The sequence below is a fragment of the Zeugodacus cucurbitae genome, chromosome 5 (genome assembly GCF_028554725.1).
Source record: "Zeugodacus cucurbitae isolate PBARC_wt_2022May chromosome 5, idZeuCucr1.2, whole genome shotgun sequence".
In the NCBI taxonomy this organism is placed as follows: domain Eukaryota; kingdom Metazoa; phylum Arthropoda; class Insecta; order Diptera; family Tephritidae; genus Zeugodacus; species Zeugodacus cucurbitae.
The window spans coordinates 70,316,481-70,460,659 of record NC_071670.1 but is presented as its reverse complement, the minus strand read 5'-3'; the positions used below and the strand labels follow the sequence as shown (position 1 = coordinate 70,460,659).

General features: G+C 35.8%; 3 protein-coding genes and 1 long non-coding RNA gene across 6 annotated transcripts; 1 reads left to right on the top strand and 3 right to left on the bottom strand.

Annotated features, from left to right (window-relative positions):
- Positions 1-41,034: 41,034 nt before the first annotated feature.
- Positions 41,035-52,447, bottom strand: LOC128922003 (uncharacterized). Of its 3 annotated transcripts, none has more exons than XM_054231243.1 (2): positions 42,271-42,626; positions 41,035-41,982 (listed from the first exon to the last, which is right to left on the bottom strand). In XM_054231243.1, the coding sequence occupies exons 1-2, from the start codon at positions 42,524-42,526 to the stop codon at positions 41,135-41,137; spliced, it is 1,104 nt and encodes a 367-aa protein (XP_054087218.1). In that variant the 5' UTR covers positions 42,527-42,626; the 3' UTR covers positions 41,035-41,134. The 3 variants fall into 3 exon arrangements, with proteins under 3 accessions (XP_054087218.1, XP_054087217.1, XP_054087219.1); XM_054231242.1 differs by lacking the exon at positions 42,271-42,626 and adding an exon at positions 51,915-52,447 and having other exon boundaries at positions 41,036-41,982; XM_054231244.1 differs by lacking the exons at positions 41,035-41,982; positions 42,271-42,626 and adding exons at positions 49,211-50,981; positions 51,915-52,447.
- Positions 52,448-53,677: 1,230 nt separating this feature from the next.
- Positions 53,678-92,921, bottom strand: LOC128922006 (uncharacterized). The gene is made up of 3 exons (XR_008471280.1): positions 92,772-92,921; positions 74,634-74,685; positions 53,678-53,897 (listed from the first exon to the last, which is right to left on the bottom strand). It is a non-coding gene; the product is annotated as an uncharacterized LOC128922006 (long non-coding RNA).
- Positions 70,846-71,946, bottom strand: LOC128922004 (protein insensitive-like). Its single transcript, XM_054231246.1, has one exon. It carries the CDS (start codon positions 71,844-71,846, stop codon positions 71,205-71,207), a length of 642 nt encoding a protein of 213 aa, XP_054087221.1. The 5' UTR covers positions 71,847-71,946; the 3' UTR covers positions 70,846-71,204.
- On the top strand, positions 86,296-87,886 carry LOC128922005 (glutamate dehydrogenase, mitochondrial-like). Its single transcript, XM_054231247.1, has 3 exons — positions 86,296-86,627; positions 86,694-87,081; positions 87,153-87,886. The coding sequence occupies exons 1-2, from the start codon at positions 86,442-86,444 to the stop codon at positions 86,979-86,981; spliced, it is 474 nt and encodes a 157-aa protein (XP_054087222.1). The 5' UTR covers positions 86,296-86,441; the 3' UTR covers positions 86,982-87,081; positions 87,153-87,886.
- Positions 92,922-144,179: the final 51,258 nt, after the last annotated feature.

Here is a 144,179-nt window from a genome sequence, read left to right as displayed (position 1 = left end):
TGCTTAGAGTAACGATCACTAAATCTAAATGTCATACAAAGTGCATTATATATTTCTGTGATAGATATATTTGTCAGAAATCATTTTTATTTAGAGATATTACTTCTCCAAAATTGTCTTGGTGACAATACAAATTATTTTTTAAATTCTCGTTATTTTTTGAACTCACATATACCATTCGAATTATTTACGCATTTGAATGAGAGTTAAATATCTCATCGTTGACCCCATTTACTCAAGAGGGAGTCCGATGATATTGCAACGAGATTTCCAAAAACACAAATTTTAATTTGTTATTTGTGCGCTTAAAAGCGTAATATCCTCGGTGTTGTCACAAAAGAAGAAGAAGAAAATGCATTTGGACAAACGAGTTAATGAGCAAAGTTTTTGCCGTTGCTTCCTTCCTTTCGGGTACGTGGTTGTGCAAATTATGATTGCGCACCATTTCTATGCTAATGTCTGACTGGATGAAGTTTCAATGACTTGACGCATTTTTTACAGTAGACCAACAGCAAGAGGCAGATGAGTGAAGCATCAAATTGCATAATTTTTTGCATAAAAAAATAGAATCTGGATGCAATAAGCTCTTAAAAATGTTGAAAAATATATTTTTAGCACATAAGCTTCAAGCAGCGTTGAAAAAAAACCGAAAATCATCATTTTCTCTACAGCCATTTGCTTATTATCACATTTTGTCACCATAAACCCATAAATCCGCCAACACAAAAGCGCAGGCAGCGCACTGCAGACGCGGCTTCAAGCGGTTTCATTGCCAACATATTTTAACTGATCCGTGCACACATTAAACGCAAAAAATTACAACTGCAATAAATCGTCTGCACTTGGCGTGAGTGGGTGGCGTATAAACTTACTTCCCACTTACTCTTAGTACTTGCCACTCGCACTTGCCTAGCTCTTGCCACTTGCTGAACTCGGAGCTTGCGGTGTCAAGTGTAGCCGAAATACGACGCACACACAGACACTTTTTGTGTACTCATGCGTGTGTTTGCTTACAGCTAGTATTACCATAATGGTTTGCAGAGATACTTATACACATGTAATCTTGCAAAAATCACGTTCTTAACGTTTATGTATTCTGTAAGGGTCTTTATCTTTAGTAAATGTTTTTCAGTTTGTTTTGAGATTACAAGAGCCACATATATTTGTTACAGAGCTTAGCTTTAGTTAGAGACACCAAAAAGTCAAGTGCGTTAAAGTAGTCACTGGTTATAATAAACTAGAAATATAATCTTTTTGTTCATCATTCTAGAAATATTATCTGTTATTAGTTTTTGAGGAAAATAAAGGCCATAATTTAGAATTTAGGTTGCAAATTATAAATTTCTCTCTCAAATTTAGCTATGTCAAGTGGTAAGGAAGGGAATACTAAAATTGAATATTACTCCTACTATTTTCGTCTTTCCATTTCGTCAATTATCATTTACATTTCGGCGTTCTCATAGGTCTTACTTTAATAATTAGTAATTATATAAATATTGTTCTTGAGCAAAACTAGGTATTAAATTCTGATAAATAACTCGAAACATATGCAGTGAGGTACAAAATGAACCCATAAACTACTTCAAAAATTCAAAAAATTTTCCATATTTTCCAACATTTTTAAATCGAAATCTGAAAATATTTCCAACCAAAGCTTTCACATCATACACAGTCGTGCTCGTATGCAAATGAGTTGCAAAATGTTTTAAAAATACGAGCATATTCTTTTGCAATATGTTGAGTAAATTCCCAAAGTAAATTTTCAACAACACTTCGTTGCATTGACTTGGGTATACCCAGCTTACATGCATGTACTGTGCAACACGGCACCTTCCGCCCACACCCATTCGCTTTCTCACTCTCACATACATTTTTTGGCTGTTGAATAAATAAATATCAATTTATTGTTAAGCGCCTTCGCTTTTACTCTTCGACAACAGCATGAAAAATGCTTATTGGGCTCATAAATAATTTAAAACCACCATTGTGTGCAGCCAAACACAACAAAGTCGCACATGTTGTTGTTGTTGGCAGCTGTTGGTATTTTTATTTTTTCCTGCAACTTTGGTATTTCCTTGTAACGTAGTTGGAGTGCAACATTTTCATGTAACCGCAGCAGCGGCACCTGCTGGCATATTAGCACTCAGCATCACTTGGTATATAAAGTATGCGGGCCACGAAGCGGGGTGTTTTGCTGAGATGTATGCGAGTGTAAAATATATGTATGCTATATCATTATGAACATATAAGGTCTATAATATATGGGTTGCTGTGGTCTGATCGACGCGGGGCGTCTGCAATATGCATGCTTCTGGCGTGTGTGCGTATGTGTGGTGCGAAGAAGTTGAGTTCGATAATATTAATGGAGACATTAAGGCTGTAGTTTATAATGCTTTGTTTATATATAACTAAGTTGTTGCTGGTGTTGAAAATTTACTTATTTAAGTGACATTACTTCGAAGTACATGAACAAAGTTATGTATACGCCGTGGTGTCAAATTTAATAAAGACTAAATTGCCATAGTTGTAACTTTCTTTGAAGTGGGAGCATAATATATCTTACATTTATCCACAAATATAGTTTAATCAGACATTAATCACTTCAAAAATTATATGCGAAAATACGAAAATACTGCGCATAACCCCTGATGAGCCAGTAATAAATGCGTCAATTGCTTTGTGTTGCAGATTTTACAGGCCATTAAGTTTCATATTTATTCCACCTTAAAAACACATACCATGAATACATACGTTTCCAATTAACTTTTTGCAGCGAATGGCAGTTTTAATTAAAAAAATTCACCCTGGCAATTGTCAAATGGTTGCCGGCGAAAACGGTTGGTCACTCTATCGACAGCCACTGTGGCAGTCACGCTATTTATCGCTACTGTACTGTTATAATATATTTATGGATGTGTGCCTGCTAAATGAGCCATAAACGCATGTGGCCACCTTCTCTTGTGTGTGGCTCTGAAAATAAATTAAATTTTTGCTTATTTAAAAAATAAGTCCACCACTCTATATCCTTTTATACTGTTTTTATTATTTCATGATACTGTTTCAAATTCTTTAGTGTTGAGTTGCTACTGTTTGTGGGTAGAAATGTGTATATATAGAGAGATTCTGATAGTCGCTAGGATATTACTGCAGGAATGAAAATATTTACCATTCAAAATAACAAAAATTATATTTTATTAATAATATCTTTCGACTGTCTAGTTTCATCCAATGGAGAGAAATAAATTTCAAAAAAATTCGACCAATGATAGAACTTTGTGCTCTATAAAACAAATCACTATTCTTTACTATGCACCAGCTTTCAACCCAGGTTTGACTAACCTATATTTTCATCTAATATTGACGCAATAAACTATGACTATAACTTAAACTATTTATTTCACCCCAAAATCACCGACAAATAATTATTCAGTGGATTATTAAATCTGAGCGTCTTTTGGGTCATGCTCTAAGCAATTGCATTTGTTTTAATCAAATTTTATTTTGAGTAATAAACGCTTCTAATAATTTCCCGCGTGCTTTGTCATTTAGGATTAGTTTGCTATTAAATCGCTTAACGGATTTAGCAGTGCAATTTTCAGCTGTTTAATTAGAAGTTAGGATAATAGAAATTTTCTAAATATAATTCTATACAAAAGTCAGGAAAAATTTATATCAGCCTGCGTAACAGAAAATACTCTAATAAAAGCTCGTAATCTTTAATTTCAGAAAATTTTTGAAAGAAATGGTATCTAACCCTTTTGACAAAAAAAATTTTGAAATACATTTTTTGTAGACATTAAAAAATTTTACCGTATTAGTATGATATCCATAAATTTATATACTAATAAAAATAAAATAGAAAATTCAATGGGATGGCAACCCTACCCTAAATAAAGCAATTCTTAATCCAAAATATAAATATTTTCGACTTTTCAATTTACTTATACAAAAATATCAAACAAGTGACAACCATTTACACAGCTTGTTCGATTGCTACTCGGTTACCAGATAACCTGCTGTTATATTAAAGGTTAATTTTCTTTACTCAGCGTTAAAATCTTTATTTTCCAACTCTGCTGATTAAAGAAAAGCTCCACTTCAAACCCACTTGAACTCGCATTGCATACCGCACTTTGTCTCATCTATTAGCGTAATGCTAAATTAACGCTTTTTCTCAATTAGCGCAAATACCAATTTTGTGCACTCAACACGCCTTATTTCCTTTCGCTTTGGCGATTTTGTCTTTCGCACATCTTCACCAAGCAACCAAACCTCGGCTCATTTATTTCGCAAGCTTGTGGAATTGTTGCGAATGAAATTGGCTGACCAGTTGGCTTATCAAACGATTAATTATGCCGTTGTATGTGTGTAATTTCGCTCGAAAGGTTGTACATTAAGTTCTTATCTGTTTTATTCTCTCTCTTACCTCCCCACTTACCTCAGTGCCAAACAGCGCACCAACCGACCGACGTACGAACATGCAGATCGTTGAATGGAAAACCAGTCAGCAACCGGCAACGAACAAGTAAATTTGGAGTCTGTTTCAACTATCAAGCGCTCACCGGCGCCCTTAAGTGATACAAATTAGAAAGCGTGCGCGCTAGGAAGCGATAATTCCGTTGCAGATTCTTCATTGCTCCTAATTCGCAGCGCAGCAATAGATAAAGAACGTAGAAAAAATCACAAGTCGAAATTTTAGGAATGCGCTACGTAGTTTAACAGAAGGTGGGGAGTGTAGATCCAAAACCTAGCGGGATCTAATAAAAATAGTTTTTTTTTTGATTTTGTATACAATTATTTGTAGTTATTTTGCTTTACTGAAAATATTTGGATCAATGAAATACTATTGTGTATTCGATTAACAGTTTGGATCCTCCACAAATTGCTTTAAAGTACCAAATGTTCCCAAAATCATTTATATATTCACTTACCCTTATCACTATAGGTATTTTAGACACCCATAACTGCACTAATTCATGCTTTCTATTTAACTAACACTAAACCAAGTGCGTCCAAGGCTATAAATGGAGGCTACACCCCCTGCTAAAAGACCATAGACACCCGCACATGTCACATACCGAATTCACCAAATCAGATTAGTATTGCCGCCACTAACAGAGCAGCTCCACGTAAGCCATGTGTAAATCTGCAAACATAACCAAAATTACATAAAACTGTAAATGAGTGAGGGCAAATGGCAAAGTGAATCCATTTGAGGACGAGAAATAGATTTTGCTGAAAATGAAATGGGAAAGCGCTGAAATGAAATCATTCAATTCAACTAAAATATCACAATAAAAGCTAGAATATTCATTAAGGATTTTTGAATTATATAAATTGCGCTGAATAAACTATTTCAAATAGATGGCAACCTTAAAAAAGTGTAAATATATATTTTATAGATATTATAAGACAAATTAATATATAACTAGAAGTAAATAGTCAAAAAGATGGCAACCCTATTCGAAATTTTTTCAAGTACTTTCTTGAGGAATATTATACTTATTTTTTCTTGCCTATTTACTTGTGAAAAAGCAACTCTCTCTATATATAATAATTTTGTAAAACATCCCACCAACAACAACAACATAGTAAATTAACAAATGGCACATCCTTTAACAACACACTCGCAGCTTTATTAACGGAGAGCTCATAAAAAATTTACATTTAATTACGCATTAATCGGCAAAAATTGAAACCGTTACATATCGCCCACATATCGTTATCTTTATGCAAATGCGTGTAAGTGACACGTTCGCTTCTCGTGCGGAGGCAAAGCGAAACATTTGTTTAAAACTCATTAACTGGCCTTTTGTGAAGAGAGATAACCGCAGGCGGCCGCTATTTAAACGGCAGCGCGGCATTTAATTTAATGAATTTTAATTGTTTCGCATTTAATTATGCGAGCTTCACTGGAAAATTTGTAATTTTTAAAGAAAGATATTGCATTTGTTGCCGTTCGCTGTGAAGAAAAAGCAAATAATTTAATTTAATATTTATACATATTTACTTTTCAATTGAATACTAGTAAAATTAAATTCTGAAAAGCCCAATTTAAAAGCGCTTGATTGGGAATAAATGAATAATCAATGAACTACTGAACTTGAATAATTGACACGGTTCAATTTCCGTTGCTGCAACACTTCTTCATTCATTTGAAATTTGTTGAACTAAAAACCAAAAAACAAAAACAGGAAAAAAGTGAAAAGCATTGCAAATAATTGAATACTGCTGTAATCAGCGCTAAAACAATCAATTATGGAAATTCATTCGCAAAAAGTAAACGTCCAAGGACATGATTGGGCTGATGAATTGAGGATTTTAATTAAAGAAAAATCAAATTCAAGGTTGAATTCATTAAGGTGTTTGAATCAATTATAAGATAACTTGTAGAATTTTGGTATTTCTTGGAAACAGAAGCAGAAACAGGAACAGAGGATATTATTTCAAAGTAATAGAAAAAACTCATAAACATATTTTATTATTAAAATATTTTCTAAATATCTCTCTTCTACCTTAACGACACAACAATTAACCAGCTAATCACCTGAATCATTCAGACTGCTGAGTTCGGTGACCTCGTCAACAACGGGTCTTATATTTATTTATTACATATTTAACTCCATTTTCACGTAGCAACTTAGATACCTTTCGGACTAAAATCAAAGTTTCCTCTCTAACAAACTTCCAGCTGCCTAGCCTTGTAACAACTGGCCACTCGCCCGGCTAATTATCTGCTCGGCAAACTTTTCACCTTCGCCTTGACACCAACTTTGCAGCCCTTACTCGTGATACAGAGCAGCAGCTTTCCAAGCGCACCAAATGTTACAAAAACAAAAATAAATATAATAATAAGTAATTAATGAAAACTTTTACACACGCCGAGCACTGCAACGCAAAGCATCAGTGACAGCGCACATGTGCTCATGAGAGAGTTGCAACTCACTCATTCACCCTTCAGGCCTTAAACTTTGTAAACTTGAATAATAGAAACTGAAAAACAATAAACAGCGAGTCGAAGAAGGTGAAATAAATCAGTGGACAGTCAGTCTATGAGAGTGGCATATTGAGGCTTTCAATACGGTGCTACACTGCGTATGAGTAACATTAAAAGGTTGATGTTAATGAATAAATATTATGTACTCTTAGCTACACATTTAATATGTATTTCACAACGAAACAGTAAATAACAGTTATTCATATGAAATTGCCCATTTTATTATAAATTCTCAACAAAATTTCATTTGACTTCACTGCAATATCGATTGGTAAGCATCTAGTGCAAGTGCATTAATTCAAGTTTATTTCGTTGCATATGTGAAATAATAAGTGTGTATTTCTGTTGTGACCGCAATTAAATTTTAATTTCGCTTGAGTTTGATTTTGTGGTGCAGATTTACATAAGTTCAAAGCGTTGCTGCAATTTACTCTGTTCGCTAATAACGCACGACATCTGAGGTTTGACTCAAAGGCAAACAGCACATGTACGAGTATATTTACGCTTTTCTGTTTGCATGCAGTGCTGTCGGTGTTCAAAAGCTGATGATTGCAGTTTCGATTACATTTCACTAAAAGTCAATTAAAACAACTCGGTCTGCTCTAATTGCTCTCTTGCGATGCGGTCAAATGTAAACAGTGAGAGAGCAAGCGAGGGGTGTGCTGTGATGGGAAATTGGTCACTTGGTCAGGGACATTTGGTGGCACATATCGTTGCAGCTAACTGTTTGTTATTTCGATGTTATTGGAATAGCTACAAGCTTTGTTATTTTAAGTACGAAAAGCTAGAAATTGTATTTATAATAATTATTCCAATTACTTTTAATGTCATATTTCATATTCATATTTCATAATACAATCCATGCAGTAAATGAAACGTCAAGTGTGATTTGCACTTTGTGAACGTTAATTTACCGAATATCGTTTTTTTTAATTTACAAATACATACAATAGTGGGTAAATAAGCGAAAAATATTTAGAAATGCTACCAAAGCGTACAAACCACAAAAGACAAGTGGAAACATCTCGTTTCAAAGTCGATGGTGAACAAGCCTATGGCTGCGTGGTCAGCCGAAAGCAGTTGTGAGACTCACAGTAGTTGCGTGCGTATTGGTGTATATGAACTCATTTCAATTCATTCAGCGCACACAGTAGGAATTTCAGCATAATTTTGTTTTTCTTAAAAAAAGTAGTATATCTTTTCTTAATGTGCTCCTCTCTCCTCTCCTCTCAAAAATCTTTGCCTTCACCACAGTCCCCAAGTCTGGTATGGACGCATGTATTTCAAGGGACTTTTAAAGTATCGTGGGGGTTAAAGTATCGTGAAGTATCATAAGTGCAAGAAAGTTGAAAGAACAATCCAGGGTTGCCGTATTATTATTTTATTTTTAATAAGCTACTATTTTCCAGTTTAGACCACCTGCATCCAATACGTTTCCACAAAATGTAAACCAAACTACCAGTTGGGTACTCCGCACATGTGTTTTAGTAGACACAATGCCGAGCAATTTACTCTAGTACTTCACTGCACTCAACTGAAAGTCGAAAAAAGTTTACTTGTTTTTTGCAAATTGGCAAAATTGCGGCATGAATTTTCCGCATTTCTAAGCGCTTTTTGTATTCTGCCGCACTGACAGCGTCAGTTGGGCGCTGCTGTTACAAATCGGTTATTACACACATACATAGGAAGTATGTCTATATGTGACTGTCCAACGCTTAGAGAGAGAAAACTCTGCTGCCATCCGCCAGTGCGCGATTCTCGGTGTCCCCTCTTCCAAGTTGGCAGAATAGTTGGTTATTAGCTTTATTTGTGCGAAAACAGCAACAGTTTCAATAAAATTGGCAACATTTTTCAGTGATTTGCCTTTTGCCTGAGTGTCTCTTTCGACATTCGGCATTGGAGTTGGGAAAAAGGCTTCCTCAGCAGAAATGCCTCAGTCAACAACTGATTGATGTATATTCGCTTGGATATATGTATGTATGGGTATATTGGATGCCGTTTTCGACTGAGTTCTGCTTTGAAAGGTTTCCATACAGGAAGAAATTAAAAATTGATCATCCTCCAGGTTATAGATTGGAATCGGAAAATTGCCACGCCCTCAAAATGGCGAAAACCAAAAACTCATAAAGTGTCTTAACTAAGCCATGAATAAAGATATAACAGTAAGATTTGGATTTTGAAGCTATATAAACCAAACTTTCTGCAATCGATTCTCTTACGTACCCCACCTCACACCATGAAAATAGTAGAAATCGGATAATAACCACGCCCACCTCCCATACAAACGTTAGGTTGAAAATTACTAAAAGTGGGTTAACTCACTAACGAGAAACGTCAGAAACACAAAATTTTACAGAAGAAATAGCAGAAGGAAGCTGAACTTAGATTTTTTTACAAAATGAAAAATGGGCGTGGTATCGCCCACTTATGGGTCAAAAACCTTATCTCAGGAACTACTCGACAGATTTCAATGTAATTCGGTATAGAATAATATTCTTGACACCCTAATGACACTTGTGGAAAAGGATTAAATCGGTTCACAATCACGACTACTTTCCTTATAACTAAATTTTGAAGTCCTTCTGATTCCTTCACTTTATAATGTATACATAAGGAACCAATGAAGATAGCGGAATAAAACTTTACACAAATAGTACATATCATCTCTGGCTTCACTTGAGAAAAAATTGTCGAAAACGGACTATAACTTTTCAAGGCCCCTGTTATCGAACATGTTGAAGTCACCGCCTTAGGGTAAATTTTAACCGAAAATATGGGTAAATCTCTTAGATAATTTTATTTAATTCAGAGGAAATTGTTTTCTTCTAATAGTGTTCCGTTCCCAAAATTATTAAAATCGGGTCACATCTCCTAGCACCCATATACCTAATTATAGGTTTTTCAAAAATACGGTGAACTTTATTCCGCATATATGTGAGATATCTTAGCAAAATTAAGTGAGCGTATAAACTGTTTTTTAAATAATTGAATTCAATGTTTTAGTTTTCAAAATATATGTATTAGTAATTCACATGATTTATAAATACATTGTATATGCATAGTTTTCCTGAGACGAAGCAGATTTTATTGAATAGGTCTTTCGGTAAAAAGTTGCCTTACATTTTCGAAAGGCCAGTTTAATCGCTTTTTCAAAATCCCCGTAAGTCGAATATGTTTCTTTAACTGATTCTGCAAAAGATGAAAAAATACATACATATATGTATAAGTTATTTAAGATAAAATATATAAAACTCAGATCTTACCGAAAAAGAAAAAGCTAAACAGCCTCTCGATTCTTTGTAGAAAATGTTTGAATTTCTTTTTTCACTAATTGCCTTAGGTGACGCTTAGAATAAATATTTTCACACATTTTTTTTTAATTAATTATCATTTTTTACCCGTATATATTCGCGACAGTTGACCACTTATATTATCTGATTATATTCACGATACTACAATAATGTTCACGCGTTGATTACAAAATTCAGACTATACAAATACGCTTTTATTGTAAACAAAAGAATTCCACAAAAATTAACAGTTATGATTGGCCGTTATGGTTAATCCGTTATTGATACATTTTGGAATAATAAACGAGCAATAGAAGTATGCGTTAGCATATTAATAGCTCGTCTATTCCTCCAAAATGTATCAATAAGCGAGGAAACGATTTTTGCAAAAACTAACGAAAATGCTTCATTGCTCACTTAATGCTCGAAAAGAATTCATTACTCATTTATTGATACATTTTGGAGTAATAATAGAATAATCGAAGTATTCGCATATTAAACGAGCTAAGTTTATTCCTCCAAAAAGGGTCAATAAGCGAGAAAACTGACATTTTTTTTTAAATTAACGAAACTGCCTTTATTACTCATTAATGCTCGAAATGGATGAACAAGTAATTACTCCTTTAGTACTCGATTTTGGTATTAATCCAAAGATTTTTTACTGGGCAGCCATAGTAGTAATGTGTGTCAGCATTCATTCTCATATGACACCGACCTTTGTTGTCCTTTTTTTCTTAGCCTCTTTGTTTCACCTGACATTGGAGCGCTTCGTCCCAAATACTACAGGTTGCAAAGCATATTCATTCCTTACTACGCGAAGTATGCACCGTTGTACACGTGTGTTGTGAGCATATGACAGTACACATATGCAAATCCAAACAGCAACAAAAGTGCCAGCGTTGCACAACAAAAGCAACTGCAAAGGCCAATGTAAATGAGGCTATGACAATGTCCACAAATAAATGGCATCGCAAACAAACGAACGTCCGCAAATATCTGCGCACAAACAGACACACAAAGCGCAAGAAACAACGAAATACACACGAAGCCTCTTGCGACCCGCTGCACTTTTGCATTATCCTTGAACCACCGATATGAACTTTACTTCTACTTTGCTTTTAAATCACCACTTTGTGCTTGTCCTTTTGTTTGTAGGCTTTAATTACACGTGAACTAGTATACTAGTTGGGGCACATGAGTACTTCATACATAAAAACATCTGCTTTTTAAATGCTTACGCTATTGGAAAATTTTCATGTGGGGCTTTACGAAATAATATATAGGAATAAGCTTGTTAAGTGGAATGTCTTTATATAATTGCTGGAAATGGAATACTTTCGAGTACTTTTGCGTATAAGTAAACATCATTTAATTTCTTCTCTGTATTTTCGGGTGGGATTTCTAAAAAAGCATACAGAATCGAAGAATTATAATAAAAATAGTTAAAGGTAATTTAAAGAAATCCATCCAAGGCAGATTTCAAAAACAAATATCGGTTAAGTAAAAAAAAAATTGTTGATGTATATATACTCTTTTAATCAATTTAATAATATTTCGTCCCAAAATATTGCTAAGGTGATCGAAAAAAATTCCAAAAATATATTTGAAGCTCTGCCAACATTAATGTGGATAATTATCTTATCTGCCTTCAATCAGAAGCATTCGCAGACTAGGCGCCTACTGTTGCCAAAATACTTCACATGACCATCAAAGGGTTAAGAAACTTGAAAGCAATTCTCACTGACAACATTATGGGTGAAATTGTATTGATAAATATTTTTATTTTTTTTTTCTTATGATCAGTGCTAAATATATTAGCATGATTTTAAAAAGCTACATATATTAAATTTTCACTAAAATATCGCTACAAAGACACCTTAAGTGTACTAAAGTGGCTCACTTCACACCTTTGAGTGCCCAGCGACTCTCTATTTGAGTTGTAGCGGCGCAGCGCCGTTAATCTATGTCATTTGATGCCAGCGAAAAGTAAAAAACAAGGAGTGAGTGTAATACCTTACTTGACATCGCCGTGGCGGAGTTGGCAAATGCATTGCCATTAGCGAGCTGCAGTTGGCACCTGTGCGCAGTCTCTTGTTCGAATTAGATGTAAACAACCAAACAATCGCTTAACCGCCAGAAATCGCCCGCACAACAACACGTCGAACATTCACGCTCAATCAGCATTAACGGGAAATTGCTGGCGGCAACAACATGTGGGCACATGCATATGTGACGGCAACAAACACACACACCCACATACATTCATACATAAACTAGCGAAGAGTAAATAGCGCTTATCCTCGTCTAAGCGGCTGCCAGCTCAGCAGACACAGAAGCAAGCAGCCTCCGCCGCCAGCAGCTCAAGAAAAATCGATTACAGCACAGCAGAGTAAAGCGCACAATGCAAAGAGTAAAAGTTGCACAGCGACAGACACTCGGCAGTTGCTGCCAGGAAGCGCATGTTGTCGGCCGAGGGGGCGCGGCGGCAGTCAGATATACAGCAAATGTCGGAATCCATTTGAAAAATTAAAAAATGAATGACATTAAGTGGGTGGGGAGTAGCGCACAACCACACACACACACACAGCTGCAAGGTTGTAAGCGCGCTCTGCAACTGTAACGGCTAACGGCGAAATGTGTTGCTCATATCCGGCAGCAGTCAGCGGCAGAAGAAACTCGGCAGTAAATCACATTTCTTACAAGACACTACTGCAACCGCCTTCTTCAAATAATCTTCTGCCTCCGCTCGCTCACAGCATAGTCTCGCCTCGCCTACACACGGACGACTATAGCTACATCTTTGTTGTTGTTATTGGTCGCGGGGATTCTTGCGCGCTGCTTGAGTTAACGAGAACGTTTTGTAGAAAGAAGAAGGAATCCTTTCTCGATCTGTCATTTCTTTTCTTTTGCCTGCAATGAATGGCAATACATTATAACAATAACAAAATGCAACAACAACTACAATAGTAAGAAAAGCATTTTCAAAACTGTTGAGAGATACACCAACTTCGAGGTAGGAGTGAGGGATAGTTTGCTGGAAGCCTCTTATTATATTGCGTTCACCTATAAATTCAGCAAATTAAAATGGATGCTTATCCTTGTACACAGGCAAGCGAACGAGCGGGGTTTCGAATTTTGATTGATTGATTTCCATACGATGGCAGAAATTGATGGTATTGAGTGGTGAAGAAAGCGAAGACACATACGACACACGTGTACATATGCTCACACAGCTTTCTGTTAATTCTTCAAATTAAAAGAGCTTCCCCGCTCTCTCAGCGCTTAATGCATTACAAAGTTATAAGTGATCGAAAACTGAATTGTTTTCCGATAAGATGCATTTACTCACATTTCTGGGTCTTTCATGCAACTTGCATTTGAAAGGGTTCGAAAGGAGGTTTAAGGATAACAATTTCTTTTATAAATGTTCCAGAATTTTCAATAAAGTAACTAAATTAATGGATTTAAAGGCTATAAAATTCTCACACGTCTTATATACCAAGAGTGAGGAAAACGAAAAATTCTGTTCAATAAAAAAAATATGTTCTTGCATGTCCGAATAACTTTAATTTCTTTACTGAACCATCAAAAATTTCCAACCTTCTATATTTACATAGAAAGACAACTTTGTAAATATCGCCTAAAGCAATAAAGTGCACACTACCAACGATGCATTCAGATATCACTTATTACTCACTTACATATATTTGAGTACATTGGTGAATCAGAAGTTTAATATACACAACAGTAAACAGTTTCTTGGTACTTTCAAGCTAATTTGCATCAGAAATATACACGTCTCCACATGCCTGCGTATACAGCATATATGGGCACAACAGATGAAATCAGATTAGTCAATACCGCAAACTTCATGCCTTCTGGCAACTACACTTAAGCCAGTCTTCCCTCAATCGTCGTGCGCTCAACACTCTGAGCGCCAGCTTATTGCGCGTGTGATTCGGTTTGCCAACACATTCTCATTGCATTTGCACTGCCGCTCGTATTCGCCGTACTCGTATGCCATTGCAATGATATACTTTGTTGCCTAACTATCGTCGAAGTTCGTTCAGCGCCAGAAGGCAATTGTGGAAACTTTCTCGCAATCCACTCAAGTTTTACTTGCAGACGTTTTAATAAAATTTAAGGAAAATTTTTAACGTAAACTTATCGGTTGCTCAACTGGTTTTGCTGTGAGCACTAATTTCATTTGATGCACTTGCAATGTGATAAGTTCTTTATTGTTTTCTACGAATCCAATTTTATTCCATCTGGCCACTTTCGATCTCATTAAATAGTAAGTATTCAATTCAATATTCGCCTTAATATATGCTATACATAAGTTGTGTTGCCTACATTTAGGAGCTTCATATGCCCAATTCGTTCTATCGGACAACAAGTTATAATTTTATAATTCTGCAAATTTACTTTCGATTATTTTTCCTTAATTCTTGAGTATTTTCCTTTATCCATTCATTGTTAATTCCATTAATTGCTATTTCTTGTGCAATCCGCTTTGTTTATATGCTTCACTGCATAAATATAAACTCTGCTAATTCTATTTAGCAATGGATTTGAATGCACTATAATTGCCTCTGCCACACACACACACACACTAGCGAATGTTGCAAGTATTTATGTGTGTTTCACCAGCAGCTTTGCTTTGTGATGCTCTACATATGGATTTGGCGCATATTAAATGCAATACAGTGAAGCGCTCAAGCTAAGGCTCAGCCTCGGTGCAACACACAATCAACTCGATCTGATTTGATCTGATAACTATTCATGGCATATACTGAGTGTATGACCACAAAGTGACAGGACAATGAATGTAATTAATTGGCATTGTTAGTGACATTCGCACGATAGCAGTGGCATTGATATGAAATGCAATCTTTTGAAGCGAGTATGTTTCTGACAGCAAATCATGAACTCTCGACAAGCAGCAAGAAAGACGTGTATATGTGTGTGTAAACAGAAAAGGAAGAATCTTTGTATGAGGATCAAATTAATTGTGAAATATTCAAGTGGGTATGTGTGTGCCTCTTCTGTTCACAAGCAATGTTTATTAAGTCATAAATTCCAATTTAAATTTCAATTTGCGTTTTCGTTTATTTAATGCACTTTTGAAAAAAAAAATTATTCAAATCGCTTCCGCATAACCCACTTTGTGCAGAGCTAATACTTGGCTTCACCCCAAACACTTAAAAAGTTAGGATCGCAACCAAAAATTATTCTTTTAAAAAGGATATCCCAATGGCGGGAAACGTCAGAGATATGCGATTTGATTTATACGCTATGTGTTCCACTTTTCGCCGCTTTTATTATCGGCATATTTGGCGTTGCCCATCTGCGCCATTTTCACAAAAGCCAAAAACGCTTTTACATTCAACTAAACTGACCTAATGGCGACTGGTGTTTGTTTCGTTTGCCAGGCAGTCACGAAAAAATTGACTTTCACTTTTCGATGTAACTGTTTGTTATCATAAAGCGGAGCAATTAAAGTTTTTAATTTCATTTGACACAGTATTTCATCAGAAATTTGTAGATGGTTAGCAATTGCTGTGGTACTATATGAAGAAATAATTTTTGAATATCTATATTTCCTCTTAATCAATTGTTGAGTATGTAAAAAGAATATTTGCACAACCTATTAAATTTATGTTGGCTGTAACCACTACACCTTTGCCAATTACATTGGCAGGTGGCTGAAATTCAGTTGAATTTATTCGTTCACGCACTATTAGCTTTTGATAACTTGCAAGAGTTGCCAAATATCTCAATACTTCACCTAATGGGGTGCAATGAATTGTGACTGCTTTGTGTCGCATTGCAAATGCTTGAATACACATAATTTAAACTCGATCTCCAGATATGCAAATTCAACAATTACCAATATATTTTATGAAGAAGAGTAATATTGGGTCTTAGTTTTAACACATATGAGTGCCAAGAAAAAGGTTATTTAATTAACATGATAGTATTTTGCGGTGAGCTCACCTTCTGTGTTACTATGAGGACCTTTTATGAACATCTCAGACTCATACGCCCATTTTAAATATAATCTTACAGTAAAAATGGTAACTAAATGTTCAAATAATGCTTAATTCGTGTCAGTTGCTCAATAATAAAAAATAATTTTGATTAAAATAAGGAAGGTCTAAGTTCCGGTGTAAACGAACATCGAAACTTATTTATTTAATTTTGAGTTTTTATAGAATATCCGAGAGATTTACCAATGTTTTCGTTAAAAAATGGACACAAGTACTGAGATCCTCATGTTCGCTCTTTGATTCATGATGTATATATTATTCAGTTAACGAATCAAATGCAATTCAAAATTGTGTCAAAGTGATATGTAATATTATGTTGCAAATTTCGTTGAAATTGGTCGAGAAGTATAGTCGTATAAAACAGATGCCACACATACATATGCCTTTGAAAAAACTGTAATTTCAATTTAAAAGTCGATTTATTATTTTTAATATTTTTACACACATTTTAGACAAACTGATACTAATTCATAATCTAAAGCCAGTCATATGTTAATTCTTCTATTCTTACGCATAAACTGCAAAAAAAACGCGCTCAAAAAAGGCCAACTTTAAAGAAATCAACAAACGTGGCACATGTGACATGTGATATTTCACTTGTGTTGCCATTTTGACATAGCAGCAGCAAGAAAAGGCAACTGCCAGTAAAAATGGAAGGAAAATTGCATTAAACATACAACGAGCAGCGGATGTGAAAGCCAAGCGAGGACGACGACGAGCACAAGAGCACAAGAACGAAGCGATCACGATAAGCGAGTGTTTTTTTTGTTTCTTGTGCAGTGGCCATAAACAATTACACATACATACATACATACAGTATATATGTGGAGGCTCATGAATTTATGACAAAGTAACGACAATTGATTCGCCACAACTGCTGCACGAAAGCTCTGCGAAAAATTCGGGCAACTTTTTCTGGGTTCACTCACTCGCTGGATAGCTTATAGTTGTTCTTTTCGTCATAGCATCTTTACTCTGCAGGCGAGGATTAGAAAAGCTATTTGATTTTTCTACCTTTTTCTCTTTTTGCTGCATTACTTTTCATTGTTCCGAAATGTCAATTTGATAGCGGTAATATTTGACACTCCACATAAAGCTCGCAAAGTGCTAATGTGTGATAAAATGGCGGAAATAGAAAAACTTGCTGGGTCTGAAAGATTTTATAGTTAAGAGAGTTTCAGTTTTAATAACTCTTTTTTGTTTTGAATTGTTCCATGGTGATTTAACAGATTTCTGCTTCGGAAAGCTCTAGAAAGCTTGCTATCCAAACTATTTTCACAATGACCTTTTTAATCATCGCTCCACATCTCTTCCTTATCTCCTTCACAACTTATCATTATCCCGCAATGACCTCACAACAATCTAATGCCAAGCTATCCTGGCATTGCGGTGCTCTTTGTTCCACTTTCCATTTTTTGCACCCATTTATATATATTTTCCTTAATTCCTATGGGGCATTCGGTCGCCCGTAATTTGCATATCGGCCAAAGGGCTTTAACGACCAGGCAAACAATGAAAGTAAGTGCAAACAGAGATAACGGCATCACAAATACAAACACACACACACTGTAGAGGAGCAACAACAGACTTTCTCGCTGCGCTAATTTCCCAAAGCGTTGGCGTTCTTTCGTCCGTAGTTGAAACTATTTGCCTAAGCAATAATTATACAGAGATAACAACGAAATATTGGCAAAGAAAGCGAAAGGTACGTGGCGCAAATACAATTGAATGCGAGTGAACAAAGGCAAAGGTGCACAGAAAGTGTTAATTTTATTGCTGCATTGTTTGCGCTCGAACGCTTTGACGCCCTTATCATAGCCTTTGAAGTGGGCAGCTCGAAAGGATACAGATACAGTGGCTTCCGTTTGCACTTATATGTACATACATATGTACATTTGAATCACGTGACAATTTTGTACAAGTAAATTAAAAGTGGGAAATGTGTTATGAAATAGAGTTTCAAATTTTGAATCCTTTAAATTCTCGGTGGGTTTAGGGTTTAAATATAATGAAAAATGTTGCCACCTGTCTTGCCAAATTTGAAGTCTTAATAATTAAAAAAGCTTAAGTACTTAAGTACTAACTCAAAATCAAAAACGGGTTTATGGAGAGTTGCCACCTGTTAATTATTTTATGAATGCATTTGTTACTAAAAACTATTTAATCATAATGAATTAATTTATAATGAATTCGAGAAGACCTATTGTAGATTTTATTTTCTAAAGGGTTGCCAGTTGTTTCAGTTTTTAAAAATTATACAGATGAATTGTGTTTTAAAAAAATTATGAAATTATGGAAGAGATCAGTATTTTAGAGAAAGAGTGACAGCACAAGCCAATAAAATAAATTCAATAGCTAAAATTATGTATATACTTTGGTGAAATAGTTTAATTTATCGTAATTTTAATTAAACATAAGGTATGTCAAATTATTATTTTTTGGTATTTTTTTAACAAACTAGCCTCACGTAATATAACTCTCCCGCTCTCCCTATCATGTCAGTCCCTTTTCAATTGCTCTTTTCACGCTTTCACTGTCCGTATTTTCACTATTCCATTATAATTCCAGCCATTTATAAATAAATATATATAAAGTATATATAAATTGTGTGTACAATTCATTAGCAATAATACTCTTTGTACGATATTGCAGTACAACCTCTCGCGTGTCAGCATCTCCGCCGTGCCTCGCCACATTTCGCCGTCGCCATTCTGCATTTGACAGCCACGTTAACTATTTTCTGCCGCAAGAGTTGTTTCGTGTTTTGGTTGATTTTGATTTTGCCAACGGAGCGGCGCTTTTTTGCTCTACTCGCCACTCTAAACATTATTCTCACGGCTGTCGCATTGCTGGGTTCATTTAATGGCTTTGTCCTTGGCCAGGACATGCTGGCGTCTTTCCTTGTTAGGCCAACGATACTACAACCCGTGAGTTATATAAGTATCTCGGTTGTTTGGAATATGTTTATGTTAAGTATGCAGTGAAGGAATTTGAGAAAATCATGTTTTGTTCTTTAGAGTCAGGGGAGTCCTTAAGAGCACTTTAAATTTGTAAATCGGTAGATTTTGAGAAAAAACAACAGTATTATGCAATTTATTTGTGGAGAAAATAATTACTATATAAAATTTCACTTCATTTGATATTTTAGAACCACCCTAACTTACCAGTAAAGTCTACATTCCATGGTCTTCATTAAGTCCTCCTTCTTCGTACTGGGTTACCCATTTTTTGGGATCGCAACGCTCAGCTGCTCGCTTCCAACTGCTCCACTCATACATACCGACATATTTGTTTGGCATGTTGCACCTAAAGCAGTATTTTTCCGCCATTCTTCTCCAGCTGCATGTTTTTATACGCATTGGTATATATGTATCTATATATAATATATCTGAGCAAGTATGATGTAAAACCACTTATTTTAAGGCACACATTCATCCTGTCTGTTGTTACTAGAGTGTGTTCCCTTTTCTTTGCTGCTGCCTCAGCCAGTTGGCGCTAAATTAGACTGTAATTAACTTGTTTCGCAGTGAGTTACGTAGCTTCCTTCATTAAGTTGCAGAGTTCATTTTTGACAGCTCATTTTTGAGAATGAATACTGAGTACTACACTGAGTGGTAGGATTAAAATACGATGTGCTATAATTACAATAAATGACCGTCTCAATTGTTGTTTTGCTCATACAAATTTTTATGTTAGAAATTATCGTTTATTACTTTATTTTTCGCTACTTAGACAATTATGTTGTAATAAAAATCTCAGGAAAAAAAATCATACTATTCACGCAACAGATTTGCTCCATGGCTCATTACTTAGTCTCACAACAGGCTTGTTTTAACAGTATCGCACTTTGCACTCTAATGAAATGTTGTTACTGCTAACCCTCCTGTCATTTATTTGTCACTACTCTTATCTGACAGTTTTTCATTGCTCCACATAGCAACATAGAAATCAGAGAATGAGCAGTGGTTGTCTTTGCAATCTTCTTAAAGTGCATACCTTTAATTCCGCATATTAATTAGTTGTTTACTATTTACAACTACGAAAAATTTCAAAATAAGAAAATATTGCGCATATTTTTTTAAATATTCAACTTATATTTCTTTTGTTTCGGATATCAAAATCATTTAAAATTTTCTCAGTAAAAGCAAACAAATTTTATAAATGATTAAAATTTTGTGGATCTGGATTTTCAGACTATTATAAGTATTGTAACCTTTTTAACTATGCGCCTACTTGTAGGCAACGATTTTGGCTATTTTTAAATAACATCTTGAACAAAGAATGTATATATTCTATAAAGAATTATACATTCTTTGTCTTGAAGGCGGAAAAAGTGTATTCCTATTAAATTTATCTCAAACTAGTTATATTTTTCACATCTTATCAAATGCTTCTCTGTGAAACTAGTTTCATCAAAGTTCCATCAACCAAACAAAAAACAAGAGTCTTCAAATACAATTCTTTTGAATCCTTACTCGTAAATATTTTTTATTTTTTTGCATACAAAATACCATTTCCAAAACCACTGTGCAGCTTCACGATACGATTCACTGTTTTATTTCCATTCTCCTCAACATCTTTTTACTTCGTCGCCTTGGTTCGCCGTTGGACTTCTGTTGTTTTATGCACCTTATATTGCATTCAATTATCCGTTGATACTCTTATTGTTGTTATTCAGATGAAAAACAAAAGCAAATTGCCGGTAAAGTGCGAAAGAGGCAAAGAGAGAACAGTGTAAATGATAGAGAAGAGAAAAATAAAATCCGCAATCACGGGCCAAAGGTGTAAGCGTGATTTAACCGCATTTTCACGCTCGAGTGTTCTCATAACACCGCCTATAACGTGGGATCTGTGGTACCTCCTGCTGCACATGAAATAACGAAGAGTTATAAAAATATAAAAAATACATAAAAATGCTGCATCACAACGCTACGTTGTCTTCCACCCAGCATTTATTGTATTTAGCCTGTGTCAGATGCGGGTAAAGGGTCATACCTATAAACGGTAGGTCTGGCAAATCCAATAAGATGTGTATTGCACTCACTCATGTTTACTTCCTCTTAGCTGCATTGCATTATTGTTGCATTTATTTACGGTTTATTTTTTTCAAATTGAGTGGAAAATGCAATGAAAGAAGTGACAGTAAATCTCTTTGCGTGGATGACATTTCAGAAAGCAACTCATAGAAAGAGAGAGAGATTACTAATCAAATATGTAATGAATGACAAAAACAAAACGAAGGAGATAGAAGAAGAGAGGAAAGGTAATTGCATTTATCGAAAGTGTGACTTAGGAAGTATTATTATCCTGTTGCTTTTGTAAGTAAATCGAGGAAATGAAGGAATGTAGAACATGTAATATTCTCTAATATTGTCCTTGTGCTTACTCTCAAGATTATTCAAAGCAAATTTTAATATCCACGTTTAGCGAAAAGCCTTCAGTAGTAACAGCAAATGTGAGTTTGTCTTTCCAAAAGCATAATTAAAATTCAAAATCTGCACATTTACAGGTTTTTTCCATTATCATATTTTTCAGTGTCCTCCTTCCTTTGCCACAAGCGACTCTCCTAACCAACACATATATGTATATTTCATACAGTTGACTTTTGTTTTTCTTCTTTGCAGTTTGAATGATCTATTGCTCGGGTGGGCACGAGAAGGATTATGACTTTCGGAAGTGCCATAAATATTATTGACTTATTTATGTATTTGAATTTGGTTTTTATATTTTTTTGCCAGAAGGATGTGATTTCAGATTTATTTATTGTAATTTTAGAAGATATTTTGAACTAGTGAATTTGGGATTTTTTAACAATAAAGAGCTCAAAAGTTCATTGAAGTTAATCATTGAACACTGCGTATGAGCAACATATTTATGGTTAGTATGGTAGTAATATATAATATATTCAAATAAAAGTTGATATTGTTGAACAATTTGTTTAATGTATGTATGTGTTATATATAATTTTAAAACTAACCACTACTTTCCCCACCAAGAGCAACCACTTCACAAATACTTGAAAATAATAATAATGTAATTACATGTAAGAGCGCCGAGGTTAATTACAGTTACGTAACTTAAGCCAAACATTTATGAATTGCACTTAAAAGTATTTGCCGTTTTTTGTTTTTGCTTTTTGCTCCGAGCCAACCTAAAACTGACCGAAAAGTTGGTAAACCACCGCATTGGCGAGCGCAAAGTTAAACTAACTAACAAAAGTGGCATTTTTCATTGCCCGCCAAAAGAGCATCAGGCACTTTTAAGGAATTTCTGCATATTTTTGGTAATGAGTGTTTCAAGTTGCAAAATGGCGAAAGCTTTTGCAGACTAGGCTGACGGAAGGTGCGAGCTTTAAAATGAAAATTAAATGCAAAATTTAATAAAATTTGTTAAAAAAATTTTCATTTATCAGAAAACGAAAATATTTTAAATTAATGAAAATAATAATTTTATTAAATATATGTAGTTTATATTTTTATTTATATTTGTCCGTCTCTATTTTTAGCGCAAAATATCCTCAGTTCCTACTTTCTGCTGAAAATCAAGTGCGCTGAAGACCAAAGGAATAGGGTCAATAACATCATTGTAATCGTTTTTGCGCGCCAAGATACAACAACAACAACAATGGCTAGATGCAAAATGTGTGCAACGATAAACTGACAAAGAGAAGCAACAACAATAAATGAAAGAATGAATGACGAAGCAGGCAAGCCTGAGCAGCAACAACGCGAAGCAATCATCGATAGCTGGAGAAGTTCGCATGCATACATGTGTGTGTGTATTGTGTGTGGCAAGCGGCGATAAGAGTGATGAGGATGACCTCAAAGCTGTCAGTGTAACGATGAAAGCCGCTGTCAGTTGTTGCTGTTACAACAACTTACAAATAACTTCGAGAGCTGAATAGAAGTCGCTGCTTTACACAGAACAGTGAGTGTGTTTGTGTCTCTTTTGTATGTATGTGGTTGTGTATGTACTAGCGTTCAGAGAATCAAAATACTGTCAGTGGCATATAATTATTCAATATTCGTTGCCATAGTCACGCGCCGCTACTACATTAAGCAATTTTATCACTTGTGCCAGCCAAAGAGATAAGAGAAATGAAAAGGAATTGCGCACAAATTAAACCGAAGTGTCTAAATGAAATCATAGTACAAAACAATTAAGTATGGAATATATGAAGCACCTCAGCACCTCAAGCATTGCGAAATATATATATTTTTACATAAACCATATTCAAATGAAATCTAAATTCATCCTTTCATTTATGGTTTTTGAATTGCTTACTGCAAAATATCCTTTCTTCTTTCAAGATGCTCCGCACCGATTTCGGTACAAAATTGCATATCAAAGCCGCCTAACCTCTGCTTGCTAAATTTAACTTCATCTGATTCGCATGACCCCAACAAACGCTCAGTATCTCCCGCATCTGCATCTATCACGAATCTAAGCGATTCCATGGAGTTTGTGCGCGAATCACTCAAGCGCTTAGGCCATATTGAAAACTGCTTACCCACGCAGACAGAGACAGACACAGGGACACAAGACGAACCCTTTCGATCACTTTATTCATGGCTTCTTTACATGCTGCTGCTTGTTTGTAATCAAAGTCAAGTACTCGAACACACACAGAGAGAGCAACATATATGTATGTGTGTATATGTATGTGTATTCTGTAGGAGGCGCTGCCAAAGAATTTGTTATGCAAATTTTCGAAGGATTTTCTACACTTTTATACCCAACGGAGAAAAACATTCGTCCTGCAGCTGCCGTCTTCGCTCTATCTTCCCTGAACATGGCTTAGTCATGACTTAGGCAATCTACACAACGACAACAGCAGGTTGTGAGTAAAGTATCCGCTTGGTTGGCTTTCGTTGTAAACAACGTTGCAACAGTTTTGTGCTATGTGCTGCCGAGCTAAGCTACTCGGCTGAAGCCAATTTCTAGGCTTCTGCCACATCTCAGCCTGTCAACATTTGACTTTGCAGCGTTCGAGGCATTTGCATATTTGTTTCGCTCGTGTGTGTGTGTGTCGATATGCAACTCAATCACAAAATCTATTGCTAAGCCATCTTTAGTGGAGTGTTTGGCTTAAAGCAGCCTAAAAATACTCTCATTGTTGTTGTTGTTGCTGCTGTTAAAGGCACTTGATGGCATGTCATTGTTATATTGACTTAGTCCAGGAGCCAAGAAACTCCTGTTGTGTTTGCTAGCCAGTTAGCTGTTGTTGTTGTTGCTCCTAACTATTGCTGTTTTAAGCGGCTTACAAGAATGCGTATGCGAAAGAGGGAGAAACACTTCGGTGTTGTCAAATGTTGTACAAATAATCCTTAGAAATTGCATTCCACCAGCTATTTCGGCAGCTTGAACATATTTATGTCTGTGCTTATGTGGACGTATGTGTGCCTAAGTGGCAATACGAATGGAAATAAATATTGTTATTTAAAAGAGGAAGTTAGTGATTGCCATTTGTTCGATTCTCATTTATATTTTATTGATACAAACGACTTTATTTGTTTGCAAACAAATTTTCAATTCATTTTATTCGTATTTAGGTAAGAGGTCAGTTTCTATAAAAACTTGCATTAAAATAATAATTAGTATCAGTTCAGTGTGACCCAGCGTCATTTTGGCGAGAGAAGAAAGGCGCGTTCTGGCAATTCTACCTGACTCTACTCTGCTTATTCCTATGGGTTCTCATCTTTCCATATTAGCAGGTTTAAAACCTTATCATTCTGATTTTAATAGAACATCATCCTAAATGTAGGCAACAGTTTAAGTTTTGACTAAAAAATACACTTCGAGACTTAACTTGAATCAATTAAAAACAAGAATTTTATAACGGTAGCGGTGAAAATAAGAGGATTAATAATATAAAAAATTGCCAGATTATTAAACACTTCTTCATGTAATAATGGAACAGAATAAGATCATATATTACCGAAGAGTATTTATTTATTTAAAATTTTCATTTCTCCTTTTCCAACAAATAAATATATTATTATAAATCGAAATTAAAATCGCGCTTCACACAATCCACTTTCAATCAACTCGCTTTACCGAGCACACGAAAATTGCATTCAAGTTTCCGGTTTGCCTTCATTCATGCCAACAATCCATCGCATATGTACAAATATATACGAGTATAACGCTGGTAAATAAATACTTTCATTACATGCGCCGAGTATGACTTCAAGCGACATTGGCGGCCAGTGACCTGCGGATATTGTTGCCACCTCCATTGGCCCTTGTGTATTGCCATGCCTTTGCGCTGCCGCTACCGCGCCTGCAAGTATGCAGTGCATACAAATTATTATGGAAATTACAGAATACGCTCATGTCACGACGTCTGTCTTGTTGACGCCTGTCCGAATGCCCGACTGAGACGGCAGCGGACTAGCTGCGTCCCGACCACTAGCACTTTACAGTCGAGTGCAAAGCAAATATTTCCAATTGCATTAATCAACTTAATGTCACGAGTGAAGGCGCTGCGGTGCGGTGAGCGTTGAGATAAAAGCAAAGGCAAAGGAAAATGTTTTTGTCATGTGAGGATGGGAGGGAAATTGCGTGGTGTAAACTGCAGTTTATTTAAATGAAGACAATGGATTAAAGTATAACGAAATAGTTGAAAAGTAATCATTGTAGCAGTAGGTTGGACTTGGCGCTGAAATGTAGGTAACATGTTTTCGCTAAACTGTTCATGATTTATTCCAGGGCTCAATTTAAATTTTTGTATATTCCATTGTCGTTATTATTCAAAATCTGTCGCCATATTTTGATCGTTTTAAATTGACGAAGATAATCTCTCCCTCTGTTTTTACTCTCATTTGCAAGCCGTCCAACCCATTAACCCGCCTGACCGTGGCACACCTAATTGGCCGGCATAGCAGACAACTCATAAGTTCGGGCAATTAAAACTTTGCACGCCGCATTTGTACAATTTCACTGGAGTCAAATAGCAACGGATTCGGGCAAACCTGCTGACGCCTGCGGAGTTTTTGGACCAACCTAAATAAATATAAATACTTTAGCGAATGGTGAGTTGCTGCTCTTCTGTCTGTTTCGCTCCTCCTTTTTAATCTAAACCGCTTTACCCTTCTCATTTTTAAGCTACTAATTTTGCGACAGCTCTTAACTGCAGCCGAGTTTAATAACCGCATTTAGGCCCTTTTTGCCACTTCACCAATTTTCATTGTAGTTATGAGGAAAAGACTCCATTGAAGCTAGTCTACGTTATTCCCGAAATAAAGTGCGATTTTCCACGCCACCGAACGGGATTTAGCGGAGTCATAATTGTATTTGTTGTTGTTACCGTCTGGCAGTAATAACAATAGAAATTCAGTGTATTTAGAACGAGATTAATTGAGGGTTAAAAAAGTTAATGCAATGTTTATAAACCTCTAAGCCTTCATTTTTAATTAATGTCAATATTCGTCAACCCTCTTGAAAATGGTTAATTATACATATAGACACGTTTTTCGGCAATTGGAACTACCTTTTTTTTTGTCGCCAAATCAATTCCGACTTTTGACACAACTGAAGACAAAGCCTATCTAAAGCAATCGCCATTGTCATGCTCAAATGAAGGCATGACAGCGATATAAAAGCAATCAAATATAATAGAGAGCCAAAGTAGTGTGTCGAAGAGTGTCGGCGACGCCAACACAACAGTCGTTTAGTGCCAACGCCACAGTTGTTGAAAGGCGTTACTCAACAAGGGTCTTAGCGACGCCTATAAGCGGTTAACACAATACAGAATCTCCCACTTTTCCGGTTTGCTGATTTGCCCCTCAACTTCGGCTATGACTAAACAATTTGCTTGCTCTCTAGTGTTTTCCATTGCCTTACACATACATATATTTACTATAAAAGCCTTACCTCATGTTTGACACATAAATTATTTCATCACTTGCTGAGTGAATTAATGAATGTCAACAGGAAAGAAAAGCAGAGCAAGCGAAGGAAGGCAGAGCAAAAATATTGTAAATAAAAGAAACCATGTTATTTAAGAGGAAATTCACTTGTGTCCTTTAATATTTTAATTGGGAATTTATTGCGATATAAAAGTGTCAAAATAAATCTTTGCTGTCATTCTGAGTCACAATATCCGGTGAGTTGAACCAAATAAACATGTTGCACGTTATCCATTAATGCTGAGTAATAACACAAGTGATGACGTTGCTAAAAACAAACATTGAACTTGTTGCGAAAGCAATTCACAACAAAATAAATAAATTAAAAATATCAAAAATACACTCTAATGTATAAAAATATGGAGAGTATACACTGAGAATAGAATAGAATAATTTTCTGTCTAAAATTAAATATTACATTTATTACCCCCGCTTACGCTCCCTTTGCCATTCTTAGCCTCGAACGAAATATAGAAATAAATTTGCATAAAAAGATCAAAGGTGAAGCCGCAAACGTGAAATGAAAAACGCAATTTAACGAATTTTATGCAAACACACAATCACACACGCATACAATCGCATATTGAAAAAAACACCACACTCACAACTGAGGAAATAGAACCGGCATTTAAACGCCATCAGCGCCACACTGTGTCCCTTAGGACTGTGGTGATGGTGTTCAAATAAATGGCGCTCAGCCGATTGTTGGCATTTAAATGCTTTTCACACACTGTAAACTGCTTTAATCTGCAAATGCAACAACAATAACAATGTCAAACAATACCACACAAGTAAACATTGAAATATCAACAACAAAGAGGGTGGACAAACACACACGCACGGTGTTGTATATACAGATGTACGATGAGGAGGGCTTGAGTCCTGTGGAACGTATTATGAAACTTTTGCCTTTTGCTATCTACTTAAAATGTAATGTTTATCTGCATATTTATGTCAAAATTATTATAAAAAGAGGTGCAAGGGACACACAAAAGTCACTTGACACGCTCAGAGATTACAGATGAAATCTGTTTGATATTTGATAAATAGAGGTAATGCTATATTTAATAAATCATCAAATAATCGGAATAAAAATTAAACAAGAATCGAAAACGGCTTTTTACTAGCCGTACATATTCAACGCATACATTACTAGGACCAAATATCTGATAGATATTGAAAAAATCTCGCATTCAATCTTAATGACGCAAAAATGGCAAATTTATACAGTGACAAATGAAAAATAGTATTCTGCTGAGATTCGACACCAATTCTATGGAAAATATTTGTCCGAGAAATTTACGGAAATACTATTCTAATGAGATCAATGGTTTGAATACAATCTTCATAAAATTTGACATAGGCAAAATAGCTTTTAAGGAAAGTATTTCTCAATGAAAAATAGTATATCTAAACGCAACTGCTACTATCACAATTTTTATCATTATTCCGAACTGCCCTAAACTGAAAAGATTAATTCTATATCTTATCAGAAGAAGTTTGCTTATTCATACAGATTCAACACAGAATAATGTAGCCACTCATCAGCCTCACTTCTAACTGAAGGCAAAATTGCCTACACAATTTGGGCCATTCACAACTGAATTTATGCGTCACTTCGCCCGGAGCGCATTGCATACTTTTGTGGTTCATTCATTTTCTTTTCATCTCCTCACTCGAGCTATTTATTTGTGTTTATGCTCATTTATTTTCGCTTCGTCGTGCCGGCCTTATTATATGACTCATATTAATAAAAATTAATTTCATCGCCGCAAAACACTTGTTTAGTTTGTTGAATGTCCGGACGCAGACGGAATATTAAGCAGCAAGAAAGCACTCTCACACAAATAGTAACGCAGGACCATTAAACAACAGCTGAATGAACACTGACTTCGCTGAGAGTTGTGGTTGTTGCAGAGTCTTGTTAGGGATTGTGTTTTGCACAAAAGGAATTGCCTTCACTACAAAAGTACTACAAAAGTAAACTGTTTATGCGTGTACCGTGAGAATTTCTATTGTGACTATGTTTGTGTCTATGCATGTTTCCAAAAGAAAATTGAATTATTGGCTGTGCTGGAAGCGAGGAATATTTGAATGAGGGCGGTGTGTTCTGCTCAATTTTGAATATTTTATCTGTGTATTTATTAAATGTATGCGATATGCCTTGGAGGTCTTTTGCAAGAGTAACATTAGGTTAGGCTAAGTTAGAGAACTGATCCTTACGACAGTGTCACAAGAGATAAGCTATAAACTCCCAAGGGTCGTCAAAGCGCTTTGAGTATTTCACAAGTTTGTTCAGGCGGCGAATATGTATTTGTATGTATGCTCATCTTACTGAAAGAAGTGGCACTACGGAGCAGTCTATCAGCTAATATCTTCACTGCCACTTTCGCTGCTGCAGAGATCTGGTCCTTGACGCCAAACTCTGCAGTTTTCACTCTGAAGTTAGTTAGTTAGTTCGGGCTAGCGCCATATGGGGAGACTTTCAAATTCTCTTTATTATTACTACACAAAACTCGAATTTTGAATTTTGCAGCAGTATCCCTACAACCCCAGTGCCATCCAGGGCTGGACGACTTCCTTAGCCTTGTCTAGGTTTGAACTTGCTAAAAACTAAGCAGTAGTCACGAACCTACAATACTCGGCAGAGATCAATTTAGCCGCTGTTACTCATGTTTGAAGTTTAATCCCTCGAATTAATGCTTCATCGAAGTAAACACCCAGTCGCGAACTTCATTAATAAAACATTGGAAGCAAACTCCCGCTCTCAGCGCACGCACTCTCGCTCTTGGCGCTGCCACCCGCAATGCCACAACAATATTTCGCTGTCGGAAGCTGGGCTTCGAAAATTTTTTCATGTGCGGAAGCACAAACAACAACCATGGTATTGCATTTTTACAAATAGTCTGTGTGTTGCATTTGTTTTTGGCAAACACATGGGCTCTAAACGGGAAAGCTTTAGTGCCCCCCTCGTGTGTCTGATATATGCGCTTGTGCGCGGGAGAATTTCGATATTCGCACGAACGAATACCAAATTAAGCATTTATTTAATTTTGCAATGCAACGCTGCAGGGAAGCACCGATTCTTCAAAAGTAGCGTTGAACTTTTTTCTTTCGTTTGCTGTGGCTTGAACTGTGTGTGTGCGGTTTGCGTGCGCACTTGTCACAGAAAACGCAATACATCTTCTAGTCACGCTCGTAACCACAGCAATTTAACTTAACTGCATGAAGACACGCAAGAAGAGGCGGTGGCAGAGACGTGGAGCTCGCTGGGTGCATAATGAATGACGTGTCAGGCCGCAATTGCCAAACCGAGTGCGGAGCGCAACCGAAAGCGCGACAGCGACACCGCAAAAATTTTCTTGCAAACGCCAGGAAATCGTTGGCCTCCTTGACTTGCAAAACTATGCAAAGCTCCAACCGCTCTTCCACTGTTCCATGGAGGACCTTCTCTATTATTTACTCACCTCGTGTGATGCGCTTCGATTTTGATTGCGTGCTGCTGCGCCCATCCGCGTACAATAACGCCTTGGCAAAGAACTCTAGTGACTACGTCACCCGGGAGCGGCGGCGATCATGTGCGCCGGGTAGGGCGCTGATGCGCATGCAAAACCCCGCTGAATTTGCGGTGCCGCTGTTTGCGTGTGTTGACATTTATTTATCTTCCTTATTCGCACGTGTAAATTTAATTTATTTCCCTTGATCATAGTTGCATACAAAGTTTGGCGGCTCCTTGTGGGAATGCGAGCAGAATTTAAGAAGAGAGATATTTTGTAACACAGGCGTTTATGAAATGACAAATCTAATATATTTAAAATGTCGCAGGAGTTCATATTGTAAATTGTGAAGACTTTTAATGCACACACCATCAAATTGGTTATAACTATGGGAGGATGCCAATAAACAATTGACAAAAGAACTAACCCTGAAGATTGAAGGAAGATTACTGCGTGTCAAAAATCCATGATAATTGATTGGTTAATTCTGGATTTACCTCCTCATCCAACGTACTCTTAGACCTCCAGTATGTTTCTACAGTTCCTGAACCATAACGCAAAGTTTCATGATTTGTAAAAAGAAATTATGGAGGTGTGGGATCAAAATGGAATTGGATGAATCATAAACCTACCATCATACTATGAAAATGGCATCGAAAAACTTTGAAGATCGTTATAATCAGTACATCGCCTTGAAAGCTTGAACAGCAACATCTTTTCTTTTTTTTTAACGAAAACAAAGTTCGATGTAATCGGTTTCATCAACAACTTACACCAAATGAGGTCGTCTTAAACTCGAAAAGTAATATTTTTTTATTTATTTATATGTCTACACTCCATTCACCTCTCAAAATAATATATAATATCACTCAGTATTAATAAAGAAAACAACCTCGAAACCAACAGAACCCTGCACGATGTGAAAAGGCTCAAAAGAAGCCAATAAAAACTTAATGGCCTCATTTAGCAGCACATAAATATTAAGAGCACATTTTTATAACTTTGAATTTAAACACAGAAATTAATGTGTGAGAGCACATACAATTGCATGTGGAACAAGGCAAGAAAACACAACACACAAAATAAATAAATAGAACGTGAACAGCTGTTGAACAAGAAAGCTTGACGAATTTACCGTTGTAACTTCAAAATGAAATAAAAAAAAAAATCTCTAAAACGATCCACGGGGAGGGGAGAAAAATAGGGTACAAGTGCTCGAGGAATACAAAAAACAAAGTTTCAAAGGTCTAAAGACAAAAGGGTTTTCTAACAAAACAATCTACTGATGGGCAACTGGTACAAGCTATGGAACCAATCTGTTTCAAGTCAAAGGAAATCAATTATAAATTCAAAATGCGACCATTCGCTTCGGCTCAGCCGCGTTACTCACCATATACAGAACGCACCGTTTTTGTAGTAATTTTTGCGCGCATATGTTCCAATAGTTCCGGTAGAACCTTTGCACGGCGTCCGTCGCCGATTTTGACAGAATGTCGAACAAATGCCGCACAACAACAACAAGAGTGCTGCTACAAATACCTGGCAGCTATTTGATTGCTGCATGCAGGTGTACGCGACCGAGCTCATGGTTGTAATCCCCAGCGTGTTTGCTCGTTTGCTGCTAGCCTACTTCTAGGCGTACCCACATGTCAATTGCGAGCAAACCACCGGAAAGATACACAACCGACACTTTGTGTTCCAAAGCGTTCGCCTGGTTTGCGGCACAGCCTCGATTGTTTTTCATGCAAATTCAATTAATACATAGCTGCGCTCGCTGCTTGTGTGCTGCTTTTATGGCGGTTGCGAACATAGAAAATCATGAAAATGATAAAGTTCCCAATGGTGGGCGCTGCCCCGCCTATTTCAGTTGAGTAGAGTTGTTTGTTGTTTGTGCTCCGTTGTGGTTATGAGGCAGTCGACTGACTGTTGTAGTTGTTGTACATAGTAAACCGCATATCTGATTTGCATTTGCTGTGCAGCGCCAATGCATTTGACTTTCTGACTAAATCTACCGAAAGGCCGCAGTTTGACCGCATTTTTTTTCATTGTTAGTGTAGTTCTTGTGGCTGTGGTGCTGTGACTGCACTTTTGCATGCCATCATCGTTATTTGAAGCACTACTATGTAGCCGATATTAATCAATTTATTTTGGCGACACGGTTCTCAATGCCAGTTAGACATGCCATGCGGTGCAAATGCGATTATTGATTTTTAATGGAATATCACTTAAATCCAAGTGAGTTTTAATATTATAATATTTGAATATTGACATTTATGAAAAAGTGCTTTCAAATCTTATTTTTGAGTGGTTCGGTTGTTAAAAAAAAAAATGTTTTTCCTTACTATTGCATAAATATCATAAGCCACTTTTCAGCTAAATATGCTTTATTCTCTTAGCATACTCAGTAATCTAAAAATCTTGAAGTCACCTTCACATAAATGCTGAGATCAATAAAGTCTGAAAACGTAAAATTGCAAACTCATACATCTACTACACCTACTCGTGTGTATGTATGTATAAGTGTGTGTGAGCAACAATAAAAGCCAAGCTGTCTTATCAGCAAGCGAGCACGCAATGATAACTGAGCCTGTGTTGCAGACATATGCGGGCGATGGGCAAACAATATGACCGTGCTACTGTGATAACACACGTCGAGGAGGGGATAGTCCGGCCGAACACAAAAGCCCGTTAAACGAAGCTTAACGAAAGAAATGTGCGATAATCAATATTGCCGCTATGGAATTGTATATAGATATAGATATGTATGAGCACGCTCGAAAGAGTGCATTGTCGGCAATTACGTATACGCCTAGTGGCGCTTGCAGTTTACCCTCTCCGCTGGGGGGCATTTGAATGCTTCCGCGTTGCAACATATGAAAATTGTGTGCTCAGTTCTCATTTCTTTTGTTGTATTTACGAGAGAGTTCATCAATTTAACCGCACAAAGGACTCCCAAATTCAGTTGCAAATGTATTGGTTGGTGCAATAAATTTAAAGTTTTGCTCCTGTCTTGTCGCTACTCATACCTAAGTGGTGCATATGTGCGTGCTGCAATCGAGCTGAACTGCTCACAGTCAACATGTGTTCAGCGCCATGTCTACTTTCGTGTGCCGTATAAATTATTACCATGATTATGACTGCGTGTCACGCAATAAAGTTAATATTTGTGAAATACATCCAGTGCAGGCTATGCCTTTATTTATCTCTCGTGGTGAGAATAAAACAGACGCGAAGAAAAAGATCGATGACCTTTCAATTTAGGTTCGGTTAAGTTAAGGGGCTGATCCACGAGATCCCACTTAAATAGATCTAGACTTCTAAATCTGGATAAAACAGATTCTTAAGAGCCTCAAAGCGCTTCGAACTTGTTATAAAATTTTTAAGGCGGTTCATATTCATTTGAACAAATAAATGGAGTTCTCTAAGACTAATACTACCGAGATATTTCAGCCTTTCAATGTAGTAGACATATTTTTAAAGAATTTCTTCTCAATTAAAGAAGTATAATTCTCAAAAAATATTATTTAAAAACTTATAGAATTTCAATTCTAAAAATCTTGATATCACATTCACTTGAATTCATGAACTTGACACGTGCTAACCATATTATTTCGGAATGTATTCTCTACAGCTACAAAAAAGTTCATAATTACAGTTTTTAGATATACGAATACATATCTGTTTTTAGATATGCATAATGTAGGTAGTGGCATTTTAATAAATTACATTGCTACCCGGGGACCAAGGCAAGCGAAGCAAGCCGCAGATAAGAGTCTGCAACAGTGAACGAATAAATGAAAAGTGGGAGCTTTTGCTATTGTTTAGCTAACTGCTTTAATTAACATTTATGTTAGTAAATAAGCAACTGTTATTCAGTTATTAGAGCATATACTCCAAACGCAAGTGGTGCCTTTAACTGTTGAATATTCATGTGTTTTTGCACGCACATAATTACTGCAGCATTTCGTGGCACCGAGAGGGGGTTGTTGTGTGCTGAAAATAAATGAACTAAACAAGCAAGAAAAGTGCTGAGAAGTTCATAGAACTCAGAGTTCGAAAGTCTAGACGGACCTTGTACACAAATATATCAATTGTGTTGCAGGACTTTCAGTCATTAGCTGTCTTTGTTGGTGTGCGTTTCCACTTCTGTTTACAGGTGAATATAGGTAGTGTTTTTATCATTGTCTCTTGCCAAAATTCTTAAGAGAGTGTTGTGTTGTACGCAATTAAATTATGCTTAAGTCATTAACAAACATTTTTTGAGCAAGAAATCAGACAAACTTGTCTATCCAAGGCAGAACCTCTGATGAAGAAGGTTTAGATGCAAGCATAACAGGAAATAGGACAGCTTCTCGCCAACTCCACTCGAAAATGTGAATGTTTGAAAAACTTAGTAGTATTTGCTCTTTCAAAGGACATTAACATCCATAGATCTTTTATTTCTAAGTAAACCTGATTATTTCTAAGTAACTCGGTTGCCATATTATTATGGGTAAATGTAGCACACTGATTTTCCAATAATTTAAATCTCATACCAATATTTCTAAATTATGACTTCAATAATATAAGAAATGGTTTTAGATCAGAGAATAGTTTTCCTTCAACAACCGAGTATTGTGTTACTCATACGCCCCGCCTCCATATGATATCCAGCGCACACAAGCATGATTAGCAGTCTTATTGCAGATATCACGGACTATCGCATAACTGCTAGTTGTCGTCGATGCATGACACATCATCTTTTGTCCGTGTGCGCAATGAGACAGGACAATGAGTGAAATTAATTGATGGTGCATGTGTCACTAGCTCGATTGCTACGCCAGCGACGGAGAGAGACGGAAGGATGTGTGCCGGTCTACTGATGCAACTTGAATGAGTACCGAGAATGAGCTGGATAATTGACAGCGAGGCACAATGAATACTGATGACGTGCCGCAATTGCATGAAAATGACTGCAAGTGGAAGTGGAAGTGAATGTGGAGTTGAATTTGTGAAAAGGTGTGTGGAAGGAATGTGTTTGTATATATTTGTGGTTAATGAAGTTACTGCCAATTTAGTAACTGCTGAGTGTATTTAAATTTTTCTGAAAATTTGATTACTTCCAGTCAAATTTTTTTTATGAATACTTCACAGAATCTACAAAGCACTTGTTATATCATTTAATTTTTATGATTTAAATCAATATTTTTGCCACTCACAGGAGGAAATTATAAAAAGTGACAACGTACACCGCATATGAGTATCATTTGCTCATCAAGTTCCACTCATATGTATATATACTCTCAGACACCTACATAATTAAAATGCTAATGGACACAAGACAACCTCTGGATGGATTTATGCCAAGTGGGAAAACTCGAGGTAGCATCATACACACCCTCTGGGTACGGATGGCAAACTCAAGGCAACCGCAACGAGTTAAGTATTGAAGAGAACTCCGACGACCGAGACTCAGTAGCAAGACTAAATGAAACAAGGCATCGATTAAATATTTAATGTATTGGTGAGGGAAGCAAGCAAATGAAGCAAAGTAATCCCCAAACCCCACACATACACACTTCATTTATTTATGTAAAACCATCAATACATATCAATAACACAAACACATCGCCACATAAGTGAAAATGTATTAGCTCGCTTATCGCGCTGACTCGTCCATTAATTAAATTGCCGCGTACATGGAGGAATGCAAGAAAATTACTTACTCCGAGGAGTTCGGAGGAACAGAAACCTCGGCTCTAACAGCCGCATCAGCAGAATGTGTTAAGTACACTCAGCCGAGCGCCAATCAACGTTAAATGAAACTTGTTGACAGCCAACAGAATTCCCCGTTCGACGCTTAGACCAGCAACAACAAACGTACAGCAAATCAGTCACTCACTGAGTCATCGAAGCGGTCGGGCAGTCAGTCACACTGACACATGTGAGTCCCAACACACATAACAGTTATTTCTGTGTATTTGTGTGCGCTGAGTGCTTCAGTTGGCATTTTGAATTATTTGCAACACTTAACACCGAAAAACGCGTTTGTTGCAGTTGACTTCAAGTTGTCAGAAGCCGCAAGCCACAAGGAACAACTTCAGAATGAGGTAAAGTGTAAGCCGGCAACTTGAACATAAAATTGCTTGAATGAAGAACCAAATGAAGGCACACGCATTCGCAAAATCTATTAAAACCACAGCAGCTGCTGCTGCCAAACACAAAAATATGAAATATTTAAGCAGCTGTGTTGAAGCGACACTGACGCACTAAACAACTTGTGGCCACACTCATACCACTAAACACACAACACATCGTTGCGAAATCTTTAAGCCAGCAAAATTTTGAGTTCCCACATAATTATCCCCATAAACTTAACAGCTCAGCTACCAAATTTTAGTGGTTTTCCTTTCATCCTGCTTAAGCAAGCCAGAAATTGCTGCGAATGCCACTGCTGTCGCTTATTGAGGGATATTTTGTAGGTTATACCATTATGCAAATGTGTGAGTGTGCGGTGGCATATATTAAGTTTAGGCAGCATACGGCGGCGTAATTATGAGTTAAGAAAATACTGCTATGAACGAGTCCTTTTGCTGGACATTAATCGACAACGTGTGTTGCGTGGAAGAATGTTGTTAATGAACAAATATATATAAGTTTACCTAAGCTTTTGTCTTGAAAATTGAAATATAGGCTTTTCATATTTTTCTTCTTTCAGAGGGACTAATTTTTGCTGTGAGTGTGCCTCCGTATGTTGAAATCCTCCGTAATGGTTGAAATTGGGTCATAACTTCCCTTAACCCCCATATACCTAATGTTAAATGTTTCAAACTTCCAGTAGTTATTATACGGTATATATCGGTTAAATGTGAGATATCTTAGCAGGATTAAGTGGGCGTATAGTCTTGGTGTAATGCGGCTTGGTGGCAAAACTATAGAGCATCCTATAAAAATGATTTTCTTTATTCTAATTCTATTTAGGCTGAGAGTACAATTATTTTCGTGAGGTACCTGGAATGCCAATACTCAAAAGGCTTTTTTGCTGATAAAAAAACGTCGATTCAAGCCTGATTTAAGCTGAGAAAAGATAACTGATAATCGAAGGTTTCAATTAGTAGACAAGACATATTCATAAATTTGAAATAAATCTTCTGAAGATTTCAAGCACATTTTCCATAACTTATACAGCTACCCGTGTGCATCTATATTAAAAAGTCCACAGCAAGAAGAGCTTTAAAGTCACATAGAACCCCGGAGCAGAGTCGGTTCGTTCATTTTGGAATTTCGTAGAACGAAAAGTTGAAAAATTTATTGCCTTCACAAAGAATATTGCAAAATTAATGACATCAAATATTCGAAATGCCAACTCAAAGCAGAAGCAAAGGAAAGCCAGCGCACGCTGCCTCCACATTGGTACAACAGTTTAATAAGATTTTTGGGCCCAATTCAGCCACTCCAAAGGAAGAGCCGAAAGCCACGCCGTCGGCGTCAGCAGCAATTAAAAATGCATACATTTTTAAAACTTGTGGATTATTGAACGCTGCTGGAAGGCACGCTGCCACAAGCATGTGTGGATGCATTTGAGGAGAGGGACACAGCACACTTTGTGGTTTACTGAATTGGCCCGTGGTAACTGAGTGTGTAATCATATGCATATATTTTAATATTTTTGCTCACAATCTATTGCAACAGCAACAATATATATTCGTTTTATTCTACCGTTATATATGTATATAAGACTTAATCTCTATCGCGTCAACGCTATTGCAATTGAGGCTTAAACTGACAAAGCGACATACACTCCCAGCTGTGTTCGAAACGGCAAAAAGACAGAACTGCACGCGCAAAGGAAGGTATTTCAATGAAAGAGAAGCGACTGAAAATTGACTTCTTTTGTCCGTCTGTCGCTGTTGATGGCTCTGCAACACCATGCTCACCCTCCTTCGCAATCAAAAAGCAATAATGAAAATGCAATTGTTGCACACACGCACGTCCATGTGTGATCGGGTTTTCGGCAAGGTAGCGACTGATGGGCGACCACACAATTCCAATTTCGTTGCAGCGTAAAAATAAAATTTCCATTTGTGATATTAATTTATTAAAACCGCCGCTTTCCCAGCATGGACCAGCGTGTGACCGCTCTTACACCACAGCAACAAAAGCAACAAAAATATGAGGGTTTCACAGGTACTCGTTTCATACTACGATTCTCTCTCACTACGAGTATATTTCTCATTCTATCACGTCAGTTTTTCATGGCAGGTGCTTTCGGTCGAAATGGCAATTTTGTTGTTGTAAGTTGTTTTTGTACTTTCATACAAATATTGCATGCTCCGTTATCACTGTATTTATTTTCTCGCTTTCTTTCAATTATACAGATAAACGGTTAAATTGGATTTAAATTTAGCGCTTGGTTTCATCGTCTAAAGGGTGGTAATAATTTTTGGTTTGATTGTAGAAGCTGAAATCCACATGAAATTATGATTCAATACTGCGCATGTGATTTTTTATACGTGTGGCAACTCCTTTCAAAAATATTTTAAATTTTCAAATTTCTTAAATCTCTTTAGTTTGTTAGACTTAACAAGTGAGTCGTCTCAAGTATAAATTTCATTCAAAAACTTTTTATACAGATGGCAACCCCTTTCAAAAATTGTTACAACTTTAAATTTTCTTCGTAGCCTTAAAAATTTAATTAGGATCCGTTAAAATTTCTTTCAACAAAATGTTTAGACAAGTGACAACCATGTCCCAAAATATATTTTGTTTAAATTAGTTTTAAATTTGATTGATCCGCAGTAGTTTATACCGTTATATGTCAAAAGTGAAAGTAATAATTCAATCGCCAAAATCCGCACTCTCTTTTAGCGCGAAAGACACACTCGTAAAATACTTACAGCATGAGCATATGCCAGCAGATAACAAGCTGTCTAGACAAGTACGCCAAGAAAAGTTCCGAGTTGATGCAACTCTGTGTGTGTGTGTCTCTATGGTTAAGCACGACTACGTATAATATAAAGTTGTTACTAAGAAAAGTCGGCAGCGAAGATAAAGGAAAGAAAGTTGCATCGCAAACTGCACCAAGCGATGAGCAAATTTTACTTTGTATGCACTTACCGCTATCATGATATCGCTTTTTACAATTGAGCTTAGGATATTCTATTCTTTAAAAACTTTGCTCAAATTCTCTTTAATTTTTCCAATTCCATCAAGTGACCTTCTTCTATTTCTTTTTATTTTCTTCTTCCTTCTATTTAGGCACATACAAATTTAGGTTCAACAAAATATTTACAAATTTTTTCCTGCTACTAATCCCCTTATTCGTACAGAGACCTCATGCGGATTTTCCTCTCTATTACGCCTCAACAACAACATAATTGCGGATTGCACTTCATTTCACTTCACTTTGGTTTATCGCCATTCTTACCTTATTCCATCATTCGTCAAGCCTGCCTGCCACTGAATAAAAAGTAGCGCAAAATATCGCTTTTGTACAACCAACGACCTTCCCCCCAACTTTCTTCCTCGACTTTGTTGTTTTGAAATTATGGCTAAATGCCTCAAGCACCCGCTCACTACACCAATAACGGCAAGCAAATTAGTACAAATGTCCTAAGCGCGACGAGCGCAGGACGAACTACAAAGGACCTAAACAAAGTGCAGACACTCGAAAAATTATTAACAAAGCTTATGCTCGTGGGCTGCCGTGTCATCGACTATAGCTACTGCAGGGAAAACAACAAACCGCACAGCATGTCACGTAGGGAAACAGCTTGTGTTATTTGTCGAGCTAGGTTTGATTACGAAAATAAACAGGAAATAGCTAACCAAATTTGTTCGCCTCCAAATGGCTATTTTTTCGCTTGTACCTTGTTATTTATACAATTTTGTTGTTGGTGGGTAATTTGCATGTGATGTTGATGGTGTTGGTGGTTGCACAAACAACATTTGAGAACAATAAATGTCCTGCTCAAATCTTCGTTTTGAAAATGGAGAATGTGCGTGAGAGCTATATTAATGAAAAAAACAACTAAATTTTATAGAAAATAACTGATTTCGAAAAATTGAATCATATCACATTTATTATAATTCATTCATTACTCTTGAACCGTTATTTAAACCGTTAAAATTCATCTTCGCTCCTTGTCGTGTTCTCAGTTTAAGCACTTTTAGCCGTAATTTAGTACTTCCATTTCGCAGCCTGCCTGTTAAGGCTAAATAAGCATCACACCAAATAAAAAAAATTCAAAGGAGATCAATTAGTTATATTACAAATATGTATGTGTATATTTATTGAGTACTCACATAAACAATTTTCTTTCCACCGTACGCGCATATAAAATTTTACTCGCAAAGTAGCCCCCTGTTTCCAAGTAGTATTCTTTTGGGCCAACCTCCTTAATCTTTAGTCTTACAATTCGTATAAATCGAAGCCGCACTCCATACCGTTCCAGCTGCGGAAAGAAAGTATTCGAAAAGCGCTATTCCTAACGTAAAACGGCAGCGAACTCACCTTCAAAAGTTCATATTCATCGGCAAATTCCACTGTCAAAGGCTCAAGTGGTGTCGGTTGTCTGCGACTTAAGATATAATTTGCCTCCTTAAGAAAGTCCGCAGTTTCGCCATCAACACTCTTAAGAAGCAGAACTTTTAGTTTCTTACAACATCTTATTAGCTCTAGTGAAGCCTTCGCATTTATTAGTCTGCAGCCGTCAAGGTGTAGCTCTTTCAAATTCACCAAACCTTTAAACACATCCAGTGGCAGGTAGAACATTGGAGCGGACCGGTAGAATATTAAACGCTTCAAGTTTGTAAGCTCCGAAATTCTCAGGAGATGTTGCTCAGACACGCAACTGTTATAAAGTACCAATTCTTCCAATTGATTCCTCTGCCGTAATTCATCAAAGAAGATCATGGCATGTTGCCCTGCGCATGTCTTGTACAAATTGTGGTCCTCCAGGCACGTATCACACTTATCACTGACAAAGTGCCAGATCTCGAGCTTTTTCAATTTCGGTAAAGTGCCAACAAGTTGCCAGGATTTACAAGGGTTAAATTCTATTACGAGCTTCTCAACGTTTTTAAGGTTTTCGAACATTTCAAAGGCGTATCTATTCGAAAACATGAGTGGGTAGTTAGGCATTACAAACGTCCTCAATGGATTGTAATATGTTATTTGCAGCAAGTATTTCGGATCAAAAGATAAGCTACTGTGTATGTGCAGCTCCGTGAGACTGTCGAGTTCTATTAAGCTTCTACCTAGAAAATTACAAAAACTTTCCGATTAAACGAGCTTTTAGAAGTTTCTACATATTTATTTTCTAAATGTTACGACAGAAACTTTAGACCTAAGGTCTACGGTTAGATCTAATTGAAGCTTTTGTGGAATGTCTTAAGAGTAATTTGTATCCTTTCCTGGTTATCGTCATTCATATGAAGGGGCTAACAAGTAATAAAACACAGACTTTCGCTAGTCAACTATCCCCTCTACATTCTTACAGTACTTCGATATCTAATTTGAAATACTAAATAGAGGCTCAAACTTACCTCTCAAATTATAAGCATCGATGCAGATCAGTTTCTTCAGATTTGGTAATGGCAACAATTCCTTCAAATACTCATCGCTGAAAGAAATGAGTTTCGCCTCTTCAATCTCCTTATGGCAATCGCGTAATTTATTTAGAAAGAACTTCGTACATTTTGACTCTGTCAGATAAAGTCTCTTTATAATTCGCAGCGGAAAGTCGTCGGTGCCAATGAGATGACCATAATTTTCCGCCATATGGTCGTCTATGGAAGCCATTTGGATACTCTAATTTACTTGCCGTAAGAAAATAGATTGTTGAGATATGTCCAACCTTGAGTGCGGACTAAACGCTGCGAGAATATGCTTCTCCTTGAGTGCTTTCTCTGTATTATTTCACCACGATTGAAGAATACATATATATTAAATTACCTCCCCTTTATAGTAAATAAATCCCAAGAAAACTGAACATTTTGGTTCACTTTTACTTTTCGAATTTTAATACAAAGAAATTGACAATTAATTTAAATGCAACAGAATACTACTTGCAACCTTCGCTTTGTGTTAAGAACTGAACCTATTGAAACATACAGAAGCATACTCCAGCAGGTCACACCATCTGTCAGCTTGCATTTAAGTTCACAGCGCTCTCGTCGATGATTCGCCGATCATTTCGTTAATTAATGCTCACAAGCCGATCATTAGTCATGCAGCGTTTGTTGAGTTTTTTGTTGTAGTCACTCCGTCGCAATGTTCACTGAGAAGCGCATAAGCGGAGCTTAACACTACTCTCCCTCCAAATGTCTGGAATACTGTTGCTATATATGACATACTTATATTGAAAATAGGCACGCCACAACTAGCTCTTTATATAATCGTGTTCAAGCTGAACTCTGTCAATTTCTCTCGACTTACACGGATTTATGTGCTAAAGAAGTATTTGTATGTGTTTTACTATTTCCCTCCCAACAACCGATGGAATTCCCAAGAATCATCTTTATCATAGTTGCTTGTATTAATTCAATGACCGAATGGTGACTCAGAATTGGTTGTGTTTTATGGGAATTAATGTAAATGTTATGTAATCAGGTGGCATGACTGCTTCGTACTGGGTCAGGGTAATTATTTCTATTTATATATTACAACAAAACAGTGAAATTGAATTGTTTGACTATTTTCCAGTATGATAACAATTTTCATAGAATGAATGACTTTAGATATTCCTGACGCAAAGTCGACTATAAATTGCAGATTTTAAAGATTTTAAAGAAAATATGTATTCTTAATCTATGCTGAATGGCTCGAGGATTAGGAGTCTAAGGTATATTTTGAGAGTGGCGCTGTGGTCTACAAAGAAACTAATAGACTAAAGTGTAGATGTCATTTGGTCAAATTCAATGACACTAATTTGACAACAACAGGAACGATAAAAATTACTAAATTGTATAAATTTATACCAATTTGCTTGACCTCACTATTGTGCGAAAAATATTATAAAATTTCCTATAAAAGTAAAACGGAACCATTTTCACTGGTTTTCATACGAATGTCATTAAATTTCACATAGTCAAAACTGTACATAATTTACATGTTAGGGCAAACATAACTCCTGTGTTACTACTCAAAAGTAAAATTTTACAATATTATTTGAGTTTGAGTATAAAAATCATAGAATGTACCAATATTTTGCGATTAAAAAGTGTCCTTATGTTTTTTGAAAACCACTCTACCGTCTATAAATTGTAGTACAAAATCCACACGAATGTCAAACTAATAATTTTAATTTTCAACTCTTTTTCATTTTCTGCAAGCACATACCGTTATTCAAAGCGTATGCCCACAGCACCGAAAGAAAACACCGTTAAATATTTCAGCATGAAAGCCTAAAACTTACAGTAGAGCCGCTGCGCTCTCCGCCGGCAACGACGAGACAATGCTTGTGTAGCCACAACTTCCTGTGGGTCCCATAGGAACACTAGCAACTTTACCAGCGCCATCAGGAGAATTATAATGAATGTAACGTAACACATATGCGCAGGCATTGTTGTTGTACGTTTATGTAGAATTGCGAGGCCTTATCACCACTCAGGCCCAGTGAAATAAGGTTGAATAAAAAAAACGAATGAATTAAAAATGGCACTAAAATGCCCACTCCAGAGAGCACTCCAACTTAATTTAAAATGTTAGTGTCGAACAATAGGGCAGCACTCAACAAACATCGAAAATTACTAACACACACATATTCACTCATATTTGAATATATATATATATATACAGCATAAAGCCAGCACTTTGCAGCCACAAAAGGAAGTAAAGAACTTCACTTATGCCAACACTCATACATCAGCAAAGCACACGTACACACACTCACAACTCCTTAAACAATATTCGCTGTCATCGTCATTTGGGGCTTTAAGGTCTACGAAATGTGCTTGCTAAAACTGTGAAAGCAGCTAAGCTGAGCTGAGGCCAGAAATTGGTGTTTTAATTAGTTTAGCTGCTGGCAGGTTTAATAAAATCCGGTCACTTTACTTAAAGGCCTCCACCTTTATGTGTGAGTGCCGTTAGTGTACCTAAGGCTGGAGAAAAGGAAGTTTCGTTGTAGATTTCGGAAGCTTTTGCTTTATTCATATATAAATTCCTAACAAAGGAGGTAAATAAGTCACACATTTCTCCTTCCGCCATTGGGGTTTTAAAAACCTGTCTTTCACTTCAAATCAAATTATAAAAGTGGCAATATAAAATACGTATCGCCATTTGAGTGGCTACAGATTTTGAATGCAGTTACGATCGCTCTCATGATCTTCTATGGAATTGAGAACTCTCAAATTAAGAGTGTTTTCACTCAGGCCATACATAAGATCATTAACGGATTGAAGTTCATTATTATACACTGTAGTAAGCTCTTTGTCGGAAAGCTTGTAAAATGTTCCACTCGATATTTCTCTCAAACAGTTCGATAGTGCTACGATCAGTCTTTCACTACGCTATTGTAAATAATGTTGAGAATTTAAGGCTAACTGTTGCTCATGTCGCTTGGTACTCACTTTAATTTTGTTAAACGGTTGTTGTAAGTATTAACGTTATAATTAATTCAATCACAATTACTAAATCGACTGATTGACAAATAATTGAAGTAACCTCATTACATACTTATAGAGTAAGTCAGAGCGACCAGTATTCTATATGAGTAGAAACTGATTTTTTATTCAGATATGTCAATATACCTTCTCACCCAAATAATTTGCATAAATGCAAATAACAAGAAAACAAGTAAGGAAGAGTTTATTTCAAGTGCGACCGAGCACTTCGTACTCTTGGACGATATCAAACTCATATACACCATCATACTACACTATTAGTAAGAAACCCCGTTCATTTGTCAGATAGATTTTGATACAGATTGGTTGCTCACAGCCCTTTATAAATACGTCAACCCCAGCTATTGAGCAAACTCTCTATACAATTGAATTAAAGTGAAAAGCGTGGCTTCGGGGCAACAACCATCAGCAGCTATAATAGAAGCCAGCTAAACGATAAACTGAAAGGCTCCTCATTGCCTCCCTCCTATGCCAACAGGAATATTAATTCCCCTGTATGTAAATATGTGCGAAACGAGAATCAACTACAGGGAGTTAAAGCGTTAAAAAATATTATGGATTTTTTTAGATTTTTTCAATGAAGCCATGACAGCAAATGCGGCGCTTAATCGCGTTCGCATTGGGGGAGGGGTGAGTGATAAAAAATTATGGCTCGTACGTAATTTGGTGGAAATGACACTTTCAATATTGCTTGCCTGCCCTGCGGCGACGTTGTTGGAATATCGTAAAAAGCAATATCACAAGCAAGAAAGCCAGCTACTCGCAGCGTTTGACTAAAATCAAACAAATCCAATTGGAAAATCTGTTTAAACGACAATGACAATATGCGTCAATGCAAACATACATACATACATTCGTGTGTGTGCGTGTTAGCTCTTGCAGTTATTGAAAAGAAAAAATATACTGACTTTTTCATTTATTTATATTTGAATATAAATTAGTTTTCAACCGATTAACTAATTAATTTGTATATGTGACCTTATAAATTATGTATATTACTTTAATAAATATATTTAAATACTAGCGGATTGAAAAAACATTAAATGGTGTTGCCGACCGGATATGATAGTATAACAATGACGTAACACCTAATTAAATTGTATATACATACATTGTATGATGATGCCCAATACACTATCAAATTAAAAAAGTTATAAAGTCTAAATCTTAAAAATCTGGTAACCCGCCTCGAAATATATTTTCAATTGAAAGCTTTCTAAATCAATTTGAGTCCTCAAAGATGTGGTGATACCTTAATTATAATGATTCATTTATTTTGTAATTTTAAGAGGCTATACCAGTGTAACCCATGAAGAATTAGGCCATTTTCGTGAACTAAAAAAAAGTACTCGATCGATTGTTTCGAAGTAAGAAGGTATATTTTCAGATACCTTTCAAAATTTTTTCTTTACAAAAATATTGTAAAATAACGGAGTTATATGCAGTCTTCGGAGGTGCCAAAAAAAGTTCCCAAACGGCTGACATGATTCCGGCCGATTGAGTTGCTGAAACAAAAAAAAGTCGAAAAGGTTATTAAAGTTAAATATATTTCCTATACAATGACCTAAGATTTTTGAAAAATATCAAAAATTGACAAACTGGCGAAGTTCTGAAAAAAAATTTCGTTTTTTTAGGTAAAAAAATTGTACTTTTTGAAATGCCAAATGGACAATTTTCAACCAATCATTCAGGTCATTGTATAGTAAATATATTCAAGAATGTATGTATGTGATTGGCGTTGCAACCGTTTAGCCGGTTATAGCCGAATCGATGATAGTGCGCCACTTCTCTCTCTCCTTCGCAGTTCAGCGCCAGTTGGAGATCCCAAGTGTAACCAGGTCGCTCTCCACCTGGTCCCTCCAACGGAGTGGAGGCCTTCTCCTTCCTCGGCTTCCTCCGGCGGATACTGCATCGAACACTTTCCGGGCTGGAGTGTTTTCGTCCATTCCGACAACATGACCTAGCCAGCGTAGCCGCTGTCTTATTCGCTGAACTATGTCAATGTCGTCGTATAACTCGTTCAGCTCATCGTTCCATCGTCTGCGGTATTCGTCGTCTCATCTGCTGTTGACATCGTCCAAGCTTCAAGTATATTCAATAATACTCAGTTTAAATTAGTAGTCGATCGGTCAATGTATCGTTGACAACAGCGAGAGTTTGCTCTTTAGAATGCTGCCATTCAAAAACTATTCAAGATACGATCTTACCGCTTTCACAGGATATTTTTGAAAGTGTAAAGAATCGAATAAGCAAAAAATAAAAAATCGATTTTTTTAAAATGTCACACTGGTATAGCCCCTTAAAAATCTGACAACACTTCTAAAAAAGCTCAACTGTAAGCTATCTAGATCAATTTCTGCGTCTAAGATATTGTTATATAATTTTTCATTTCTGCAAACTGGTGGAAACCTTCTCATTTGTTTTGATATTAATCCTTAGAGTATTATATCAAGCTTTATTATGGTGACGACAATTGACAATTCGTGAGTCTTTGTGTATGTTTATCTACAGATTGGAGGCAGAGATTTGTCGCCGCAGGCTTTTGAGGGATCACATAAAGCGCGGGGGAGTTCTGTGTTAACTAAAGAACCAAAAATATCGTCGCAAAGTTTGGAAAAATAAATGGAAATTTTTAAAAAGCGTTCGGGTTTCGTTATATAGCTATAGGGAATGAAAAATTCGTAATATTTTCTCAGATACTGTAAAAGCCAAGCACAAAGGCCCATTATCGAAAATATCGATACATTGATGGAAATAGTCAGGTCGAATCCATTAATTTTGGAAGTTGATTATCAATAATCAAGAAAAATTGACCATTTAAGGCAACGTCTAACGAAAAAATGGTCATGGTCGATCGCGGGGAATGGTTCCATATTCCTTTAATGGGACTGCCAGGGAATAATCTACTAAAGGGTGTGTTTTTAGATTTGTGTGTTCTCATGAAGAAATAGAACGCAGAATTTAGCTTCATTCTCATTATAAAGGTTTCCCATTATGTTTTACAAATGATTTCGGGGAAGCACAAACGATGTTCCTGCGTAAGTGTGTTCATTATGACATGGCAAATTAAACTCAGTATAAATCAAGTAACACCTGTCAAAAGGACCAATTCCAAAAAGAGTATTGCTTCATTGGTAACCACACGTCTATAGTAATACGCTTTATGATCTGCTACAGATAAACTCCTAATTCGCACTTGTTCTGTCAACAATTGAATCGTTTGAAGGAAGGATGGACAGAAGCGCCCAGGTTGACTAATACGTAAGGAATTTTGCTCCATCAGTACAACCGCAGGCCAGACACTTCGATAGTGACTCGACGGAAGGTAAGGGATCTTGGTTTGAGGGTTCTTATGTTTTCATTTTGTAGGTTGGACTTAATTACTAACTGAAAAATTCGCCTAATCAGAAGTTTGTTCAATCACAACCTTCATTTCATCCAAAAAAATGTTGTTAATTTTTACAAGACCTTAATATACGTGTAAATTGTAGATTCTTAATTTGGTTAGAATTATAATTGAGAAATATATTATAAGGATGATAGATCGCAAATTAAGTAGTATTTTCACTTCACCATTAATCGAATTTCGACCACAAAAACCATTACCAAAACAAGCACACACATGTACTCGTGTGTACAGTGGCGGATAAAAAGTATGCAATTGATGCTTGCTATTGATCGCCATGGATTACAAACGCTTCGAAACCAATTTTATTTTCTGTACAAACAAAAGCGACGAGCAAAAAACATAAAAATAAAATTTAAACAAATTGAATACACGAGAAAGGCAAAAAGGGGGAAATTTCGCGAAATGCAAAATTCATTGTATGCCCTTTTTCGCTGCTTTTGACTTTGAATACCGTTGCAACGTTAAGTCCTTGCGTTTTCAATTGTAGTTTGCAATACATTTTTTATTTTATTTCGTCGAACTTTTTTGTTTTCGAATTTAAGCCACTGCATTTTGGTTGTAATCGTGAACTCGCTCACTTTTATACGCTTTAACGCGCTTATCCCTCATGTAACAATTGAATTTCGAAGCTTTCGTTGAACTGCATTTTTCAATTAATTGATTTGTGCACCACTTGTCACTTGCGGATTCGGGTGCTGAATTCGGGGGTTGTTGTTAATATATTAATTTAAATGTTTACCCTCGTGATGTCAAAAAAATTAAAAACAAAGTCCAGATGGATTTAATCCATCATTATTTCCAATATCGATTTAAAAAAAATCGATTTAATCGACCAGTTCTTGACCCTAGAGACATCTATTGGAAAACGGCGCAAGCAAAGTTGTAGACCTAATACCTCGTCCAAAAATCGCTGACACGAAAAACCACTAAGACACGACGCAGTGTTGAGGTGCATACACATGTATGAACATATGTCTTCACAATGCACCCGCACACCCTACAACTTCCATCACATTCCACTCGGAAAGAGAAAACACCGAAAGCGATTTGTTTACGCCGCCCGCACGATAACTCCTGCTTATTTAAATTACACGAACTAAAGGAACAACAATGACAGCAATAGCAACAACAATAAAATAGTGGAAACAACGAACTAAATCTGTGCAAGTTGCTAAGTCCGATTAATCGGTCGGACTCTACTATTTATACAATTTCGCTGTTGGTGGGAAACTTGCATGTGATGGTGATAATGTTGGAGGCACAACAACATTTGACAGCTGTAAATATTCGACTTAAATTCTTTAATGTTCATAAAAGGTGGAACGTGGAAGAGAGCTAAATTGGCGAATAAAACAACCGGATTATAAAGAAAACAATTTATTTCGAAAAGTTTCACTTTTTCGCTCCTTGTCGTGTTGTCAGTTTTAACATAACCAGTTCCTTTTAGTTCCTGATAAATTAGCGTCACACCAGATGAAAATTCAAAGGAGATCAATCATTTACATTACAAATATGCTTATTGAATACTCACTACAAAAGTTTTTCTTCCAACGAGAATTCCCAAATAGGATTTTTACCCACGATTTTCCAACTGTATCCATAATGTTCGAAGTCACTAATCCAAAGAACTTTCAGTTTCTTACAATACCTTAATAGTTCTAGTGAACCCTCCGTATTTTCAAGTGTGCTGCCGCTCTTCCAAATTTATCAAATCTTTAAACATACTAAGCGATAGGGAGTGCGTTAAAGCAGAATAATTTTAAACGCTTCAAATTTGTCAGTTCCGAAATTCTCAAGAGAAGTTGCTCAGATACGTTACCGAAAAACAATACCAATTCTTCCAACTGATTCCTCCGACGTAATTCGTCAAAGAAGAGTGTGGCATGTTGCCCTACACATCTCTTGTTCAAATTGTGGTGCTTCAAGCACGTCTCACACTTATCGCTTTTGAAATTCCAAACAGTGAGCTTTTTCAATTTCGGCAAAGTGCCGATCAGTTGCCACGATTTACATGGGTTGAATGTTATTTCAAGTTCCTCGACATTGTTAAGGTTTTCGACCATTTCGAAGGCGTATCCATTCGAAAACATTTGTGTATCGGTGGATACCACAAGCGTCCTTAATGGGTTGCAATATGTTATTTGTAGCAAGTATTTCGGATCAATAAACCTATTAGAGTATATGTGCAAGTCTGTGAGACTGTTGATTTCTATTAAGCTTCTACCTAGAGAATTACAAAAACTTTCCGGTTAAACGAGCTGTTAGAGGCTCCTACATATTTAGTTTTTATATGTTTTATATGATAGGCTCTAGCTTTAATGGTTAGCGTAATGTATACAGAGAAACTTCTAGAATTTCCAGCCTAACTGCATTCGTATGAATGGGCTTATAAGAAGTAATAAATTAAGTTTTTTGAGAACAGACTAAGCCTATTTAGATATTCCAAGAGAACAACGCGGACTTTAACTACACCACTCGGTACATGATTTGGGGTAAACTTTACTGTATCGTCCCATGATTTCAGGAGGATAAAAAGGTTATGGTTGGAAAGGGGAGATTCTCAAGATTGAGCGAGTATCGAAATTTTGTAATATTTTACCACTTTTTCACATGTCTTTTAATTGCGACACTGTTAGCAATTTTTCTTTTCACCACACCACGGCTGGTATACGGTTCGTTAAAATCTATGTAAAAGTCTTACAGCCGGTTTAACGAAACAAATTTATAAAAAGTAAAAATCATATTTAAAACAAAAATTAAAATAATTACCATAAAACCATTTTGTAGAATCAAGTAAATGGACTGTTAATAAGTTCATAATATAATAGAGTAATTTCCTCTAAAGTAAGACATTCGAAGATAAAATTTGTGAAATTGTCAACTTTAAATGCGAATATCTCGAAACTATAAGCCGGCAGATATAATTATATATATTCTTATTCTGAAGAAACTTATCTTTCCAACCACGACAGTCGGTTCTACGTAACCGGAACGGACCCGGATTTTTATTCGGCCAAAGACTGTCAAATCGGCAGCATTCCCCAATATTATTTGGGGAATGTTTTATGCCGCTACTACAACTACAACCATACCCAATTTAACCCTGAAATCGTGCGACGGTATACTAAACGCAACCCCTTTTTCGTGTCGAACTCACCTCTCAAAGAACTGCCGACGTAGATCAGTTTCTTCAGATTTGGTAATGGCAAAAGCTCGGCCAAGTACTCATCGGTGAACGAAAAGAGTTTCGCCTCTTCAATCTCCTTATGGCAATCGCGTAATTTGTTTAGAAAGAATTTTGTACATTTTGACTCTGTCAGATGAAGTCTATTTATAATTTGCAGCGGAAAATCGTCGTTTACTTCAATCCAATTGTGAAAATACTCGAAATAGATGTATTCAAATCGTTTACACACACTGCTCCAGTACTGCTGCTCATGGTACTCCAACTTTTTGCAAATCATAACCAAACACTCATCCGGTAGGTCCAGTATGGAAGCCATTTGGATACTTAAATTTACTTGCCGTAAGAAAATTGTATGTTGATATATACAACCTTGAATGCGGTGGCCGACTCTTGTTGATATAACTTGTATGCTGCAGTGGCCAAAAATAGCACTCTGATATTCATTTTAAACTAAATTTCCGTTCCGTTTTTCGTCTTTTCTTCCGATCTTTGTTAATGGCACTCTCTTCTTTCTGATACCTGTACATGTATTTTAGCTGTAGAAAATTGTGATCTGCATATGTAATTCCGGCATAACTGATAGCTGAGTTGAATATGTGCATTTATATGGAGAGAGACATATTGAGAATGCGCACTCTAGCGAAAAAGAATCCGGTAGAGCAATTGACAATTTGGCTTCTCTTCGCTTTCGTTTTTCTTTTGGTTTAAATTTTTGTTTAATAAATTAAAATATATATAAAATTAGAAACTAAATTATGTATACTTGGCAGAGCATTGTCACACGAGTTATAAAAAACACAATTTTATATTTTTTATAATCAAATATATTTATATATGTATAGATAAATTTTATTACTCCATCTAAAGATGAAATTCTAAGCCCAACACAAGAATGAGCATATGAGAATAAATAAAATAATAGTATGAGCAAATATTATGAGTAAAATAAAAGGAGTTGATAATAAGGGAGAGAATAATTCATATACATAAATAGTGAGGTGAATATAACAATATGTAACTCACATGAGAACTGTCGCTTAAAGAATCTGTTTGATATGCTTTGCACATACTTGATTACCGAACGCTTACTTGACTAATTCTAGGCTTTGTTGACATTTCAGAGTGTGCTCCCTTCCTCTTTTTTCTCATAGCGTCAATTCTTTTGACAATTCAATTCAAGCGGTAATAATTCAAGAGGTCAACGAAAAAATGTAAGTACTTTAACATTTTTTAATAAATTTTGTATGATAAATAGGGAATACATTTTCCATAATAATGAACGATAATGACGAAGAATTTATCGAAGAAGTGAGATCGAAAAAAATTTTTATATAACAAGACCCGCATAGCCTAGGCAATCGTCGCAAATGCGCAAGAAGTCTGTGAACTCTATAAGGGCATGTGTATAGAGGGTAGAATGGCAGTGAGACTGTGCTGTGTAAAGCAATCAAAATTTTAACAAATGCATTATTGGCTTTCAAATCAGATTCCAATTAAATTGCTTTTACTTTTTTCAATTTTAAATCATCTGTTTGTTCTCTTATATCGTACATACATCTATTGAAATACCTTAATATGTATAATACCTTAACTGCATATCAGATATTTCAGTTTTATCGAAATGCTAAATACCAAGAAATATAAAACAACAATGTATAGTATATCACTTTCCCATGATAGTTTTAAGATGTTATTGAAAAAATTAAATAATTTGTTTCTAAAACTCTTTAATTTTGTATGTTTTTTATTTTTCATGTGTGTTTGTGGTTATGGTTATTGTTGAAGAGAAAAGATTCATCACATTCGCCTATATTACACTCCAAGTCGTTGTCTTCGATCTCGACCACTGCAGCTTTTGCGGTCGCTTTGACTTATTACTGCAGCTTCAATATATCTTCTGTCCGGATATTTCTTCCCGCTGTCCCACACCAGCGTTAGAGTTGACGATAAGTGCTGCAATGAAAGGCAAAGCAAATATATTTTTGTAAAATTAGTTGCAATGAAATATGAACATCAAACAATAAGAAGGAGAGTAGAATATTCAGAATGTTAACACAAATCTTCGGAGGCATGAAAAATGTGAAAGAATGCTGGAAATGGTCGAAATAAATGATGGTTTGTTGGGGTGTTCGGCTTGCATTGTACTTTTTGGCAATTGCTATTTGCTTTTTGTTGCTGCAATGGGTTTGATAACAGTGTGCGGTCTCGCATGCGCTTGACTTTTTTTATTTGTCATTGATATGTGTAAGCAAAATAATTAATGAGTAAGTGTTTGATTTATCTCGAATACAAAGGGACTCTGTTCGCTGACATCTAACGTCAACTGTCTAACCATTTTTTGGTCCCCTGATAAAGTAAAATACAGGACTGACTTTTCAGGATACAGGAATTTGTATATTGAATAAATGTTTCTTCCCAACCCGCCAAATTTTGAACTGTACTACACAGTGAGCAGTCAGTGTACAGTCTAAAAACACTTTTCTTTCTTGATAATTGTGATCACTCAAAATATTTTGTATTAAAGTTATGAACCTCTTGGAAAAATTTTTGTCTTTTTACTTTGCGTTGCGCGCGACTACTCTCCGATCTAGCTACTTTTAATGTGTTTACAAAAAAATGTCTGTAAAAATTTTAAAAATGGTTTGGTTTCTTATTATAGAGTATTTGCAATATCAATTAATATCAAAAATTAAAAATTAATTCAATTTCATTTAATTTCAAAAATTAGGCAATACTCTGAAGGTATTAGTCTGCAGTTCACAAAAAATTTTAAAAATTATCCAATAAAGTCACAGGAAGCTAATTGTTTTCATTTAAGCATTAAGCATCCGGTATTTGCTGTCATATAACTGTACATACACACAATTGCCACTTAGCGCGAAATGCGAATATTAAGCGCAATAACTATTTAATTTTATTGAAAAATATACCATACGAGGCAATTAAACCACACGAGCGGAAAGAAAAATTCACAATGAAGCATTTGCTTGTGTGTTTGTATGTGTAAGAGACAAAAACAACGCTGATAAATGACCTAAAGCGCCAATAGCCGTTGAATATTTGGCAATTTCTGTCCGAATGCACAAAAAATTGGCTTTAATGTCTGACGTTGAATATAAGCTAAGCTGCTTGTTGTTGTTTTTGTTGTTGATTAAGCGTGAAAATTGCCATAAAATGAAAAACAAAAAAGCAACTCTGCACGTTAATTGAAACTGTCGAGATGTCAAGACGAATTTGCCCACATGTGATTAGGCTTAATTATAGATTTTGACAAATGATGGCCGATAATTTTTTTATAGACTTCCATTAAATTCGGTGGTTGGTTGTAATACTCAAATAATTGATGGAGCATTAGTAAAAGCAATAGAGAAAAATTTTGTTGAAAACCTGTAGTTTTTGGTAGCTTTTTCTTCAGGTGAGTTGAAGCAGTCTAGCCATCAGTCACTATACGATGCCTCTGTTCTCTAGAAATTTTGGGTGCCAACAAGCTCTAAATTACGCCAATTATCTCCTTATTTCTATAACATACGTATCAAATATCCCAACAGAATATGTTTATACTCTTTCGGTTGCACTTTAAAAGCATCACATGCCACACAACAACTGCATATGTGACCAGAAATTGTTGCTTTGTTGCGGCAAAAGCGCACATTCGCCAAGCCACAGCTGTTGTTCTAAACTAAAAATACCCAGAAGACAAGCACAAGTATATACACAAGGCTATAGGCAATATTCTTGGCTTATTTACATGCACTTCCGCTGCTTCTGTGCTACCGACAGGAAACGGATGCAAACTCTTCTACAAATTCACTTAAATGTCATATCGGTGTTCGAAGCATCTGCCATTTCGGCGATTGGGTGTGTGTGTGTGTGCAAATTTGTTTTGTTTCGCCTTCTGCTGTTGTCTGCTGCATGGTTAGGCCTTCGTAAAAGTTGGCAGCGCATGACATACGAGTACATGCCTTGCAGGCAATAACATACGAATTTTGGAGTTGCCAAAAATACAAGGCATCTCTGTGGAAAAAGGAAATAGTTGCAGAAAAATTGGGTTTCTAATTATGCATTTTATTGTTTTTATTTATTTTTATTGTTTTTGAATACACCAAGCATCTTTTATTTGAAAGTACTTCAGTTAAATCTCTTTTCGACCATCAGTCTTTTTCAAATACTTATTAATTAACATCTCCCTCCAATATAAATTGCATTATTGCTCAATAAATTTGTGAAAAGCAGCTAAGTGACAGTTGAAGACAGAAATGATTTGTCAGCTGCCAATTGAGAGTGCAATTGAACTGCTGAAAGCTCTCGAAGATAATTAAAAGCTTTGCGACCTTTCCTTGCTTTGCTCTTTGTTCAAATTTAGTGGCGCTTTTGTGAAACTCTTCGCTCGAATGTCAAAATGAAAAGCAGAAGAGTGCTAAGATGAGAGAGATGGACAGCAATTAGTCAACTCAAAATTGTTTGCACCTTTGTCGTTAACCTTATTCAAATAGTGTGGCGGCGAAATTGAATAGAGCATACTTTCGTGCTCCACTTTGATATCACTCAGAATAGGTCGAGTTTTGTTTTCGAAAGTATTGTAATACAAAATACCACTAGAATTTGAGTTTAGACAGTTTCTGAGATAAGAAGAATCCAATGTAGTCTCCAAAGTTGGCTACAAATACAACTGTATGTGTGTGTAGTAGATACTAAGGTGGTCCATGTGGTATGAGAAACATGAAAAATTAATACATATCATAATTTATATTTAAAAATAGCAGAAGAATGGGTATTAAGATATATACTAAAAGATAAAGATATTATTTTTCTAACTATACTAACCATAAGATAAGTTTCATCGCATCCTTTAAAAAACTTTTGTAATTCTTTGATAGTCTTGACAGTCAAAATGCACAAATGATTTGATTCGCACTTTGGAAAAGTTCGCACGGAAATAATTGTCAGTGTCGGTGCGAGCTGCATTGCAATAAAGTTTTATGCACGCGCAATTTCTTCCTTCCTGCTGGCATAAAAGCCGGCGAAAATGAATAAAGTTTGGATTTCCATTTTGGGCGCCATGGCCTTACGGTCGCGGCCGGTGTTAATGTGCGACGGGGACGGAACTGGTGATTTCCTTTGATTTCAATGGTAAATTCTGGCAGCCGAACTTTGGTACTCTATGGCTATACTTGCAGGCCAAATTTTGCTTAAGTTCGGGAAAACAAGATGAGTAACAGAATTGCAGTGAGCACAAATTACTTAGTGGGGTATTTGGAGAGTTTGGAAGAAAAAATAAATATTGTTATATGCGAGCTAAGTATCTTTGTTGAGTAAAAAATAAATAGCTTCAAATTATTTAATTTTCTTGTGCTGAAAAAAATAAATGTGTCACACAAAATGACACCGGAGTTAATTAAGTTTTCAGGCGCAACGCCGGAAAGTAGGCTAAAATTTTATTGCTACTTTCTTCATAAGTAGCTCAGCTTAAACTCCCACGTGATTATCTTTGCTTCAACCAGCCTCTGCTGTGCTACTTGTCATTCTGTTTTGCAACCATTTTCCGTTATTGGCATTTTCGTTTATTGATCCTTGTTGCCTGCATCCTTGCGCACAACAACATTAAAACTGCATGCCTTTATTGCCGCTTGCTCTCAATCTTCATTTCTTCATTTGATGTATGTGGAAAATATTTTAATTACTTTGGATATTGGCTGCCGGCAGCACTTGACCGAGCAGCCTGCCGGAGTTACACACACACATGACTCTGGCATGATTGCCATCATATACACTTTAGCATAAACACCTTCAGGAAATGTGACAAATTTTCTTCATTCACATACACATATAAAATATAGCCACACGTTTCTTTCACCTCTACTTTCCGCATCTCCCGAATATATATCCTATATTGGAGTCCTTTTCGATTTCGCCATTTACTTGTATGTGTGTGCACCTACAAACGGCTGTGTGTTTGGAAATATGCAAGAATTTGTGTCAATTATGCAAGCTGAGCATTCTTTCGTGTTTAATTGCTTTCAATATATTCACCAGTGTTGGCACGCCCGCATCGAATCGGTAAAGCCCTGTGTGCTTGCAGCATTTCGCATCTGAAATATCCAACTGAAATATGTCTTTCTCACACATACAAGGGAATGTCTGCATTTTAGTTGAGTACGGGGCTTCATGTAAACATTATTTCGTGTTGCATAACTCGTAAATTCGTATGCAATGTCAAATAAAATGCTTTTTACTAAATTCTAAGCCAAAATTCATTGTCAAAGGCTCTGCAGGTGATGATCACAATTCGAATAATTTTATTATATAAATATATGTTATGATTTATGTAAATGGTTTTGTGTAAAAAGTCAGATATTATTTGAAATTCCATATACGATTTCACCTGAGTGTGTGGAATGTCAGAAATGAGGAACTCTTCACTCACATGTGTATATATCCTTCATGCTATACCTTCGGTAGTTATTTGAGCGAGGTTTTCTTCCTAATTGTGTGAGCATCCTTAAGTCATTCGAAACAGGGGACAACTTACAAGCTTTAAACTAGATAGGCTTGACTTTTGCCAACCGATGAACAAAGTGTTGAATTTATTTATTTCACTGGGCTTTGGCGAGAAGATCTTGGTAGCATGTCTTTTACAAAACAGAAATGAACAGATGATGATGTATGAGCTCTACGGCGCCATGGATATGCAAGCTATGCTGAACGCAGGGAAGACGGGAAAAAGAAGAAAGAGCTTTAGTGCCGAGATTCGCCGTAAACCCGGCGATACCAAACAGCTCAAATTAAAAGTAAAGTTCCTGAAGACCGTGTAAACTCTATACACCTTATTAACTTTTAAGTGGGAAGAAACAGAGAAAGAAAAAATATGTTTTCTTTAAATTATCCTACAACCAAGAATTCCCTCCTCTTCAGCTTCACTGCGCCACTATGCCATGACAATATGTATTAGTCATGCTTATAGCTGCCGGTTTTCAGTAAATTTGGCAGACGTTTCAACACACAGAAATTACCAATCATTCAGCGAAGAATGGTCAAGCAAAAATATGGTCTAATAGCAATTTTGATTTTGGATTGGCGGATCGGATAACTAAAAACTAACATTTTTTGTCACAAATGGACATTCAAAATGGTTAGCAGAAGCGGCGAGATGTGTCAATGTCGTCACTGTTGCAGAAGAAGACTCGCCTGAAAGCATGCTAGAGTCACGCGCACAAATCAAACAGAAGATATGCGGAGTCTCAAACAATCGCAACAACATATTCACACACACACACACATACACTTTTATATTAAGTGACACACGATTTTTACTTGCGGCAAACTTTTCCCTCCCTCTCTGAGCGTTTAGTGAACTTCGAAGCAGCGGATTTGCATATTGAAGACGAAGAACTTGCATGGCATAAACGAAAGGAAAATGGCAAAAATAAACGAGCGAAAGCAAAGTAAACGTTACCAAAGCAATTTAGCGGCGGAGAAAGGGGGAGTGTGAGTGAGAGCGAGGCAAAGCGCAAAGCCAAATATGACGAAAAATCTCATAAAACACTGGAAATATTGCGCTACAAAGCAGAAAGCAAAACACAAAGCAAAAGGCGGGCATGGAGAACAATGTCAACGACATCGACTTCAGCGGCGACGGACACTAAGTGCACTGACATACATCAAACAAATAATAAAAACGCTGAACAATGCTCAGACAGTCGTGGCCAACAATAGCACACACACACACGCATACGTATGTCACTGGTAAAAGCTGCAAGTGCACATATATTTAATATTTCATATATTTAATATAATGCCAGTGTGTGTGTGGCCTCATGCACGAATCTACATTGTTTGCACTGAAAATACTTGAAGCGCAAATATATTTAAACTGGCAAAGAAGTAGTTGAAGTAGAGTGTGTGTGTGAGTGGGAGTGTAAAGTGCATTTGATCGCAGGGGTGCTTTGAAAGTCTACTTGGAGGCTCATGACCGAAAAACAGTTTGCTTTGTAGGACTTTTGGGGCATAACAAATTAAAATTTGATTATTTTGTAATGATATCACCCACACACTTTTCGATGGAAGCGTTGAACTTGTGTGCGTTTGTGTGGGTTGGTGCGATGGTTAGAGGAACCATTTCAAGCTGTTAAAACATAAAAGTATTCTTTAATGTTTTTTTTAAAGAAACTTACAATTTTTTGTGAAATACTGTCTGTTATTTAATATAATATATATTATTTTTGAAAATTTCAAGAATAAACTTGAGAATTAGAAGGAGACTTTTTTGATAATTATGAGCTATATTTCTGAAGGATGGCAGTTGATTTATCTATGTCTAGCTTTAACCGCCTAATGCTATGCTAGCGAGTATTTATCGTGAAATTGAGTGTTGTGGGTTAATACAAATAAGAAGAAAGAAGTAAGTCGAAAATTTCTTCAAAAATATTTAAGGGGTTAGGGGTAGTCAGGATTTTCAAAAAATCCATTTTTTTTTTGCATTATCGTTAAATGTAAAATCTTGAAAATATACTCTGAACATTTGAAGTTTATCCGATAATTGCTTTTAGAAATGAAATTTCTACAGCTTTTAGAATGCATAATAAGCGCAGGCCTGAATCAAACATGTTTTTTTTTTTTCAAAATTTCGATTTTTTAAGACCTATTAACTGTTGATTTCCCGAAAATCTAGAAAAAAATTTCCTGAGGCCGCCATTTTGTTAATTTTTGAAAAAAAAAAAAAGCTTCGCTCAGGCCCAGGATTATCTATTTATAAAACTAATTTTTTTTATCCGATTGATTTTAGATGAATCTCCAAGGACTTATAATTGTCACCGCAAGGACCTTTTTTTGAAACTGGGTCAACACAACTTTGTAAATTATAATTTTTTTTTTTTCAAATTTTCGTGACTTTAAGTCAAAACATTGTATAATAAAGCCTTATTATTACTTTTGTAAATAACATAACTTAAAAGAAAAAATACTGAAACTTTTCATTTTTTCGTGTCTCTGACTACCACTAACTCCTTAAATAACTAAATCTAAACTCTTCGGGAATTTAAGCATCAAAGGCAATCTGCAAACGGTTGTCGTGAGTGAAGAACATGTGTAGTGTGCTAATAGTCTGGCATCCGCTTGTGAGACATTTCAAAGTTTTCTTATCAACAACTTCAAACAACAAGAGAACAAGACTCCAACGGCCCACTCATTTCACTAAGAACCCGTTGCCAACACTGAGATGTCACTGGCCTCTGCCACACACACACCCATGTATAGACAGACACACCCACATAATCGGTTAGTCATAAATTCAAATAATCAACAAATGTTTAGTGAAAAGCAGACGAAAAATGCACGAACACTCTGCGCGGCAGCATTTCTTTTCTTTTTTTCTTCTTTTTGTTTTTGTGTGACGTATTATTAAGCTCATTGAAGTGGCATAAATTTGTAGCACCCGAAGCTCAACAATGCGGATTTCACTTCACTTCTTCTTCTACTTTATATTTGTTCATTACATACAGTACACATGTGTGTGTGTTTGTATGCAGAATAATAGTACAATGTCTGACAAGTGACTGTTACATGCCGCATACCGCCTGCCACATGCCACATGCCATGCATGGAACCACACAACAAGAATCCGAACTAACAGTACATTTATATACGATTTGTGTGAGCATGGAGTGAAGTGAAGTTGAAAAATATGTGGTGGCCACTCGAAGCGCAGCATCTGAAGTGCGACGTTGGCGCCTAAAAGCAAGCTTCATGGAATTTCGGGTGTGAGTGCGACTGCGAGTGTGGAGAGAAGTGCTCTTGCAGGTATTTACAAGTAGGTGCGCGCAAATAAACATGTGCCTTAACAAAAGGATAGCGCGTATGGAGTAGTAAACGTATAGAAAACAACAACAAAATACTTGCGGCACTCTTAGAAATACAAAAAAATATATGCGAGTATGTGAAAGACGTATGGGAAGGCTTAACCGGAAGCTGTTGAATTTACGAGGAGGTGCACACCAATGACATCTAATTTTTCACTCTACTAAATCCTAAATACACACAGGGCTGAGGCAGTTTTGGCGAAGTGAAAATAAATGAACGAGCTTAAAGTTGAGAATAACTAGAGAAGTGGTTTTCTTGGATATATATTTACAGGTGGCAACGCCGAATATATATACATTTTCTAACTCAAAATACAATCAAAATAGATATCGCTTGGAAAGAGTGAAAAAATATAATAGATCAGGTGTCAAAGAACAAAATTTAGTAGGAGTTCGCTGTAAGAAGGGCATGAAATTGTTTGTGTCTTAAAAAATTTCTTCTCATTATTCTCTTTTCTTTAACAATAAAAATCTTAAAGAAACCCCGTTAATTCCTGCGCAGACTTTAAGCAACTTGTTGTCAACTTATAGAAGTTTGCAAAAAGTTAGCATTCTGCGTCTTGTGCTGCCACTCTTTAACGCTAACAAGCAACTACAACAACAACAATAAATTTAAAAAAGTGTTGTTAACAACGGCAGTGGCAAATGTTGTACGAAGAAGTGATGTCAGTAGAATGGCACAACATGCAATTTAACAGGCCGTTTGAAGTGACAAAGCGGTGTAGAAGAAGCTGAAAGGTACGAAGGGAAGAAAAACTCAAATAGACACATTGCAACTTTCGACGGTTGCTGATGTGCAATGTAACGGTAATATTGCGAGCTGTATGAGTACTGCGAATTATGCTGAGGAAATGGTAGATTTTTAACGGTTATACTAGTGAAGCAATTGCAAAACGTGATGTGGCAAGGATTTTTAAGTACTCAATGTGTTGCAGGAACTGGTATATACTTGTAATGAGCACCGTAGTTATGTGCAAAAGAAATGTAAATAAGAATGAACTCAAACAAGCTCTTGTATTTTCTAGAATATTTAGTAAAGATTTTAATATTATGATGCTAAAACACATCATTCTCTATCGATTTAGTCTAGCAATATATAATATTATGATATTATTATTATATCTATATTACTATTATAAAGAGGAAAGATTTGTATGTATGTTTATAATGAAGAAACTCTAAAACTACTTTGCTAATTTCAAAAAATTTTCACCATTCGAAAGCGTGAAAGTAGGCTATATTTAGTAACATAGGCTATATTTAACATAGGCTATATTTATTTCTACAATCAAAACTTTCTGGAAATAGTTCCCATCTGAAACTGAAAATCGTCAATATATTAGAAATATACAAGCTCGCTTCATAATCGGAGAGAAAGACATCGGACACCAAAGACTAGAGGTCTTAAATAAGATTTAGCTCATTACAAAAAAAAAATAAAGTTGCTAAAGAGAGTATAATAGTTTTGTTCACATAGCGGTTGTTTGTAAGTCTTAAAACTAAACGAGTTAGATATAGGGTGATATGTACCAAAGTGATCAGGGTGACAAGTAAAGTTCAAATCCGGATGTCTGTCTGTCCGTCCGTCCGTCTGTCCGTCCATGCAAGCTGTAACTTGAGTAAAAATTGAAATATCTTAATGAAACCTGGAACACGTATTCCTTGGCACCATAAGAAAGTTAAGTTCGAAGATGGGCGAAATCGGACCACTGACACGTCCACAAAATGACGATAACTCAAAACCTATAAAAAGCTATAACTAAGCCATAAATTATGCTATGAAAGTGATTGTTCTAGGAAGGGGTATATTTGGATGTAATTTATTACGAAAGTGGGCGTGACCGCGTCCCCTACTAGGTTTTTTGTACATATTTCGTAAACTACTAAAGATATGTCAACGAAACTTTCAGGAGTCGTTATCTTCCGGCATTGCTTTATATATTCGAATAATGGAGTACATCACGTGATCTTGGCGGGTTCAATGGGCTGTAAACTATTTAAAATATCACCTGACCTTGAAATAACCTCTGGGATCTCGGTGGAGTCATTGACCTCACTCAAAAATGTAAACAAAAATATCACGTGATCTTGAATTGACATCACGTGATTAGGGTAGGGTCATTGACCTGTAAACAAAAAAATCACGTGACCTTGAAATGACATCACGTGATCAAGGAAGGGTCATTGACTTCACACAAAAATGAAAACAAAAATATCACGTGATCTTGAAATTATATCACGTGATCAGGGTAGGGTCATTGACCTATAACAAAAATATCACGTGACCTTGAAATGACATCACGTGATCAGGGTAGGGTCATTGAGCTGTAAACTAAATTATCACGTGATCAAGGTAGGGTCATTGGCTTCACACAAAAATGTAAACAAAAATATCACGTGATCTTGAAATTAAATCACGTGATCAGGGTAGGGTCACTGACCTATAACAAAAATATCACGTGACCTTGAAATGTCATCACGTGATCAGGGTGGGGTCATTGACTTCAGGGCGTAATCGGATATAAATAAGGAAGTTTGGTATTTAGCATTAAACTAAACTAATAAAAACGATTTTATAGTTTATTGTAGGGTACAGCATTAAACTCTTCTAACAAATTCGATGTTGATTCTCACAACAATATATTTTACTCGTACTGGATAATAAAAATCATTGTTTTCTTGAAGAATTTGATTTACGACTGCAGAACTCTTGTCTGCTAGTCGAGTTTGACACTTCATTAATGCTTGGTTTATAACGAAGAGACCAAGTTTTAGAAACTAATAGCGTTATTAAATGAAAACAACTGTCAGGTTAGGTTCAAAGTTTAGAAAATTTAATGAGCTGACTGCCTATATAAAATTGGCCAACTTTGAGAGTCACATTTATCATTAAAAAGTATTTTTCGTCAACTTGTCAAAATGGCAGTGAAAACTCGAAAACTCCAAATTTATAGATACAAATAAAGAAATAATTTCAGCCATGTTTCGTAACGAGATCAATTTCCTTATACTTATCTACATACGCGTACACATAGGATTTTGTTCGAAAATTTTGCTGAGTCCAATTCAATTTATTGCACAAACTGTGACGTTAATGTCACCAGAGTGTAACGGCGCATGGCAAATACTGAGCGGGGAGACGCCCCTCTTAAGTCTATCAAAAGTTTAATGAAACAAAATTATAACGCTGCCATAACGGTAACCCATGGCGACAGTAAACAGTTTTTATTGTAACCAAACATTGCAACATAAGTGGCATACGAGTACACATTGTGGCAACAAGGCACAGCAACAAGGTAATGTTTGGTTATGTATATGTTGGGAAGGTGTAAGGCTTTTCAGCATATTTGAAATTTGCTTTTTACAGCTTTTAATATTCGATACTGCGAAATTTTTCAAAATTTGAAATAATTTTCGAAATGTCGAAAATCACCTTTTTATCTACATAAAAATTTCTTTCGAAATTTGGACACAACTTACTTGTCTCTTAATATTTCTCTCTTTTATTACTTAACAAATTCATTTTACCGTTCATGAGCGAGGAGCGGCCTAATTTCACTCTCATTAAAATTATTTTAAAATTTTTTGGAAAATACAAAACGTTTCTTTTCAAACGACGCACCCGTGCAGGCATAAACGCTATTGAAAAAGCCTGGCGACATTGGCTTCTGAAGTGGCAATAATTGCAGCGACAACGGCACGGCTTTCGACGATGAAATGGAGCAAAAAACGCCCGCAACACAAGCGAAATAAAGTCGCTTTGTGCGCGATAAAAGAAAATAAAAGCCAAAGTGGTTGCTGAAGGGGCCGAAAAGTGGGATTGAAATGAGAGTTGAAGTGCGCTAAATAAGTGCTGTTGATATTAAATAAGAGCCTGTTACGCTTGCTCGGACGACTTAAAAAGATATGGGAGACAAAGATGAGGAAATTTTCAAGACATTTTAATCATTTATATAAATAAACAGCATTAAATTAAATAATTTCTCTTCAAGCTAAAAAATCAAAATCTAATAGAAATATTTGTATTCTGTTTGCGCTTCAGTAAAATACAATAAAATACATTTTTATTGCGTGTTCTCCACCCGTCACGCCTCATTACAAATTCCTACCTCTTATACTCTGATTTTCCCTTCCAACACAAAAAAAAAACATTTTTGTATTCTCCGTTTCGCATTTTGCGTGTTGCAGCAATAAATATTTTTAATGTTGCGTACAAATCCAACAACAGCAAAGACAAGCATCTTTGAAAAGCGTAATCTGTGCGCATAGAAGCTCAGCGCCCCTGACCCACCCATAAAAGCCGGCAACACGCCAGCAACATTACGATATTTTATGATATTAAAATTTGTTTTTGTTTAAGGATGTCGAGGACAATACCCGCGCTGCGATTATGAGAGTTGTTCACAAACAAAACAACAAAAAATAAAAATTTAAATTCTTCGCACAGTTAATGCAATTTTAAACCGAAAAAGCTGCACGAAATAGAGGGACCATTATAAATAAAAAAATGTTGTAAAGTTTATGTTGCGCAATTTGCAAGTAACCAAATTACTTGGCAGAAATGGAACTGCTTGCTTGTTGTTCTTGGTATGGAAGTGCACTACATATATGTAAAGTAGGAGTTGATTTAGAAGTTTTTCGTTTTATTTATCGTTTGCTGACGCTCAAGTGCGTGTTTTACTTTTAATTGCTTAATTTCGGGCATTGTATATGCTTGTGTGTATGGGTGGGAAATTTATCAGTTATTGACAGTAATACTTTTATATAAACAATTTAGCTGGAGAAGGAAGTTTAAAAATAAGGAAATTTAAAACAAAATTTCACACGAAATACTATATATAATAATCAGAATATTATTTAGTAATTAGTAATCAGGGTGTGGTCAACATTTCCATATACATACTTGTAGTTTACGTTGTGTTAAAAAAAACGGGAATTTTAAGTTTCTGAAAACAATATTTATTCATTCGTTTACCTTAATATTTCGCCTTCAAATTATCAAAAATCAGAGAGGACTATTCTCATTCGAAATTATGCGGGTTCAAATATAGCATTGAGCTTCTCTAGTTTAAGTAGCTTTAAGATCCAATAAATCAAAAATTTAATTATAGAAAAAATAATAAAATTATTTAGCAAAGAAAATTTTATAATTTCACATTTCCAACAATAACATTTCTCGCAACAATTTACCACGAATGAAAAACCACTTAACCAAGCGCGCGTGTGAAGCGATTTCATGAAATAATTAACACTTTTGGCGCATTCGCTACAGTTTGCTATTGTAAATGAAACGCGCAGATTAAAAACTATGATTATGCTGTTAAATTTCTTTTGTTTGGAAGCCAGTTATACGGAATTATTTTCACCACCACAATCCACTGTCACACACAAGTTATGCGCTGCTGCGCTTAAATAAGTTTCAAACAACGGTTTGGCAGCACAGCCCACAGCTGTTGGTAAGCCACTCAGCACCTGTATCCATACTGAAGGGAGCAGCGAAGCAATTGTTTGCGCTGATTCGGGGATTAGGTTCGCCCATTTACGGTACTATTCTGTGGGCTCCGTAAGAGTTTATGAGATTTATGAGGACTTGATTTTTTTTGCGAATTAATTTTTGGCAAAAACGAGTTTTTTCAGGTTACTCATACGCCGTGGGACTTGGTGATGTTGGTAAGAGCTCATAAGTAAGTGGCATTTTAGTGCTAACTTTATGGTTGTATACTCTCAAAATATGTAGATTAAGAAGACTAGTCATGGTTGAAGATGACTTTAATATTTGGTATGAATTTTTGGCGCAGTTTTGAGATATTGGAGCTTTTAATATTAAAATATCTCATGATATATGAAAAATAATCTCATGAGAGTCAGCTGTTTTTGTGTTTTTATTATTTGGAAGTTAGCTAGCACTTATAACAGAATATCTAGAAGATTTTAAAGATATTTTGTGCGCTAAGAAATATTAATTTGGCTCCGATATCAAGATTTTATTACCAATCATCTCATCTTTAATATACTTTCTTTTAATAATTTCCTCTTGTCTTCATCTTATAAAATTGAATCTTCTGTCCAAATATTAACATTCCATTTGGAAAATTTCTTTTCCGCAACGTTTCAATATACCTCTAGTAATGACCCAATCTCAGACCATTATAATCGAAATGTCGTTGTAACTTTGTCCACAAACGTTCTCACTTTACACTCCGACTCAATTTATTACTTATTACGTCCCTTACTAAATAGCAAATTTCGCCATTTCTAAATTGATTGCGCCGTTACAAAGTGGTTAAATAAATTATGCTGCCCCAACCGGGGCGGTTGCCTGCGAAGTTGCTTATAAAGTGTAAATATGTAAGTTGGCCCATCTTTTTCTCAGTGGTAGTGAAATGTCCAGTGTATAAAAGAGTCTTCAAATTATTCGTTGTACATTTTAGCGTCGTCCTCTCCCTCTTTGTGTGTGCGCTGGTCGTTAACTTGTCATTGTCTTCTTTAAGCTTGTTAAGGGGCGCAATTACTCGATTTCGTGCGGCTGCTTACTGTTGCTATTGTTGTTGTATTTGTGTTTGGCGCTAAAGGAAATGATGTTATTGACCTTACGGGCCTTCAATTTGAGGGCATACTTAAGTGAAGTGGCATTCCTTAGTGCAAAAGAAGCGGCATTTACGAGCCGCCTGGCTGTACTGTGGGCTCTTGAGGCTCTAGGCGTTTTGTTGTCGCCGTCACTTGTCAATGTGATGAGTGGCAATAAATTCGCGTTGAAGTCGAAATTAAATTTCCAGTGGTTGGTGAAAATTTTGAAATTTATTAATGGGCGAAATTTTGAGAAATTAATTATTTCCAAGAAAATATGTAAATGCTACATTTCCATTATTGAATGTGTGATTAATGATTTCGATTTTGAGGTAAATTTATTTTATTTTCGTTGAAATGAAATTTTGATTAAAAAGAGGTTAATATAAATATCAAATTGAAGGTGGCTAAGAAATTATAAACTGCCAAAAAGTTGTGCGTAGGGTTGTCAATTGTTAAGAAATTTGAATTCAATAAATTTAATAAGGATATGGGTTTCTAATTGAATGTGCTTAAGGAATTTTGGACTAAAACAATTAAATTAATGAAATTTTATAACCTAACATAGGCATCTATTTAACCATATATGTTTTTGGAAAGGGTTGCCACCTATTTAAAATACTTAATTCTTATAATGATATATATTAAAATGATAAAATAAATTCAATGTTTATGTGACATCAATTAAATGACTTTGCACTATACATTTTGGAAATTTTAGTATTCAGCAGTTAGGCGTTTCTCCTCTTCCCTGTGTTATGTCACTTTTCTTTCAATTTCCTACATTCTTTGTTCAAACTTTCGCACATATGTATTCCTTTGTGTGTGTGTGTTTAAAATTAAATTTCCGCGTAGTATTTCGTAAGTATCATGCGCGCTTGCTCTGTCGCTTAACGCCTTACCAACGCTGGTTAACAAAGGCAACAACGCAATAGTCTCCGCACTCTCGTGTGTGTAGGATATGTTCGCCGAACAAACAAACATGTTTCCTTTAACGCTTCAACTCATTGCCACAATGGCGGTTTGTTCATTATGTGTGCGTTGGAGATTAAAGAGCCGGCCGTGATTGTCATTGGTTTGGAGGCTCCCCTATGTGGAGTGTTGGCTACATATGTTTGTATATGAGAGTGCCATGTAGGAAAAATATGCTTTAATGAAGAGTGCTTTCGATTAAGTTCCTTGGTATAATTTGACGAGTGTTTTGAACTAAAAATTTATTACAGGGTGAACCAAGTATTCGGTTTCAATAGAATCAGTAGATATAAGGACGTACTCCATACTGGTGGATAATTTTAAGATATTTCCTTCATATAACTTCAAGAAACTTCGAGACTTTCAGACGTCTAGATGTCGCTCTTTGAAAACACTCTCCTCTACTCATGCACCATCAATACACCATTGTCATGCGTACTGATTTTCATTTCCGACAAGGAAAATTGGGGAATCACATCCCTTTGTGCAGTTGTCGGCCTGGAAAATGCACATAAGTACGAGTGTGTGCGGCTATAGACGTTACAAGTCGTATATACACACTTTAAAATAACATATTATGCGCATACAAGCTGCTTACATAATGCTGGTGGAGGGTAAAGCGGACACCTACATCTCTCTCATGTGAAGTTATTTAAAGTTTAAATCTTTTTTTGAGTTCTTTGGCAGTGCGTTGTGATCGCTTGCTGATTGTGCTGCTTGTTTCAGTGTTTTTTTGTTTTTCGTGTTTTTGATTCACTGTTGTTGCAACATGCCACACACTGTGCACTCTTCACGGATCAATGTACGCAGGCAAATTACATTTTTTACATATCCGTGAAAATTAATTTGTCGCTGATTATTTATCGCTTTTCGATGTTGTCCTTCACGCGACATTGTCTGTTAAGCGCTTATATGAGAATGTGAATGTGTGTGTGTAGTGGTGATAGTGCTTGAAATTTGCATGGCGTGCAGTAATGTCTGGTTGCATGCGTGTCTTCATTCCACACTTTTACAATATGTTTTCAATAATTAAAAGCGCTGCACTCGTGTTTAATTTTATATTTAAGATCTATACATTCATTTTATATATAAAATTAAATTATTTAAATTAAAAGCAAATTTATTAAAAATGTTGTGTGGCATGTTTAATTCTCATGTATGAAAAAATATTTTTTTAACTTCCATTTCATGTTCTCAGTCCACCAGTGTCTAAATACCATCACATAAATATACAAACAGTCACAGAACTCCATCACACACGCTGCACAAACACAATAGCCTTTCTTTCATTCATTACTCCTGCATTGCATTTCATGAACATTTTTAGTTTACTCTCTCATGAAACCTTTTTCCTAGCTTTATACTCTATCTCTATTTGTTAAGCGGCTGTTGGCATGCTAGGCCTCATCCCACGCGTGCACGTCTGTGACCTCATACGGTCAGCACTATTCTGTGTGATGTGTGAGACATACAAAAACTGTCTTTTTATCTGTCTTTAATGAAGCGATATATTATATCTGATTTGCCCTTGTATCTTTTTAAAACGGAATTTTATTTTTATTATTTTTCATATGTTTTCATTTTGTGCTTGCTTGCTGGCCATAAAGTACAAGCCAAATTTTATTGCTTTCACTTTGTTTAGCTTTTTGACTACTGAAAATGTTTTTGGTAATTTAAAGAGTCGTTCGTTCAACACAAAAAGGTGCATAGATTCTTCTTCCGATTCTTTTAAATACATCCTTAAAAACTAGTAAATCTAAAAACAAAACACAATTAATTTATAAGCTCCAAAATTTATTACACCAGATCTTAAGTCGTACATTATTCAAATCCTAAACATCTAATATTTCTATTTCTAATACAGTTCTCAGTTCTCTTTATGTTTGTTTTCTTTGCCCTTGAATGTTCTGGCCACGTCGGCACATTTCATGGTAATCGTCGAGCGAATCTCCTTCTCGGAGTAATTGAACGCATTTCGAATGAAATGAATTATGTCATTAACTTTCTTGACATCCAATTGCGCCTTTAGCATGCGCTCTTCATAACGGAAAGCGGGCGAGGGTTTGCCGCTCAGTGAGTGGGTGGCCAGTGTCTGGCGATCGAAGATCAAAGCGAGCAGATTGCGTGTGGCCAGCGAAGCACTGCACTCACGCAGCTTCTCAAAGTCAAGTCTGGACACAGTAGTGCCATTCGGTCCGATCTTCACTATGTCCGAAGACTCAGTAGGTGTTTCTGAATTGTCAGCAGTCCAGTTTTCCTCTGGTTCCTTTTTTACAGTCCCTAGCTGTTGTGCTCTTGCAGCCGCTTCGAATTGCTGTCTTAGCACTTGATATACGAATAGTTGGATCATAAGTAAATCGATGGGCGCTTCGGTGCGCTGCTTCTTGGCGACATTAAAAGCAGTTTCGAATTCGCGACGACGTTTCAACTGTTTGCTGGCTATGGATTCTTCACATAGAGTGCAGTAAGCGGTATTATTTGTCATATTGTGAGAAGAGCGGTTTGCCATTTTTTAAGTTTTTTTGGTGTTTGAGTTCTTGGGAGTTGTTAACACGTTTGTAGATCGTACAAGTTTGATGATGAAGTGCAAATGAACCCAGGTTTTATACCCTTTTCCCAAATTGTAAAAGTGCTTTTTACCTGTCGAACAGGTAGAAATTTTAAACAAGTTCCTTTTTTGACCTTTGAATTTCCAGGTGATCTAGAAACAAGTAGGCAATCCTTAATGTATGTTGCCCGCTATCGAGGGCGCGGAAATGCCGCAAATAACCTTCTTTTGTTCTAGAGAATGAACTATGTATTTGCAATGCTGTTTTCGCGGGAAAAACTTAAAAGTTTTCAAATTTCCACAAAAGAGGAAAAAAAAGGGAATTTCCTAACCGAAAACAATGAAGCAATTAACCACGAAGTTAATTAAAACTTTGTTACCTGTTTTTGTTAGGAGCGAAAGGAAGTGCGATCATAATTAACGCGCCTTAAACAGAGAGTAGGTTAACGAAAATAATATGTTCTCTTTTTAATTGAGTAAATATTTGTTATTTTAAGATGTTTATCATATATATATGGTAATCCTTTAAAATATAACAGAAGGAAATTATATTCGAAATTCCAAAATTGTTTCCAAATATTTTTAGAAATAATGATATTCTTATGGTTCTTGACAGTACCTCTCAGGCTTATAGAACAAGGTACATGTAAAAGGTTTGTTAAAAAATAATGGGGAGTTTAAAATTTCATAGGTTTGGAAAGTAAAATTAATTTTTTTTGTTATGGTTTCCTGACCGCAAATTATATTTACCGCCAGAAAGAGAGGTATAATGATATTAAAAGAAATGTTGTTGTTTTCAGCTAGATATTGATGAGACAAGCCCATATTTTTCGAAATTTTAATCAATTGAAGAATTTTTCAATATATCGCTCATTCATATGAATAGTGTCATAACTCAACAAACACGATTTTTTAGTTAAGTATCCAGAAATGTGCCCAATTTCATCGTCCATATTGTGTAAAAAATTCGTTATATGCTTAGCTGCACTCGAATACAGCGCTTCCACTTGTTTTGTTGTTCTACAAAAATAAAATTTCTACTTCATAAGGATTTTCCACAAAATCCTTCGCATCCAGCATCTCAACTCGAATAGCTAGAAATAAAATTCTCAGTTTATTTTTTTTGCAACTATTCCAAACAGTTTTCCACGCTTCTAGTGCTCATATAATTATCACGCTACTACGCATATGTACGAGTATATGTCTAACATATGTAGCTTTTCATGCGAAGAATCACAGCACAAAACCTAGAAAAGCCGCTTGTAACTGCTACTCACTTGAATGTAATTAACATTAAGAGCTTTAGATAAGATTAGTTGAGGCAGTTGAATCTTCTACAGAATATAAATGCGCATTCATACTAATGTGTATTATTGCACAACATACACACACACATACACATATGAATAAATAAATAAACACAGCGCAGCATGCAAGTTGTTGTTGGTAGAAGCATCCCACTCGTCAGAGCTCGCTGTCTAAAAGTATGCAATCGTCGTGAATGACTGCCTGCGAGCGCAGCTTCTTAAATGTAGATGAGATTTTGCCATGGCAAGCGCACTTTTGCCTGTTTCTGTTTCGGCTACGCGGTTGCTGTGGTGTCACCACACACTACAAACACACATTCACATATGATTTCGTGTGTATTTGTGTTGTTGTTGTGCGCGGAACCCTTTATGCTGCCTATTTATTCATTTGAATGCTTTCACCGCATGCTCTAACAGCCTTAGCAGCTGCATTTACGCCAGTTTTCACATATGAATTTCTGTATATACGAGTGAGTGTGTGTTCACTTGCATAAAGCATGCAACCATCAACATAAACGCTGTTGATTCTATGACATTCATTCGCTTGCTCGATCCGCCCAGCATAAAGGTGGAAATGAAAACATAAAAACAAATATTAAAACATATATATCTAGTTGTGTATGTGTTTGTGTGTTGCGCCTATGCATATGCAATAAATTGTTGTAAATTAATTTATTCAACTTCTAAATGAATTGCTTTTTTACAGCGTCAGTCGCTTGTTGTTGTTGTTGCAGCTGAAAGTTGTTCATGTGTGGCTGCACAGAACACACACACACATCTAAATAAATATGGACTTGCATAGGCATGCCCTCATATAAAAGCGCAATATGTTGATGTAATAAATATGCAAATTGACACAAGTCGATGTCGGTGTCGTTCGGCTCGCCTCAGCTCGGCTGGAGGCCAGGGAAGCACAGCCTGTGTGAAATACTAGTATTTGAATGTCGAGGCAGCTGTTGCGCTTAAGGCAGTCGAGTAAAAGATACTTTAATTGCCAATGCAATTCTCACAAAATTATTTAGTGGCAACGTCTAAAAAAGAAGGCTGATTTAGTCTTCATACGTACTTTATCTTCAATGAAAGCTGCACTTCATTGTTCATACTCTATTTTGTGTTGATTTCAATTATCAGTTTTCACAATCTATTGTGTGAGTATTTTACAATTGAGTTGTCTGACATTTAATTAAAATTTATAATACAAAAAACAACAAAAGCCGATTGCATGTCAAAATTGATGCGTTGATTTATCCTGCCGGTGTGGAGCAACAATGGGTTTGACAAGGCTTTTCGTTGAATATGTCATTTGAAGTTGCATGTATATATAGGCTTTTATGCAACTTTACATAAAACTTCACAAAATATAGATAATAAAATCCGCTTTCAATAAATTTAAATGGCTTGTTAAATTTTTGTTCAAATGAAATATTTAGTTTTCACTCACCTCAATGTGGAGCTTCTTAAACAATTTTCAGTAAATCGGCTATTGGATCAAGCTGCAATAGAAATAAATAAAGGATAATGTTAAAAATTATAAAAAATTATGCAGAATATAAATTAGATACACTAAAGATAACTGCCTTTGAATTTTTTATAGAGTCATAATATACTTAGAAAACGTTTAAATATTGCGTATACGACACGTACGATACAGTACGAAAAATATATATTTTGTTCAGCTATTGTATATATGAGAACTAAGCCTCATATATTGTACAAAATATTGTAGGCAAATTATTTCTAAAATTGTTCTTGGTAAGAGAGTGCTTCAAAATCATTAACAATTTATGCCTAGTCTTCTGGTTTAATTTACGGTAAGCAATGTCAGACTTTAATATTAAAAGAAATCGGAAAAGATTTGTTAATGGCATTCGGTATAATTTATTTTTATATCCTGTGCAGTTTAATCTTAGTAGGACTGTCGTTAAGAGACCCTACGCTTACGTGGGAGATACAGGAATAGTAAGGTGTGGCTGAATCATTTGAAAGAGTGTTAAATATTAACATATTATATCCAAATCATAACATTTTTTATGCCTTTTTTAATGAAAAATATTTAATACTATTTTTTATTTACTTACTAAAAGATTCGCTATCACACGAATCAACATTAATTTTCCACCTATCGGCCAGACCCAATCGCTAGCTAAACTCACTAAAAGTTTCTCTATCACACGAATCAACATTTATTTTCCATTGATCGGCGCGACGCAATCGCTAGCTAAACTCATATTGTGTTATGGTGTTAATATTTCCACACCACTTTCACCGCAGAGCAACCACATACTAAACCACCACTTCCCTCGTCCTAGGCATTCACTACAGAGTTTCCCCACCCAATTCATAAATAGTACAGTGTTTGTTGCCATTGTTGGTCGTTTTCCCCAGTCCCTTTGGCGCTGCGCTCGTTCTCGTAGCTGTGATTGCCCTCAACAATATTGCCACATTGTTGGCTTTTGCACTGTACTACTCCACTTTCGATTCCGTTGGGGTTGCCACTCAACTCACACGCTCCTCGCCTGTAATGCAATCGTGTTGTTAGCGTGTCGTGACATCGGCGAGGCGAGGCGATGGCCAGTGGAGCTTAACAAATACAAATACAATAATAACTCGCAATGAGTAAAACAATGGTCAATTGGTGGCGCTTCACCACTTGTGCGCTCATTGCTCTCATTGTTTTGAATAGCGCTGCTCAAGACACAAAAGCAAATTCGTTTTTTTCGCCACTTTTGCCATATTTCTGTCTAACTATATTCTCTGCCATTCGCTTGATCCTCGTTCTAATGGGCTCTTTGGAAGCAGAACAAAGAACCAGACGAAAAATGAAAAATACAACAACAAGCTGAGTGAAAGAAAATGTAAAAAATAACAGTAGGAGAATATAGTAATGAATAGCCATGGCGGCAGAAATGAATTTATTGTTTTTATCGTCGCGCAATTTCCAGTCTCTCTGCTCTGCCGCCTTCCTCGCTCCCCGACTCGAGTCTCGCTTTCGAAAGTGATGTCACCTTTGCCAAGGGCGCACAAGTGGTCAGTAACACGCCGAACAGTAAAATGCCAATGGTGTCCGCTCTGTCCTCAAAGAATTGCATGAAAAAAGGAGAATGCTCGAAAGAGGAGAGGCTTTTGTTGGTTTGGGGTAAAGTCACACCCTGCGTCTATAATCTGTTAATTGAGGTTGTGAGGATGTGACGTATTTAAAAATTGATCAATGGGGTTTTGAGATATAACGCTGCAGCAATAAGATTCTTATTTTAAAGACATTTATTTAATGAATATATATTTCATATAAATTTACATTATTATATATATAAAAGAATGAACATTTAAATCTGAATGACTATAGAGTCGTATTAGGTCAAATATATTACTAAAAAATTTCACCTCAATTTGAGGTGTTTAAAATGTGTCTAATAGAGAAAAATATTCCTAAGTCAGATAACATGTTAAGATACGACATCAATTATTCAATAATGACGTCTATTTTCGGACCAAAACCAATATACGATACTATGATAATAACAGTTAACGATTTGAGAGGTTACCGAGGAGATAAATGCTTTGATACTTCATATTTTTTATCTACCGATTCAAGCATGGATAGATCCCCAAAATGAAAACCTTGTTCTGACAAAACGTTGATCAGGTTCTAGTTGGAATTGAATTTATTTCATTAGATGGCTTCAATGGCAATTATTTTTCCCTCATTTCAAGCAGGATCTAAATACACCCTTTCAACAATTCATAAAATAAATTCATATGTTATATTTCCGATATCAAAACTTCTGATATAGGGGTAATGTTTCGGGAAATTTGAGGAGGTGAAATCAATAAAATATTTGTGGAACACCATAATATATACATATGCTATGTTAGTGGAGAAGTTGAAGTCGCTATTTCCGAACTTACTTATATAAGTCATCGTTCTTCGACTCCACTATTATAAACTCATTCTAATGGGACTGACCTCTGAATCATATTTCTTTTGTCGAGATCCAAAATTTTTAGTTTTTATAATACAAATAGAGTAAGAGTATTAAAATCGGGATTAGAAATAGGATATAATTTTTTTTAATATCAAAATAATTTATTTTTCCAAAATCATCAGAAACTTCATAGCGGCCTTCTCTATTAATACAACATAAACTGACATCTTTTTCAACTAAATACCCCATTTTCAACTCACACAACCCCACTGTGACCGGTTGCCATTGACAAAGTTTAGTCAACTGTAAACCTCAAAAAAAAGTTTTAATTATTTTGCTTGCGAACAATTTGCCATGCAATTTGACTTTGCGCTGTAATCGCAACAACAACAACGACTGTAATAACAATAACAACACAAATACGGTAATAATCCATAAGTCAAAACAATAGAGGCACCAATGTAACAAACAAAAGAAGAAACTACTATGATGGAGATAACAACTATGCGCTTGTTGTTATTGCTGCAGTTGTTGTTGCAACACTTTTCGTTGCAAAGTTTCGCCTTCCACTGCGGTTATATGCCACAACAATTCCACCACCAATTCAGTGGACAACTGCCAGGAAACAGAAATTGTTGGCAACATTTAACACTCCGAGCGCCATCCACACACCAAGCGGTCGTCAATGAAGGCGGCAATAACAACAACAACAATGCAAGCATAGAAAACGGTTTGTTGGAAGAGTGAGTGAGTGTGTGCAGTAGGAGGGTGGTGTTGCAAGTGCAGTGGATATGAAAGTGAGGTTAGGTTAGGCTTTCGAAGGGGACGGGAGTACATGCAAATTGTTGTTGTTGCAATCAACCCGTCGTACAACAAATATACAGAGCACTCAAGTTGTTGTTGTTGAAACATGGCACGTGTTTGTTATCGAGGTGTGTGTTTTTGTTTGTTGTTCTTTTGCCATAACTGATCTGGGTTATTGGAACAGAAAGGTGAGACCAGCAAATATTGAAAGCAACAATAACAAAAACAACAGCTCAGCAGCGAAACGGGCAATCGCTTGCTGTTTGCTATTGAAAATCACTTCAATTTGACTGTGAATATTCATTTGTTGGTGTTGCTGCTCACACAAACACACATACAAATACAAACGAACGGGTTTCAATTTCAAAACTTTGCATGCATGACTTTTTGCAATGCAAATAATTCATTTTTCAAGCGGCGGAAAAGGATTTATTAGCCAGTGCAATACATCCCTGTGCTGATTTATATTTTTCCTGCGGAAAATCACTCATTCATTTATTCACCCACAAAATTTGCATAGAAATCCACGGTTTTGTTGGTCAGAAGAAGCTCTGTGAAAGCGAAAGCTCAAATTACACTCGAACAAACGTTCAATTTGTTAGAGCGGAGGTGTGAAGTGAAAAGTGTGTCGTTGGGTAAAAAATATTTTGTGGCGCTTTGAAAATATTCATTTTTCAAAGTGAGTCAGCAGCAGCTGCGCACTTGTCAGCGGCGACGGCTGCTGTTGGCGCATCGCCTTTAAGCGCCGTTCACAACTCCCAACTTATCTAAGAAATGCTTTGTTGAATTGTGCCTAGATTGTACTCGAATGAACAAATTTAATAATAAAATTGAGGTCAATGAAAGCATACAAAATTTACTTAATGATAAATCGTTTTAAAGTATGTACCTGCGTTTCTACAGAGAGTTCTGATAGTTTTCTTAGACCGTACACACGATATAGTTAATGTAGAGTTAAAACTGTTTGAGGTTGAGGTTATGGTTGGGAAGAGTCTGTTGCTTGAAAATCGAGTTCTTCAGTAAATAACTTGAGTATTTTTGAAGTAACCGAGTACTGTCTTAAATATATAGTACATATTGAGAGTTTAAAAAATTAAGTGCATTAATCATTATCAGAATGATATTAGAATCTGCCTCACCTAAACTAAAAATATATTAAATACAAAAGACTCAATACTCTCACAGTTTATTTAAAGAGTTTATAGGATCATATGTCATACAAAATATCGCTGGCAGCAGTTAGCTCCAAAAAGATTTAAAATTTGCACTTAACTCACTCATTTAGAAATTATAATCATCTCCTATACGTATGCATAAAAGATTTACAGCTAGAGTTAATCCAGATTAACTTTTCCTCCTCAACTTCAAGCCAAAAAGATTTCTAAGCATCTAAGTATGATTTACTTCGCAACGCTCCAATTGCTGCCGTCAAAAGTAATGATTGCTTAGATTAATTTTATTGCTTCGCTAATAATGACAGCATTGATCTCCATAATAAAGCCATAAGTAATGCCAAGACTATACACAAACACACATACAAACAGATTTAGATGGAAGACAATGCGTAGCAATTCACATCAAATCCACGAATGTCAGACAGGACAAGCGCGTTCCCCTGTCATCTCTCATTTGTCTCCCGTTCATGGCATTTGCCACTCTTCAAAGTGTGCGCTATTTGTAATGAACGCCTTCTCTGCCACCCTGTCGCTCCCTCCGTTTATGAGCACTCTCGGGAGGCGCACAGCGGGGGTTGGAGTAGAACAAATTGTGATGACTGCGATTATGGTTGACTGATAAGCGTGTTGCATAGTCTATGAGAGTTATTGTTGTTTTCTTTGTTGTGTTTGTTGTTGTTATTGCTGTCATGCCTATTATTGTGTGTTCATTTTTAGCGTATTTTTTCTTTTTGCTTCTCAAATACGATATATAAGTGACGAAGTGGCAATCAGCGGCATCGGCGTCATACCGCCAGGCATGTGTTCCAATACAAGCAGACAAACACACACGCACTTATTCATATATATGTATATCATCACACACTCGCTGGATGCTGAACTACCGTGAGGAAGTGTAAATGGCGGAAAATGCCCGCGTTGACATTTGAATGCCACTGCGACATATGGAAAGGAGAGTGCGTGTGGTGGGTCGTTTAGATTTTTCAATTCAAATGCAAATACAAAGCGAGGCGACAGCGAAAATGAAAATTTAATGCGCAACGTAATCTTGTATGCTTTTCATTTGTGTGTTTCTCTTTTTTGTGTGAGTGTGCGAGAGAGTTATTTTATTTGCATGTAAATTTCAGGTGCTCCTTATGACGGCTTATCGCAGATCAAAGCGAGCACATCAATTATTTTCTGGTATTTGCATTGAAATGTGTTCAATTGAATTTGAAAAAAAAAAAAAATAAAAAAATGAACTTTGGCTTACTTTCTTTAATAAATTGAGTTGGATTGTTTGAATAATCCAAGATCTTCATAAATCGAATTGATAATTATAATTATCAAAAATGCCAAATAAATTTAAATTGCCGGAGCAATGCATTCACTTAATAGCGGGTATTTTTTTGTACTTGTGATTTTCAATAAGACTCGACTATTTTCGGAGTGGGTCTATTTGACAGCTGTTACTAACGAAATCAATTCAATAAAGAAATATCAAAATAGTTTTTGTGTTCCGAAATATAAAAATATTATATCTTCCCAAATGGCTGTCAATAAGTGACAACATCGCACAGTTCCAATTGAAGACCCTTTCACATACACCAGCATTATTCCACTGCGAAAATTTGGCTCCATGCGACTACTAATGAATTAAAAGTCACAACTGCTGCCTCTAATCTGCCGCGATAGATCTTCCTACCGTTATAACCAGCCTGTCATTTCATTGAAACGAAACCTAGCGTCCCGCCTCCACTTAACTTTTTAATTTGGCAGTCGGTGTCAATTCGACACACACGTCGATTCGCGTGTTGTGCTGGCACAGCTGATATCTATCGCTAAAAATTGTCGCCACCGCCACACACCCCCGCAGTCACATATAAAGTGTCTATAGAGTATATATGGAAGTACATGTGTATCAATGTGTGTCCGCGCCACACACAGCATCCGTTGCCTTCGGAAGGTTAATGAGGTCTCGCCACTAATGGGACTCGGCTATGTGGCGACACGCTGTCGACTTTGGAAAAATAACGGAATGTCAATGTCGCTGGCGCTGTCTGGTGCAAATGACAATTTTCAACTATTTATTCACCGCCTCGCACTATGCCAGAAGAGGAAAGCGTTGAAATGGACATGGAAATGGCGGCGGCAAACGCGTGCCCCATTTGTGGCCAACTTTATCGTTTGTCAATCTTGTAAATGGGCGAATGTTCTGTTTTACGTTTCATTTTGTGGGTGAAAAAAAAAATATTTTTTAATTTCTTTTTTTGCCATTTTATGATTGTTGAAATTATTTTTTTGTGTTGTTTTACCATAAAAATTGTTAGTATGTGCTTATTCCCAGTGAAAACTGGTAGTTTATGTTCTTTGTTGTTTGAAAATTTTACTCAACCGATGAGGTCAAGCAGCCGAGATGAGTAAAAAGAAAATAGCATTACTCTCCCATGTAATGAATGTAAGTGAACTTAAGGCAAATTTGTTTAAAAAAGTTGAAGAGACTGACGAGTTTTTTACTAGATATAAAAGAAATATTCTAAACTCATTTCGACTTATGTTTATTTCTAATAAGAGAATAAAGAGTGCCTCTAGTGATATATTAAGATATGCACATATATTATATATATTTTTGTGCTTATATTTTATTCATTTCTCTTTTTGTTTTATTTATTTATGTTTTTTATCGCAACGACAGTCTGTATCTTGAGGCTGTGATGCGCACTAATAAAATTCTATTTATATTTCTGTGTAGCAGTGCATACATTTATACAACACGAATATATGAAGTGTCTGCTTTTTCTTTCATCAAGTGATTATCTTTATTGTTTTTTATTTTGTTTTCTTATATATGAAATTATAGAAGTTTTTTGGAATTTAGGAATCGATTCTAATAATATATAGATTACATATACTGTGTAGAAAATGTGTTTTTTAGAAATAGTTCAACATATCGAACGCTGGTAAGTATAGCAATATAAAGTGTTCCTATGTATATACGATAGCTTTGCTAATTTTAATAAAGTAGCGGAAATGCCACTGTCACTGTTCCATTCTTTCGAATAAAATACATATATTATTGATAAGTTTATATTATTCTAATAAAGCTAGTAACAACATTGGTTTTAGAACCTCTTTCATTATACAAATTAATGAAGATGCATGCAGCGGAATGAAATACAGATTTTTTAACATTTTCGGAAAGAGATTTCAATTATGAAGCCGTCTAATGGAAAACTAATTTAATGTTAGAACCAAGAATTTAGCTTGATTATAAAGATAAGGGCTTGCCATTATCTTTTAAAATTAGTTTCCGGCAAGGGACCGCCGTAGCTGCCTCGAATAAAAACCAACCGCGAAACTCGAACCTCTTTTTACAGCAATAGAGGCCGTATGACAGCAATAAACGTGGTTCCGGAGTTAATCTGTTCACACATTTTGAAATGGCAAACCAAATTAAGCTTTAATAAAGTGACAGCTCCGAAAAAATGAATGCCTCATTGAAAACCACACCACGTCTAAACAAACACACTTTATTATTGTCTAGAAGTTGCTAAATGTAGTAAAATTAAAGCAAATCAAATAAGTGTTTTGAAAATAAAAAAATCTCCAAATTTCCAAATTTATAAAATCGGGCATTATTGGAGTTCACCAATCTTCAAGTACTCATCCTCTGATGTCATTCACATTGTAGAACCTTGTAGTAATAATAAATACAGACGAATGTTTTATTTTTTGAAAGACTCAGATCATTCATTTGCTATTCCAGTAAAATTGGAATGAAATATTTCATGTCGCTTATTTATGTTTATAACGGTTCCAACGCCAATTACACACACATACCTATGTATATTCAAAATGTATGCAATAATCAAAAATCTAAAATTTTGCATTTCTTCTTCCTCCTAATTTGAAAGCTGAAATTGCATACCGAAGCAAATTTGAATTTTAAATACAAACACAAGGTTACTTAAACACACACACAAAGGCACTTGTGATGGCAAGCAAATCTTTCCAAATGAGTAATTTCTAAACAATTTCTGGGCATTTTCTATTTCTGCTGTCTGCGTTCGGACGCTTTTACGCAGACTAAGTGCAGCAAAGTAACAGAAAAGATAGTTGCCTACACATACACACCCACCCATACATGAGTGATGCATATTTCAGACTCTGATTATGGATGGCTTGCTTACTCATAGGCAAATAAAAGCTTGTGTGTTAGTGCATGTTCCAGAGTCCTCGTCGCATTCATCGAATCACAATGCGAGCAACGGCATTTACGAACCATTTCGAACAGTCACATTGACTGCCGGCGGCACAGTGTGTACGCAGCCAGCCGAAGCCACAACAAAACACTAACAAAAGCAATATTTGGCAACCACAGCAATAACAACAAGTGCAGACTTGCAGCAGAAAAGCAGTGAGTCAGCAAGAGTGCTGAGATTTCGATAGCTCAGGCTTATCAAAAGGAAAGCAAATATTTTGTATTTTTTTTTTTTGTTTATGTTGTTCTTGTTTTTGTACACTTATTCACAAAAAATACCCGCTGAGCTGGACATTTGAGGCTTTTATTTGCCAAATTCGTGCGCATCCGAGTTGTGTCTTTCTGCATGTTCATTATGCGCAGAATGTAGCTAAAGGACTCTATTGTTGTTGTTGCTGTCACTGCTGTAGGACCCGCTGGGCGGCACGTGTTCGGCCATTAGAAAATATTGAAGTTGATAAGAGCTTTTTAATGGCTTTGCGAAAACATGCCTTTTTTATGCATATTCCCAGTTTAATGGTCTCCAAAGCAAAGAAGTGTGTGAAGCCCAGAAATGAAAGCGGGTTGTTAAAATTAAAGAAATGGAGGTCTAAAATGGACCATTTGGTATTAAGTTTGTGAAATTATTTTGAATTTTTAGTCTAACTTCTTTTCTTCCAACATTTGTGGCGCGTGGCACACTCCTGCTCTGTTCAGTTGTTTAGCGCCTGAAAGCACACTACATTAAAGCCCTATCGAGCTGCAACCAACGGTATTTGCCACAAAATGCCAGCATAAACTACCGTTAGACAGTACTGCCTTCACTCAGAATGCTGCGGCTCACAACTCATGCAGCCACACATCCTTCAGCCATTATTTGTGTCCTTGTGGTCACAACCAGCAACGACAGACGAGCAGTCGGCTTTATTCATACACATACACATATTTATGTATGTGTGTGTGTGCATTGTGCTCCTCTGTCTCTTCCCTTTAATATAATACAGCGCAATTCAACCGCAGCCTGGTTGTCTTGCACTCGCCACTCACATTTATGCCACACACGTGTGTGTGATCGTCACAATGTGTCCTTCAACCTTTTATTGTCGTTCTATGTCACTTCCGCAAGCTGCCTCGCAGTCACTGGCCGCTCTCGTCTCCAGCGTGCGCTTTTGTTGCGCTTTTCTCGGCTTGCATTACTTACCTCAGTCCGAAATACATTCTGCTTTGTTTATGTTGCCATTTTGCTTCCATTTAACATAGTTTTGTTGGCCACACAGACATTAAGCAGCACATATACCCATATATGCATGTCTGTATGTGTTTATATAACTCTGCTGCTGACCGCAGCGGCAGTTTGGCTTTTGCTGCCATTCTTCTTCTTCTTTTTTGTGTATCTCATTTTCTAGCCTTATTCATGCATTCGCAAAGTAATACACACTTTGCTGTTGCTGTTGCTGTTGTCATGCTGCGTTGCATTCGGTATTTTAGTCCTTCGAAAACACAAGTTGCCATCGTCTATAAATTCAGGCGTGTGCGACAATGGAATTTTATTGCAAAGCGCACTTTTCGAGGGGGGAGATTTTTCTGTTTCTCCTTTCCATTAAAATATTATATATACAGGAATATTGGAAAAAATATGTATATTTAAGATTTCCCCACATTAGTTTAATTAGTATCAATCTGAACTCTGAAACCTGTGCGACAAAAAATTTCAGCATTCAATTTTCTCAAATACTCAACTCGACGTTGTAGTTTTCAAGAGGGAATCATTTTATATTGGCGGTTACTGTGGGCAAGTGTTAGTCATTTTCACAAGGAGTACTCACCCTTCAGGTATTCAGTTAGTCTAGGTAGACTTATATTTTGATGCAGAGTTTACAAAAATCGCGATTTCTATTGTTAAAGAAATAGTAAAAAATTGATACAAAATATTTTTGTTTAAAATAAAAAGAAAATCAAAATTTTTTAATTTTATAATAATAATAGTGAAATCTTTAAAATTAACAAAATAATATTTTACGTAAAATAAAAAATTTAATAAAAAAGTTATACAAAGACAAATGTTTAAACAATTTAAATTATTTAGATAATAAAAGAAAAAAATTAAAAACATTTTGAATAAAGAATATAAAAAAATAAATGTATATCAATAAAATATAAAAGACACGATTTAAACATTTTTTCGCTCTATATTTTTAAATTATTAAAAATTAATTTATTTCGATTTTCCACTGCAATTAAAGCTCGCAATTAGTACTTATGAGCGTATGCCTAATTGCGTTAACTACGTCTTCCGCGTAATTAACGGCACACAATTAAATGCCAATTGACGGAGATAGCTGTACGTAATTAAAGCCAATAAAGGTGTATAACGGAGTTTGCGAGCGAGTGGCAAAAACAGTAACAACAACAAACAACTGCAGTAAAAGTGACGCAGCAATAACAATAATAGTTTGCACTTTTAAGTTTAAGTACACGAAACAATTACGCGACGCTTAAAACAAAACAAAAAAAAAAACAAAGAAAACTACAAAAAAAGTAAATTACAAGTGAAATGATTGTTTTCGAACTTTCTGTAAATAAAGAAAAGAAAAAAATATATATGTATGGGCATATTGGTCATATGGGGCATATATGCATTACTTTGGTACCAAAAGTGTATATACTGTACTGATGCCAGTTGAGTATGTTATAAGTAAAATTGTCGATAAGCAAGATGAGAATTCAGCGATTACCTATGATCACCATCAAAAGTCCCGACAGCACAGCACAGCACAGACCATTTAACGGCCAAATTTGAATTATGACACATATGTTGCATATGTTGCACATATGTGAGCATATGATCATCAAGAGTGAGTGAGTTCAGTAAAAGTGATCGTGCAGTGAGTAAGTTCAACTGAATAGTGGCAGAATAATTTTCACATATAGATGGAGGTACCCGTACATTATTACACATGTGAGAAATATTAGAAAACGTCTTGATAGACAAATAAATTGTTCTTCTAGGCTATAACGATGTAGATGCATTGGCCATCACGACTGGTAAGCCAGTAGAAATAGGCGGTATAAATGGTCGCACCGCCGCCACGGGACGTGGTCTATTTAAGGCGGCTGAATGTTTTATTATGGATAAAGATTGGATGGATTTATTAGGCTGGAAGACTGGTTGGAAAGATAAAACCGTGATCGTACAAGGGTTTGGCAATGTCGGTTCCCATGCATCCGTTTTTGTAGTGGAAGCCGGTGCCAAACTGATCGGTGTTCAAGAATTTGACGTGTCTCTAGTAAATGAGAATGGCATTGATCCAAAGGTATGTGGCGTATTGAAAATAAATATCTCCATGATAATATTTTTTTAATTTTCTTCATATACTTAGGACTTAATGGAGTATTATGCAAAAAATAATAAATCAATCAAGGGCTATACCAAAGCCACCGAAAAAGAGGGCAGTTTGTTGGGTGAAAAATGCGATATACTAATGCCTTGCTCTACGCAAAAGGTTCTCACTGTCGAAAATGCTAACAGTGTACAAGCCAAGATGATTTTAGAAGGCGCTAATGGTCCTTCGACGCCAGCTGCCGATGAAATATTACGTAAAAAGAATGTACTCATTATACCGGATTTGTTTTGCAATGCTGGCGGTGTAACGGTATCCTACTTGTGAGTACTTAAAGAATATCAATCATGTATCTTATGGCAAAATGAATGTTAAATGCGAGAAAGCCATCATCAACGAGATCTTTAACTCCATGAATGAGTGCGAGGTAAGTGAACTTTGACCACCGTGCAAATAAGTTAATTTGTTAATATGAATTTTTTTAATTTATTTATTTAGGATAAGTTCAAGCCAAACAAAAAGTTAAAGCTCATAAGAGACTGTACGAAGGAGGCGGATATTGTAGACGCAGGACTACAAACAGTTATGGAAACTGCGGGGGCAGGCATTAAGATTGTGGCCAATGAATTCGGTCTCTGCAATGATTTACGCACCGCTGCCATTATTTACTCGATTTCTAAGATTTTCCGAGCCTTAGAAATGGAGGGCATTTCTCAACAATAATTTACAGAATGCATCTAAAGTCGCTTGGCGATTGTTTATTTTTACAAATTTTACATTTATATATTTATAAGATCCAAAGTGTAATATCCTTTTGTATATTTTTCTTCACACTTCACTTAACCCCTGTTTTTGGTACCACCCTACCTTTATATCTGTTTTTCTGTTTTTGGTAATATGGTACTCATACGACCTGTATAACCCCATTTGCGCGCATCAAATGCACCAAAAAAGTGGTGAATGGTACCAAAAATCCATCCACCAAATGCACCAAAAATTGATTGATAATTTCCGATTTTGGCCTTAGTAAAAAAAAAAGCGATTTTACTAAGGCCAAAATCGGTAAAGATATGCGCATGTACGGTTTGTTATAAACATAATAAACATAATAAACATAATTTGATCGCGAACGTAATGCGCATGTGTAACTGCCAGTTGGAAAAATTTAAATTTGAAAAATTCTAATGTCGACTATACAGTGTCAATTTTGGGCAAAAAAATTAAATCATAAATTGAAAAAAGAAATGAAAAGTTGTGTTTTTTGTTTTTGTTGGGATTGTTCGGGTAGAAATGCACGAGCAAAACCGACTCGGAATAACCGGTTTTTCTCCAAAAATCGATTTTTTCCAATTTTTTTTAACAAATTTCCAACATTTTTCCTATTTTTTTAACTAAATTCTACCAAAAATCAAAGAAAAACCGGTAAAAACCGGTTTTTTTTGTCTAAAATTCCACCAAAAATGAATGCCACGAGTGAACTGAGTAATCGGTTTTTTTTACAATTTTTTCCAATTTTTTTAACAAATTTCCTATTTTTTTAACAAAATTCCTATTTTTTAACAAAATTCCTATTTTTTAACAAAATTTTAACAAAAATTCAAAAAAAAACGGGTTAAAACCGGTTTTGTCTAAAATTCCACCAAAAATTAATAAATTTAAAGTGATCACGAGTAATCGGTTTTTTTCCAAAATTTTCCTATTTTTTTTTAACAAATTACCTATTTTTTTTTAACAAAATTTTAACAAAAATTCAAAAAAACGGGTTAAAACCGGTTTTGTTTAAAATTCCACCAAAAATTAATAAATTTAAAGGGATCACGAGTAATCGGGTTTTTTCCAAAATTTTCCTATTTTTTTTAACAAATTTCCTATTTATTTTAACAAAATTTTAACAAAAATTAAAAAAAAAAACGGGTTAAAACCGGTTTTGTCTAAAATTCCACCAAAAATTAATAAATTTAAAGGGATCACGAGTAATCGGGTTTTTTCCAAAATTTTCCTATTTTTTTTAACAAATTTCCTATTTTTTTTTAACAAAATTTTAACAAAAATTAAAAAAAAACGGGTTAAAACCGGTTTTGTCTAAAATTCCACCGAAAATTAATAAATTTAAAGTGATCACGATTAATCGGTTTTTTTTTTTCCAAAATTCTCCTATTTTTTTTAACAAATTTCCTATTTTTTTTTAACAAATTTGCTATTTTTTTTTAACAAAATTTTAACAAAAATTAAAAAAAAAAACGGGTTAAAACCGGTTTTTTTGTCCAAAATTCCACCAAAAATTAATGATGATTGAGTGATGGTGGATGGATGAAAAAGTTAGTGCTCGATAGCACCAACATGTATAAATAGAATTCCATCCACCTAGTGCATCCGTTCCATCCGCCAGTGACCACCAAATGTGCATCATTGGGTGACCATCGACATATGGTACACGTGCGATTGTCGCGCTCCTGGTGACGCTACGTTCGCTACCAATGGCTCAAATGATAGCCAATGGAACCTACTAGGTGGCCCAAAGCGTTTGAGCCAACAGGCCGGGTGCAGCCAATGCGAGCGAAACTATGCCAATTACACAAAGTGTACACACTGCACACATGTGTTGTTGCCACATGTGTTTCTACTACCTGGTGACGCTAAGTTCGCTACCAATGGCTCTAATGGTAGCCAATGGAACCTACTAGGTGGCCCAAAGCGTTTGAGCCACCACCCGGACGCACCCGATAGCATGTATAAGTGTACACACACTTTTCTACCCCTATCATATCATATACATATGTGTTCAAGTGTACACACTATTCTGTTCTGTTCTACAATACACACATATGATCATGAATTTGTTATAAATTTGTCAACATATGGTAGAATTTGTTATAAATTTCTTTGTTTTTCACATATAGATGGATACCCGTACAATGTTGCACAGCTGTGTGTGTGTGTGTGTTATACTACTACTACGATAACAGCTGATGTGGCACACATGTGTTTCTACTACGCAGTACATGAGAGTATGTATGTATATGATAGTATTACACACGCATAAATCTCCGATTATATATACTATATATATATATATGCGATGCGATCACCATATATGTATGTACACATGTGTATGTATGTATGTATGTATGTATGTGTATGATGATTTTGGTCTCAGTAAAAACGTTAGCGTTTTTTGTTCAGGCCAAAACCAGATATATGCCCGTATTTTCCAGATATATACAGTGAGCGGTATAAATCGGTCGAGAAGTGATCGGGTGGATCGGCACGAGCTAAACGGACCACTGACCGACCCCAAAAAACCGGGTCTTCCCCGAGAACCGGCTACCAACTCGTCCAAGTTTTGCCCCAAAACGCCCCCCGGCCCCACCCACCACACCGCCACACCGCCACGAGTGTGCCCCACCAAAAAAAAAAAAAACCCGGGTCCAAAAAGTCAACGCTGCAGTACTAGGCAAAAGCCGCAAAAAATGCCGAAAAAATCGGCGGCAATTGGGTAGGGGTATTATTTATAAATGCGAAAAATGTGAATTATTCCCGTTGCGGCTCAACGCTTCAGCTGCTGCAGCGGTAACAATGAAGCTCATTCGAACGCCGCCGCACTAAGGGGTATTTGATGCAAAAAACCGGTCATAATTATTTAGGGACTTATATTATCTTTAAATATAATAAAAAACAATATTGAATCAATATATAGCATTTATTAATAAAAATACATGATTAGAATAGAAAAAAAATACTGAAAATAAAATAATATAATTTAAAAAAAATTAATCGGTTTCAGGATAATTTACTTCGCTGATTACATCAGAATCCTCTTCCTCGACAGTATTCTCGTCTGACCTATTGAGATTAGGTGTTGCTGCAGTTAAAATTGATTTTGCTTCCTCGGAAAATGGCATGAGTTTCTTCTTATTCTTTGGACGATTGCAGCTGATAAGTGGATCGGATGTTAAAAGCAGTCTGTTCAAAACATCTCTGTTACACTCGATCCTCGAAAACTTTCGGGCAAAATCTACCCGATATTTTCTGATATGTTTATTTCGGGCCTCAGCTGCCTCCTCGGATAATTGTCCAATTGGAAGAATTGCCTCTTGCAGCACCTGCGCTCCGTGTATGAGGATTTTGTGGACAGTTGGCGACATTGGATACCAACCGTACATTTCCACATACAATTTTGCCGTGTCTTGGGCATAATCATCGAATTTTTGAGGATCAATCTCATGACCACTTGATATTATTTCAAGAATAACTTTAAATCTTTTGATTACTTCGATGTTGATGCCGGTGATGCGAGAAGAGCATTCTGCATTTTCGAAAAATCTCCTAGATGTATTCCCGTCATTACTGTTTCCAAAACCACGTTTAGGAACATCAACCAGTAGACCCATTTCATCTTTAAAACATTTTTGTATTGTCTCTTTTGTTTCCTTAATAATCTTTTTGTCTTCTGCTGTACGGGCTTGCCAATTCTTTATGGGTTCTTTATATGCTAAGTGCAACAACAACTCAAAAAACCGTATTCGGGCGTGGAGTACTGAGAGGCCAAACTTTAAAGCCTCTTGATTTATGACACCTTTTTTTAATTTATTAAAATCTTTTGAAGTCTGACCGCATACATAACATCGCATAGTAGAGGTTGTATCCGTTGCAGCGTTACAAACTTTCCCGTCTACCATTGTCAGTAATATTTTATGATTGATGTGCGCTGATGTTTCACTGTCTCTTGTATCTTCCAGATTTCTGGCTTGATTTTCGATGTATTCTATTTCTTGTTTTGTTACATCTTTTGTTTCGTGAGTAAATTGAGCTCTAATAGGCCTGCAGAATCTCACCGAAGAAGGCGTAGGGTTTTGCCAAATGGTTTTTGTTGTTTCACCATTGAAGGTAACAACCAACCTCACTGGAACAATCGAGCTCACAAATATACTTGAATCGTCACCAGAAAGATTTTCAAATTTTTGCTTAAATGGAGTTTGGTGTGATCCATCGCACCCCCATTTTGATATCAAAAGAAGGCTCTGCTTCTCGGCGTCAGTTAAAGTAGGTAATTGAATACAAATGTGCATGTGACCTTGAAAACAACCCATATTATGTAGCATAAAACAATACCCGAAATGAATATTTGTTACAATGATGATTGAAATGAGTATTTGTACATACATATTTATAATTACAACTGTATTTTTATGTGTTAGCGATAATGACTGTTCAGAAATCTGAACAGTATAGAATTACACCGTGCACTTTAAAAAAATACCTATAAAAATGGGGTGGGTTGGGGGACAATTTTACTTCTGTTTCGGATAGAAGAAAGTTCAAATTACATTTCCGTACCAGAATTCTGGCGCGCCAAATCCCGACAAATAAACAAAAACAATAATGTTATACTTTTTTTTGTAAAAATACTACATTCTTGCAAAGGCAACTAACAACATCAGTTTAAATGCTTAAATTTAAAAATAAATTGACTGTTATACGTCTTAATCATAAGTACATACCTTTTACTTCCATATTCAATAAAGAATTTCCAAGTAAATCTCCACACGCAGCCGTATCAACCAAAGGAAATTATGTAAATAATCGAGAATGCCGAGAACAGAGACACGCGTTACACTCAATGATTGGGTTCCGGCTGGATCCGTGGCGAGAACGAGGTAAAAAGCGGGCGGGGGAGGGTTGCGCAGGTTGAAGCGGTTATTGTAAATAGTAAAACATGCGGCGTAAATACCATTTGGCAAAGTTTAGTAAAACCACTTTTGACCGGTTTTTTGCATCAAATACCCCTTAGTGCGCCGTTTCAAATGTTGACTTCACTGAATGTATAGACATACATATATGTATGTTGTTGTTTTTAGTATGTAAAATTATATTTTTACGTAGTACACGAGGACTCACACTGATATCCACCGCATTGAGTTATATTCGCACATTTTATTATTTTTTGGTTTTCATTGTATTTTCGCTGCTTTGCCTCGTAAATAATTTTCAAACAATTTCGAGATTTTTTTTTCCACTGAAAATAATTTCGATTTTACACTCTATAAATACAAGGCAATACACTTCTTTATATGCTAATTTCGTTATGAGAAAATAAAAACGCTTTCGTCTTTGTACCTGTCGCTGATTTCACTAATTGGCTTTGGCTGTCCGCATCACATACGTTTCATGGCGATGAGCGCCCCAAAAATGCTACTTCACACAGCAAACAACTGCGAGCTGCCACAGCCACCGACTGGGACTCTACTATGGCCAGTGGGTGGCGCTCATTCTGCCGTTGAACTATTTTGTGCTCCCGGTACACTGCTTGCGCTGTTGCACTGAGAGTTGCAGTGCTGCCATATTTCACTTCAATTTATTTATAATTTTATATACTGGAGACACGTATAAGCATATTGCTATTTTGGTTGGTGCTAACAACATTCTGTAGCAATAACAGTGTTCTGTATTTCGAACAGAAGCGATAACACAGAATGTTAATATAATTTTGGAGAGCAAATGAGCAAAAAATAATCACATCTTCTGAGTACGACTGTTATTCGATACCAATTGCACTATTTTATAAGCAAGCATAAAGTATATCAGATGTGCTTCAACAGAATGTTAAGGTAGTGATGTTGAAACTAACAGCGCTCCGTTAGTTTTAACAGTTCAAGCTGGAATTTCAAATTCAAAAGAGAGAAGGTGAACATTTTAAAATATTTTTCAGTATTATTTGAATTAGGAACACTTTCTATGTTAATCTTTTCATGTTTTATAAATAATTTTATAATTCATGATCGAGTCATTTGTTCATCAGGGAGGATATAATAACGTTATATCAATGAAGTCCTTATTAAAATTCATTATAAATTCAGCAGAATTATTGTGAAGAATTTCTTGGCACAGCTCCTTCTTAGTCTATCCATTGTATTGCCTCTATCCACACTTATTTATGAACACAGCATTGCGACACAAATGTTATGTGTGTCCTCTCCATTTGTAACGCCTCGTCTTAATATATTGCTGCGGTATATGTCAATTTCTTGTGCCTTGAAAGGTAGCCAATTGCCAAAAATATATAGTAATATGAAAAAAGGAATAACAATTGCGATGTCTTTTTCATAAAACATCCTATTGTAAGATGGTTGTGGAGAGTGGAGTCATATGTGAGGAGAAAAGTAAATTTTCCGCTAGAATTATTTTCGCTTGAAATATAGTCATAAATTTGAAATAGAAAAGTGCCTGTGGTATGGTCTGGAGTGTCGAGGCATTTCTTTTGTCACTGCTACTTAGAGTATTAATGAGTTTTATTAAATAGAGTTTAAATTGCTGAGTTAAGTTTGGTATAAGTGAATCTGTTCCAAGTTAAGGTTAAGTTAAGTTGTGTTAAATGTAATCCGCTCTCGTGTAAAGCATCATTTCGGGGTATTTTTTGAATATTTAATTAAGGGTCGCAACATTTTCTTATATTCTACACTCTCTTCCATTCTTCGCATATCTAAGTCTCTTCCATTCTTCGCTGCCTAAGTCAACAGAAAACCCAAAGATATTCTTAAATTACAAAGCTCTCATTTGAGGGTCAAGAGTAGTGGTTAAAAACTGGGCTGTTGTCTAGATTATTAACACTTTTCGTCAGCTTCTACTCCTACTACTTTTACCGAATATCTTAAGTTTACTTACATATATATTGCATCTGCTAGCATCTACTATCTGCCTTTCTACCAGCTTCCCAAAACTGAACACTTCCACTTTCCACTTTCGCCTCGCCTAATTTATTTGCTACTTAAATACCTTCCTTATTTTAATGCAAAACACAAATAATCATAAAAACAACATAAACATTGACACCAATGTCCTACACAAACCAAGAAACAACAGCAATGTCATGAACAAAATACTTGACCAAAGACAAATCTCAGATAGGACATAAGGAAATTAATTCAAGTAAATCTTTGGCTATTTCGCTGCGTAGACCCTTGAGGTCACACAGGCACACACACATTCCCATAACAACAGCAACAAATTGGACACTGCTTATGTGTATGGGTGTGCACGAAATGGCCCAACGGCGACATTCAAACTAATAAATGACCGACGTTTCGGAAAGACGTAAGCGCCTTAAGCTAAATGATATGTCACCCGGATATGTTATGATAGTGAGATTATGAATCCCGTGGGCACAGTTTGTGTGTGTTCTTCATAAAAGAGAGAGTTGGCAGTTAGTGTGTGTGTATGTTATATGCTCAAATGGGAAAACTAGTTCATAGATATACTATATAATATTAATAATATGTAATTTTGTATATATAAGTACATTTTTTATGCTCTTCTACATCGTTTCTATGTAATATGTACTTGCTGTGCTCATTAGTTAGTTTTCGTTGGAAGAATCATTTGACGTTAGGTTAAGATAGATGCTTTATAGGAGGTTTTCCAGTAACATAATGCGAATATATAATTTTAGAGAATATCTCAAGTCCTTCTAAACAAATCAGGGTTCTCTTTACACATAAAATAATATTTCAGGCTAAAGCTTGACTGAAAAGATGACAACCCTGTGCCCAAAATCACATATTTATGAATTAATTATACTCTTTCTTTAAGGTATCATTTTCAAAGGAAGTAAAATGCTTTAAATTTTTAGAAATCTTTAGAAAAAATCGCTTTTCAACAACATTTGAGCGCTACCATTTTAAATAAATAGCCTAATAGACGCTACAAATGGACGAAGTATTGAATTGCGTCGCAGCACAATGCGGATCACTCAGCGCAACTCTACTGAAAATCTGAGTAGAAAACGAGAAACTGTGTCAGCTGCAGTTGTGTTGCGGCAAACCGCTTGCGTAGCATACTTTTTTGCGCGCATTCGCTGTGCATGTTTGGTATCAGCTGGTGCCGTGGCTGTTGCTGCTGCTAGAGCGGCATAAAGCTTTTCTCCGTCGACCGACCGGCTTGTGTGTTCCGCAGTATTTATTTCTTTTGTAGTTCATACTTAGTGCGTTTTTTTTGTGAGAATATATTTTGGCATACGCCGCTAAGTATGTCACATCCGCTTATAGTGGAGGCCTCGCTGGCGTTCGTCATAATGTGTGACAGATAGCAAGAGTTAGTTCTCGTTTCCTTTCGCTGAACTAATTACATTTTTAATTAAGTTGCTAATACTTTTAGGCTTGGCATGGAAGTGTTGTAGTCTGAAAGTAAGGAGTATAAAAGCTTGTTTGTGGATTTTATTATTTGCTTGTCACATAAATTTATTATGTTTGGAGATTTTGATGAGCAGAAGTAAAAAAATAAATTGAACATATGCAAGGAACATTCTTTTCAAATAATAAAGTTTTGATAGGTGTCGTTGTAGTCGAAATTCCTTAAAACACGTGCTGAAGATCCGTCTCATACGTGAGATATATAGCGCAATTTTATGACTTGATGGGTTAAAAATTCATTTATCAGCACAATTTATTATTTTATCGAATTGATAAGACAACCACAGGGTGTAATCGATAGTTGAAGGTAAGAAAATGCCGCAGACATAATTTCTGAAGTACATACTCTAATCACCTTACAATTATTATATATATACCTTATATTACACAATTATTATCTATCTTCAACTCTCAGTTAATTAATGATTACAGCACAAAATGAGAAGAATAAGAAAAAAACATCAGAATTATCTATTGAGAATCGCTTTTAATATTGAACCGGAATGCAATACCGAAGAAGAAACAAATGACAGACTTTGCCCTTAGGCTCTCTGCACATTTCATACAATTTACAATGCAACTACTTGTGTTGTCTTCCGCTCTTCTCCGCTCACATGGTAACTTTCTTCGCGCTGCAGTGGTGCTCAACTTCATAAAATGTATTACTATGTGTTACTTCATTCCTTTCGTTGTCAGAGTAAGTGCACGCTGGAGGTCACTGAATTTTCAAGTTCCCTGTTTACAACCAACAGCAGTCATGTAGCTTCCTGTTTTGTTTGGCTGCCTACAGTTCGCTGGCTACACTACAGCTATAGACAGTAGACACGGCTACTGCCCTTGATCCCGCTCGGCGCCGTCGACTGGTGAAGAGAGAGCATGTCAACACACAAATACAGAGCTTGTGATGAGCACTTGGAGCGGTAAATAAAATGTATATAAATAATATGTGTGTAAATAACAAGTGCATGTAAACACTTCTAAGGATAATGGTTAAATGAAGATTTTAGCTAAATGGGGCATTCAATTTTTTTACCCTGAGCTCATTAAGTTTTGTTTATTAGATGGTAAATTGTTGTAAAATGTGTTCTCTGGAAAGTATATAATATGAATAAACATAGAAGAAGAAGAAAGTGCAGGGTCGCATATTTTATCGTTGAAGCCTTTAAAAAAGCCTGCCAAAATCTTTTTCGCGCATACATCACATTCATCGATGTCGATTTATAAATACTGAAAACAATATGTTTCCAAGTCAATTCATCATGACTCCCAAAACAAGTTATACCAACTGATCAGTAACTGTCAAAGTCACATACCGACAGATGGCGGTCAAACTCAAACTTGATTTATTGCATTATACAAATAATTCTACCGATTCATATAGAACAAGTCCATCATATCTAATGTCGAAATACAACAAAACTCAATCAAAGAAAGAGATCCAAAAGTATAACTTGAGTACGTCTAACTCAAAGAATGATCCACTGAAAGCATTGTTGTTAAGTCATACACAATTCGAATCTAGTTTTCAAGCAATAAAGGATGACAATGCAAAGTTTTTAATATCAATTACCATGGAAATTTGAGTAATCCACAACTTTCAGCCGCTACATAACGGACAATGGCAGAAACGAAAACTCTACATTTTCTTAATCATACTAACGGCAAACCAAGCTGAGAGGCAGCGGCACAAAACTTAACTGAACTCGACAACAACAACAGCAATTGCGAACAATTAGCTACCAAAGCCGGAATTTCGCACGAGGCGAACGCATTTCTGCACGCTTTTTAAACGGCCGCGGGCACTAGAGCAATAGAACTTCTGAATACTTCCGCACTTGTCGGCAAATCTGCAGCGGTGAAATAGATTGCTAATGATTAAGAGGAATCTCAATATCTCTGAAATGATTATCGGAACGTTGCAGTTAAATTATGCAAATGCGTCAGCAGTTGGGAAGATGGCGTCAATTATCTACAAAACTCCGCGGGCGAGCGTGCCGTTTCGTGAGGATTTCAGCGTGAAGTTTAGCAAAAGTTTTAGATCAGCGCGGTTTGAAGGAGGCAACACAAGCCGACGTTCTGTATGATTGGCGTGCACTGGTTTTATTATTAAAGGCATTCATTAATTGCTTAACTAAGCGTGAGAGTTGAATGAGGGAGAATACTCTTATATGGGTAAAGCTTTCTTAGAAAATAAGCAACTTAAAAACAAGATTTAAGATTATTTTTTATTCCAAATTATTCAAAATTAAGTTCCACATCTTTTGTGTTTGTAATGCGCCTTCATGCGATTCCACAGGCCCCCATTGCGTTAGTGTCTTCAATTTGCGAACATGACTTCAAATTTTTTTGACAATGCACAGTGCGGCTGGCATTTAACGACTAATGACCCAGTGCATGTCATAATTTCCGTTGCTTGTCGAAACTTTCGCCGACTCTCAGCCAAGAAACTTAAGCAAAACTTAACGATTTTTCTGATAAAACTAAAGTCCATCGACCTGTTTGCTGCCAATTTGTACGCGCAGCGACTCCAAATGAAAGGTGGGTGTTTGCTCGTCTTTTAGCTGCGCACTTGCGACGACCGAGTGGATCACCGTCACATGACGGTCGGTACATTAGACATGGTTGAGTAATTAGCGTCGCCAGTTATTTCTGCGCAACTTTAAAAACTTCTGCGAGTAGAAAATACTTGCAGAAAGTGAGGTGTAGAGTTTATTGGATATTAATTTATGAAAATGCTCTTCTCAACACTGTTCAGCTTTTACAATGAATTTTCCAAAAAAATTGATTTGCCATAATTTTTACTGTGCGAAAAGTTGCTTATGATAGTGGTGGCAATGGTCGTGTAGGGATGAAGTAAAGGTTTAGAATTTTAATATACAACGGTTTATGAATGCACTCACGCAGAAGAGAGAGACTTACGTGGGTACCAATATATGCATCGGAAAGGTATGTCCACTCCGCGTGTATGCTAAAGTTTGTCAAATTCAAGACTTCTCTTGAAAAAATTAAAATACTGAATCTTACTTTAACTTCAATTGATATTTTCACAGTTTAAGTTAAAAGAAATTCAGTTGTCGTCCAATCTACACTCCAGCAAAAATTGCTTGTTGTCAACATAGCAAATCTCAGTCATGTACGTTTATTTGAATACCTACAGTTACCTTATCGTCTGCGCACACTTTGTTTGCCATTTACACATCCGCACAAGCAGTAACGGAAGTGTTTATTTGTATGGAAAATTTGCGTATATTGTCGCCTGGCTTTGAGTGAAAATAAGCAAAGCTGGAAATCCTAGCAATCAGTGTACCGTTAGTTGGTAGTCAAAACAGGAAACTACGTGCGCCAGTCAAACACGAGCCGAAAGGTCTTATTGATAAACAGAAAACTTGAGAATGCAATGAACTCGTGACGGGGACATGTGAGATCAACAACGCTTCATAAAGAGCACAAAAGAGGTGTGAAGAATTTTCACTCGAATCTCAACAGAGTGTTCAATGGATTCAGTAATACTTTGAGTAGATAGATAATTTGCGATTCAATTGATAAGTTGCCGTGGTAATGGGATTTAACTGAAAATCAGTTTAAAATGCGCATTGCCTTTACACAAGTCAAATGTTTAGCTTAATTAATTAAATTGATAATACTCAAGGGCTTATTTGCAACATGTTGCCACTGGTGCTTTATGTATTTATGATTTTAATTCTTAATGAGTTCGAGTTGGCTCCAAGTAAATAAATAATTCAATCTGCTTAAGGCTTTCAGTTGTGGGGCACTTAAGGCAAAGGTGCATCCAGTAGGGCAAATATATATTAATTTAATAATATTAATTTAAGGGCAATACGTCCTGATAAATTTTCAGTCGAAATTAATTTTATAATTAAAGTTAAAACTTTACTTTTTTCAAATTTATTGAATTAAAATTTTGCGACAATTTGTTAAGCCTTCCCAAAAGTGTCTTCTACAAAAACCTTTTCTAAACCGATTCTGTTTTTCACACTTTAATTAAATAAAATAAAAAAGTTAAATATCAAAATTGAAACAGGTGGCAGTTCTTTTCAAAATTATTTTTAAAATGTTTAAAACTTGCTAAAAATTCAAATTAGTCTAAACCTTTTAATTTAATGTCAATTTTTATTAATTTAATATATTTTTTATTTAAAATTTTTTAACAGGTGAAGACCCCGTTTTTATTTAAAATATTTAAAACATGCGAAGACCCTTTCAAATCCTAAAAACAACTTGTTTTCGAATTCTAGCCGCTGTAGCCTACTCTAAGGTAGTCTCCATATGTTTTATGGTACATATAGATTTCCAAAAAAACTCTTTATCATGACAAAAGTTCATAGGATTTCGTTTAATGCCTTTTGCTTTTTGCTTAAGGTGTACTATAATCCCAAGAATTTGTTTAAATTTATTGCTGTTCATTTTGAGCACTCTGTTGTGGCACTTAGTGTCGACTCTGGCATACACGAGCCTGAAGGAAAATAACCCGATAAATATTTTGGCTTCCAAAAACTTGTTGCTGGAATTTCAAATCTTCCATGTATGCTTAGATGAATGTTTTCACTTGCGTACAGCACAGCTGTAGTTTTATGTATGAATTTCTCATGAAAGTGGTGCAAAAGTGTAGAGTAAAACGTTTGAATACATATGCGAGGGAGATGACATAATGAAAGCGATGTTTATGAAAGTCTTATTGCTTATTTTAGTGAAATTTTAAGATTGTGAACTTTTTCGCATAGTTTTGGAACCAACAATCATGAAAACCTAATTCTTCAATGGCTTCAACTTCCCTTCATTTCGATCTAATAGTCAACGTTTACTGTAAACTGCCCAGTGCAAATTCTTTCTCATTAAGATACTGAAGGTTTCTCCAATCATAACTCGAGCTACTTTAGTTCTGTTCTTTGTTTTTGGTGTTACAACATAAACGAAAGAAGAATACAGCTCAAAAACCGATTGACAACAGCCGAAAGCTATAATAAAATAAAAATATTTCACATTCTCACTCTCTTTTATATCCGGGATATATTTAACTTGTAAATAATATGTAATGTCTCAACTGCTGTCGCTATCCACCGCAGTACCGCATAGGCATCAATGCTTTATTTGGAAGCAACAAAGAGCTTGTTATATTTTCTGGCGATATATTGGAAATATATATCCTACATAGATATATCCCTTTATAGACCAAATATTTATTATTTTCCGTTTCAATAATTTTTCTGAGAGTTCATAGTGAGTGCAATAAATTAAGAATAAACTGGAATAACAGTACTTGTTTTGTTTTCTGCTTTTTAGCTAGGCTTATCCTTCTTGCCTTATTGTAACTGAAATATCTTTTGCTTACTCGTCATTAATACGGATTTGTCTGGTTGACAAAGAAAGCTAAATCCAAATAACAGCACAAGTAATCTAATAAAGAACTCTGAATTTGTAATATCTTCCACTTGAGAGCATCCTTACAGTACATCAACGAACAATAAATAGCTTCCACCAATAATTTATACCCCCGTATGTTTACTTTCTAAGAGAGTACAAAGAAATTGACTTAATTCGATTTTACTATTTAACATAATTGAAAATTATAAGAGCTGCAGAGCTAAATAGAGAAGGTACAATCTTCTACAAGAGTGTACAGCTCCTGGCGTACGCCGATGATATTGATATCATCGGAAACAACACCCGCGCCGTTAGTTCTGCTTTTTCCCGCCTGGATAAGGAAGCGAAGCGAATGGGTCTGGTGGTGAACGAGGACAAGACGAAATATCTCCTGTCATCAAACAAACAGTCGGCGCATTCGCGTCTTGGCTCCCACGTCACTGTTGACAGTCATAACTTCGAGGTCGTAGATAATTTCGTATACCTGGGAACCAGCATCAACAACACGAACAATGTCAGCCTTGAAATCCAACGCAGAATCACTCTTGCCAACAGGTGCTACTATGGACTGAGTAGGCAATTGAAAAGTAAAGTCCTCTCTCGACGAACAAAAACTAAACTCTACAAGTCCCTCATCATTCCCGTCCTACTTTATGGTGCAGAAGCGTGGACGGTGTCAACATCCGATGAGACGGCACTAGGAGTTTTCGAGAGAAAGGTTTTGCGGAAGATTTACGGTCCCTTAAACATTGGCAACGGCGAATACCGCAGAAGATGGAATGATGAGCTGTATGTGTTGTTCGACGACATAGACATAGTCCAGCGAATAAAAAGACAGCGGCTACGCTGGCTGGGTCATGTTGTTCGAATGGATGAAAGTGCCCCAGCTCTGAAAGTTTTCGATGCAGTACCCGCTGGTGGAAGCCGAGGAAGAGGGAGACCTCCACTCCGGTGGAAGGACCAGGTGGAGAAGGACCTGTCTTCACTTGGTATTACCAATTGGCGCCAAACCGCCAAAAGGAGAGATGCGTGGCGCACTGTTGTGGACTCGGCTATAACCGCGTAAGCGGTTTCTACGCCAGTTAAGATTTAACATAATTGCTCTCTGGGGTCTTACTTCGACTACTACGATCGTCGATAAATTCTTTTCCACCGTGCAATCTTTGTGAACAGGATAGTCTCTCTGGTTACAATCTTAAACGATCTCAGCCTAGGTCATTTACATCCGAGTACTTTGATTGTCTATCTGGGCTGTTTCATGAGATTATCTAATATATTTATATGTGTAACCATATAGCTTTAATTTCCAAGTTCCCTTTATAGACCCGAACTGTTATAACTACTTGGAAACTCTAATATTTTCAATCCAACGTTGGTCAAATTTATATAATTTCGGGACGCAAGCTTTGAAGACCTTTAGTATTCTGCCCCAACATGTGATTATATGTGTGTGTCAGTAATTTATAACAAAATGCGTGCCTCGCAAAAATTCTGCTGCTCTAGGAAAATGACAATGTGGCTCCAAGTTATTCTTTTTCCTTCCAAAAACAAAAAACAGAAGCAACGCTAACAAAAATGTAATGAAAAGCTGGTGAAATAATGACATGAGAATATTAGTTGGGCAAAAGCAAAAAAAGAAATAATTGGTGCGAAATTTGTTATGAACAAAAAAATGGAAACAAAAGAATCGTAAATGCGAAGAATATAAAACGCTTCATTTAATAACAACTAGCAGGACATAAAAGGCAAATATGCGAACTCTGAGATACTCACACAAACACATAAAGAGTCATACATTCGACTATAAATGAATAAGCACATAGAATTGCGAATAATATTTGCTACACTCTCCTTTAATATCCTGCCTCTGCCTTTTTTAGCAGATGTATACGAAAATATGAACGTTTTTTATTTAACAAATGGATAGGTTGCAAGAAGCCGGGGCACATAAAAAAGATGTGATGATAGCGAAAGTAATGTGGATAATAACAAGTGGAGTAGTTCTTCTCTTCTTCTTCAATACTTTGTTATAGAAAAATATAATTTTTTATTTATTATATATTCTGAAACAGACTTCATAAGAATACTATTTTTAGTAGAGAATTGTTCGACACAGATTTGTATTTAAATAAATACATAAAGCTATTGTAAATATGTAATAAATATGTAATAAAGGAATTCAGAGTTTAAGTTAAAATAAACAAGTAAAGATGATTATTTCTGGCTCACCGTGGAGATTCGTTTTTAGAGATAGTTTCCACCTGGTTACAATGTTAACTAAAAAAAAATAAAAATAAATTATTAATTATAATATGAGTATTTAGCTGAAAGGCGTACATACGCTTGAAAATAATAATAAAATATTATTGATTGGGTTGCCACTTGTCCTTGTTTAGTCATTTATCGATAATTGTATGTATTGTCCGTAATATCTGTGATTACTCTCACCAAATTTCTGTATATATTCTAATATATAAAATTCTCGTGTCACGGTGTACGTTATTGAACTCCTCTGAAACCGCTCGACCGATTTTCGTGAATCTTAGCGTGCATATCGGCTAGGGTGGAGAATCGGACAACATCTATTTTTCATCCTCCTAAATGTTAAGGGTGGTCCACCCCTAAATTTTTTTAACTTTCCGCGAAGAAAATTAAAAATTTTCTAAAATCGGGAAGTTATTGGTTGTTGAATTTCAAGCCGATCTGACTAATTTTAGTCTTGAAATTTTCGTTAAAGGTCAAAAAAAGATTAGAAAGTGAGTAAATATGGAAAAATTGCGAGGAAGATATCAATAAGATAATTTTTTTCGAGTTGACAAGAAAAATATAAAAAGAGAAAACATAAAAATAATATTTTGAAGGTTGTCATTGTTGCTTTGTTAAAATATTTTTGTTATTGTTCAATAGTATAAGGTTGTGTCGATAGCCCAAAACAATTTGTAAAAAATAAGGAAAGGCTAATTTCACGTCCAACCGAACATTTTACACTCTCGCAATTTATTGATGTAATTTTATTAAGATAATACACAATATGACCTATATATTCGGCATAAAGTCCCATAGAAAATCATCATATATAGTATATGAGGGCTGATGTAATTCCAGAAGCAATTTCACTCATTTTCACCACCAAGGTTAACGGGAATAGGGGTAACTTGGCAACTGTTAGTAGGCCAACAAACGGCACATTCGGCCTTGAAATTACTCCTAAATTGCAAATGAACGAAACACCAGTCGGCAAAATCGCCAAAAATAGCGCTTTAACGAAGATTTTCCAAATATTCAAGAAGTCGCTGGAGGTACTGCACAGGACTTTAAAAGATCTTGATTGCCGATAAACGTTTTTGGTGGAGCCAGGATTCTGTTAGTAGGTGATTTACGCCAGACTCTTCCAATTATTCCTGGATCAACTGTTACTGACGGTTTAACCGAATGCCTAAAGTCATTTAATTTGTGGCGACACATAAAGAATCGCCAATTATCAACTAACATATGAGTGTTTTTGCAACAATATCAAATTGCGATTGTTGGAGCAGTTGGAAATGGTAGGGTCGCAGTTGACACCTCGATGGATTATATTGGTGGTATCGATTATCTTAATGCGACAATTTAGAATTTCGGTCCAGGAGAGTTGACACAGCTACAAACCAGGATGACGTAGTCAATTATCCCAAACTATTTAAAATTGCCTGTACTATCACCACTCACTTTGCAATTAAAAGTAATGTGAATTGTCATCATGCTGCGTAACATAAATCGACCTCGAAAAATCAATATCGTTGCCGAAGCCAAGATTGGACCAACTTAATTTAATGTATACCTTAGCCACAACAACGTGCGGCCGGGTCTGCTAGTATCTTTATAATATATAATATATTCGTATATTAGAGACAAAAAAGCCTCTCTTTTACATTCTGCAGCATGAAAATTACCCCATTTAATGTCACATACCCTCAATTTTAGTTTTAAATATGAGTAAAATATTTTCATTTTATTGGCGTTCCTACCATTAAGGTACAACGTTGAACAACAGCCATATGCAAATTTTTGCAAGCAGGCGCATTCATCAGCAGCCGTTACACCTGTGCGGCAAGGAATATGTGGCTTGAAAATTCCGAAATATTCCAGAGTGTTAGTGAAAGGGAAATAAATTTTAATTAATTGACACAGCCTTGGAGTTTAGTTATTGCTACGTTTAAATCCTCGATTTCGAAAATAATTATCATGCCTAATATAATCTCGCAACATATTGGACTATTATTTTCGCGACCCCTAATTTTACCTCGTTTAATGATTTAGCTTGGTATCTTCTGGATTTCTATGAAAACTCCGCATGATCCCAATCTTCACTTCGCGCGGCCCAACAGTTACGTCACAGGCATCTTAGTGAGATTACTTTGTCTCTACTTGGATCTCTTGCGCTTAAGTATTTAATTATTACTTAAGGAATACCTTCAGATGTCATTGCTTTCTACAACAACAATTAAGCTGACTTTGAATTCACACAGTAGAAACTTAACATTAAATCGGCTTCTGGCTTTACCCTCAACTTATAATTAATTAAATTTGTCCTAAGTTTATTTCCGATGTTGTTTCTAGAGAGAAAAAAGGTCGCTCAAGACAATCGCATTAGTGGCGCTACGCTATTTCCGATGTGTCCTTCGTGCGTTTATTGTCCTTTTTGGCGTCATTTTCATTACGCTGTAACGGGCTGCCATGACTTTAGCCACAAACGGCTGAAGCAGCGGCAACGAATGCACATCTTGCTTGCATTATGGCTCATAATAATTTCGATGCACACGTTTTATGCTCTTTCATACACACAGTCACATCTAAAGCAGACCACACATTCAGCTTACCAGTCGACTGCAGCTTTGACTTTCCAGTTGTTGTTAGTATATTTTTGGTTTGGTTTTCGCCTCTTGATTTTGCTTCCGTTCGTCGCCAGTGTCGATATTATTCCGCGCTGCTGCCCAGCCAAATTCGTTTAATGGCTGTGTCCTTCGTCGGCACATTTTGGCATCTTCCTGGCTTCGCCACATTCTTCGCGCTAGAACAAAGATGGCAAAACTAGAAGTTTTTGTTGTTATTCTACTTTGCGTTTTTTCGTTCTTTTCAGTTAATGAGTACATTCTTTGCATTGACCTCATTAGAAGACAACTTGCACTGGTGGAACTCAGAGTGTAAAAAACAATGCAAAGAGTGAGAGAAAGATATGTGTTTTTATAAGTTCGCTCATTTGTTAATAAACACATAAGATTGTGCAGTTCGCTGGTAGATTATTTAGTTAAACTTTTCATTAATTTCACCTTAAGTGTGTCCGCATATTCGCATATATAAACCCATATTTAAAAAGTTGAATGTTTGGTTAATATAATACATATATTTACATAGTAGAATATAATATTGCAAGGGTAACCTTTACCATGCATATTCCTCTGATGATGATGGAACTCACCACCTAAAACTAATGTAACTTCCCCATATTTTTGGAATAGATCATTGCCTCTCCTATCATGATGATTTCTACTAATGACGAAAGGTCTTTTAGACATTCCTGATAAGAGCTCTGATACATTTTTCACTATATCGGCCATAAGGCCTTTGACACGTGATGAATGTTCGTTATTTATTTTTTCCTCAGATTGTATAAGTATTTTATGAAGTTTGTCTTAATCAAATTCATGAGCCTTGTTGAGTTCACTTCTAGATCATAAGCTGAAGTAAAGAAAATTGTTCACAAAAATCGCCAAGTTATCATAGCAGCGACTTTAAAAAATCTCTATTATATTGATTGAACATTTATTTCATCAGATTTAGGTAATGATGATAAATCAAGTAATGAAGGGTTAAATTTGGGGGCACCGACTCACATTATGTTAAGGGAAATATTCTCACACAATTACCTTGGTATAGTGCCCTTACTGACCGTTGGATATGAAACATATCCAGGAAGAACAATTTCGACAGTTTTTATATGAGTGTTGCCAGATGTCAGAGGACCTATAGGCCATACAAAAGCCATGTGTGAGATGATTTATGTTTATTAATTTATATTTGCGTCGATTTGAAGTCAACAATCAATACACCGAATGCTGAAGTGCACTCCAATCCCGCGGTCATGTCAAATACTTCATTAAATTTTTGTACAACATTTTTGCGGTTTTAAATTACAATTTTATAATTGTGTCACAATTTATTTAATTAAAATGAAATAATTCGATTTTAATTATGGCTGCAGCGTAGTTTAAGCCACAACTAAAGAAGTACAAATACAATAAACAATAAACAAATACACAGAATATGTCATTTTTATTGCCATACATAAAAACTTACAAACACACAATAACCGTAAAAGCAAGCGTCTACATATGCGACTTCATATTCACGTGTCAAAATTTCAGAAATATGCCTGACAAATGGCAGTAAAACGGCAGCAGCGCCCAACAACCGGAAGTGAAACTTGACGTATGACAAGCGAGGGAAATGGCAAAAAATATGACAGCATGCATATAACTGTAAATGAGAGGCAGAGGACTTGCAGTGGCTTGTTTACGCCAGAGCACTAGTCCTTAAAGCCAAGCAGGGCAGAGGGGTTATAAGGCCGATACTTTTGCCCGGTCACATGGTCATTTGAGACCCATTGACAATTTTCAAGAATTTTTCAGCATCTTCTTTTTATTGTTGTAAGCACTTTTGGATAATATTTTCGTAGACGATATTTGTGTGCGCCTTTTTGTCTACCCATTCGGACGACAGTGTAGTTTTTGGCCGACTCTATGCCAATTGTCTGCCCACACGAAAATTGCTAGACAAAATATATAGCCTGTGCAGGAAAGTCTGGGAATATGGCACCTAGAAATGTCGTCATAAATTTAGCCCCACTTCTTTTTTTTTGTTATTTATATTCTGTTTTCTTTTTTTTCGACGTAAGCAGTTCTGGCATCCTGACAGTATGATACATATGAAAAGCTGCTTCACGAGCCGTAGAGCGTTATTTACTGTAAATCAGTTTTAATTTTAGTTCGGTGAGTTGGAGTTCTCCAGTTGCCATAAAAATGAATGAAATTATTGTTAGAGATAATTATATTAAGAGTAACCGCTTACCAATCGAACGATCTGATTCTTTTAACGAGTTGAGAAAGCTTAAAGCTGCGTGAAGCTTTCAGCATTATTTTTCATTGAAGCTTTCACCAGAATAGATCTCTGCGCAAAATTGAATCCCATGCCATTACACATTTGTACGTCCAAGGCCTCTCCCACGCTCCCTTGTTAGCGTCCCATTATTTAGCCGAAAATGCATTTGTGAGTAATTCATTATCGCTTGGTAGCTTTCATAATGGCTGTGTCAACATTGTTGGTCGGGAAATCTCAATGTGGACTTTTATGTGCCGTGCAGTTGACAATTAATCGCTGAGTTCAGTTGTAATCCTTCGTGCGCTCATTACAATTCGATCGCTGTTAATGATGGCGCTTGTAAAGCTGCGACTTAAAAGCTGGAAACGCACAAATCATCATGGAAATGTGAAACTGTCCGCCATTTATCAAATGTCGCTGTGACCCACAAAAAGACCGGGATGCAGCCCCGAGAATGCTGGCGATTGTGTTGGTGGTGTCGGTGGCGTAGGATTTCAATGGATTTTATTTCATTCAACAAAAGCTAAATAAATATTGGCGAATGCATTAATCAACTTGCGTCGCGAATTATGCAACAATGTGGCGTTCATTTGAAAAAATGAAAAAAAAAATAATATACGAACCCCACAATATTGTATGTATTAATTATCACAAATAAGTAATAATTAATGGGATTTTAAATTAAATGGGCATTTATGAGGAGGAACGTTTTGAAAAATAGGAAAAAATCTCTCTTTGAGATTTTAACAAAAAGAAAACACGTTCAGAGATAATTTGACGGATTTCGATGTGTATACGATCCTATACTGACAGTACTGATAAAACATGGAAAGTATTGTTATGTTAAACCGCGAAAAGCCAAAAAAAAAAACAATTTCGAAAAATATTCCAAACCATTCATGGTACCTCAAGAGATAAACATGCCCGTTGTCGTTAACTTGATAATTAATTGTTTGTAAGAATTTCCAAACTAAGTTTTTTTTTTTGGAAAAACCGCTCAGCTCTCTGCTGAACAAACAAAGGTGGAATTGCGGCTTTTCCCGCCCCCGGTCATGGTCAATAGAGATTAGGTCTACCTGCCTACCTGTCTCTAAGTCAGCTGAAAATTCAAAGGTCAAAAAAGGAACTTGTTCGACATTTCTACCTGAACGACAGGCGAAAAGCACTTTCACAATTTGGGAAAAAATGGTATAAAACCTGAGATCCTTTGCACTTCATCATCAAACTTGTACGATCTGCAAAAGTGTTAACAACTCCCAAGAACTCAAAGACCAAAAAAACTTAAAAAATGGCAAACCGTTCCTCCTGCAATATGACAAATAATACCGCTTACTGCACTCTATGTGAAGAATCCATAGCCAGTAAACAGTTAAAACGTCGTCGCGAATTCGAAACTACTTTGAATGTCGCCAAGAAGCAGCGCACCGAAACGCCCATCGATTTACTTATGATCCAACTATTCGTATATCAAGTGCTAAGACAGCAGTTCGAAGCAGCCGCAAGAGCACAACAGCTATGGACTATAGTTAAAAAGGAACCAAAGGAAAATTGGACTGCTGACAATATTGGAACACCTACTGACACCTCGGACACAGTGAAGATCGGACCCAATGGCACTACTGTGTCCAGAGTTGATTTTGAGAAGCTGCACGAGTGCAGTGCTTCGCTAGCCACACGCAATCTGCTCGCTTTGATCTTCGATCGCCAGACACTAGCCACGCATTCGTTGAGTGGAAAACCCTCGCCCGCATTCCGTTATGAAGAGCGCATGCAAAAGCGGCAGTTGGATGCCAAGAAAGTGTCTGACATAATTCATTTCATTCGAAATACCTTCAATTACTCCGTGAAGGAGATTCGCTCGACGATCACCATGAAATGTGCCGACGTGGCCAGAGCATTCAAGGGCAAGGAAAACAAAAATAAACAGATTTGAGAACTGTGTTTGAAATAGAATTGTTAGATGTTTAGAATTTGAATAATGTACGACTTATTATTTGATGTAATAAAATTTGAAGCTTGTAAATGAATTGTGTTGTTTATTTTCATGTTGAGGTTTATAGTCATGAGGGTAAATGACTTGGGTATTGATTGGTTTAAACGATATTAGAGAAATACAATGCTAAGCGGGTCGCAGCAATGGCAAATACTCTTCTGTATCCACAGCTCTATGATTGATCTAGAAAAAAACATTTTGAAAGTTTTGAGTTATGTACTTTTGTACTTGTACTTTTTAATAATTATGGACTTAAAGTCTCATTCTGATGTTTGGAAATGAACATATCTCGCTCAGCATAGCTTAAACTCAGTGCAATACCTGCTCAACTCTAACGTATAGTAATCTTATAGTGAGCATACGTTTCAATAAAACCTTAAAGGCACAAAGTATGAATTACTTGCCACACAGCAGACACACTAATCACTGTTGCCTTGAAATTGGCATTTGCTAAACTACGTGTACGCATTACCTCTCGGACACGTTCAGCGCCACCTAAGAGTTGTGATAATTTGTTCACAGCATGACCCTCACATGAGCCCACGCACACAGACAGAAGAATATTCCGATGAGTGGACTTGCCTATCCAATCTCCAATCCTACTTTGGCTCAATGTCAGACAGAAGTCGAAAAGCCAGCAGCGATTACCATAAAGATAAGAATAAAAGTCGAAAAGGGAACCAATTACTGGCCGACGTTGGTGTGACCCAGAAGACCGCAAAGCCACAAGCACACACAACGTCAGTTGGCAGTGAAGCGCGAAGGAGCCTGTTACCAACTCATATCCTGACACACAAATACAAGAACACAGTGGTGCAATCCTTCACCGAGTTCACAAAGCAAAAAGGAATTCACTGGAAATGGACTGCTATGAGCTGTGCGCACACACGGACTAGTTTGCGAGTGGCCGATTGGTTGCCATGTGAATGGTCGGTTGACCGCTTGAATTGTCGGTTAATTCGCAACGTGTCAGTTCGAGTTCATCAAGCGGCGGCGACGGCAGCAGCAATCAGGCATCGAGCGATGCGGAAATGACTTCATCACATTGACTTTTCCGCATTGAGCCGGCGATCGGAGGCCGGGCTCATTTTGACACAAATGCATTGCGATTGCGATAAGTTGCCGCTGATTGCAATTTGTGTTGCTTAAATTCGAGTTTATTGTGGTCAGCATTGCATGAGCGTAGAAGCAATTGCCGAAAAGTGGAAGCCGAATGCGGATGAACAAGTGCATATGTGGAGTCACAAATTATTTCTTAGGAGAACGAGTAGTGCAGCAGTAATGTGTATTGATTTAAGGAAATTGTGTTTTGTACTGTAAAGAGCAAAAATAAATTTCCGCTGAAATTATTTTCCATGCAGAAAGTATTTCAGTTCAATACTGACAGAATCTTTTAGCGACGATAATTTTGTAAAAGTCGAATGAGATTCGAAGACATTTTTTTCCAATGCAAGCCATACTCTTTTCATAAATTAATATTAAGGTCATTGCGCTTTACACCATCACTTTGTTTTGTTTTTGTTTGAAAAGTCTTTATGCAGTTATCAATTGAAATCTGTTCAATCTTTATATTAACAAGTAAGGAATGGCTAAGTTCGGGTGCAACCGAACATTTTATACTCTCGCAATTTATTTAGAGATTTACCTATATTTTCGGTGAAAAATTACCCTTAGGCTCTGAGTTCTTCATGTTTGATATCAGGGGCCTTGAAAAGTCATGGTCCGATTTTGACAATTTTTCCACAAGTGATGTCACAGCTCAAATACAGTATTTGTGTAAAGTTTTATTTCGCTATCTGTATCTGTTCCTTATGTATACATTATAAAGTGAACGAATCAGAGTTATATGGGAAGTAGGCGTAGTTGTGAACCGATTTCATCCATTTTACACACGTGTTATCAGGGTGCCAAGAAAATATTATATACCGAATTTCATTCGAATCTGACAAGTAGTTCCTGAGATATGGTTTTTGACCCCTAAGTGGGCGACGCCACGCCCATTTTCCATTTTGTAAAAAAATCTCAGTGCGGCTTCCTTCTGCCATTTCTTATGTAAAATTTGGTGTTTCTGACGTTTCTCGTTAGTGAGTTAACACAGTTTTAGTCATTTTCAACCTAACCTTTGTATGGGAGGGGGGCGTGGTTATTATCCGACTTCTTTAATTTTTGGACTGTATAAGGAAACGGCTAAAAGAAACGACTGCAGAAAGTTTGGTTTATATAGCTTTATTGGTTTGCAAGATATATACAAAAAACCTATTTGGGGGCGGGGTCACACCCACTTTTCCAAAAAAATTACATTCAAATGTGCCCCTCCCTAATGCGATCCTATGTTCCAAATTTTCATAACTTTATTTATGGCTTAGTTATAGCTCTTTATGTGTTTTTGGTTATCGCCATTTTGTGGACGTGGCAGTTGTCGCATTCCGCCCATTTTCGAACTTAACCTTCTTATGGTGCCAATGAATACGTGTTCCAAGTTTCATTAAGATATCTCAATTTTTACTCAAGTTACAGCTTGCACGGACGGACAGACGGACGGACAGACAGACATCCGGATTTGAACTTTACTCGTCACCCCGATCACTTTGGTATATATAACCCTATATCTAACTCGTTTAATACTCTCTTTAGCAACTTTTGTTGCGAGAGTATAAAAATTATATAATTATATACCCTCCTTCATTCTCTTGTTTAATGTAAACACATTTCGAACACAAGTTTATACCTTCACCTGTCTATTACTAAAAGCTCTCTGTGTCACATATAATAGCTCCAAACTGTCTGGCGACCGTATAGACTACGAGAAGCTAATCACTTTAACTTACTTACTTGCTTACTCAAATGTTTCCTTATAAAGCCACCCTTCACATGCTTTCAGTGTTGATTTCTCGGCACGTCGTCTGCCGTCTTTTGGAATTCTACTACTATTTTTCTTGTGTTGCCACCGCTTCAAGTGGCTTATTTATTTTCCAACACCGGTCACGTAGTGGCATATATTTACACTCTGTCATTACCTTTTTTATTAGCTGCCTGAGTCAATGGTTGTGCGATTTGGTGTGATTGTGCGAGTACGAAGTGAGCGTGAGTTTATTAGGAGTTCAAGAGCTTTGTATGACTGCAAATATGTTTATAAAAATTTCTTGGTTTATTTTGGGCGCTTGAAGGCATGCGGTGTACAAAAATATATTCGAAATAGAAAATAAAATAAAAGAAATATAATGTCTCTCTTAATATAAATTTAGGTACGACAAATGCATATGCACCACTACTTTATTATTTGTCGTAAAATTATATACCCAATAAATATATTTCTTAATCAAGATTATTTGAATGCAGAGAAATGTATATTCAGTATTTCTCTTGAATAAATGTATGTGAAAATGCCTAAAGGTGTGTATAAATACGTGTGTAAATATATAAGCACATACATATAAGCTTGAAGCATGAGAGCTTGTGTGGTGTGAAATTTGATACACACTAAGTGGTGTGGCTTGCGGTGAGATTTAAGGGCAATGAAAATTGCTAGTGTGGATTTCGTGTGCACTAAGTTTCGGTATCAGTGAGAAACCAGAATACTTGAGTAGTGAAATTTATAAGCTCAGGTGGGTAGTCAGGGCGTATGAGTAACAAATGTTGACATGGAATACTTATGCTATATGAGGGTATGAATTACATATCTAAATTAGTATTATAATAGTAAAAGATATTTAGATGTGTTGATTAAAGTGTGAATCATAAATAAGTATTATAACTTGTTCAATTATTTTTCTTTCTCAATGGATATTAGCATGAGAGAGATTTGCTATAATTAAGTTAGAACATATTCACTTTTCACTAAACAGCATTAATTCTGTTGCTTACTAAATGACTACCCCAACAGCTGCAATGCTTACCTCATACTATACAAATTTAACTACTATCCTCAATAATATAGAAAAACGTAAAAAATAAAGTTGCACGCCTGTCTGGCTGCTGAAAATGTCGATTTGACAAAATATTTATTCCCAAACAAGTTGTTTTCGTTGCTGCAGACAGGCAACTTTTCTTCATGACTCAGTGAAAGAGAAAGGCCTACAGTGAACGTCTGTTTTGGTATGAAAGCTGAAATACTCGAGCACTTTCATATGCACAAGAACCGTGCTTTTTTCATACCCACAACAACTGTGGCACAACAAAAAGCCATTTGCCGCATTTCGAACAAAATTATTATATTAAAAAAGATTACATAAAGCAAAAATGAAAGTGGGAGGAAAGTTAGATGTATGCACTCAAATTAAATGTTATTTAATTGTGTGAGAAATTCGAATTTAAAGGTATACATTAGCTTGCTATAAGTTGGTTGAAAGATTTTAAGGGAACAAGAGTTGTTAAAAGTGGATAGATCCAAATATGTAAGGATAGTAGCCTGTTTTTTTTGGTCGAAATATAATACAAGGTATCTTTTATAGATGGCGCTGTGGTCGGTATACTTGAAAAAAAAAATAGTGCAGATATTAGTATGGGTATTATTTTTAGAAACTATTGAACCATTACACAAAAATCAGATTTGGTTTCTATGAAATATTGTCAATACTAAATTTCTAAAACTGCGATCTACTAAAAGAACAGGACTCCTAGTTTCTTTGATATAGACACTTAAGACGTTAATAAGCACAAAATTACCTTATTAAAAAAATCTTATAATTTTCTATCCATCTTCTCTCCATAAAAAATATTCACAGATATAAATAATGGTTTTCCTTTTCACTTTATTCTTTGCCCAGCATGTCCGCACACAATGGGTGTGGAGTAGGTCGCCGATTGTGTAAACTTCTTTATTTTACAATTACTTGTCAACGCTGCTGTTGCTTTTGGGCCAATGCGTTTTTGCTATTCCTTATCCAGGCTTCTCCTTCTACGCTGCTGCGGTATTTCTTTCGCAACTATTGTTATTTTTTCTTAGCCGCTGCTTATACTAATGTTAGTTTAATGGAAGTTTCCGTTGCATTATCAAATTAGTTTTGGAATTTTTTGCTTTGATTTCTGATTCGTTTCCACACAGTAACTACTTCTTAGTGATTTAAGAGGATTAATCTTAAGCAATAATTTAGAAGATATAAGAAAAAAATGAGAATAACTGTATTCTATTTCTATTGGTTGAGTACCAAACTAGCATTACTCTTAAATACAGCAGTACCGAATGGCACGTTCTCGTACTAGTTCTAGATCGTAGAAGATGGTGCATTATTGCAACATATTGCGACCTTATCACCATTTCAGTTAAGAAATACGAATTATCATTATTTGACCCAAGTTAAATCAAGAATACTTTTGTTCAAATCTTTAGGATTCCAACAAACATTTACGTTCACGGAAAATTTGAAGCATTTTCATATCTATGCAATCAAATGCCAAAAAAAACTGATAATAAATGGAAAATAATACATCTTCGCTCTCCTTTGATAGATAGTATTTTGTTATGTTTAACCTTTTCTAAGTGTACGGCGTCTTAATTCCGTTATGAAGAGCGCATGCTAAAGCGCCAGTTGGATGCCAGGAAAGAGTCTGACGTAATTTATTTCATTCGAAATATCTTCAATTATTCCGAGAAGGAGATTCGTTCGACGATCACCATGAAATGTGCCGACGCTGCCAGAACGTTCAAAGGCAAAGAAAACAAAAAGAAACGGAATTGAGAACTGTTGGCTTTTAAATAAAAACTCTAAACTTAGCTTAGACAACAAAGTGCTTTTATACAATGCGGTCATAAAGCCGATTTGGATGTATGGCATTCAACTGTGGGGTACGACCTGTGCAACTAATATTGATATAATACAAAGGTTCCAATCGAAAATGCTTAGATCAATCACGTGCTCACCATGGTACATGCGCAATGAAAATATCCATAAAGATCTTGGTATCCCTATGGTAAAGAAAGAAGTAGAGGACAGCAGATTGAAATATTTATCTAAACTCCGTGATCACCCAAACCCATTGGCTAATGCTTTAGTACATTCCTGCGATCAAACACGCCTCAAAAGAAGGGATATGCCTGCGTACTAAAGTGCAACGTTTCACCAAAACAGCTCGATCACTTGGTTGAGGTTGTCTACTTTTTAAATAGATTTAGAATTTTATAACTTGTTGTTATGCTTAAAACCAAGCAGATTCAATAAATAAGGAAATATTGAAAAAAAAAGAACTGTTTTAGATACAGAAATGTTAGATGTTTAGGATTTGAACAATGTATGACTCAATATTTGACTCAATATTTGAAATAATAAAATTTGAAGCTTGTAAATGAATTGTGTTGTTCACTTTCATATTGATGTTTATAGCCGTTAGGTTGAACGGTTTGGGCACTCGATTGCTGTGATAAAATACTTATCAATGGGCCTACAGAGACTGGTCTCATCGACAAAAAATACTCATATGTAACCTCTTTATTGGAATGATTTTGAAAAGTTTTGCTATTTGTAAATAATATTATGTAATAGGTATGTGAATTTCATTCAACAAAAATTGTATAAATATTATAGAGCCTCACTCTGATATTTGGTGTATAAACTCATGCCTGGCTTATATGGAATATGAAAGGAAATAGAACGGTATATCAGTGTTCTATTTCTTCTGACGGAATGAAAAAAAAAAAATTTCTTAATAATATGAATATCACAGCATCGAAAGGGACCTGCCTAGGTGGCCGAAGATGGTGCTTTACTCTAGTAAACTGGATGTAATCAGCATTTCATAAGCGATTACGTAAATTGAAAACAAATAGAGAGCTCAGCAGATTTTAAGGATATATGATTGATTTGAGACTTTGATGAAAGCAAATAGAAAAAAATGGATGTAGATAAAATAGAATAAAGAAGTAGAAATAAGTGCAAACAATTTTGACATTCATAGTATAGAATATTTAGTATTTTGAGCCAAATGCAAAATGAGAAAATATATGTATGTATATTAGGAATCCTTATTTGCTTTCAATTTAAAGTGATAGCGTGAGCCCGAAAACAGAACAGAGCCAGCGTTTTGAATCGTTCTGACGCCGCAGCGTCACCGGAACCCCCGCAGTAAACACAACCAACTGATTGACAGCAAAAGAAAAGCGGCAGCTATATGAATGACTCTGTTGCAAGCCCTGAGCACATTGAGAGCCTGGCAACAATGGCAAAAAGGGAAGCTGAATTTAAAATTTCAATTCGATAACATTGGTCAGTTACGCCAACGGCGCCATGAATCGGAATTGCAATAATTGATGTTGTTATTTTTGTTGTTGTCATGATTACATTACGTCGGCAATGATGGGAGCATCGAATTTCAAATGGTTGAATTTGAATTTTCAATTGAAATGAGCTGAAACGAGCGAATAAATGGCACCCAAACACGTGTACGCGAGTGTGTGTTGGTAGCACAATCATGTGCAAAATTACTTGCATAAATGCTTTCGTGTGTGTGTGAGGGCGTACCAATGAAGTTAAAATGAAACGCCAACGAACCTGAATAAATGAATAACTGAGCGAAAGTCTGAATGAGTGAGTGAGTGAGCGAACCGAACTTAATTTGCCTTGACAAGCGTGTGGCTACTACAGTACTAACAACAATTGTTACAAGCAACAAAAATCATTAAAAGCAGCAATAAACGGTGAATTTAATAAACACATAAACTGTTTAGTGCACTCTATTTAGTTGTTTAAGTGATTGTGGGAGAATATTTCAAATTAAGTAAATAATTTATTGAAATGAAGATTAGCAAATTTAACAAAATATATTTTAAATCATAATTTCACAAATCACACCGATAAAAAAATTTCAAAATAATTGGGGGCTCAGATGGACATTAGGTCTGGCACCGCCCAGTTTGGGATCAAAAACCATATCTCAGTAACTGCTTGACTGTCTGCAACAGAATTGAAATGGTCAGGAAATGTTTATTGACATCCTGATGTTACAGCTTGAAAAGGACCAATATGGGTTCACAACCACGCCTGTTTAGTTGAAGCACTGGTATACTTACGTGCGGAATTATAACCATAATTTAAAAGGGCCAAGCACACAATATTTATAAACGTTATAAAATTTTATTCTTAGGTTTACTAAGTTGCACTTCTCCTTGATGGAGGATAATTTGTTTATTACAATTTTAAAAAGAATGAAGAAATGTTGGGATGGTTAACCACACACACACACACAGCGCGCGAAAAGACTTCTCCTGGTAGGACTGCGACTGCGAGTTGGCAACACGGTATGTATAAACGCAAAGGATGTTGAACTCGAAAAAGTTACCAAACCTTCTGGTTCACGGATAGAATCGAATGAGAGAAATCCCGTTGGGATCAATCCCTTTTAATGATTTTGGTGGTGAATACCACACTCGACTCGTTGATGATCGTGTGGTTGTTGTGTTGTACGATGAGCGCTGAAAGATTCTGTGTATGATGCGTGCGTGTGTAGTGGTGTGGGTTGTATCTGTTGTGTTGAGATGTGATATGATGTAATGTGATGTGATGCGTGGGCGATGTCACAAGGCCATATGAGCATGTCATGTGAACAACGCCTACTACCTATTAACCCTAACTTGGTCACTATTTACATATGTAAATATTCGATTTTTAAAATAGCTATTATTTTCACATTTTCGGTCCTATAGAATTACGATTCGGCCTCAGTGACTATTTTTTGATGTTTTTCCTGTGAATAGAAAAAAATAAAAAAATAAAGTTAATTTACCGTAACTTTTTTCAATTTTCCCCACTTTTTCTTCATAATCGGGCACTATTTACATATGTAAATATTTTTTGTTTTTGCGTTTTTAAAACAATACAATTTATTTATTTATTAAATTATGTGCTTATAAATAAGAAAAATAAGGAATACATAAGAAATTGCAAATTTAGTTTTTTATGCATAGATTGCATTTTGTTTGCACATTGCTGTGTTCGATGCAAACCAGTTTTTTGCACTGGCCACAAACTTTACGTGTTGAACGCTTCCTTTTGCCTTCTTCTTGATAGCACATATAGCAAGCACCTTTTATTTTTGAATGCCCACGATCATCTTCGTCTGGGACAAAATCATAATTCCTTTCGCTATGCAATGCATGAATAGGTACACCAACAATGCACTCAATTGCACTCTTTGATGGAAAATATGAAATAACACGAGGAATCTGGGATCTTTTCAAAATTGTTGGCATACAAAGTTGTTCTGCAAATTGCTGCAAAAACAAACGACGTCCACCTGTTTTGATGAATAGTACAAATATAAAACGTTCCAATTTACTACAAATGTTATGAAACATTTTCTCTATATATATTATATAGGTCGCAAGTGCTGAAATGTCCAGAATATTATAAAATAGAGCAAGTGGCCAACGATGTGGTTTGCGTTTTGTGGAAGACTGCCGTAGCATATGATCCATTACGTCAACACCTCATTTCGTCTCGTTGTAAAATAAAATAACATTGGGTTTTTGCTTTATACCCGAGATGGTGTCGTCACATGGCATTGTTGAAAGTAAAACAACGGCTTTGTTCTTTTTGGGAACATAGGAGCAAATTGTCTTGTTTTCTCCATATCCAAATATGCTCGAATGTTCCAACCTTTGCGGGGAGGGCTTGAACTCCGAGGGCAAGCATGCTTTGTTTTTTTTTTCATGGTTCCAACCAAATACAATTTCCAGCTTGCAAGTGCATCTGCAAGTGGAAGACTTGTAAAGAAGTTGTCGCATGTGACATTTCTTCTAGTATTTTTGTACTGTTCAACCAAATCTTTAACCACTCTTTCTCCTTGGTTTTTTTTTCTATGTCACTGCCCGATTTACCAGTATAAATTTGACCAGTCAGAGGGTAGTATGATTTCGCATCATACCCACCACAGCTTTATGCCGTATTTGGCTGGCTTGGATGGAATATACTGCGTGAACTTGGTTCGGCCTCTAAAAGGAAAGAGCTGTTCATCTACAGTTATATTTTCGCGTGGTCTGTAGTTTTGGCGCAAATTGGCGTTAAGCATTTCGAAAATTTCGGAAATTGGTGCAGCTTTGTCTGTTAAAGATCGCTGCTCTCTAGTATTTTGTTGATCAAAACGAATAAATGTTAAAATTAGTTTGAAACGTTTCGCTGACATAGCTGCCCGATACAAAGGAAATGCATTTTTTTTGCCAAAGTGCTTCAAGTTTCTCATTGCTGGCATTATGACTACCAATAGCTATTAGTATACCATAGAATGTGTTAAGCTCCTCTTCTGATACATCTTCCCAAATATATTTTCTAAAGATGATGTCAAACATATTTCTGCATGCGGATAGAAAGGCTATAATAATTATAATGTTAACTTACCTTGCACTGCGAGCGCTTTTACGGAATATCAACTTCTCTCTAAAACTTATCAACTTCTCTTAAAAGTTACTCTCTTTCTCTCTCTAATTATTAGATTTTTACGGAATATCAACTTTTCTCTAAAATAACATATAAAAATGTACGTATTTACAAATGTAAATAGTGCCCGAAATCGTAGTAAAAAGTTGGTGCCCAAGTTAGGGTTAAACAAGATTTCGAATTCCATGAGATTTTGTATTATTACTTTATACCAGTGTCGACCAAACTACCACACGCACAAAATTATACAAATGTTAGTTAAGAAGAACAAGAAGCGAAGCAATCAGCGAAACAAAAAGTAAACAAAGCAGCTACACCGAAAAAAGTTTTCATAATTAAAAAATGTGTTTATTTTAGTTTATTCAATTATTTTATTAATGTCAATTTCATATTCATAATTTTTGTAGCTTGTTGATATCGTTTATTGTGTTCTTATATAAAGTTGAATCCAGACATACAATTTCTAAGTCTATATATTGAACATCTAAAAATATATGAACTTATTTGTTCTGTTCGACGGACTAGCGTGGGGCGGGACAAAGGGACAGATTCTAATATCCGACAGGCATCATAACCTTTATTTCCAGAACAACTAAAAAATTCAAGATTATTTTCATTTTCATACATAAAAAATTGATCCATTTTTTTGCTCAGTGCAAGAATAAATTTTGCCGTAGCGAGTGTCTGATTTGCTTTAGCGAACGAGTGAGGTGTTGCTTGTTCAAAATTCAGACAGCAACTGATTTGTTTTCGCTTGTTCTGCTGCGAAGCTTCGGGCATGTTGGTGTGAAAAAACAAACGCTCAACTGTTGGTGTGAAAAAACGAAGACTAATAATAAAAATAGTAGGAGCTGGTCGACACTGCTTTATAATAATCAGACACAAGTAAAGATATTGGAATAGAACTTTGTCAATTTTCACCTAAAAACTTTTCGACATTACTGCCGGTGGCTAATTTGTTACCAAAAATATCGATAAATCTCTCAGAATTCTTTTCTAATAATATCACATAAATATTGTCCAAGTAGGAGTTTACATTTTGAAGACCCCAAATACCAAATATGAGGGCCTTAGTGTTGATGGATAATTTTTTACCGAAAATACCGATAAATCTCTCAAATATTTGATAGAAATTCAGAGAAAATACTTTTCTTCTAATACTGGACCTCCGTAAAGAAGATAGATAAAATCGGGTCATAACTTCACCAAAATACCATATACCTGATATTAGGATTTTCGTTACGGTAAACTTTACACGGTTGAGAATAAGTGAAAGTAGAGTTTTTATATAGCTTGATGTCGAAAATGAGTGAAATCAGTTCAGGAATGACACCAGCCCTCATAAGCTATATGAGTGAATTGTTATCTTAATAAAATTAAATAAATAAATTACGGGAGTAAACTTACTTGTTTATATTTAAAATTATTTGTTGTTGTTATTTGAAAAAAGGAGGGAACACCTGTTATATAGGTTGCCTTTGGTCAGATGTATTCTGCTAAATATAAACATCTTGACGTCTTTGATATCCTCCAAAAAGGTTGAATTTCATTTCCACCAAATTCAGAATTTCAGTGCTAATTGGCCAAAAGCGCTCTGCCGCTCTACTCACTCAAATGAAAGCAATTATAAGTTTCAAAAAAGTAATTCCAAGTTGCAATGACACCCTCGACCAAGCGAGACAAATGTTTCATTTTGCATATCCAGAAAGGAGTTGCTGACGCTGCACATTTCACCAGCACCGAAGGAGGAAGATTCAAAACAAGAACAGTGTGTCTTACACTGCTTCTTCATAGACGTGGCCTTCGCTGCAAATTCCAACATTTCTGGCTGCTCCGCTGTTGAAGTTTCCGTGTGCGAAAAATAGTGACACTTAAAAGGAGCAAATAAGCTTAATTATTTCGAGCGTTTTTCCTATACAAGGGCTTCATTACAAGAGCAACAAATAAGATTAAGCTATAACCACGGATAAGCAGCCACGCCGCACTGCTGACATTGTACAACAGAACGGCAGCGGCGAGTTGCGGCACTCAGCGTTGATCTCATTATAAATGTTATTTATTGTGCGCAGGTGAAAAGCAATTAAACAGCGTGGAATTAAAGTCCAACGCGTTGCAAAAGAGAAAACACCGCAGAGCGCAAGGAAGACACGCAAAGTGCATGCAAATAAGATGATTGAGGTTTATTTTTCATTATAAAAATAAAAATAAGCTTATTGTGTGCTACTCAGGTTGCTGACACGGCGTATGAGTAACCAAATACGGTGTTAATTAAAATGAGCGGTGTGTATGACACATTGCATGCAATTGAAAATGGAAGTAGCAAATGTAAAATGCTGAAAATGTTTGCTGATGACGCAATGAGCATAAAAAAGATATTTTGATTTACAAAAACTTAATACGAGCTGAAAATAATGTAGAGCAAAGCAGTTTAGCTTCCTTCAAAGCTCGTGAATGACAGCTTAAAAGTGTTCAGATTATTAAGAGGATTAATTAAAACATCTCAACATTTGAAATCAGACAGCAACAGAGTCGCAAATTTCTTACTGCTTAATGATTTTGCTCAGCGATAGCGTTGAAAGCTGTAGCTGTAACTTCCCCAGCAGCCATGAGTATGCAATTGCTTCAGTCATGATAAATAGCAAAACCGAAATGAGTTGCAGCAGCAATAAAGGCGGATTGCGAAGCCAAGCGAATTTTCGTTGCATTTGCTTCAAATAATTGCATAAGTAAACGCATTAGGGTGGTGCTTAAATTGAAATCAATTTTATTACATAAAAGTACTTACAGGTCAGACCGATAATATTAAGGAAATAAAAATGTGACATTTAAAGAATTTGAAAATTTCCTACTGTCAAACTTTTTTTATTTTTATTATTTTGATAAACATGCCCCTGAAGTACGATAAATTGTTCTATTGTAATCATAGCTTACTTTGCTTACATAGCTTAAAATAAAAAAATCCCCTTATTTTTGAACACACCTCGCAAATAAAATAAGGACGACGGGATTATTACTAATTTTTCTGAATAATTTTGGAATCACTTTAATATACATATCAGTATCAAAATAATTCTAGTCAAAATTTCACTTCCTTTTGAGTCAGCCGCTCAATATATATGTATATCCATTTATTTCCGCCGCTCTTGTGAATTTGAATAAATAAAATACTTTTACACACTCACACTCACACATTCTCACTTGTAGTCAGTTGTACAAATTGCGAACTACAAATTCATCTCCATCACTGATATCATTTGCGAAATTTGTTGAGATTTATGCATCATTAGTCACATGGCTTCTGTTGCTTTTTGTCACGAAAAATCGCTTGTTGCTTCAGCTTCGCGTATATGTATATGTCTACACTTGTATGTATATGCATTTGAGCACGAGCACTTTTATTAATGTTGCGCTGCATGCCTTTGACAGACAACGTGATTTTTCACTGCTGACAATGCGTTGAAGATAAATAAATACATGAGGGGAAGATCCTCTACCCGGTAGACTTTTGAAAATAAATGGAAATAAAACGAGTAAATTCAGGGCAGCCGTTCATATATACTCTCACAATTTGTATTAATCAAATGCAAGTTAAGTCAAAATCCGTTGTTTAATGAAATTGGAAATAGTTCGGACTCATAACAACCACCGGTAATGTCATTGAAAGGGAAGGCGACATAACTGATAATAAGCTCTAGCGCAGCTTATACACTCTGCTACTTCCCTGTTCCCAAAGCTAAGATCGCATGGGTATATGCCCTGTGGACTCCATATTTCCCAATTCCTTTTGTTTGTAAGCCTTTTGGTTTCTTCATCGTTTTTTGTAGTTTAACTTGAATTTGTAATATTAGAAGAATAGTGTTCCTCTATATTTTTCAATATTTAGAGATATATTTTAGGGTTCAAAAACCATATTTTTAGGAGACCCTACAAACAGAACAAAAACAATTCGTAACCAATTTTTTCAAACGTATAAATTTGAAGAGATCTCAATATTGTTGATTTTGAATATAAGATTTTTTTGTTTAAATAACAAGTTTTTATGGACATTTCATTATTCTTGATAGCCGTAACTTTGATTTCTTCCTACAATTATGAACACCGATTATGTGCTGGTATTCTGATTAGATTCGAACCTTTTCGGATGCAAACCTTTCTTCGTGTATATATTATCTGACTTACTTATTTATAACCAATATTGCTACATAAATGTGCGTAGTTGCATACAAAAGCATATGTACTTTGAATGCGAGAAGAATGAATGAGAAGTAAATGACTGTGCCAAGTGTCACTTACACTTTATAAATGACAGTTGGATTTTCTACAGTTAATTGTAGTGTATATTACGAATATATGTTTAATAATACAATTATACATATATATGCTCAGTTAATTTAGCACATTCAAGATGAAATATTTTTGATTTAGCATTAATTGGAAATCTAATATGTTTGAAACAAGTGTAGACAATATATTTCTCTATTGTTTTTGTAGAACTAATTGTTTGTATGTAGAACTTAACCACTTCTAATTATAGTGAAGTTAGAGGTGTCTACAACAGATATTTTCCCCTCTGGAATTTGTGTACATAATAAATGCAGCAATTTGCTTGTAAACTATTTACTAATGTGAATAATTTAACAAGCAAAAATTAATCAAATATATTAAATACAGGGTCATCAACAACAGTCATTCAAAATATGCGCTTAAAATTCAAACTTCCTCCGCACAACTATCCACTCCATCAACTAAATTTGTCGCTTAACACACAAAAGCGTAAAGTTTAATTTTCAAGTGGCAAAGACAATGAAGCTGAAGCGGAAGCCAGAACTTGCAGAAAAAGCGCGACACTAACTACGGAATGAGACAAAGAAAACTTTCAGCTGCACAGCCACTATGTCAGAAAAGAGCAGATGAGCAGAAGGAGCAGACATACAAAGGACCTTTAAGGCGCTAAGTAAGTAAGTTCAAGATAATTTAATGACAGCATAAATTATTTAGAAATTTGCTGAGACATTGCGAAACTTTAAAATATATTTTAGCAGTTACTAAAGACTAACTAAGTTTCACGGCACACTAACGAGACTACACAGAAAGTTCGTTGAAGGGATTAAATAACTTAAATTTATGAAATTGTTGTAATTTACAACCCTTCTCAGCTCTTGTTTCAGCACATAACACTAACGAACTCAACTTAATTATTAACCATTAAAATCGCAAACAAATGGCTATTAATACATATATCAAGAAGCCCTCCGCTCCGCACAATAGTAATTATGTAAATGCATGCGTGCCTTTCATTGTATTCGGGCAATTAATATCAGCAATCTATTCTATACTACGGTGCTACTTGGTGTGAATCATACGTGCTCTGGTACAACATGACGTATGAGTGACGTGCAAATTACACAAACGAATTGCCTAAACATACTCACCATCTGGTTCGTATAATATTTCGAAGCAACAGGCTAAGCAATTTAACTTATTTAATATTTAAATAGATACAATTTAGTTTGAAACTCTTTTATTAGTAAACAATTTAATACAGATATTTGTATATTTTACTATATTAAAAGTAAAAAGAAAGATAATGACTTTCAAACAGAAGTGTTATTCATAGGAACATGGTAATCCACTTTTACAGCTAAAATAAATTAGTAGAATATATATGCTTGCTTTTTCTGCCGAGAAGGCAATAAAATATTAATGACACAATGAAATATAGCAGTTCCAGTATCATGTAGCACATCAAAATTATATCATTGTTGTTGCTGCAGTTAAAAGTAAGCTAGTATTTGTAAAAAGGTTCGCAAAAATACCGCAAAAAATAATTCGAAATTGTCATAAGACATAATAAGAGACAATATTTTCCAAGGTCTCTAAACCTCAACCGCATATTTTTAATATACTTAAGGGCGCATATGCTCATATTTCCAAATTACAAGAGATCATTATACTCTTTCCATTTGAGCCTGAGATAAATCTAGTGGGACTTGGAAATCAGCAAAGAGTCTGGGAATAATTGTTGTTGACTTAATTTGTCAGTTGTACTCCCTTGATTTGATAAGGGTTGTTGCTGAGTACTAGGCATTATATGACACTGAAGGGATTCCGTCGAGAAATTATGCTATTTTGGGATTATTTTTGTTTATTTATAAATGTATTTTATTACATAAAAAATAGGACCTATTTATGGTTGTTATTTTTTTCTGGAACTAGCGTCATATTTCAGGATAAACCTGCAATGTGCTCCTGGACACGGAAAAACGTGCCATGAAAAAATATAACTTTGGTAAAAGTGCTACCAGATCATTTTCTGTTTCGAAGTCACGAGAGCAGACTGTTCGAATACCAGAAGTCTGAGGAGAATCCAGTCTCGGTAGTTTCACAATTAACTTCCTAAACACCTATCTTCCTCCGCTTGATACTATAATAGCTCTCAGTAGAGAGAATGTGTAAGGTGTTAATCCTCGCCACTTCAACATTATTATTCATAAAACTTTGGCAAATTGATCACTGCGTGCTGCTATTTAGCACCAAAGCTTGTTTTCGTTCGATTTTATCACAAAGAGAATTGCAATAGTTTAATTAAAATAGCGAATAAAAGACAAAAATTTCCAATTTCCCTACCAAAATATATCGCATTATCCATACACCACATGCCTATCTCAGCAAAACACAGGCCAAACCGCAACATGCGTTGCACAAATTCAATGAAAAACATTCTAAACCCACCAAAAAAAAAAGGAAACTGACAAACAAATAAACTAATTTTCGCGCGCACAAAGCATAAAGTTGGCAAGCCAGCCAACCGCTGCGCCCACAACTGGCAACTTGATCAAATTTCCGCAAATACATTCCTTTTTTGTTGTTGTTGCTGTTTTTTTCACGAGCTGCGTCGAAAAGCAGCCATAAATTAACTAAATTTACATGAAAAACAGTCAAAGCTGCGTAAAATAACCGCGTAAGCTTGTTTGTCCGCAGTCCGCAGTGCTCCGCGTTGAACAAGCGACGGCGCGCGCCCTAAAGTAGACTAACACAAGCAATTGAAGCGCTGTTAAGCTGTCCGCCGTTGAACAGCTGCCAAATTGTGCTATGAATAAAAGAACATTTCGTTGTTGAACATTGAGTAATAATCAGTGGTGGCAGGCGCTAAGCCGCTGCCGAGCGCATCACTAAGCTGTGCCACGCTGCCTCATTCAATGTTGTTTGTGTTTACCTACTTACTGTTGTTGTTATTGTTGGTTATTAGAGCGAATTCTGCTTGTGTTTATGTTGAAGGCACAGTGCAGGGTGGGACGGAGAGTATCGTGAGGGCAAGCGTCAAATTGAAATTGCCGAAATTTGAATTTTCGGTTGAAATGCGCTCAATCGAATGAATGCAAATTGATGAAATTTTATGGCGACAACACCAACACACACATATACACTCAAATAGGCACATGCAGACAAACGCCCGTTCATAAATATTTATGCGATTATGTTGTTAGCGCAAAATAATTAAACTTTTTCCTTTTGTCAATTTGCATGCAATACACAGTCGGTGAATGTATAATTTGAAAGGATTAAAATAATTTTTACATTAAAATTACATTTAGAAATGAACGGCTGTTTCTATTACAATATAAAGTATGCTAATGCTGTAAAGTTTGCTATGAAAATTAATTCTGCTGTAAGTATATTTTATTCTTTTCATTTTATGTCACAGACACAGATGTTTTCGAAATGTCATCTTTGACATATTACACAATATTCGTGAAAATTAAACTGAAAAGGCAAATTATAGGGCACTCATTTCATTATTCATGATTTTGAAACGTTGACGTCGTTCATAACTAACATACAACTCGAACAATCTGAATGAAATTTTTAAACGATCATTCAGATTTATTGATATAACTCAGTGAAAAGAAGCTATCACCACAACTATGCGATATATTATCACCTGGCGTCAAGTGATCACTACCTTTTCCAGTCAACGGCGACTGATTTTTCTGACGCATTTTGACCGAAATCGGATCATTTTAACTTTACTAAATAAATCCTTAAATTTTATGTAAAACGAATATGAAACTAAGCTCCTTCTCCATATTCAACTTACACAAACTTGACAGCACCTCGATTCCCTCACCAAGACACACACCAAAAATAAGTGTAGACCTGTTCACAACTCTAGCAACAGTTTTACTTTATATTCTTCAAATAAATAATTAATTCGAATAATAAAATTTTTTTACAGCGAAATTATACTTTATTGGTTTCATTTAGCAGATTATTCAAAAAACGATGTTTAATTCAATAATCAACTGTAATAATGTATCTCAAGACAGCAAGATGTCAGTGTAAACCATATTTAGTTTAAGAATATTTCATTTCGTTCATTTTCTTTTGCATTTTCATCACCTTCTGCTTTTCAATACTCATCATGGCGTTGATATGCATTTACCAATTTGTGCAACAGCGTTAGAGTGACTTATGACATGCTAACCCGCAACAGACTGGAACTTGCAAGCTGCAAGGTCCCGCAGCGCCGGCAAAACTTTTTCACACACACCAACCGAGAGACGCGTGTTACTTAAAGTTGCATGCAACATTCGCATGCCAACTGCGTGCCACCGCAGACAATCACGATGCGCCGGAAAGAAAATGCCAACAAAACGCCTTGACTCTACTCACATGCATATGAAATAATATAATATAGAATACAAGTTAGTTGCATGTGTGTGTGTATGTGTTGGGAGCTTCATTGAAACGAGTATAGAAGAAATTGTGCGAGCAACAGTTGAGTTGGTCGCTGCAGCTACTTTTTTGGATGTGTTGTATGTGTGCTTTATTTAACTGTCTCGCTTGCGGTTGCATGCCACAACCAAATAAATTATGGCGCAGATGTCAGCCAACGAAATTAGATGGTGATAAAAATAAATTAGTGCCAATCTAGCACAATTTGTTATCAAACAGCGGATTACAAGCGACAAAAAGTATTTTAACTTATTAAATAAAGATGTTGCTTGAAACAAAAAAACAATTGTAAAAAATTAAAACATTTTGTTGCAAGATTAATTGAAAGAGGAAGAAAACTACAGCGAGAGAAAGAGAAAGGGCAACTAAGAGCACAAATTTGGCCAATTCACACACGAAAAAGCAATTACAATAACAGAAACTACAAGCTCTCTCGTGGCACATAAAAAATATAAATATCCAAGGCAGTGAGCACTTTCATCGAAAATCCTTTGCATGCACCTCCCTGGACGTATTTTAAAAGGAGCTGCAAAAATAAAGCAAGTTAATGCCACAGAGACGAAGTAGGATAAACAGCTTCCTTGCCAGTTGTAAGTTCCAAGATGGCGTCTGCACTCATTAGGCTCATGTTTGCATTCAACATGCCAAAATTGCTGATTGCTGCAATCTGATAATATGGTAATCAGCCACCGACAACTTCCATGTGAGGAGTAGGAGCAGCATATGTAGAAGTGTGTATATGTGTTGGATTGCGCGTTGATTTGATTGCCAAAATATTGCATTTGGGATAGTCATTATCTGGCTGTGTAACTTTTCTTAACGAAAAGCAACGGTAATTTACAAACAAAAGATGGTACAAAGTTTGTTTGACGGAGTCAAAAGACATGGATATATGATTCCATGCATTTGCTAAGGCAGCTGCATGTGAAGAAATTCAAAACATGATGTTTATAGTATATACAAAGGGTGTTTTTTTAGACAAGTGTATTTAAGAATAATTTTATGTTATGGCCAAGGATTTAGCTCTATTACAAATATAAGGATTTGCCATTATGTTTCAAAAATGATTCTGGGCAAGTGAGCACCGCGTATGGCTCGAATAAACTCCAGCCGAGAGGCAATATTTTCGAACACTTTTTTCAGCAATGGGGAAATGTGTATACAACCTCAGTATGGCCCAGCTTAACACATCTCATTAAATCAAAAGCATAAACTTTTGCAAACACCTAGGGAAAACTTTAAAGTAATTGCACTCATCTATTTGCGCAAACTTCCCTAAAATAATGACTGAAATATGTTAGTAATAAATTTTCGCACACTTGCGCCTGCGCCTTTGAGATGATATCTGCCGCTAACCAATTGACTATGTCCACATTAAAAGTAGCAAAAGGGAAAGATAAAGCAACCGACAATGGCAGAGCGGGCACCAAAAAGTTCAATTCGAAGACACTGACAATGAAAGCGGTTGCCGGATGGCAAACTGAAAGTAAACGACGCCAGATAACGCCACGCTGCGAGTATATAAATTCCGCGAAAATCGAAAACCGAACTTTGACTGAACAGCCGGCTGAGAAGGCGTGAACTAACTTTATTACATTTAATGCCGTGGCAGCCACGACAAATCCACTAAGATATCTGCCACGCAGCACTAAAATAAACATACGCACACAAACAGACCCAAATAGTTCTACTATTCTCGCCGCAAAAGTCGTTGACGCAAAATTTCGCTGCATTTGAAAGTACATAATTTCAATTTAAGTGTTTGAATAGCGTGTGGTGAAATGGGGGGTATGTGTGGTGGATAGAAGGGCCTTCTTTGTGAATTGCCGAAATGGCAGCAGCAATCTGAATATCCGTTGAGGTTTAGTGAGCTAAGCGTGAATTTGATGGCGATTAAATGCTTTATAGTTGTGTGTATAATGCGTAAGAAACCTATTTGCGAACATAACCTCAAGAGTCAGTCACTAAATCTAAATGTCATACAAACTGCATTATATATATGTGATATAAATATTTGTCAGAAGTCATTTGTATTTGGAGATATTACTTCTCCAAAATTGTCTTTGTGACAATACAAATTATTTTTTAAATTCCCATTATTTTTTGAACACTCCCATAATCCTTCCAAATCGTTTACGCATTTCAATGAGTGTTAAATATCTCATCGTTAAATAATATTGCAACGTGATTTCAAAAAACAAAACAAAAATTTTAATTTGTCATTTGTGCGCTAAAAAGCGCACTTTTCCTCGGCGTTGCCACAAAAAAAAATCCATTTAGGCAAACGAGTTGATGAGTAAAATTTTTGCGGTGGCTTCCTTCCATTCGGGTACGTGGTTGTGCAAATTATGATTGCGCACCATTTCTATGCTAATGTCTGACTGGATGAAGTTTCAATGACTTGACGCATTTTTTACAGTAGACCAACAGCAAGAGGCAGAAGAGTGAAGCATCAAATTGCATAATTTTTTGCATAAACAAATAAAATCTGGATGCAGTAAGCTCTTAAAAACATTGAAAAATATATTTTTTGTTAAATACGCTTTATGCAGCGCTGAAGAAAACTAAAAATCATCCTTTTCTCTATGGCTATTTGCTTATTATCCCATTTTGTCACCATAAACCCATAAATCCGCCAACACAAAAGCGCAGGCAGCGCACTGAAGACGCAGCTTCAAGCGGTTTCATTGCCAACATATTTCAACTGATCCGAGCACACATTAAACGCAACAAATTACAACTGCAATAAATCGTAGGCACTTGGCGTGAGTGGGTGGCTTATAAACTTACTTGTCACTTACATTTAGTACTTGCCACATGCCACTTGCTGAACTCGAAACTTGCGGTGTCAAGTGTAGTACTCTTCGAAACATATATATCTTCAGGCGTGTGTGTAATGTTTGCTTACAGCTAGTATCAACATAATGGCTTGCACAGTTACTTACACACATGTAATCATGCAAAAATTACGCTCTTAACGTTTATGTATTCTGTAGGAGTCTTTATCTTTAGTAAATGTTTTTCGGTTTGTTTTGAGATTATAAGTGGCTCATATATTTGTTGCAGAGCTTAGCTTTAGTTAGAGATACCAGAGCATTAAAGTAGCCACTGGTTATAATAAACTGGAAATTTTATATTTTTGTTCATCAATTCTAGATATATTATCTGTTACTAGTTTTTGAGAAAAATTAAGGCCATAATTCTGAATTTAGTTTGCAAATAATAAATTTCTCTCTCAAATTTAGCAATCTTAATTGGTAAGCTTGACCTTTGTATAATTAATTTGAGATTAAAGTTCTTTGAATGTTACTCCCACTCTTTTCATATTAAACTAATTCAAAAATTAATTTACTAGAAGAAAAAACTATATTATAAACATTTAAAAAAAAATGTTTCCATATTTTCCAACATTTTTGTATCGAAATCTGAAAATATTTCTAACCATACACCATGATATGACTACATGTGTGTATAGTTCCCATGTGCTCGTATGCAAATGAGTTGTAAAATGGTTTAAAAATACGAGCATATTCCTTTACAATATGTTGAGTGAATTCCCAAAATAAACTTTCAACAACACTTCGTTGCATTGACTTGCGTATGCCCAGCTTACATGCATGTACTGTGCAACACGGCTCCTTCCGCCCACGCCCACTCGCTCTCTCTCTCTCGCATTCACTTTTTGGCTGTTGAATAAATAAATATCAATTTATTGTTAAGCGCCTTCGCTTTTACTCTTCGACAACAGCATGAAAAATGTACTACATTATTGGGTTCATAAATCATTTAAAACCACCATTGTTTTCAGCCAAAAACAACAAAGTTGCACGTTTTGTTGTTGTTTTTGTTGATGTTTTTCTTTTTTCCTGCATCCTACTACTTTGGTGTTTCCTTGTAAAGTAGTTGGAGTGCAACATTTTCATGTAACCGCAGCAGCGGCACCTGCTGGCATATTAGTATCCAACACTAATTGGCATATAAAGTATGTGGGCCACGAACCGAGATGTTTTGCTGAGATGTATGCGAATGTAAAATACATGCTTGGTATATCCTTATAAACATATAAGGTCGATAATATATGGGTTGCTGTGGTCTGATCGACGCCTGCAATATGCGCTGCGTGTGTGTGTGGGAGATGTCAAGGAGCCCAGTTCGATAATATTAATGAAGACATTAAGGCTGTAGTTTATAATACTTTGTTTTTATATAGTAAAGTTGCTGCTGGAGTTGAAAATTTTAAAGTTACGTATACGCCGTGGTTTCAAATTTAATAAAGACTAAAGGGCCATATTTGTAACTATCTTTGAAGTGAAAGTAGAATATATCTTACATTTATCCACAATTATAGTTTAATGAGACCCTAATCAATTCAAATATTATATGCAAAAATTCGAAAATATTGCACACAACCTCTGATAATTACATCGTCGATTGCTTTGTGTTGCAGACTTTACAGGCCATTAAATTTCATATTTATTCCACCTTCACAACTCATACCACGCATTCATGTATCTGCAATTTACTTTTTGCACCGAACGGCAGTTTTTAATTGGAATGGTCGCCGGGGAAAACGGTTGGTCACTCTATTTGCCGGTTTGCCAACTATTAAAAGCGTATAAATTTAAAAAAAATATGCGATTATTGACCTTTGCCGCAGCCGCGTATGAGTGTATATAGCCACAGCCACTGTGGCAGTCACGCTATTTATCGCTACTGTGCTGTTATAATATTATGGATGTGTGCCTGCTAAATGAGCCATAAACGCCTGTGGCCACCTTCTCTTGTGTGTGGCGCTGCAAATAAATTAAATTTTGGTTTATTTAAAAAATAAGTCCACCACTCTATTTCCTTTTATACTGTTTTTATTATTTCATGATACTGTTATTCTTTAGTGTTGTGTTGCTACTGTTTGTGGGTAGAGAGATTCTGATAGTCACTAGGTTTACTGCAACAATGAAATGTGTACCATTCAAAATAACAAAAATTATATCTTCTTAACAATATTTTTCGACTATATAGTTTCATCCGATGGAGACAAATATTATTTTCACAATTAATTCACATTTAAATTGTATAAAAATGAAGTTATATTTCGAAAAAAATAAAATGAAATTAAATTAAATTACTAATGATAGCACTTCGTGCTCTACAAAACAAATCAGTTTGCTATACTATGCACCAGCTTTCAATCCTAAATTGACTAACCTATATTTTCATCTAATATTGGCGCAATAAATTGTGACTTTATTTACAAAAAAATTTCACCCCAAAATCACTGACAAACATTTATTCAGTGAATACTCTCATGATGATAATTATCTCGTTTTAAGCCTCCTTTGGTTTGCGTACTGAATAACTGCATTTGTTTTAAACAATCAGTGAGTGAGTAATAAACGCTACTAATTAATTTCCCGCGTGCTTTGTGTTTTAGGATTAGTTTGCTATTAAAGCGCTTAATGAAGCTTCAGCAATGCAAGTTTCAGCTGTTTAATTAGGACGGAAAAATAGATATTTACTAAATTTAACTATAGAAAAAAGTGGATCATAAACTCAGAATTCTGTCAGATATACAAATGGAAATAGTAAGAATGTGTCTTTGATAAAAATTATATGAGAAAAAAAGCTCAATTGGAACACAAATTGTAAAGAAATTGTTTTATAGTATGCTGAAATTTTTTTTTTGGATTATTTGGAAATTATAAAAAAGAATATGAAAATTTGTCTGAAATGAAACCATTTAATCCAATTAAAACGTGACCGGTTCAACAAAATTAGGCATAAAAGCTCAAAATATACATAAAGGATTTTTCAATTGATGTATAATGTAAATTTTAATTGCAGACAATTTTTAAAATAAGTGCTAAACCTACAACATAACTCATAAATATATATACACAGATCGCTATTATTTTGTAACTATTTTCTATTATTTAAATTAATTTATTACCTCGCACGAGTTAATTATTTCAAACAGTGGCAACCCTTTTGCCAAAAATAATTTGTAATACATTTTTCATAGAAATTATGGAAAAAGAGCTTTGGTCCGGTTTTGTAATATCCATATTTTGATATAATCTTATCTTAAAATAAAAAAAAATTTAATAAGGTGGCAACCCTATCGGAAATATTTTCCAGTTAATTATATTAAATTTTCACTAAATTCCCCAACTCACCTACTTACCTTACTAACTTTATTCCCTTTTCTCAGCGTTAAAATCTTTATTTTTCAACTCTGCTTTCCAAGATTACAGAAAAATGTCACTACAAACCCACTTAAACTCGCATTGCGCACCGCACTTTGTCTCATCTATTCGTGCCATGCTAAATTAACGCTCTTTCTCAATTAGCACAAATACCAATTTTGTGCACTCAACACGCCTTATTTGTGTTTCGCTCCTTTCGCTTTGCCGATTTTGTCTTTCGCACTTCTTCACCAAGCAACCAAATCTCGGCTTATCTATTTTGCAAGCTTCTGGACTTGTTACGAATGAAATTGGCTGACCAGTTGGCTTATCAAACGATTAATTATGCCGTTGTATGTGTGTGCTTTCGCTCGAAAGGCTGTACATTAAGTTCTTATCCGTTTTATTTTACGCTCGCGGGCGTCGCATTCCTTGCGTCGTGTCTATTTGGTAGAGCTTGTGTACTCACCGCGATATTTGTGTATTTGTGTGTGGATTGCTAACAGTTTAATTTGTCAGACACTCCGTGCTCGTCGGAGGCTAAACTAATGGTTGGCGTCGCTATAACAAATTAAGCACTTGCCACTTGCCGCAGCGCCAAACAGCGCACCAACCGGCAGACGGACAAGCAGTCAGCGCGTTGAATGGATGGGCAGTTCAGCAAGCAGCAACACACAAGTAAATTCAGAGTTTAATTCAACAATCAAGCGCTCACCGGCGCCCTTAAGTGATACAAATTAGAAGGGGTTTGCGCTGAGAAGCGATAATTCCGGTTGTTGATTTTTCATTGCTACTAATTCGCAGCCCAGCATGGGATAAAGAACGTAGAAAAAATAGTCGCAATTTTAGGAATGTGCTGATACACAGAGGTTATTATTTGGGGTATTTTTAAAATGCTACGTAATGGATCAGAAGGTGAGGAGTGGAGAAGTTATTTCGCTTTACTGAAATTATTTTTGGATCAATGAAATTATATTGTAAAGTGTATTTCTAAAGTCAGTTATATATGCACTTACTCTTCACTATAAGTATTTTAGACACCCGTAACTGCACTAATTCATGCTGTCGATTTAACTTACACTAAACCAAGTGCGCCTAATGCTATAAATGGAGGCTACACCCCTTGCTAAAATGCAATAGGCACCCGCACAGGTCACATGCCGAATTCACCAAATGCGATTAGCATTGCGGCCACTAACAGAGCAGCTTCATGTAAGCCATATGTAAATCTGCAAACATAACCAAAATTACATAAAACTGTAAATGAGTGAGGCAAATGGCAAACTGAATGTATTTGGGAACGAAAAAACTAAAAATAGTTTTTGTTGAAAATGAAACTGAGAAGCTAGTAGTGGGTGATTGAAGAATCGTTTTAGAATTTAATTTTATGGTACATAAATATCTATTTCGTAACAATCAAAGCGAAATATTTTCGATAGCTTTTTCATTAAATCATTAAATCCAATTTGAATTGAATTGTAAGTGGCAACCCTACAGCATAAATTAAAGATATGCTTATTAGGTTATATGAATGTCTTTCGTTTTGTACATATTTCATATTAAAAAAATATTTTAATTTTTTTTCATAGAAATTTTTAAAAATAATCTTGGCCCGTTTCTTGTATGATATCCATATTTTTATATAATATGTAGGTAAAATTTTAAAATCCAAATAAGTAACAACCCCACTTGCCGCCATACTAGAATTAATTTTGTATTATAGAAAAATTATCAAACAGGTGGCAACCTTCTACTTTTCCTTTAAAATTAGGCTAATTGCTATTTTAAAAAAATAACGACATTATAGAAATTAGTACAAGTAATTGTATTAATTTTATTTAATAATAATTTACTTACATATACTATCCTGAAAAAAATATTAAAATCTCCAGCACATACAAATATATAACAATTTTGTTGTACATTCCACCAACAACAACAACACCAACAACGTAGTAAAAAGGCACATCCTTTGACAACACAGTCACGCTTGCTTGCTGCATTATTAACGGGATACTCATACAAAATTTACATTTAATTACGTATTAATCGGCAAAAATTGAAACCGTTACATACCTTACCGTTATCTTCAAGTAATTGCGTGTAAGTGACACGTTTGCTTCTCGTGCGGAGGTAAAGCAAAATATTTGTTTAAAACCCATTAACTGGTCTTTTGTGCAGAGATATAACCGCAGGCGGCCGCTAATTAAACGGCAGCGTGTCATTTAATTTAATGATTTTTAATTGTTTCGCATTTAGTTATGCGAGCTTCACTGGAAAATTTGTAATTTTTAAAAAATGATTTTGCATTTGTTGGCGTTCGCTGTGAAGAAAGTGCAAATAGTTGGTCAGTGCATTTTTGTTAAAATTATGAATTTACAAAATAAAAAGAATTTAAATACAAATCATTAAAAACACATTTAAAAATTCAAATATTAAAAATAAGTTAAAGAAAAATTAAAAAAAAAAATAATAATATTTATTTAAATTTACTTTTCAATTAAATGCTTACAAAATAAAATTCCGTAAAACATAACTAAAAAGCGCTTGTCCAAGCAGCTTCATTGGGAATAAATGAATAATCAATGAACCACTGAACTTGAATAATTAACACGTTTCAATCTCCGTTGCTGCAACACTTCTTCATTCATTTCATTCAATTTATTTTCTATCAAAAAAAGTAGAAAACAAGTAAAAAGCATTGCAAATAATTGAATTGTGATGTAATCAGCGATCAAACAATCAATTATGAAAATTCATTCGCAAAAAGTAAACGTCCAAGGACACGATTAAGCAGATGAGTTGAGGACTTTAATTGAAGAAAAATCAATTTCACGGTTATATTTTATGATTTTTCAGATTTTCCAACAATTATAAGCTAAATGATTCAATCAGAATTGCTATAAACTCCGACATGTTAAATTAAGATATTTCTTAGAAACAGAAACAGAGAATATTATTTCAAGCATATACATATAGACCAATACAATTTGTTGATGGAAGAACTTGGCTTCGAAAAAATAGAAAAAAAATCTGAAAAAGCTTTTATTATTAAAAGATGTTCAGCTGTCATAGGAATACTCCAATTAATTAGCTAAATTAGAAACAGAATCAGAAACAGGAACAGAGAATATTATTTCAAAATAATGGAAAAATCTCATAAACATATTTTATAGTTTAACTATTTTCAAAATATCTTTCTTCTGCCTTAACAATACTATAATTAACTAGCTAACCACCTCAATCATTCAGACTGCTACGATCGGTGACCTCGCCAACGCCTACTCTTATATTTATTTATTACAATTTCAACTCCTTTTTCAACTTAGAGACCTCTCACACTAAAATCAAAGTTTTCTCTAGCAAACTTGCAGCTGCCTAGCCATGTAACAACTAATATCCGCTCGGCGAACTTTTCACCTTTGCCTTGACACCAACTTTGCAGCCCTTGCTCGTGACACAGAGCAGCAGCTTTCCGATCGCACAAAATGTTACAAAAACAAAAAGAAATATAATAATAAATAATGAATGAAAACTTTTATACACACCGAGCACTGCAACGCAAAGCAAGCGGTTTGTAGCGCTCATGAGCTCATGTGAGAGGGGCAACTCACTCACTCACCCTTCAGGCCATAAACTTTGTAAACTTGAATAATAGAAACTGAAAAAAATAAACAGCGAGTAGAAGAAGGTGAAATAAATCAGTGGAAAGTATGAAGTTCCACAGCCAGTCTGTGAGATTGGCATATTGACGCTTTCAATACGGCACAACACTGCGTATGAGTAACATTAAAATGTTGATGTTAATGAATAAATATTATGTATTCTTAGCTACACATTTAATATGGCTTTTTTTTCCGAACCAGTAAACAGTTATTCATTTGTCAGAATATAATTCAAATGACACATTATATTAGAAATTCTCGAAATTCCCAGTAAAATTTCATTTGGCTTCACAGCAATATCGATTGGCAAGCACTTAGTACAAGTGCATTAATTCAAGTTTATTTCGTTGCATATGTGAAATGAAATGTGTATATTTGTGTTCTGACCGCAATTAAATTTTAATTTCGCTTGAGTTTGAAATGTGGCGAAGATTTACATAAGGTCAAAGCGTTGCTGCATTGACTCTGTTGGCTAATGACGAACGACGGCAAAGGTATACACATGATCATGTTTACGCTTTTAAGTTTGCTTGCAGCGCTGCCGGTGTTCGAAAGCTGATGATTGCAGTTTCGATTACATTTGGCTAAAAGTCAATCAAAATCATTCGGTCTGCTCTAATTGCTCTCCTGCGATGCGGTCAAATGTAAACAGTGAGAGAGCGAGCGGGGGTTGAGCTGTGATGGGAAATTGGTCACTTGGTCAGGGACATTTGGTGGCATAAATCAGTGCAGTTAACTATTTGTTATTTCGTTGGTATTGGAATGGCTAAAAGCTTCTTTAATTTGAGTTCAAAAAGCTCGAAATCATATATATAATAACTATTCCAATTACTTTAAATATCATATGTTATATATTGATGCAATTGAGGTAATAAATAAATTAGCTTTTAAGCAATGTGCTTCTTTAGAATATTCAAGACAATATTTATAAATAAACGAAGCTTACAAAAAATAAATAATAAAATCGTAAAAGGCAAGCACAAACACAGTGGCAAACGCTAATTTACCGAAAACCATTTTTTAGGTCTTACGTATTCGTAAAAAGCAAAAAACTAGGTAAATAAGCGAAAAACAGAAGTGGTACCAAAACGTACAAACCACAAAGGACAAATGGAAATATTTCTTTTCAAAGTCGATGGTGAACAAGCCTATGGCTGCGTGGTCAGCCGACAGCAGTTGTGGGACTCACAGCAATTGCGTCCGTATTGGTGTATATGAACTAATTTCAACTCATTCTGCGCACCCAGTAGGAAATTAAGCATAATATTGTTTTCTTAAAAAAAAGTATTATATCTTTTCTATAATGTGCTCCTCTCCTCTCCATTAGCTTTGCCTTCACCGCAGTCCCCAAGTCTGGTATGGACGCATGTATTTCAAGGAACTTTTGAAGTATTATTTATTTATAACCTTCCTAGCATTCTCAAAAAAAAATTAATCGAATGCAATGTAGGAACTACGGAAAAGTTGAAGCCAAAAGTTTGAATGAGATCCACAAGCTATTCAACAAGCTAATTCAAGACTATCTCTTTAAAATTTGTGTGTTTAATAAATGATCATAGCTAGGTCTTACCATCTTGACGCAGACGTTTTGGTGTTTCTATGAAACGATCTGGCGAAGGTATTACTCATAAGTTCAAGAAAGTTGAAAGAACAATCCAGGGTTGCCGTATTATTATTTTATTTTCAATAAGCTACAATTTTCCAGTTTAGACCACCTGCAATTAATACATTCCCACTACATATAAACTAAATTGCCAGTTGGGTATTCCACACATGTGTTTTAGTAGACACAATGTCGAGCAATTTACTTTAGTACTTTACTGCACTCAACTGCAAAAGTTGACTTGTTTTTTCCAAATTGCGAAATTGCGGCATGATTTTTCCGCATTTCTAGGCACTTTTTCTATGATGTCGCACTGACAGCGTCAATTGGGCGCTCCTGTTACAAATCAGTTATTATACACATATATAAACACTTACATATAAACACGAGTAGATATGTATGTGACTGTCAAACGAACTGCGATTCTCGTTGTCTCCTCTGCCAAGTTGGTATATGGGTATATTGAACGCTGCTTTTGACTGCGTTCTGTTTGATTTCCTTACAGGAAAACATTAAAAATTGATAATCCCTCAGGATATAGATTGGACCATATACTCTCCTATCTGTGTGGTTTCCTTGCTGTGTGTTGAAATATTATTCTTAAAGTTATAATTTACTCATCATTATCTCATATATAAAATAAAAACTTATTTAAAAAAATTTAAAAATGAAGAAATGCTGCAATCTAATAAGCTTATTTTCGAAAAAAAAAATATTTCTAACACAAATCTATTTTTTTAGAACGCCCCTTATATGACCCATGCAGTATTCTTTAACTTTATTAAAACACAACCACAAATTGGACATTTACCACTCCATTAGGAAAGTGAGTTTTCTCCTAAATTAAGAAACACGAATTAACAGCCACTTCAACATATTTTCCTTTATTTTCATTTCCATGTTTATGCCAAAAATAAAGAAATAAAGAGTAATGCAATAAATGAAATGGTGTAAGCAACAGCAAAGGTGAAGTCATCAAACGCAACTGAGCGTGTAATTCGCAGTCTCAACAAAAACAATAGACCCCAGCTAGCAACTTGAGAGGTCGAGCAGCATTGGGGAGCGGCAGTGTTGGAGTGAGTAAATCGATGAAATGTTTGCGTGCAGACCAACAGTAATTAAATACTTATTCCATAAAAAAAAATGTTTTTAGTGTAATTAGGAGGTTTTATTTTTGTAAAGTGATTCATATGGAAGTGGGTTTCATTTATAAATTACGAAATTTTTGGGTATGGCAGGAAATCCTTCTAATAATAGTAATCGTAATCTTTGTTTTGACTTTGCGAAAGAACTTTTAGAGGTTATAGTAATGACAATACATGTGTCAGCAATGGTAATGATGACAATAATGGAAAGGATTTAAAACAAAATAAACAGTATGATACTCGTGATATAAGTATTGATTTGAAGTTATATAAACATGATGTAATGATGGAAATAATGGTAGTGAAAGCGCAGTACCATGCTGATATCTGTATTTGTAATGGTAATTATTATGAAAATTATAGGAGTAATGATATATATAAAATAATTGGATCGCCTCGTCCCAAATACTACAGGTTGCAAAAGCATATTCATTCCGAATAACACTGAACTGCCACACCGTTGTACACATGTGTTGTGAGCTTATATATGACAGTACACATAAGTAAACACAAACAACAACAAAAGTACCAGCGTGCCACAACAAAAGCAACGGCAAAGGCCGATGTAAATGAGGCTATGACTATATGCACAAATAAATGGCACCGCAAACAAACGGACGTCAGCAAATATCTACCTACAAACACATATACAAAGCGCAAGAAACAACAAAATACACACGAAGACTCTTGCGACCCGCTGCACTTTTCCATTATCCTTGAACCACCGAAATGAACTTTGCTTCTACTTTGCTTTTAAATCACCACTTTATGCTTGTCCTTTTGTTTGTAGGCTTTAATTACACGTGAACTAGTATACTAGTTGGTGCACATGAGTACCTTGTACATAGAAATATCTGCTTTTTAAATGCTTACGCTATTGGAAAATTTTCATGTGGGGCTTTACGAAATAATATATAGAGAATAAGCTTGTTAAGTGGAATGTCTTCATATAATTGCTGGAAATGGAATACTTTCGAATACTTTTGCGGATAAGTAATCATCATTTGATTTCTTCTCTGTATTTTCAGGTGGGATTTCTAAAAAAAAGCTTACAGAATCGACGAATTATAATAAAAATAGTTGAAGGTTATTTAAAGAAATCCATCCAAGGCAGATTTCAAAAACAAATGTCGGTTAAGTAAAAAAAAAAATTGTTGATACATTTATACTATTTTAATGAATTTAATAATATTTCGTCCCAAAATATTGCTAAATTGCTCGAAAAAAATTCCAAAAATATATTTTAAGCTCTACCAACATAAAAATGTGGATAATTACCCTACCTGCCTTCAATCAGAAGCATTCGCAGACTAGGCGCCTACTGTTGCCAAAATACTTTCCATGACCATCAAAGGGTTAAGAAACTTGAAAGCAATTCTCACAGACAACATTATGGGTGAAATTGTATTGATAAATATTTTTTAATTTTTTTCCTTCTGATCGGTGTTAACATATTTTGCATGATTTAAAAGCTATATTAAAGTTTCACTAAGATATCGCTACAAAGACATCTTAAGTGCACAAAACCGGTTTACTTCACACCTTTGAGTGCCCAGTGATTTTCTATTTGGGTTGTAGCGGCGAAGTGCTGTTAAGCTCTGTCATTTAATACCAGCGAAAAGTAAAAAAAAGGAGTGAGTGTAATATCTTACATGACAACGCCGTGGCGTAGTTGGCAAATGCATTGCCATTAGCGAACTGTAGTTGGCACCTGTTCGCTGTCACTTGATCGAAGTCGTTGTAAACAACCAAACATTCGCTGAAGCGCCAGAAATCGCCCGCACATCAATACGCCGAACATTCACGCTCAATCAGCATTAACGGTAAAATGGTGGCGGCAACAACATGTGGGCACATATGTGACGGCAACAAACACACATACCCACATACACTCATACATAGACTATCGAATAGTAAATAGCGCGTTTCCTCGTCTAAGCGGCTGCCAGCGCGGCAGATACAGCAGCAGATCCTCAGTCAACAGCTCAAGAAAAATCGCTTACAGCAGAGATGAACAAAGTCCAAAAAGCAAAGAGCAAAAGTTGCACAGCGGCAGACACACACGAAGGCACTCGGCTGCCAGAAAGCTAGCGCATGTTGTCAGCCGAAGAGGCGCGGCGCACATCAGACATA

Excerpts from the sequence above, each read along its gene's own strand:
- LOC128922003 (XM_054231242.1), bottom strand. The coding sequence starts at position 52,260 with ATGGCTTCCATACTGGACCTACCGGATGAGTGTTTGGTTATGATTTGC. Across the intron at positions 41,983-51,914 it reads CGTCGGCAGTTCTTTGAGAG|GTAGAAGCTTAATAGAACTC; the intron begins GTGAGTTCGACA and ends GTAATTTTCTAG.
- LOC128922004 (XM_054231246.1), bottom strand. The coding sequence starts at position 71,846 with ATGGCAAACCGCTCTTCTCACAATATGACAAATAATACCGCTTACTGC.
- LOC128922005 (XM_054231247.1), top strand. The coding sequence starts at position 86,442 with ATGGATAAAGATTGGATGGATTTATTAGGCTGGAAGACTGGTTGGAAA. Across the intron at positions 86,628-86,693 it reads AGAATGGCATTGATCCAAAG|GACTTAATGGAGTATTATGC; the intron begins GTATGTGGCGTA and ends TCATATACTTAG.